Source organism: Podarcis erhardii, assembly GCF_964252035.2.
Source record: "Podarcis erhardii genome assembly, chromosome: 4".
Taxonomy (NCBI): Eukaryota; Metazoa; Chordata; class Lepidosauria; order Squamata; family Lacertidae; genus Podarcis; species Podarcis erhardii.
Genome location: NC_138508.1, coordinates 25,368,176 through 25,492,033, shown reverse-complemented (window position 1 = coordinate 25,492,033; position 123,858 = coordinate 25,368,176). Strand labels below are relative to the sequence as shown.

The window sequence follows — 123,858 nt, the reverse complement described above, 5'->3', positions numbered from 1 at the left end:
TGGAGTTAAGAGATGTCCAGCTTACTTTGCATATTTCCAGGTGTCATTACCACTTTTATGTTTACAACTCTTGGCTCAAGCATCCCAATCGACTGATGTAGATCATTAGCAGTCCCTCGCTTACTCTTTGGAAGCAGATAGACAAAAACAATAACCTAAATAAGACCATCTTAAGAGTTCACTGTGGAAATCAAGATGTCCAGAGTTCAAGGATGCTACATAAAAACCTTTCACATCTAGGGGTGAGGGAGAAATTTGATTCAGCTTGCATTTGATTCTAATCTGTACTTTCCAAAACAATACATGAGCCAAAACACAGCCATAATTTGAAATTCATACTTCTCTGATTTTTGCAATGCAGTTGTACAGCCACGAGACATGTACAAATATGCATATACTAGGGTAAAGTGTACATATGAATGCATATATTACTGAAAATAACATGTGCATTTGCATTTTAGTTGGGGGAAATCCTTTTGTAAAAATGTGTATATTCAGTAGGACCAGCGGTCAGGGGTGGTGGGAATTGTAGTCTAAAAACTGCTGGAGACCAAAATTTGGGGAATGCTGGTATACAGAAATTACCAAGTAAAACTGGTCAAAATCTGGTAAATAAAATGAGCCTCTTGCTCATTTATTTGACTTGCTAGCATGGCATCTGGTCCTCAGACATTGCAAGAAACCCCAATAGACATTAAGTCAAAATGATAATCCACCCCCAGACCATGTTATCTCCAATGCACTATGTAAACAAACACTGAGTTATTTAGCAGGGAAAGTTTTAAGCTATTGTGATATTGCTGAAGCCATAAAAGGCAGAGTTATAAGATGCTTGTAACAGAGCCAATACTTGCAAGACCTTGTCATCACTTCTCTGTTATGCCACTGTGTGCTGTGATCTTGACATTTCATAATAAACTAAACAAGTGAAACCTGTTGAGCACATGGTACAAAGCCTTACAAAGGCAACTTGGGGCTAGTGATTCAGTAGGACAGACCTCTCTTTTTCTCAAAGTCAACAGCAAACAAAAAAAGGATGCTCCAACAGAACGCATCACAATATCCAACCCCAAAATAATCACCTAAGCAGCAAGTCCTTGTTTTCAGCCTCAGGTTGAAAACCTACACACATTTGCAATTAAGATCCATTGGATACAGTCAGAGTTATTTTTGAGTAAAAATGCAAAGGACAAGACCATTAACGAGATACTGTGAGACTTCTGCCCAAACTGCATATCTATTCTGGGTGCTCCCTCTCAGATTTTACAGGCTCACGGTAGGTATAAGGTGATCAATGAAAAACACACCTAAGGCTATATTATTCAAAAGTGGTGTAAAGACAAATTTTCATTAATTAATCATTAATCATTAATTTTATAATGAATGATTTTAGAGTGTTGTTTGTGCTGTACTTTTGTACTGTTTTATTGTTGTTAGCCGCCCTGAGCCCGGCTTCGGCTGGGGAGGGCAGGATATAAATAAAATTTATTATCATTTATTATTCATACTTCTCAACTGTAGTTTGTATCCTGCTTCTGCTTTGTATCCTGTCCTCCACAACATTCACCCATGCACAAAAAGGTCTCATTCAGACATAATCCTAAGAGGTGGTTTCACTTAGGGATGGTCAATGCGGTTACTTCCAGATGTGGTTTGACTACAATTCTCATCAGTCCTGACTATAAGCCTTGTTGGCTGTGGCTGATTGGAGTTAAGTCCAACAACATCTGGAAGGTGCCATATTGACTACCCCACTATGCAAATGAGCCTCATGAGCTCCCCTCTCCTCTAAGACAACCATAAGCAAATCAGAAGTTTTCGCTTCCGTTTTTAACTAACTGCATTTATTCCTTAAAACCTGGACAAACAGTTATTAGTCTCACCCAGATTGTAGGGAAACAAGCCAGCTTCAAACCCCAGAACATTGCTATATACAAGGTAGGGCTGGGAGACCATTTTATTTGCATTTTAATATCTACTTTCAAAGTAACAGCAAACTGGAATGGAACTATCCTTCAAACTTTGCCCTCTTGCCAATCTTGCAAGGCAAATTACTAAAAAAAAAAAAGCCCCACCAGTGCACCAAAAGAAAGCATATATTGGGCAGGTGTGCAGAACATACAAAATAACATACAAAAATAAATTATATTAGAGCACATTGCTTGCAAAAGTGCTTAAATTGGGCAAAATTGCATACAAAAATTGCATATATTAGGAGGATCATTTGAATTTTCCTGCAGGCTTTTTTTTTAAAAAAAAATAAAAATAATGAATGGATAAAGAATGAACTGAACTTAAGGACTGGAAATAGAGAAAAGTCAAAACTGGCAAGATTTACCCATCCCTAATACAAGGATACCATTTTATCTCTTTTGAGAACATAAATGATTTAGCCAGTAGTTATCTACAAGCTTATCATTTCCTTCCTTCCTATCTATTTTCACACTGTAGCCTACTAAAGCCGAAGAGTTTTCCAGACACTATTCCTTCCCATAACACTATTCATTTATTGATCATATTATACCTTGCTTCATGCACCTCATTGTGTTAGATTCAAGGTCACTATTCTGTGGTCTGACACAAATTCTTTAGGGAAGAGGGATAACATTGCAAAATATGCATTATACCAAGAAGAATCAACATGACCTGAACACATAAGATGGACTGCACACAAAATGCAAAGGTTGCCTCACAAATACTCCAGGTTTTATTTTTCTTGGTTCCTACAAATACATAGAACTCAAGCAGAGGTGCAATAAGAATCAATGACAAATCACTAATCAAAAATTTTCGTTAATCTTTTGACTTAGCTCAAGGGTAGCCAATGTGGTGCCTCCCAGATGTTGTTGGACTACAATTCCCATCACCCTTGACCACGGGACATAGGAGATGGAAATTGTAGTCCAAAAGCATCTAGAAGGCACCATATTGGCTACTCCTAGCTTAGTCCTTCTGTCCTGTCAAAGAATGTAAGAGTTGAGCTGGGAATCCTGTGACCCTGAAAACAGCACCTAAGATTATTTTTAGTTGGGTCCCAGAAGCTTTATCCTGGGCAAAAGAGAGTAGAACTGTGCAATATCAACCTCTGTGGGTGGCAAACCTTATGAGGCCCCTAAATCGACCAAGTCAGGTGTAAGTATTAGGCACCTAATAATCACCCGCCTACCTGCAAGCTCCAGCTTCAAAAGTAAGGCTGAAAGAGGTGTATTGTTAAATGCATCTTTGCAGGGAGAGAGGGTAAAGAAATGCAAATTGCAACCACCTTGGGTAGGGCATGCCTGACAATTTTTTTTATTTTTATTTTTTTGATCCAGCTCTAGGACTCTTAGTTATTTATTTTATTTCAGCAATTTAGATACAGCTTAAGTACAGTAGTCTCTAAGCAGTTTACACGGATGCAATCCAAAAAAAGGTAAAAATCAGATTAAATGATAAAATTATTATGTTCTTTTAAGATTTTGTAACTTACTCTTATAAGTTGATGGAAGGAACAGGAAATGCTTTTCTAGACTTTTCCAAGTGAGCCTCCTTGGGGGAAAGGGGGTTGGGAGAGGGTGAGGTGGGGCCTCAGGGTAGAACTGGCCACACTGACCCTTAACCCTTGCCTTCCCAAAGGTTACTAAGATTCCAAAGGGGATTCGCTCAGCCCACCACCTCCTTTTCTCTGAGGACTCCACCAGGCTCTTTGTGGCATCGGACCAAGGTTCTGTGCACATCCTCAAGCTCTTGCAGTCAGGAGTCTGCAAACACCTGCACATCCTCCGCCCTAGCTCAGGTAAGATTGGCTTTTTGGAGAGCAGGACATACTTACCAGAAGGCATGCCTGACAATTAAGAGGATCAGAGCAGGCATGTGTGACAAATTCAGCCCTTTCCTTACCTGCTACAGCTCTGAGTAGACGCCAAAACAGGCTCTGGTGGACAAGACTAATATTACATCCAGTGGTCCAGTTTCTGCATGTACTGTTGAGGGAAATGAAGGGCAGATGGGGCTTGTCAACCTGGGAAGGAAGCCCATCTAGGAGAAGGAAACTCTGTTCCTAAACCTCCACTGCCTTGCAGATAAACTCACTTGTGAGAAAGGCTTTGGAAGCAAATCCTGGGCACCAATCTGTCCTTGCTGCCTTGTACGACATCTTCTGGAAAAGGAAAAGCTAAGAAGTTAACCCTAGGCTAATCGGGAGTGGAGTCCCTAAGGTGGTTGGAAGGCATCTTGTATGCTTCCTTCTGACAACACCTGCAGCCAAGCTGGTGCCAAATGCTTTCCTTTGCTTTGAACCACATCAGTGAGGCCGAGAGGTGGGTCATGTCACCTGCGCACACTGCTTTATGGTAGTGAGATGTGGGCAACTTACACCCACCAGAAGCGATGCCTCAACCCCTTGCACACATCCTGTATCAGGAAGATTTTGAGCATGTTCGCACTCCTGTCTCAGTGACAGTCTACGCTGGCTTGGTCATGTCCACAGAATGGAAGATGGCAGGATCCCCAAGGAGGGGCTCTACAGGGAGCTGGCTCCAGGAACCCATTGGCAGATCAATGCTGAGTTACAAAGATGTCTGCAAACATCACATGAAGGCTGGCATCATTAACTCCACCGTGTGAGAATCCCTTGCAGACTATCACAGTGCCTGGAGACAATTAGTCAGGCTGTGACCACAGCAGTGACCAGAGAAGGGATGGCCACTGGGAGGAGCGCATCTGCAGCAGCATAACCGGACCCCTTTATCTGCCCCAACTGCAACAAAACTTGTCTCTCACTTTGGTCTCTACAGCCACAACAGGCGCAGTAACTTTCCAATGGTTTGACTGCCTCCCAAGACAGACAGATGCCAACCAACAACTTCTTCTAGTGTAGCATTTGCTTTGGTAAGGTAAAGGTAAAGGGACGTCTGACCATTAGGTCCAGTCGTGACCGACTCTGGGGTTGTGGCGCTCATCTCGCTTTATAGGCCGAGGGAGCCGGCATACAGCTTCCAGGTCATGTGGCCAGCATGACTAAGCTGCTTCTGGCGAACCAGAGCTGTGCACGGAAACGCCGTTTACCTTCCCGCTGGAGCGGTACCTATTTATCTACTTGCACTTTGATGTGCTTTCGAACTGCTAGGTTGGCAGGAGCAGGGACCGAGCAACGGGAGCTCACCCCGTCGCGGGGATTTGAACCGCTGACCTTCTGATCGGCAAGCCCTAGGCTCTGTGGTTTAACCCACAGCGCCACCCGCGTCCCCTATTTGCCTTGGTACCAGTGGGTACTTTCCTTCCAATGTCAATATTAGATTCAGAATATGTACTACATGGCATTTGTGTCTAGTTTTGAAAAGACAAAGCACAGCTCTGTCTCCTGATAAAATCATGCAAAGCCCTACTATGCTCCTGAAAAGTCCCCATACACGACCGAAAGAAAAACTAAGCACACAACTACGCACACTTCTCCCTTATTAACCATGCCTTTCCCTTGACTCTTCTCTCTCAGTTGTATCCCTCCATGATTGGAATTTACATCATAAGCTCCTTGGGACAAAGACCCATTATTGCTTGAACGTCCACTACATCTTCCCACAATCCATCAAAAGACCATGGCTATATGCAGACTCCATCCATGGCTCCAACCTCAGCCAATCCCCACCCCCACCCCCTGTTTACCATCTACCCTAATGCAGAGTTCCAGAGAACACAAAGTCTTGCACAATATTCTGTAACATTTCAGTTGGCCTAATAAAAGATTTCATATTCCAAGAATTTGTTTTTCCAATAAAACATATCAACATTTATAACCCATTATATAATCCATCATATTTCAGTTTAAAAAGAGTACAACATGCTATTATTATGAAGGAACAATACTGTCCTTCTGAAAACACAAAGTTACTAATTTAATCTAACACTATTTGGATCGTTCTAAGTGCAATATTAACTGATGCAAGGCCCTTTCATTGTGTCTGAAAGCTATAATAACTTTGTTGTTTTCTAAATCTCAGGTAGTGGATTAATCTGGTGACAGCAGCAATCTCCCAAAGTTTCTTCATCCATTCTTTAATGGATGTTCACTGACCTCCATGACTTAAAGAGCAATGTCCTCACATATGCACTTAACATATAAGAAACTAATTATTTATGTTCTGGTCCCACCAAGCTTTCCACATAATTAAATAAAATGAATAGTGATTGAAGATGATTTCCATAACTTAAGACCTTTTTAACTTGGTTTCTTCCAATATTTTCTGACAATCACATTCCCACCACATAAGGGTAGGGGAAATCACCTATTTTCTTTTTGGCATGTCCAACATTTAGTGGGATAAAAGAATTGCCCTAATGTGGATACTTGAATTTTTCTTATGGTCAACACAGGTACTTTTGCTTGGCTTGGGTTACTCTGTGAAGTGCCCTGTACACAGATGGTATTGTCCCTGAATAAATCTGGCCCTACTCATAGTTGTGGACATGTCTTCTTAGATCTGGTGTTTACCTCTGTGGACGTGGGTGATCTGACACTAAGTTCCAATGGAACAAAAGAAGTGCCATGATCAGATCACTTCCTGGTGCAACGAGACTTTTCCATAAGCCAGTACATACGTTGAGTGTAAACCCACTAGCATAATTAGATAGGCAGTACCCACAAGTCCAGCCAACTGAGCCCAGAACTCCTGCTGATGCCACACCTGGGACATCCTGCCATTGGGCAGCCTGCAGCTGTTGGACAGTCCGCCCCTGACCACTAGGATCCCTGCTCCTGCCACTGCCCAGTCAGCCTATCAGGGCAGTGGGTGGGGGGAGCCAAGTCGGATCACATCACCAGGGATGTGTGTCTATGCCATGTTGCAACACTGAATAATTCATGAAGGCATCTCTCCCAGGCCCACATCAAACCTGGAACCTGATACTGTAGCCTAGGGCGCCTTCTAGCCTGGTACTGTTATTATTAATAACAGTAACAAGGACAACATGGACCCTGAGATCATCCTCTGAGGCCTTCTTCATGTGCCTCCTCCATGAGAGGTCCAGAGGGTGGTAACACAAGAAGAGGCCTTTTCTGCAGTAGCTCCCTGTTTGTGGAATGCTCTCCCCAGGGAGGCTCGCCTGGCACCTTCATTATACATATAGCGTTCCTCTTTATCCAGGCTTTTGGCTGATTAATACCCTATGCCATTTTAAAATGTCATAGAATCATAGAGTTGGAAGAGACCACAAGGGCCATCGAGTCCTTGTGTTGTGTTGGCCATGTGTTGGGTGGCGGGTGGGGTCATTGGGTTGCCTTTTATTTTACTTTTATTATGTATTTTGTGTTTTCTACATTGTAATTTTATGTTGTAAGTCGCCCTTAGAGCTACAGATGAAGGGCATATACAAATTTAATGAACAAACAAAGGAACAGCCTCTGTATTTAGATTTCTCTATAGATTATATATATGAGGGGGAACCAACACTTGTTCTCAAGATACTCTTGGGCTTCAACTCCCACCAACTCTGACCATTATGCCATACTTGCTGGGGCTGATGGGAGTTGTAGTCCAACAAAACCTGGAGGGCACCATTTTGGCTACCCTTGACAAACATGATTGACAACTTTGAAAGAGGTTACTCTGGGGGACTTCCGGGTTAGCGCCAACGTCTAATGGCGGATTCCCTCCGAGCTCCGGAGGGAATCGGCTCTGCAGGGTCGGGTTCTGCCGCGCCGGCGACGCGGGGACCCTTAGAAACCACAGGCGCAGAAGCCTGTGGACTTGGTGACTCGGCGGGCACCATTTGCGCCCCCCGACCTGCGAAGGAGCCTTTTTAAAGGCTTCGGAACGGGGGACGGGAGCGGCGCGGTGCTGAGAGTCCTCTGCTTCCCCTGCTGAGTGAAGCCGCATGCCATGGACGGAGAGCGCTGACTTTTTCCTGAGAACATTCGGACTAAAAAGCAACAACCCATGAGTAATATAGAAATTGGACTTAAAAAGGAAATTTTTTCTTTGAATTTGGAACGACCGGGGAAGATACAAAAAGGAAGTCCTTCTTCCCCTCTGGTAGACAACTTAAAGCAAGGACTAAATAACTAAGGTCGAGAGAATATCTCTCATTGTAACGGAACAAATTCATTAATTTCACGATTGGACAGTATAAGTAATTTTGCTGGAGGATAAGAGTGGATTTTGAGAGCTGCGCAACCCCCCGGGACCCGGGAGTGATCAGCAAGAGAGCCTGTTGGAAAGATACAGAAGACTTTGACAGCTGTCAAAAGTAGCTGTCAAAGTTGGGGAATACAAAGTAACATTGTTTTTGCTGCCTTTGCCAGTTGGATTTGTTACATGTTGGTTATAAATCGTTGAAAAATAAGTTATTTTGTTTTTGGGACTGGAATTAGAAGGATAGTAAATATCCATAATCCCTCTAGAGGGGGTTTTGGGACACTGCAAGAATGGCTGGAAGTTGAAAAATACTCACTGAGTTGAACAAGACTTTTTATCTCTTGGGAAAGCTTCAAGAACAAAGTAATATTTTGGCTACAGGGGTCATGGGACTGAATGAAACAGTAAATAACTTTACTGGAAATGGAAGGGACTTGACTCAAGTCTTTGTCTTTGAACCAAAAGCCCCTGTAGCGGAATTAAAAGACTTTGCAGCTGAGCAGGAAAAGAAACTTGACAAACTTGAGAAAGTGGAACAAGTGGAAGAGAAATCTGAGGATCTGGAGGGAAAGGAAGGAGGAGTTAAAATGTTGCAGAAGGCTAAGGAAGGCCAGAGGCCTGGCAGGAAGGCCACAAAGGAAAATAAGAACTGGGTGATGAAGATTTGGCTTGAATTGGAGAAGGAAGAATGGAGAGACCTATCTAGAAGGAGACCTGAAGACTTGTGGATTACAAATTTGATTAAGATGGATGTTCGAGCGCTTGGGACATTTAAATTTATCAATTCTTCTAAACATGGAGGCCTGGCCGGAAGAAATATGGACTTTTTTGGGATTGTGCTCCTCCGAGACTTGGGCTTTAATATGAAGGACTATCCAAAGAACCGGCAAAGAGGAACTGAGAGAGACTTAAAAGCCTCTGATGTGAGATCGCCAGGCTGATAGCATATGGACTGATGGACATTGGTTTGGGGATCGAAACCAGGAAAGGGAGGGTGGGGTTTGATCAATCCAAAGGTTGTATAAATACTTTTTTTATATATATTTCTTATTTTGTATTTTTGGTTTGGTATTAATATAAAATTGGGAAATTCGTGGAAGGGAATCTGGGTTGACCTTGGAAAAAGGGTTTAAGTAGAAGGACTGATATAACAATGAAATAAGGTAAAAAACTTAAGAACTTGTTGAAATAATAGTTGGAACTGGAATACAAGAAGGGGAGGCGAGAGGAAGTTGTGGGAAATAAGGTATAAGAAAATAAGGATTGAAAGTATACTTGTTTTGTGTGTTTTCTTTGTCTTTTTGTGTATTTGTCTTATTTGAAACTTCAATAAATATTATATTTAAAAAAAAAATGAAAGAGGTTACTCTGTTGCAGCAGCAGAGTCTGTTGGCACTTTGAATTCTAACCTGGCAACGCCTCTGGAAATTGCCTACAGTGTATATGGTTTATAATACAGCAAAAAAAAAAAAAAAAAAAACACCCCGCCCCCAAAAGCTGAAAAAATGGGGAATGCCTATCACTTAGCAAACATTAGTACTGCAATGTCAGCAGCCAGTAACAATTCTTTAGCTTTTGGCATCCTGCAATGCCATCTTTGCACAAGCTCCTCAAGGCTGCACCAGCACACTGGTTGGCACAACCCAATATCCTGAGCACTTATTTGTTGGCACATGCCTCAAGACCCAGAAGGATAGGGGGAAATGAAATGGTTCCAGGCCACAACAGTATTTGCGCTACTGTTGGCAGCTGCTGAAATATGGGTACTAATTTTGCCAGTGTCAACAAGGCCCTAAAGGATCATGAATATTAGATGCTATGTTTCACTGGAACTAATGGAATTAGATCACAGCCACTTTTCATCACGTTGCAGTCTGACGGCAAGACCCATCTTCTGTGTACAGTTTTCAAAGCCAACTCGCTAGCCTAGGGGTTCAATCCACCAGGAATTTCTCCTACGCAAGCCCCGCCAGCGGAAGTGGGAATTGCACAAAAGCACAGCTTATGCCCCAGACATAAAGCTGCCAAGTACTTCATTAGCTCCTTGTACGTTAAATTTTCAGTTTATATAAAAGAAAGCTTCCGTAGTTCAGTATGACATTAAAGCTCTCAGAAGCATCAATTGCAAAAATTAACACAGGAAGGATGAATGCCAGCTCATATACAAAATTAACGACTTTTCAAATCTATTTTGTTTGTATAAAAATGCAGTTTCATGCCTTCCTTTGTAGAACACTTAAATATCTGCTTTTTAGTTTTAAAAAGTATTAAAGGCTTAATTAGGGTTTAATTAAGGTAGTGTTAATGGTTTCTTTGACTAATAAAATTAGACAGCCTTTTTTAAAAAAACTTTCTACTCCTGTCAGCAGGTTACTGTATACTGTAGATCTGGATATCATCACATTGTAATACAACTTTCTGTGGTGCAATAGGTACATAACTGAATCTTCTTGCTCTTCTTTAATGTATTATAACTTTCACTTTCTCTTATTCCACCGTAAACGAAAGACCCTCCTTGTTCTGTCCTTCATCTTTAACCATTTGTGATATATAACCTGTGCTTCTTTCGTGACAGTACTCACTGGAACGGAGTACCAACACCTCTTTTTGTTGCCCATGGCAGCCATTTTGTGATGGCACCCGCGGCACTTTTATCAAGAGTACCAGCACCTCATTTATTTTTATTTTTTTACCAAAACAAGCCCTGTATATAACACAAATGGTATCCATCAGTACTGTGTATTCCCCATCTCCCCTCCACCCTGCACCACTATTTTACACCCCACACAAATTCTCACAAAGCTAGGCTTTATCCTCTGCATTTATTTTATGTTTTTATGTATTCCAGTGCCATCAGTTCCAACGATGCCACTGAATTAGGACACAACCCTTTCTGAGCACAAGATGCTGGCCAGCAATATATCAATGGAACATGAGATGGAGAAGGCTGATATCTGGTTGGCGACAACAATTTGAGCATATGGCGACCTTCTTGGCCACCTTGACATTTGTGCCTACTCCCAGAGCTGACTGGCCCAAAAAGGGCCCAGGTGCAACCTTCTGAATCTCTAGCTTGGGGGATCAAAGACAGCACTGCTTGGAAAGAATCCTACCCAAAGATTTGGGCAATCATGATCAATAAGAGCGGACAGTAGTGAGCCTGACAGCCCAGCCATCTGATCTGGTCTAAGGCAGCATGTGTTCAGTTTTATTGTTCCTATTTTTCTCCATGTATGATCCTGCCTGTCTTCACAAAACAGCATCAACGAAATTCTTCTCATTAGCTTTCCAGAGCTTCCCTTCAGACTTTGTGGTAGGATACAGCACACTTGCTCAGCCAGTACAACTCATGATCATCCTTTGGCTCCATGCAGCATCCTTTGACTCTTTACGTATGCAGCTGCCTCGAAGTGCCTTTTGAGGCTTGTAGGGCTGCATCCAATCGTTTTGTGGATGAAGGCAACTCAGACTCCTTATCCCTTCCCGTTCTCAAAACGTGTTCGGCCAACCAACCTTTGTGTATGTGAGGTCTCCTCTTTTCATGACTGCATTTGGTGGCCCCCTCATCTTTCCGTATTTATGAATTACGTAGGCTGACATGCATGACTATTCTTAAATGTCACCCTGAAGTAGGAATGAAACTGAGGGTTAAAAAAAAGGGGGTGTCCAAGCCAGGCTAAGGTTGTGGGTAGCAGAGCCAAAAATCCTCTGACTGAAGCCAGAGAAGCTATCCTTTTGTCCCGGAGAAAGACAAGCCCACCATTAGGCAGAGTGGAGCAGCCACCTCAGGCAGCTAATTTTGGGTGCCATGAAAGGGAAGTGAAGGGTTAGTGAAATTTATTGCTGTTGTATCTTTCCTGCAAGTGAGGAAGAAAGGGACTTGCAGGATGGCCGAGGAACCAAGTTAACTTGACCAGGCTTGGGTACTACAAACTAGTGGGTGCCATTTGCTGTCCTGCCTCAGGAAGGAAAACATACTGGGCCATCTCAGCTGAGGGGTAATGGAGGCCTAACTCCAGGTTTTCGTACCTGACCTAACTAATAGAAAGAATCCATACTAATTGTCAGTTGCAGGTGCCAGTGCTCTGTTCCCTTCACCTCAGATGGACTCTACTGCTTCTTCCTCGGTATAGAATCGACTATTTAAAAAAACCCAGAGCAAAGGAGAACCATCCTATAATATCTTCCCATGGCTTCATAGATGGGCGTAAACCTTCCTGTGCAACTTAGGTAGCAATTACACTGGACATAACTTCAAGCTTTGAGAACTTCCAAGATATTCTGGATAGCTAAGCAAACATGCACCTTGACATGATGAAATAAGTGGAATTTCTCATTCTTTCTGATAGTCTGGCATATAAAATGTGTGAACAGAAGCAAGGCTCTAGAAATATAACATAGCCATAGATTTGAGGTAGCCAACAGCGTCCTGCAGATGTTTTGGACTACAACCTCCATCATTCCTGACCATTGCTGCAGATGATGGGAGCTGTAGTACAAAACACTGGAGGGCACCACATTGGCTACCCCTGCCGCAGAACGTTCCATGGTGGCTAGAATGCCTTGGAAATGTACCTTTCCAAACTACATACCCCCACCCTCCCATCATGGCCTGGTTCTGCTGATTACTATACCGTGTAAGAGTATTGCAAAACAGCACAGGAGCGCATCTGTTAACAGCGGCCATTCGCAGAGAGCAGTAGTATCATCCAAAGTGTTGTGCCAGCTTAACATCCTAGGTGAGCTTACCACACCAGCACAAAACTACAGGTTGTGACAATGCAAGTACATCCCACCTTTCATGTTTATTTAATGAATACACAGGATCAATCTGTCAAACTAAGAAACAGCGTCTTATTTATCTTTCTTAACTGGATTCTAGTACCTTTGACCAGAAATGTGCACAATGCATTGTTTTACAAGTGCATGATCTTCTAGGAGCTGCAGATAGCCATTTAACGACCACAGTAACCATAATAGCACGTTTAAAGAACACAGAGGCCAAGATTTTTCAAAACCACAAGGAACTTACCGAGCCATATAGTTCTCCTTTCTCGTTCATTCCCAGATAAAGTCCACTGTCGACCCCTCGAATGCTGACCAGGCCCACTGCTATACTGATAAATTCCAGGATACCTGCAAAACACAACGCACAAAAAATGTCCATACCATTTCCATTCACAAATTTAGCACTTGTGGAGTCAACTTTGAAATTGACTCAGTGGCATTACAAAGATGGCAGATGTTTTCCACCAGAAAGAAAAATGCCAACAGATGAGTAATTATTAGAGATACAGACATCCGCAGCATATAAAAGGCAACAGTGCTGAGCTTTCTCCCAAAATTATGCAATGCAGACGAAAGAGGAGTGCCAAATGAAAAGCTCAGCCTTTCAAAGAGGGCTACTTGTTCAAAGAGATTTTTCTTAAGTCCTTCCAATCAAGTACCTGACCAGACCCAATGTTCCAGCAATCCTCTGGCATGCTGGGGCATGCAGAAAGGTTTGTAAAGTTATTTACAGGCTGCTCGTTGTTTTTTAAAAGGTATTTATGTGATCGGCTGCGAAAGATTGCTCAGAATCTGTTGAAGACTGAACGCGGAGCTTACAAAACACAACTTCAGGTCTAAAATCAGGCGAGAGGAACGTTTCTTCAGTCTAAGGGGCACGTTAACCTTGCCAGGCCACCAGGTTCCCCATCCCTGCTCTAAATATGTGTTTTATACACACACACACACACACACACACACACACACAAAAAACAAAACAAAAACAAAAAAAAAACAAAACACATGTGGAAACCTGCATTATGTTCAGGAACTGTAATTAAACGGCATTGTCCTGTTAAGTACAACCAGTGCCAGCTATAGGGGGATTGAACAACCCTCAATGCCCACTCAATGCCAACTGCTGCTGCTCTGCCTAACTTTTGCTTGCCCCATCTGCAGTATAGATTAAAGCAGTATCACACCATGGCTTCCCCCCCAAAGAATCCTGGGAACTGTAGTTTGTACTGAGAATTGTTAGGAGATCCTTATTCACTTCACAGAACTAAAATTCCCGGAGTTTCCTGGGAAGAGGGGTTGACTGTTAAGCCACTCTGATAACTGTTGCTGTGAGGTAACTGTAGCTGTGAAAAGGCATTTCCTAGCAACTCTCAGCAGGTGTCCAACCATGCTGACCCTTGAAGCCAGCCCTCCCTCAGACTAGGAGAAATCCTCCTGCAGGCCTGTAGTAAGAGCCTTGCCAGAGAACAGTAGAAAACTTCCTTAATAACTTAATAAACCTACTATGTTACCACAACTGGTGCAGAGCCTTAATTTAGTGATTAAGGTTCGATGGACAATAAAGGTACACGCTATAGCTTTAAAGTACATTCGAAACACATTTTTCTCCTCAAAGAATTCTGGGCACAGTAGTTGCTGGGAATGGTATCTGTGAGGGGTAAACTACAGTGCCCAGAATTCTTTGAGGGGAAGAACGTGCTTCAAATGTGCTTTAAAGGTGCAGCACGTACACAGCTCAAGTCCCAATGTTCCTTCCGCCCTTTTGCTTCAGGAAAAGCCACCCCAGAATGAGTCGATCTGGAGGAGAAGCAGTAGGAATAGAGGATTTGATCCATGGTTATGCTTCAAATTACACCTGCCACACACTCACTAGCAACCCAACCTTGCAAGGTGTCCAATTCCTCATTTATTTATGTGTGTGAAAAGGTAAACATGGGGAGGGAAGCAGCGGATGGGACAATTTGGAACAGGGGAACAAAGGGCAGCGAATGCATAAGCATCACCTCACTCCCTCCCCGCTTCTTCCTCAGATTACCTACCAACAAAAGTGCCTTTTCCTGGAATAAAACAGGCCATTAGGATTTGGCTGATTGTCTAGTTGGGCTTTATATCAGTATCTCGGTATCAGTATCTCCCATTTACCTATAAATAATAAAGACTACCCACTCCCCACCCCAAATAAACTAGATACCTACAGTCCAAAGTTTGTCTGTAACCAATATTTGCCATCCAGTTCTCAAATTCCCAAACCCTTGTCTCCCTCACTTCCCACAATAGCCAAATCTGGCCCAAGTCTTCTCTGAGCATTCCCCTCAACCCATGCCTCCCTCTCTACCTTCCCTCCAACTCCTCTGCTGCTAAATTGACCTATCACAGTCTCCTTGAAGTCACAGCCCACCTCTCTTTCTCCATATTTCCCCTTCTTCCTCCTTCACTGCTTAATCCAACTCCTTCATAGACAGCCAACTGACCCCCCTTCAGCCCGTGTTCCCAATCCCGCCCCCTGCAGGAAACAGCCCCTCCAGTCCTTCCGCAAGACTCTTGGCAACCTTTCCATTTCTACCAAACCAATTGTCAACTTGCCTCATAGCAACTGATCTGATTTTGCATATTACACCATTAACCTTTCCCCCCTAATAGTTCATGTTTGTCCACATCTCCACTGAACAGATTGCCTATATTACACAATTCCTTTCCCCTCCCAAAAGCAAGGATTTGTCCACATCAGCAGTTACAAGGATGTTGTTGTTATTTATTAGTCACTTTATTCATGGAAATAATTCAAAGCAGCTTACAGGTGTTGTCAGTCCATGTCAGTCAACAGCAAGTGTCTTTGTGTTCACGGCCTGTTTATGAGCTTCTCATAGGCCTCTACTATGCAAAACAGGATTCTGGATTCAACAGAACCATTCTTATGTTCTTATGAAAGGATTTTGCAGATGGGCAACCAACAGCAACCAGGTTTTACTGTGTCATATCTCAGAGAGAGAGAGAGAGATGACACAGCAAAACCTGGTTGTATATAGATTGACAACATTGCTAAGGAGTGTGTCTTGCCAAACAAATCTCTAAAAAAATACACTATTCTTCCAAGTGTAATCAAAGATCAAGATATCTCACATGCATTGTTAGAAACTCACATATATAAGCTAGGTGCCAGATGGCTCCTTAAACCAAGATTACAGTCACCAAAAATGGAATGTATAGTTGCAATTTTGGGGTCAGATGGCTCAAAAGACTTTTTGGTTCCTGAAATTTGTTCCGATTGTGCAGATAAAATATCAAGGATAGAATTCTACAGGATATGTTCCAGTGTGTGAAAACATGCAAGATCCAAGGTTCCCCAGGCCTGCACTTCCAGATGGCGGAGACATCAGACGCCATCCCAGCACCTGGGCAACTTCACTTGGTCACAAGTGGTCAATAGCCAGGTGCAAAATGCACCTGGCAAATTTCAAACACTGCTCACATGGTATGGCAAACATGGGGAACCTGTGACCCTCCAGATGTTGGGCTCCAACTCACATAATCTCCAACCACTGTCCATGTTGACTTTGGCTGATGAAAGTTAAGAGCCCAAAATAACCAGAATTCCACCAGTTTCTCTCTGCTGCTCTATCCTTACCTTCAGGAACGGACATAGGAACTTGCTTTATATTGAGTCAAGATCATTGGTCCATCTAACTTAGTAACATCAAACTGACAGACAGTGGCTGTCCAAGGTTCCAGACTGGGGACACTCCCAGCCCTAAAAATACCAGGGATTGAACCTGCAACTTTTCTGCACTCAAATCAGATGCTCTGTCACTGAGCTACAGCCCTTTCCCTATAGGTGGAAGAGAAACTCAGAAGTTTGAGAGAAAGAATGGGACAGAGAAAATGGCTGTTTCTCAGACAGATTCACCCAATGCCAGTTTTTGTTCAGGCCATGGTCCTACCAGGAATATCTGTGAACCAGTGGATGTGGCCTCCTTTAAACCCTCCTCTAAAAATGTTACCCAAACAATTATTGCACGTCACATTACATTAATGTTTGTTTGTTTGTTTGTTTGTTTGTTTGTTATTGAAATGTTTAAAGCTCCACTAAAACTTGATAGGATGTTGTACAAATGCCCGAGGCCACCAGGTCAAAATCTATTTTAAAAACAAGGCAAAAGATGAGTTAGAGAAGAACAGAGAAAGAGTGTGGTTGTAAAAATGGAAAGCCAAAGGAGAAAGATGGAATGGTAACAGGCAGAAATCTGAAAGGGTATTCCAATGAAAGCAAATATATGAGGAAGACAAACGGGGGGGGGGGGGAGTGACCAACAGAAAAGCTGTTACACAGATTATGGAGCGATTCATTTTGCATCTTTCACAAAGGAGCAATAGCAATAGCAGCCTCAGCAGCATAGATCTATCAACAACAGGTAGAAGCCAAGATATAGTTTTGTAACCAAGATCGCAAAGATGAGTACTGTTGTACCTTTCTCTAAGGCAGTGGTTCCCAAACTTTTTAATATGGTGGCCTGCAAGTCAAAAATTCACTGATTTATTGCAGCAAGTGTCAAGACAGCATTATAACAAGCCAACTAAACAAAAAGCTGTAAGAGATATTCATCATGTCAGTTAAGGATTGCAAGCAATAATTATTTTGAGCTTGTTTATAAAGCCCAAAGCCCGCTTGCACAGGCTTTGTGACCCACTTGCTAGTCTAAGAGAACACTATTGATTATTGCTGTATATTTTACTCATCACTGCATTGATAACTCCAGTTTAGTAAAAGGCAATCTGCCCATTTTAAATTGTTTGCATTCTTACGAAGTAATAAAACAGAACAAAAAAATCAGCATTCTTCTGCTAGGTGCAATACTTCTAGTACAGTATCTGATACAAACAGCCCATTGCAAAGCTTTCACCATGTTCAGAGCTACATAATCAGGGCTCAAAATCTTGTAAAACTGTAAAACTTTCACCAAACTATCAAGTTACCCCTGTGTACATATAATCACCAAGCAATTTTAAGAGAGGCCAATTCTTAGGTTATGTGCCTATTGTCCAATATTGTAGGCTCTGGGTTTATAAACCTGGTATCTTTCATTCTGGTGTAAAAGTAAATTGGGAGTGAAATTGCTACTCCAATTTCAGATGGCCGGGTCACACACTGCTGACCACCTGAAAGTAAAATGCTGCTAGCCCTGTAGCTGATTTTTTCAAATCGGTTGTGTTCTTGAGAAGTCTGTGAAACCCACAAACAACTGAGTTTACATGTTTACAATAGGAAATGCTTCAGTTTTATTACTCTTTGCTTGGCACACTCCCTTAGGGAAAACTATCCAGAGACACATCTGAACCTTACATAAATCAAAGCGCAAATCACTCTGGATCGTGCCCACTGTCCATAATATGAATTTTGCCAAGTCAGCGGATGTATTGTTTAATTCAAGGCACTTTTGAATGTTTCCAGGACATAAATAATGTGCTCATTCAGTTAATAGTAGCACATACAGTCTAAGGCTGTGGTTTTCAACCAGTGTACCGTGGCACCCTCAGGTGCCTTGAATGATGGTCAGGGGTGCCACGGACAACACTGACATCTGTCCCTCTTTCTTTTTTCTTTCTTTCCTCCCTCCCTCCCTCCCTCCCTCCCTTCCTTCTCTCCTCTGATGCCTTCTTGTGTCTCTGCCTCCCAAAGGCTTGCACAGCTGTTTGTTGCAGCAGCCCTGGCTACAAGCTCCCCAGGCGAATGGTGCCTCTGAGGCTGGCCAGGGGGTGCTTCCCAGGCCCCTGTGGGGCAGTGGAAGGAAGCACATCTCTTTGGGGCAGGGAGTACAGCTCAGAGAACCAGGGGCAAAAGATGCAGCTACCCAGAGGACTCCCAAGGAGAGGGAAGAGGAGAGGAGTCTGAGGAAACACTTCACAAGGGAAGGTGTTTGAAAAAGGGTGAGGAGCTGCCAACTTTGTAGGCAAGGGGTGACATAACTAGGTTCCCGAGCCCCACAGGGGTGCTGCAGAAAGAAAGTTGTTGGTCAAGGGAGCCATGGACTCAAAAATGCTGAAAACCTCTGGTCTAAGGGCTGAATCATATGCTAACTTCACGGATTGCTAAGGTTTGTATCCTGCCTCTCCAAATCCTCTAACACTCAAAGGCTTGTAAGCATGCAATCCAGGATAATGTTTCATTTGCAAAGATCAAACATAACTTTGCCACTAGAGCCAAAGTGACAAGGCATACGCCATACACAATGACATTCCTAACATGCTATCAACTAGCCAACTGGCCAACCCATTGCACTTTGCAGGATTTCGTTCATTTCCCCTGATTGCTTTAAAACCCGAACTAGTACGCACTACTGAATATGACCCTGATAGTTCCAGCTCCAGGGTAATGTTGTTATAGGATTGGCAGGGCTGGTTTGTATGTCGTCTTTGGAGCCACTCCCAGCCTGTGGCTTTATATCTGGAAGATGGCATTCTGTAGACAGAGAGACTGCTTAAGCGGTCAAACAAGCCTCTTTGCCAATGGCTCTTGCCAAGTCTGCTAAGCAACTCTTTGCAGGACCCAAGGATAAAGGCTGCCATACAAACTAGCAGCTGCCATACTTACTTATCCCTGCATTACAGAAAGCTTGACAAATGACCCTCAGGAACCTGTACAGTTCTGAAATTCTATGAAGATGCTCCCAGATAAGATAAAGGGGCCTTGTCTTGTTCTCTGTGCTGAATTCAACACTCTGGCTTTAACATCCCCACCCCACCCCCAAAAAACTGTTGGAGCTCTTCCATAATATGTTCAGCCTCTGTGTGTGTGTGTGTGTGTGTGTGTGTGTGTGTGTGATATCATCGAATCGCAGAGTTGGAAGGGGCCCCAAGCATCATCTAGTCCAACCCCCTGCAATGCAGTAATCTCAATGAAGTCTTCCATGGATGGCAGAGCTCATCCAACCTCTGCTTTAAAAACCTCCACAGAAGGAGAGTCCACCACCTTCTGAGTGAGACCGTTCCAGTGTTGAACAGCTTAGTGTAAGAAAGTTCTTTCCAATGTTTATATATATATATAAGCATACTGCTTTTTGTGGTTGTATATCGCTGTACAGTGGTACCTCGGGTTAAGTACTTAATTCGTTCTGGAGGTCCGTTCTTAACCTGAAACTGTTCTTAACATGAAGCACCACTTTAGCTAATGGGGCCTCTCACTGCTGCCGCACTGCCAGAGCACAATTTCTGTTTTCATCCTGAAGCAAAGTTCTTAACCCCAGGTACTATTTCTGGGTTAGCGGAGTATGTAACCTGAAGCATATGTAACCTGAAGCGTATGTAACCCGAGGTACCACTGTACCCTGCTCTGATATTTTATGAGAGGGTGGTATGTACTTTTCTACATAAATAGGTAAAGGGGACCCCTGACCATTAGGTCCAGTTGTGTCCGACTTTATTGGCCGAGAGAGCCTGCTTACAGCTTCCAGGTCATGTGGCCAGCATGACTAAGCCACTTCTGGCGAACCAGAGCAGCACACGGTAACGCTGTTTACCTTCCCGCCAGAGTGGTACCTATTTATCTACTTGCACTTTGAGGTGCTTTCAAACTGCTAGGTTGGCAGGAGCAGGGACCGAGCAACGGGAGCTCACCCCGTCGCGGGGATTCAAACCGCCGACCTTCTGATCAGCAAGTCCTAGGCTCTACGTAAATAAATGTAAATAAAAGACACCACAGTCTCTGGTGACCTTCATTCTAGGAAAACTCCAGCCAAAGTATGTGCTGGCACCCCGAAATCTCTCATTTTGCTCAGATACTGGGGTGCATACAGCCATATCATGGTTTGCAACACTGCACTGGATTGTTGTACGATCCTGCTGCAAGAAATATTGCAATCAGGTTGCTGAACCGTCATTTCCCATACATCAGCTGGCAAGAGATTCAGGAATGGGTCATTAGACTGCCAGTGTTCTCTAACCAGACACGCAAGATACACCAGTACTCACACTGGCCATTCACTGCTGGACCCCTTCAAGGGTTTGCATCTGACCAGTTGCAATCTGGAGTTTAACGGGCTTCAATTTCCCCGGGATATTTCAAAGGGAGCCAAGAAAACAATTCTCAAGCAGAGCCCCTTCAATCATAGACAAAGTTCCTTTTTCACAGGCGGCGTCTTCCATGGGCCGTCACTCAATACAAGGCAATATGGAACAGCCCCTGATCAGAAGGGAGGGGAGGAGGGAAAGGAACAGCTGTAGTTTAAATCCCAGTGAAACAGCTGCACACTCAGCAAAGAAAGAAAGTGCTTCTGCAGGTGACACGACTATGGTTACATTCACACACACACACACACACACACACACACACACACTACAGTTAAATCACACTTAAAAGCGGCCCAAAATAATCCTGGGAACTGTGATTTGTTAAGGGTGCTGGGAACTGCAGCACTCTGAGGGGTAAACTACAGTTCCCAATATTTCTTAGGGGAACATCACGTGCTTTAAATTTGTTGTGTGCACACCTTCTATGGCTGCAGATTACCAGTGTTTGGGGAAAACAAGGGCAGAACTGCAGTTTGCCACTTGCCCACTCACCTAGAGCAAGCTCCTAAGCGAGTACCCAAGTACCAAAACTATCAAATCCACTTAGTGATGCTAAGTGCTGACTCAGCAGCCATTCCCAGGTGTCTCCATATCTGCTGGAGGCACAAGGTTGCACTGTGAGCTGCAAGAGCTGCTGGCGGCTCAGGACAGAACTAACAAAACATCTCAGCCGGCTCAGTCTCAGATGAGCTCCAGCGAGGAATAGGAAGAAGAAGAAAAAGAAGAAGAAGAGTTTGGATTTGATATCCCGCCTTTCACTCCCCTTCAGGAGTCTCAAAGCGGCAAACATTCCCCTTTCCCTTCCTCCCCCACAACAAACACTCTGTGAGGTGAGTGAGGCTGAGAGACTTCAGAGAAGTGTCACCCAGCAGCTGCATGTGGAGGAGCGGAGACGCGAACCTGGTTCCCCAGATTACGAGACTACGGCTCTTAACCACTACACCACACTGGCTCTCAGTGGCTTCTTCTTCAGATGAGCTCCAGCGAGGAATAGGAAACAAATAACTTACTGAGAGATGTTATGTGCAGAGCTGCACAAAAATGTATGTAGGACCTGGGAAACCAGAGTTCAAATCCCCACTCAGCCATGAAACTCGCTGGATGTGACCTTTGTCCAGGTACTGCCTCCCAGCCTAACCTACCTCATAGGGTCGTTGTGGGGATTAAAGGGAGAGGGGGAGAACCACGTACTACAACTCGAGCTCCTTGGAAAGGTGGTGTATGAATGCACTGAATAAAAAAGGAACACATTTTATTTAGGCTGAGTATAAGAGGCAGCAATGTTTATGGGACTGGATACATACTGAGAATTAAAAAGCTTGCAAAATGCACATAAGAAGAGCTCTGCTGAACCAGATTAAAGGCTTATCTAGTCAATAAAATACTTCTGGGAAGCCTACAGTGGGGCATGAAGGCATGAGCCCTCTCTGCTCTAGCAACTCGCACCCACATCATGCATTTAAAGCACTCAGATATGACTTTAACGGTCATGGCTTCCCCCAAAGAAGCCTGGAAACTGCAGTTTGTGAAGGATTCTGGTAACTGTAGCTTTGTGAGGATTCACCACAAACACCTCCCTCGTTCTCTTAAAATAGCAATGGCGCCCACCTGAGAGGTGCCAGAACTGAGTTCCAGTGAGTTCCAACTGGGAAAAAAATGCCCTGGCCTTATGCCCCACAAATATGTCTAATCCCCTTTTGAAGACATGAAAGTCAGTGGCCATCATTACAGGAGAAGAAAATTCCATAGTTTAACCATGCACTGTTGGGGTGGGGAGTGTTTCCTTTTGCCAAATTCCTAATTTTGTATTATTTGGGGGGGGAACTATTTTTTGTCGATATTACCTATTTCTCTCTTGACAGTTCCTGCAGTGACTAGTTTGGGGGGGGGGGGATGAACCTTCAAGTTTTGTTTTTTGTAGTCTTGGGGTGGCATAAGGGGCTGGAGACCTACTTTCAGGGCATTTGGTTGGACTAATGGCCTTGAGAAGATATTTACAAATATGGTTATGGTGGAAGCCCCTCCTGTGCTTTCACACTAGTAGATACGCCAGTGCAACTGTTCAAATGCAACACTGGAGTAAAAGGTAAAGGTAAAGGACCCCTGGACGCTTAAGTCCAGTCAAAGGCGACTATGGGGTGTGGCACTCATCTCGCTTTCAGGCTGAGGGAGCCAGCGTTTGTCCATAGACAGCTTTCCGGGTCATGTGGCCAGCATGACTAAACTGCTTCTGGAGCAACAGAACACCATGACGGAAACCAGAGCGCACGGAGACGCCATTTACCTTCCCGCCACAGTGGTACCTATTTATCTCCTTGCACTGGCATGCTTTCGAACTGCTAAGTTGGCAGGAGCTGGGACAGAGCAATGGGAGCTCACCCCATGGTAGGGATTCGAACCGCCGACCTTCAGATCGGCAAGCCCAAGAGGCTCGGTGGTTTAGACCGCAGCGCCACCCACATCACCTGTGATGGAAGTGAAAAGCCCGATGGAGAGAGAAACCAACCAACACTGTGGTATAGAGCCGTTATCACTGGCTCCATTTGCACTAAAAGAAGCTCACTGAAATTACGTAACTAACATTGACTTGCTTAGTTGGATATAACTTTGCTGGATCCAACCTGCTGCCTTGGAGCTATAGCTACTGTGCCATCCAGACTGATTCTTCTACAAGCCAAGCAGAGAGAGAAAACACATGTGACCACAACACACACATCCATGCATGGGGGAGGTTAGCCACGAGCATAGAGGGATTTCTTGGCAGATAGACATTGCAATCTGCATCCCACTGCAAGTCCTTAGTTCAAGGGAGCCTTCTTAGCAATACTATCGAGCCTGCTTCAAAACAAGGTGTTCTTGGTGGCTGGTCCTTTAGAGATGCACTAAAATATCTCTTCGAAGCTCTTCCTGTTTGGGTTGGCTTTGGCAACGGGGTCAAAGTGAAGCCAGCAGACATTGGAGAGTTGTTGTTTTTGGTATTTTTAAAGGTTGCAAAGTAACTTATTAGGAAGCAAATGGCAGTCCCACCGAGTTTAATGGGCTTAAGATGAAGCTGGGATGCAAGTCTGAGTTAGGTTGCAGTCCGAAACACACTCATAAGGAATAAGCCTGACTGAAAGCAGGGGAAATCATTTCCAACCAAACGCACATGAATAGTATTATTTGGTTTCAATATCATACATTGGTATGCTGTTTTTATTTTGTTAGTTGACATAGGTTTGGGGAATGGGATGAGTTATAACACCTCAATACAAGCCTCCATTGTCCAATTAACATCCACACAGACCTTTGAATGTTAGAATGCTGTTGTAAGTTAACTTTGAGCCTCAGGCTGATTTTCTAGGGGGTGCAATAGGTGCAAGGGAATATTGGGCCCTGGGTTCTCATCAGGTTGAAAGGTCATCTGTTGCCATTATTTAAGAAACAAAACCAAAACCCTATTGCTATAGAAATAGCATAAATAGGAATAATTGAATAGAATAAAAAATAGTAAAAGCAGCAAGAAGCCTGAGTTGATGTAGAACAAAGGGACAGAATTTGCATCCTGGATATATACTATTAAATCCATTAGGCCTCACTTTGCATATGCACATGCACTTAATATGCAAAATTAGAAGATCATCGGCCCTGTTGACACCTTGCCATAAGCCCAGATAAGCTGAAATTCAAAAGCATTCTCTCTAACTTCAAATTACAGAAATCACAAACTAATGAGTACTCTAGCAAGGTCAGTTCAGAAAGGAGTAAAAAGGACTGAAGTTACAAGTCATGGGCCCCTTCCACCCCTACTGATGGTGGTGGTGGCAATTAAAATTTATGGACCGCTTCACAACATAAAATCATCAAAGTGGTGCACACAATAAAAACAGAATAAAACACAAGCTCTTAACACATGCATATGACGCAGTGGGCATTAGTCCACCAAATCTAATGCCATAATAAAATTTATTAGTTTGTGCACAGACTCAAAAAAGTATTTGTTCAACGGCCAACCTATGCTGCCCAAATTTAGGAAAATCATAACTGGGCATCCCCAGCTTGCTGAAACAAAAATATCCTGCCAGTGATGGCTGTGATCCTATTTTGCATTACCAGCCACAGGAGGCACTTTCTAAAGACTTAAATGAAGAGTGCCTGCCCACCACCTATGAAACAGCTACTGCAATTCATCTGCAGCAGCAGGACTCAGCTCCCCCCCCCCAGCCTTTGCAAGGAGGCTGTTGCTGCTGCATCATCACCTACGTGCAAACGGAGCTGGAGTCACAAGCTACGCATGGAAGGTCACAGACTGCAGGAGAAGGACATTGTGCAGGTGAGAGCTTTTGCATCACTTTTCCTTGCCATCATATAGGATGAGTTCTCTCCCGTCCAGGGATTTTTACCTGGAGGAGCAGGTAAGGCAAACTCTCTCTCCCTGAAGCTAACAGGGTATTTAATTGCCAATCGCCCCCTCTCCAAAGGGCTGGCTCCTATTCCAGAGCAGCACGAGGCTATGAAAGTTAGCTGGCGCCTTTTATTGAAGAAAATTGTAGCGCTACAGAAAGCACAAGTGCTATACACACAAGTGCCAAGTTTTGGGCATCATCAGAGCAAGCAGAGGTGTGTGCATATATAAATATATATACGGGGACAGTTTGAATGGGGCAAATATGGCCCCATTCCTCCAAAGAGATCAAGGCGACATTACATGCTGCTCACCCCTTTTATCCTCACAACAACTCTAGGAGGTAGGTTAGCATAAAGACAGTCTTCCTCAAACTCCGCCCTCCAGATGCTTTTGGCCTACAACTCCCATGATCCCTAGCTAGCAGGACCAGTGGTCAGGGATGATGGGAATTGTAGTCTCAAAACATCCAGAGGGCCGAGTTTGAGGAAGCCTGGTGTAAGAGAACATGCCATGTCCAAGGTCACCCTGTGAAACTTCCAACACTTCCACACTGGATCTCGTATATTGCACATGCACCCAGCACCTAGTACGGACTCAGGACCAGAGGCGGAGGGTAGATTCTGCTTTTGCTGCACCAGTGCCCAGAGGAGGCAGCAGAATGGCAGCCATCAGTTGAATGAAAAGCACTGCGCTTAAGGGCTAAACCAGCTCCCTATTGAGTCTGCTCCATCTGCATACAGGGTTCCTCTAGAGCAGGGGTGGAGGGACCTGTAGCTCTCAGGAGCCTATTGGAATACAACTCCCATCATCCCTTGCCACAGGCCAAATTGGCCAGAGCTGATGGGATTCCAGAAACATCTGTCCATGTAGAATATGATAGGTGTTTGGAGGGAATAGTTTGTTAAAGCAAAATAGGTAGAGTGAAAATAGGTAGACATTCCCTTTGTCCTTTCAGACATACTCAGTCCCATTCAAAGTTCCTGGGTTAAGGCTACACTAAAAAGACTTGGGAGAGGAAACGGTCTGGCTTAGCAGCATTGTTGATGCAAAATAATTTGTTTAATAATAAGTTTAAAGCTTAGAGGCTAAAATGTTAGACTGAACTATAGAATTGTAGAGTTGGAGGGTGCCCCCATGGTCATCTAGTCCAACCTTCAGCCATGAAGGAATCTCAACTGGATCATGCATGACCTCTGCTTATAAACCTCCAAGGAAGGAGAGTCCATCACCTCTCTTTGGAGTCTGTTCCACTGTCAAACATCTCCGTCAGAAAGTTCTTGCTGATGTTTAGTCGGAATCACATTTCTTCTAACTTTGGTTTGGTTTGGGTCCTACCCTCCAGAGCAGCAGAAAACAAGCTTGCTTCAGTCTCCATGTGACAGCCTTTAGACCTTTTGAGGATGGCTATCGTATCTCCTCTCAGTCCCCTCTTCTCCCGGCTAAACACAACCATCTCCCTCAACCATTCCTCACACGGCTTGGTTTCCAGACCCTTTATCATCTTGGCCACCCTCTTCTGTACATGTTCCAGTTGCCAGTTTTATAAGTGGACACGCCACCTATAAAACTGGGAATTAATGACCTACCTTGTAAGGTTGGCTGTGCTAAAGAAGAGCTCTGAAAAGCAAGCGCTCTATAAATGTTGAAAACTGAAAACCATGTACAGCAGGGGTAGGGGACTTGTAGCCCTTCAAATGTTGCTGGACTACGGCCGCCCTAATCCCTGGCCACTGCCCATGCTGACAGGGGCTGATGGGAGTTGTAGTCCTACACCATCTGGAGGGCTGCAGGTTTCTCCAACCCTGGTGTAAAGAACTGAGTGCTAATCGAAGAAAGCCTCTGATGGCATTGTGCAGTGACTGGTATTCCTAGACTAGGAGACCTGGATTCAAATATTCTTCCCTGAGCTACAAAGCTGACTGGGTGACCTTGGGCCTCACTCAGTTTAACTGACCTCACAAGTCCTTAAAAAAGGAATTGTGCAAGCTACTCCCAAACACCTTGCAAGGTAGAGCAGGCTAAAAGTTTATCAAACAGTCTTATTATTTGTACCCCACCCATCTGCCTGGGTTGCCCCAGCTACTGGGGGGGGGGGGCACCAACAGAAGAAGAGTGCAAGCTGCATTTTCACTCCTACCCACTAAGCAGAAGGGCGTTGGGGGGCGGTGAGAAAGGAGAAGGCAGAAATCGGTTTTAAAGATTGCAATGACATTGTACAATGAAGCGGGGTCATTCCCCAGAGGGAGGGGCTTGCCTGCCTTTACCCTCCCGGGTCCTAAGGCTGCTACATTTTACCCCTTGCGTTTTCCAGAGGCCTCGGCCAGGTGGGGGAGCAGGAGGTGCTGGACAAAGGAAGGGGGGGGTCCGCTCTCCTTTCTCTGCAGGATGCGCCCGAAGAAGCTGCTTTAGTGCTGCAGGTCCCGCTCCTCTTGCTTATCCGAGTCATTCTCTGCAGCAGCAGCAGCAGAACAGGATTTTTTACAGCAGCCTGGGAAGTAGAGGGGGGCGGGGGGGAGTATGACGCTGCAGCAGCCGGATCCTATGCAATGGATAGATATATAAATGAACTGGAAAGCAGGGCTTGCTCCACAGCTCAGCGTGCCTCGGGATTGCAGCCCCGAGACTCGTCAGGTGCACTGCAAGCGGGCGCTGCAAGGACCCTCTGCAGCAGCAGCACGTCGCTCGAGGACACGCAGCTGCCGGCGCGTGACGACACCTGGGGAGCGGAGGCGCCCGCGCTCCGCCGGGGATCTATGCACCGTTCTTTTTAAAAATAATGGGAAAGCGATCGTTTATAGAGGGTCCGTGACGCGCATAAGCACGTGCGAAAGCCCCGCCCACGCTCCCCCTGGGCGAAAACTAACGCCGCTGCTGCTGAGCGGAGCGCGAGCGCGTGCGAAACCTCCTAGCCGGAGGGCGGGGGCGCGATCGTCCGGTGCTGCCGGTTGCTTCTCTGCTGGGAGCTGATCTGGCCGGAGCCCGGACGAGGGTTGACTAGCGTGACTCCTTAACAGAGCTCTCTCTCTCGAAGGGTGGGATTTTTCTCCCTCTCATGCAGTGGTTGTGCTGACGCAAGAGCTACGCTACCTTCCCCCATCCCCGGTACAAAATTCATTAAGTTTACCAGTATTGCACAGCCAATGTCCTACCTACACCAAAGGCACACGCAAAAAAAAAACCAAAAACAACCACCCAAAAAAAATCCCCAATAAATTCCGACATTCCCCCGAGAGATAGCATCCGCTTTGATCCCGCGGGGATCGCGTTCCACACTGGATCTCGTAAAAGAGCTTGCATTTAAAGGAAGACGTTAAAATGGTAAAAGTATCACGGGTCCCTGAGCCGGTGCAGCTTGATTTATGACACGTCCCTGGCACGTGTCTAAAATAGGCTTCCCGTCTAAGGTTTCTTCTGAGAAGTGGGGGGCGGGGTGCATAGCCAAAGCAGGAAACTGGGTCCCTGGGTCCTATTTCCGAGCATGACTTTTAAAACCCCGCCCACCCACAAATACTCAAATGCATGGAGAAGCCTCCTCTTATTCTGGAACCAAAAGCTACCCAGCTAAATTCGGATTGGAAACGAGGGTTGCAATCCTGTAGCTGCTGGCTTGGGAGTCAGTGACCTTTAACTCAATGGAGTTTACTTTCTGAGTAGCCTTGAGTTGCGGAAATACACTGGTGTTGGGCAGCTATATTAGCTGGGGCCTTTGGGCAACTCCCGAAATAAAGGTCCCTGGGGCTGGTTCTGGAAACGCACAGGAATGCAAGGACCCATGGACACATGCATTACAAAGTTTGGTTTAAAAATAACTGACAACTTGAAGAATAAAAAAAAAAAAACCTGGTAATTGTAAGGATGCTGCAATGGTGAGGGAGCCAAGATGTGCCCATACTTCTCTTGGCACACAACATAACTGTAATTCCCAGCATTCTCTAGGGCAAACTAGAACATAATTACTTTAGAGTTTTACCATCTTATGTTGATGCCAAGATACAAGTAGTTCAACAGGAATTACTTCTCAAGATAAAAAGTAATCCAATAGAAGGAAAACTGAAATGTACTAGACTTGGACTAATGTCAAGTCAAATTTTTTAGGATCGGGTAGGCTGCAGTATATTTTAGGGTCACCTTTCTGCCCTGCCTGCTCCCAATGAACCCACTACCATCATGAAAAGCCAATCCTTTTTGGAGCGCTCTCTCCACCTTTTATATATACTGTATGCCTTACCTAAGCAGGCGCTGCGTTAATTTTGCATTCTGTACAGAACTTAAACCAGCTGAAATGGTTCCAGGATAGTACAAGGGCCCAAAGTGTTCAGTCCTTGAATGGGCTGGCCAAGCTTGTTATGGAAAAGACTCCTCTGACCTTGGTTTCTCAAGGTCTGCAATGAAACCTGTTCAGAAGATTCCAAAGGCTAATTTATTTTATGGAATGTGGATTTGGCTGGGTTGTTTGATCCATTTGCGTCTTATTTGCTTTCTGCATGTGACATACTGGGAAATGTTGTAGTTTAGGAACCTGGATCAGGCAAACTTGGTCTAGCATCCTGCTTTCAAGGTGGCCAGTAGATGCCTACATAAAACCCACAAGCAGTGGCTGCAGCACTCTCCCTACTTGTGCTGAACTGGTTGGTATACAGGGGCAAACTGCCTTGCATAGTGGAGACAGAACACAGCCATCATGGCCATCCATGATTGTGTGGCCTGACCCTCTTGATGTCCCTATGGAGGTAAGCAGGAGAAGTTTTTATCCTCACTGCATTCAGCATTCTGTTAACAGAATAATGCATGCCTGAAACCAAGAGTCCCTTGGCATACAAGCCGGTTGTGGGGCCCAGAAGCTTGAGCCTATGCAGAGTTACCCAGAAGTTAGCTCCCAGCGAAATCAGTGCCCAAGTACAGGGCACGTACGGGAAGTTTGCAACTTTAGCTACAGAATAGAATTCTCACAATATCTAAACTATCTTGCCTCCCCTTTCCATTCGGTCCTAGATCCAATAGTCATCCCCTCGCAGGGAGAGCTGCAGCTGAACAGATGGTGTAAGGATCCCACCACATTAAGCGCCATGAGATCACAGAGGTTTTTGAGTTGTCCACTACACATAGCCTTTCCAAGTAAGTGGCAGAACAGTTCTATGGGGGCAACCAGACACAAATGAGGACAAATTCCCCTGAACTTCTGTTGCACAGGTGAAGCAGGAGTCATTTCACCATCCCTGCACAATAAGCTGCACCCTACCAAAACACATTTTTAATTAATAATAATTTTAAAAATCCACAAACTATTACCAAGTACAATCCTTTTTGCACTTGGCCACCCTATACCAGCCTTTACTAACCTGGTGCCCTCCAGGTATTTTGTACTACCGACTGGGGGCTGATGGGAGCTGAGGCTGATGAGAATTGTAGTCCAAAATACCTGGAAGGCACCCAGGTTACTGACTGCAGACGTAGACAATGACCCCTCCATTCTCCACCCCTTAAATCAGTAGCTGCCTGTGGTGGTGGCATTATTATTATTATTATTATTATTATTATTATTATTATTATTATTATTATTTAGAATCACCTTTATTTAAAGAGCAACAATCTTCCAACAGATAATGAGACTATTAAGGAATCTTAACTACAAGGACATAGTTGTTATTGCACTGCATCTCTTCTCGGCGCACCGTATCGGGAAATCCACCTTTTCGCATGTAAAATGAGCCGCCTCCCCCTAACGCGGGTCTTCTGCAGCTCTGCAGAGCAGCAGCAGCAGCAGCTGGTGCGATGGCCCAGCTCAGGCGAGCGGCTGGGAAGAGAGGAAGCGGCGGGGTGTAGGACCCTGCAGTGCCCTCCTGCTGCTGCCAAGGCCAATGCGCGCGGTAGCAGGAGCGCCAGCTCTGCCCGCCGTACACCTGCTAGCGGCGTGAGCCCGCGGGCTGCCGCTGGGCTCCAGCACAGCGTGCAAATCTCGCCTCTTAACGCACCAGAGCTTCCTGCTTTTGATCTCGCACCAGCCAGCGTACCGTAAAGACTGCAGCCCCGTCCTTGAGCGCGCATGCACATCCCTGCACCAGATCTCGCCTCTGCTGCTGCTGCTGCTGCTGCTGGCGTGCAGAACCACCCCGGAGCAAAAGGGGCGTGCGTCTGCATAGACGCATATCTACAGAAGCGCAAAGCCAACTTCTGCATAATCCCTCAACTTTCTACATTTGAGAGCTGCCGAGGAGATCTCTGCTGCTTTGCGCCCGTAAGCCTCAGGTTTACATGCCTAGCGCTGGGATTCTTCGCAGACTTTCGCCTTCCTTTCCCTTCAACTGCATTCCAGAACTATTCTCATTTTCAGGTGCATGAGAAACGGCGCCCAGGCCTGAAAAGGGAACGTGTGCTGCATATGTTGCAACGTAGAGAACTGGGGGGGGGGGGGAAATGCTGTTTCAGGGCTGCAGGCAATACTAGCCCTACCGAGAGTAGACCTACTGAACTTCATGCATATGAGGGCCATTCATTGCAACCTGAGTAGGACTAGCTAGCACCCGCTTAGGACCCCCTTAGCCTCTGGAGAACGAAGGGTGACACCGGATGACTTTGCATGTAAGGACCGGTTCGAATCTTCAATGACCCCTTTGAAGCGCATCCCTTCCTCGCGAGCCCCGGCATTATCTCCCCAGCTCTCGAAAGCAATAAAAGGAACACAGTTTAGAGCTTGTTCAACATCTGGCATTCAAGCATGGCGGTGGGGAAGGAAGGGGGGAGAAGCACCACGGGACTTTTTCTTTTGTTTTTTTCTTTGTTTTTACGACCTGGTTTTAAGTGCTGTCAGGTGGATTCACTCACAAGTTAACTCCTTCCAACAGCCGCTGGAGCCGGCCTTACCACCCCCCCCCCAGTGGCATTATTTTACCACCCAAACCCCCTTCAAAAAATTCCATTAAAAAAAAAAATCAGACCAGCGCCAGCCCGCTGTAAGAACTCTGTGGCATTTTGAAGCTACTCTGAGAAGGCCCACTTGCGTGTGGCCACAGCATCGGAAGTACCACGTGAAGTCCTCCGACGCCCCTCTATACTGCTGAGTCACAAATAGAAGCCCTTGGGAAGGAAATCGGCAGAACACGAGACTCTTAAATCTCAGGGTCGTGGGTTCGAGACACTCGTTGGGCAAAAGATTCCTGCATTGCAGGGGGTTGGACTAGATGACCCCCGGGGTCCCTTCCAACTCTAGGGTTCTGCGATTCTAAGACACACCTCCACCCCCCATAACTCTGAAAGGAAGCTCCCATTGGGAGCTCCCATTGCGTACCTGCGCTCAAGCATGGGCGCACAGCAGAGGGACAGAGGCGAGGGAATGCCTTCGTTAATGACCAAGAGATCTGGGCTTATGATGCAGGCACCCACAGCAGCGGGGGCTATTCGCAGAGAGCTCTCTTAGCAAGAGCCGCTCACTGTAGAGGGATCCCTCACGGTGATGGGGGTAGGATAAAGGGGCGGGATCCTTTGGCGGGGGGGGGTCTTGAGGTGGGGGAAGAGTGCGAGGCGCTCCCTTCGCCCTGGGAAGCCGCGATCCTTCGCTGTTAAGAAAAAAAGCGACTGGGAAGCACATTACTGACTCATCGGGAGAACGGGCTCTATTAACCTTATTTATAACAGGACACCTTATGCTCACCTCTATTGCCCCTTAGCCACAAACCTAGAGGAGCGACATTTCTTTTAAAAATATTATTTATTATTACTATTATTATTATTATTATTATTCCCCAGACTTGTGGCTCTTTGGTGAAAAAACTCTTACTTGCACGCTTGCAGGGGTGTCCCGTTTGCATGCCATCTGCAAATCCCGGAGGCATTTCCTCTTCCGAGCTGTTTCGACAACAACAATAATCCTCATCATCGACTCCATCCCATTTCCTCCCGACCAAAAAAAATAATATTATTATTTTATTTGGTTGTGTTTTTTTTTAAAAGACCCAACTTCTGTCCTTGTCAGCCCCACGGCCACCAGAAGGTTAAATCGCCCATACCTACCAAATCTGCTGTGGTCTTGCCTGGTTCCTTGGATCGTACCATTGGGGAAAATCTCTAAATGAAATCCAGTCCTGCAGTAGAGCTGCCTCCGCCTCAGGATCCCTTTTAAGTGATCCAGGTCCGTCACCGCAGGGCCCCGGGGCAGCCCACCCGCTTCCGCCTGGCCCAGGTGGTCGCTTAACAACACGGGGCTATCAGCCGGCAAGACGGGGACGTTCCCAAAGGGTACCGCATCCTGGACGCCGAAATAGTTCCCAACTTCACCTAAGGGAGCCATCAGGAGCGAGGGGGAGGGAGGAGGAAGGGGGGAGGAAGGCGAGCTCGTTTTTGAAGCAAAACTGTAGTGCCGGTGCCCAAAAACCCAAGGCAGAGATCTTTTTCTTCCCCCCCTTTCTTTTTGGGTGGGTGGGGGGGAGGACGTGCTCCCACTCCACTCTCCCCTCCCACTTGTAGTTACATGGAGGGGAAGAATGTCCTTCGCTTTAATCCATCAATAATAATAAGTAGGATATGTATTTTTTTGAAAGTGATCTGCTGCTTCGACTTGTCCCAGGTTCAAGGTCAAGCCGCTGTTAGTCTTAAGAAAGCGCCGCACACGGACATATTTATAAACACATCAGACGGGTCTGGAGGGGTCCAGGGCGAGGGATCATCTATATTCCTCCAGCTCTTAGCAAGCGGTGGGGTCTTCTGCCCATCCGACCGTAATGAGGCTAAAAATCCGTAGTTTCTCCATGGGGCTTAGGAGCAGCACGACCATAGCAACTTCGCCGCCTGAGGCTTTTTTCTAGTGGGAGCTGCACGCACCGATTATTGTTATATAGGCAGATATATTTAAGATGCACGGGCGACGCCAGGATTTTTTATGGATTCTGACTCCAGGAAGGCATGCGCTGTTTTTACTCTATAACTGGCTGCATACATCAGCATGGACTCCTGCAAGGAGAAAAGCGGGAGAAGAAGAAGAAAAAGAAGAGCAGGGTGGGTGGGAGATCTCACGTTGGCTGGCTGAGACGAATCCCCCTCTCCACCGCCCGGAAGGGGGGGAAGAGATTTTTTTTATAATTCAAAAAATCCAAATAAAAGAAAACTTTTGCCGTCCAGATCCTATTATCCCGAATTCTCCGGAGGAGGCACCGCGGGTGCCTCTCTGGGCTCAGCCGGGCTGGCGATCCGCGCCGAACAACGCGTCCCACGGCTGCTCTCTCTCGGCTGCCTCGCCTGGGAACAGGTGCCGCTTCCGCAGGGCTCCCGGTGCCGCGCCACCGCCACCGCTGCCGCTGTCCTCCAGTGCCGAGCTGCGGCTCTCGACTGTGCCTCTTCCATCCAAGCACGCAGGGAAAAGTGGCGCAGGAAGAGGCATTGGGCTGGGTTTAAGGTAGTCCAGCTTGCGGGCGGACACGGATTCCGCCCAGGTCCTAGCGCGCAACGCTACCTGCTGCATTAGAGCGGCGGCGGCGGCGGCGGCGCTCCCTTTCCATCCCAGCCAGCTCAGTGCCACCGAAGCGCCTCGCGCGAAAACCCAGCCAGCCAGTCTCTCCCTCGCTCGGGCTTTTTGCTGGTCTGCGGCACGCCAGGCTCGGCGGCGTTGCAGCTTGAAAGCGGCGGAGAACTTCCCAGCCGCGCGCGGATCCAGAGGCTCCTGGGCGCAGGGATTAAAACCGGGGGTGGGGAAGGAGATAAGGGGGGTGCAGCGCGCGCGGCGCTGGGTCAAGGCGTGTTTTGTTTTGTTTTAAGGCGGGGATCCCGGGCTTAGGTACTGGGTCATCCACTAGCGCGGGGCGTCCTTCCGGAGAGGAGGGGAAGAGCGAGCGAGGAAAACCTCTCCAGCCAGCCCGGTTCTGTGCCGATTTCGTTTGCAAGTCGATCCCCCGCGCGGCGAGCCTGCTGCGCAGCCTGGGCTTATATACTCAGAGGTGTGCACGCTTTATGTGCGCGTTTCCTACTCCCAAGTCAAGGTTGGGCAGGGCACGCTTACCTGGGAGTAAGTGAGGCTCGCCGTGCACAGTAAGAAGGGTGGGCAGTAGACGCGCCTTAGGATCGGGGGCAAAGGCAAAAGCGCGATCGGCGCGCGGAGCAAACTCCTGGGAGGTAAAACGGGCTGCGATCCCGCGCACGTTTACAACGGTACAAGTTTCGCCGAATTCAGCGGGGCTCTGGCCAAGGGGGTTGCTCTGTGTGTGTGTGCGACTGCTCTGCAGGAGCGCTCACTTGCTAACCGGGCGCGCCGCTGAAATGCGTCTATAGGATACCAGGGAACCAGATACCGCCCCGCGGTCTCCCGCTTCTGCAGCATCCAGCCGCCCCGGGCCCTTGCGAGGGAGCGAGGAACTGGAGCGGGGCGGAGCCGCGAGAGGACTAGTCCCGCCCCGCCGCACGTGGCGAGGCGCCCTGGAGGCGCCGCCACGTGCTCGGCTCCGCGGGGAAGGGCTTTTCCGGTCGCCACGCCCGTGGAAGCAGCCGTCGGGAAATGGCTCCTCGTCACAGGGGCGCCGCAAGCCCACCCTGGGGAGACGGGAGCTGTCTTAGGCTGAGTTCTGCCCCCAGATCATAGCAGCTCCCTGTGGTCTGCACTCATTCTGACGGGTTTAAGAGAGAGACTCCTCCCAGCCCCTTCTGGAGATGTTGGGGATGAACCGACGACCTTCTCAAGTACAGTGGTACCTCGGGTTAAGTACTTAATTCGTTCCGGAGGTCCGTTCTTAACCTGAAACTGTCCTTAACCTGAAGCACCACTTTAGCTAATGGGGCCTCCTGCTGCCTCCGCACCGCTGGAGCACGATTTTTGTTCTCATCCTGAAGCAAAGTTCTTAACCTGAAGCACTATTTCTGGGTTAGTGGAGTCTGTAACCTGAAGCGTATGTAACCTGAAGCGTATGTAACCCAAGGTACCACTGTACTGTGCTACAGCCTCAAAACAAAACAAAACAAAACAAAAACACACAGTGAATGGTGTTATACAAATTATTACCACAGGCCAAGCTCCAGTGAGTTAAAGAAGTCTGGGATGATCTATAGATGCCTGGTTCAAATGGCGATGTGAATAATAACTTCAGACCTGGGATTTATCTGTTTTCCGACTCAGCACCACTTTTTCCAGCTGTGGGCTAATAGTGACACCGGCACCTTTGAGCATATGTAGAATGCCAGTGTTGGGTTGCAGGGTCTACATGTCTAACAGGGGCTAACAGGCAGCCTTGATACCCACAGAGATGTACCCAGGGTCCCTTGTGTCCTTCGCAATATGTATTGGCACACCCGCCCGCCCCCAAAAAACACACCCTTGAGTCATGGTGTGGGGAAGATTGATAGCTTCTCTTGCATTTGATCTTGCTGTGACAGCGGCATCACATCGCCACAACACACAGATGTCACACACTGCATAGTCTGATAGGTGGTTTTTGCACCCCCAGCAAGGGCCAGTTTCACCCCAAAACACACCCATATATACCTCTGGATACCCAGAGCCTTTTAAAATACCTTTGAGCCCTATGCAGAATAAACGTGAATCTCTTAAGGAGCCACAAGACACAACACTTTTTGATGCACCGGATTAGACAAAACTAGTTGGACTTTCAGCATGTTTCCCAGTGAGAGTGACTTCATCACTGTGTAGTAGAACTGCAGCCACTGCAAAATTCAGCAGGTCCAACTGCATGGGCATGGCTGTGCAGCTTCCCCCCGCCATCAAGTAAATAAATAAAAATACTTAACTGACCATTTGCATCGCAGACAACTTGGTTCTGCCACCGCCCCCCACATGAAGCCTGCCCCCCTAAAATAAATCCTGGCTACACCCATAGGTCCAGGTTTTCCGGTTAAGCTACCGATTGCTGCTTCCAGACAGGAGTTTATTGTGGGTTGGTCCTCCTCATGTATGCAGTTTGGGTGGGTGGAGGGGCTGCATTCACATGGCATGATCATTAAAAAGCCAGCCCATATTTTTACTCCATTTAATCCAGGTTTACCCTTTCTGGGGGAAACAGTAAACTGTTGCCAATTACTTATTTGCAATATCTTGAAGAATTACACCCCCCCCCCTCCAATAGAAGCACCTTATGACAGGTACTTTTCATGATGTTTCAATTAATAAAATGGATTGATTGCGTTTCCCCATGTGTTTGTAAATCAAATGAAAAGGCTACAAAAACTAGAGTATGTATATCTAATTGAATATGTATCTCTCAGGCTTTTTGTTTTGCACAGCACCGTGTTCACAAGTGATGTTTTTGCAAGTGACGGGCACAATCATACACACAAAACTGTGTGAAGCACACTTGGAAGGAAGGGGGCTTACATTTGTGTAAACACAGATAGGATCAGGTTGCACAGATGCTTTTTAATCTAGAATGCACCACTTTTGAATATCATTATGAATGTCATTTTATTGATTTGTAGCCAACCTTTCGGTCTTCATTTTAGGGAAGGGTAAAGAAATGTAATAGATAATAAAACCAATGAGGCAGGACAGAAAATGGAAGGTAGCTGTAATCAAATGCACAGATTCTGCCCAGTGCATATATTTCATCTGAATTACAAATTCAGCAGAAAAAAAAGAATTGAAATGTCAGCTGCAGAAATGGCCTCCAAAGGCCATTCACAAGCATCGCTTGTGGAAATGCCTTGAGTCTTCTGAAACAGCCCAGCCAGCTTCTTCTCACTGGAGAATTCCTGTTCTTCCACTCAATTGCTTTAAACATGTTTTGGATTAGAGGGAGAAACAACCTGCAGGCTCCAGGTCCCATATGGTCCATTTCATTTTCACAGAAAACCAGGAAGTGGGAGCAGGTTCTCTCTCCTTAATCCTACCTCTCAATCTCTCCTTGTGTTCTGCTGTCCCTATGAAAATAGCAGGCTCTTTCAAAGGAAATCTCCATAACCGGAAACTTGCAAGGAGTGGCTACAGAGAGTCATCTGTCAAGATGCTGAGCTCCACTTTCCTGCCTCCAGGCGGTGGCTTAGACGAGGCAGTGGCTTAGACGGATGATCCCTGTGGTTATTTCCTATGGATGCCTTCACCTGAACAAAGGCAAAGAGCATTAGGCAATCCTCTAGGAGTTCATTCAAGCAGACCTGCCTCACTTCTGCCTTTCTCACCATGCTCCTGTGTTCGGTGGAGCTAGGGGCGCTGTCAGGGCGGGACTGGCTGCAACATGTGGAAAGCCGGGCCAGCTGAGTTGGGGGTGTTCCCCTCATTCTGCTGGGGAATAAGCTCATGGCCTTGTCCATCAGTGTAAACAAGGGTGAACCCCACTGCCAGGATTTTTGTTGGGGGGAAGCAAAAAGTTGTTGAGTTTTTTGGGGGGAGATCACAGGTAAAAATCCCCCCCAAAAGAGGACGTTACAAGCAGTGGGCTTTTGTTGGGGGGGGAGAACCTTTTTAATGCTTTTCAATAATTTTTGAGGATTTAAGGAGGGCCACTGCCCCCTGCCCCCCCCCGGCAATGCCCATGAAACCCCCCCTCCCCAAAAAAACCCTCAACAGGTCTGGCTTTGCACCCTTTGGTGTAAGTGAAGTAATGCCATCTAAAGACAAGTCCCATAGAGTCATAGGAAGCAAGCAAATTAATACAAATTAATACAGTATGCAAAGCGGGAGTTGGGTGCTGAAGGACCATTGAGGCAGCAATTCAAGTCTCTGGCTGCAAGGTGGCAGGTGGGCCAGGAAAATAGTTTATCACTATGGCAATCTGTTAAATGGGGGGGGTGGCAGAACCATACAGGGCACCAGCCTAAATTATGCTGCTTTGTATTAAACTGGCAAGAAGTATGTCAGATCCAGAGCTTGACCATGGGGTTAGGATCCAGTGCAATGCCCCCTCCTGTCCTGCCCCCACTACTTCCCTCTTTCTGAGAGTACACCAGCATAACATTTACTGGTTTCAGCTGAACCAGGATGGGGATTAGTGCCACTGTATCTCCAGAGATCTACCGGATCCTAAACTGCTCAGCCCTGCCATTCAGAGCTCGGGATTATGCCCTAAAATAATTTTATAACTTCTTCCATTTCAATTGCATCTTTTGCCTTGCCAGCCTAAGACACCACACACACTTCACTCATTTCGTAAAATTTGTACACCTCTTGATTGTAAAAAGACAAAACTCAAAGCAGTTTACAGAAAATAAAACAGTAAAATACACAACCATGCTTTAAAACATACGAAATTTAAAATTCTAAAGCCGATTAAAATTACTTTGACTTTCTCAGCATCTGGGCAGGCTTTTCTAAACAATAAGGTTTTAAGCAGGGGCTGGAAAGAGTAAAGGGAAGGCACCTGCTTGATCTCAATAGGCTGGAAGTTCCAAAGTTTAGGAGCTGCCACACCAAATAACTAAATTCTTACAAATGCAAACCGGCCAGGTATTATGTGGCACCTATTACAGTGCTAGTTCCATTCCACCAATCGAAGCAATCAAGTGGGCACATGTGGGGTAAAGCAATCTCATAGGTCCCAAGTTGTTAAACATTTAATAGTTTGTTATATTGATACAGTATTCTTACCTTACGTAATTTATATAGGTTACAGAATTCTACTTTTCTTAGCACGGAATCTGGGCTCAGTTGGTGATAAGGTCATCGCAGTTTAGGCAACATCTGTTTTTGCCACATTCAGGTTTTTATCCCTTTTCTATGGTGGTGCTGACTTCTAAACCACAGAGCCTAGGGCTTGCCGATCAGAAGGTCGACAGTTTGAATCCCCATGACGGGGTGAGCTCCCATTGCTAGGTCCCTGCTCCTGCCAACCTAGTAGTTCGAAAGCATGTCAAAGTGCAAGTAGATAAATAGGTACCGCTCTGGCGGGAAGGTAAAAGGCGTTTCTGTGTGCTGCTCTGGTTCGCCAGAAGCGGCTTAGTCATGCTGGCCACATGACCCGGAAGCTATATGCCGGCTCCCTCGGCCAATAAAGCGAGATGAGCGTCACAACCCCAGAGTCGTTCGCGACTGGACCTAATGGTCAGGGGTCCCTTTACCTTTTATAAGCTTAGAAGCAGAGGGGTTGGAAATCAGAATGTAGCAGGCACTTTGAATTAAAAATAAAATGGGTGGCACATTAAGTAAATTTAATAAATAAAAATTAATATAAATAAAACAAGATGCCTATTGTATGTATGTTTCCTGAAGTGATCTCCCATTCTGATAGTATACAAATTTTCTGGCCACTTAGCTCTGTGAAGTGGGTTAGACTGGGAAATAGCTGTTTTCCCAAGACCACCAAATAAGTTTCATGGTTAAGAAGACAGTTGTTGTTAAGGAACGCTTCCTGTCTCCATTCCCAAAACACTGTCCTCATTTTATACATTTCCAAATACCAGGCATGTTGATGCTTTATAGGAGTGCCTGAATTAGGGCAGAAAGTGGGTAAGAGGGCATTGAATTGAAATACAACTGCTGATAAATAAGCCCAACTGAAACAGAAAATTCTATTTTCCCCCATCCTCAAATGAAGAGCTTTAAAACCACTAACCTAGGACTTTGATGTTTTCATTACTCATGAGTTTCAAACTCAGAACGGGATTGCAAGCTATCATTAATCATCCATGAGTAGGCGGTGTTCCAGCCAAGTTTCATGAGAAATCTACATTTGCTATATAATATAAAACCTCTCTTTTCTTCTCCCCTCCCCTCATTTCCATCCTAAGTAGTTGCATTTTTAATTACTCGTGCAAATATTAAAACCCAAATTTTACCAGAGAGGCACAAGCCTGTAGGGTTTCCTCTTCTTCCCAGGGCTCCCTTTGACCACACTGTTGGCGCATTTGCCTCCTTGCTGAATAATAGTGGCATTCAAAAGCTGCGTTTCTCACTATCGGTCATCAAAATTTAATTTATCAGCCCCAGTCTATCTCAGACCAGCAGTGAGTCATCATATTTGTCTCCCAGCTGGTTCCTTATAGCTGCATTTCACCATCCCATAAACTTCCCATATATACACCAATTGAACCGGAGATGACGTCTGTAAATGCAATTTTACTGCAATTCAATAAACACTGTAATATTATTAACTAGGCATATGTAACAGCAGCTTTCATATTCCAGCCTAAGGTGTGTAGATGGCCTTTCTTGTAACATCTAAAACTACAACCATGTTGGAAGTGTTTTTCTATAGGAAGATATAAAGTGATCTGGCAGAGACATTAGTTTTCTGCACTGCTGTGATTAAGCAGAGAATTACAGGATTTGGCACATTTACAGAATTCACAACACTTAACACCCTTCATTCTCTCCCCACCCCCCCACCCCAGTCCTCTGAGATATGCTCATAACATTCGCATTTAGAAAATAAAGATGAGAGGGTCTTGCCCAAGTCCAATCTGGAGTTAGAATCAGGATTCTAAATGGCACTTTGAATCAAGGCTCAAGCATAACCTTTATTTCCACTGGACCACTGTGCATCCATCAGATGCTTCAGAAAATCAGTTTAGTTGCTATTGTATTAAGTAGCTGTTTCCTAGATCTCATGGTCACGTAGATACATTTTGAAAGAGAAAGCCTTCATGTGTTAAAGACTCAGAGACTAAAATGACTTGAAAATGTATCCAGTAGCCAGTGATAGGAATACCTATCCTTATAACCCCCACGCGAATTTCCCTGCCCCCTTTTCCACTGCTACCCACTCTCCCATTAATTCCCCTTCCCCTTCTCCTATTGTGTCATTTTGCAACGATTAAAATTCTTGTCAAACAGCATTTGTATTGTGTATGCCATCTGCATAATTTATTCTGATTTACAGAATTTGATAAACTTATAGAATTGAGCTTTGTTGGTTGAGGAATTTGACTTGTTCATCACACACACACACACACACACACACACACCATAAAAGTCTTGTAGCATGTGGTGTAGTCTGTACATAATGTGTAAAGTGTGTCTGTGTGGGCTTACACTGATTCCCACAATATTCCCCATCTCTTTTGAAGGGGAAGAAGCATTCAGATGAAGCCTCTGCGCATGCACAGAGTGGCTCTTCACACGGAACACTCACATCACATATTAAATACTGTAGGTGTCCAAGTGTGTCTTCTCTGTTTGGGTAACAGCTGGAAATTTCAACCTAAATAAGATACTGATGTTTTCTGAACATTTCCCCCCCTGTAACCCGTTAAAGCTTGCCAATGCGCTCCCACTGCTTGTTTACACTATACAGTGGTACCTCGGTTTACGAACTTAATCCATTCCGGAAGTCCATTCTTAAACCAAAACCGTTCTTAAACCGAGGTGCACTTTCCCTAATTAGGCCTCCCGCCGTCGGTGCCCTTCCATTGTTTGGATTCTGTTCTTAGACCGAGGTAAAGTTCACAAACCGGGACACTACTTCCGGTTTTGCGGAGTTCGTAAACCAAATCGTTCATAAACAGGACTGTTCTTAAACCGAGGTACCACTGTATTAGTCACAATCTATATTGTCCATTTTCTGATAATGGAGTGAACACATAAAGTCTTGACCTCTATCATCCTCCGTTTTAAACCATGGGACCTGGTCTGAGTCTTGTAAAATCAAAAGGACATTGTGTAAGTGAGTCTTTATACCGTTTTAGGTTAGGTATGTAACTACGGCTGCAAACAATGCACTGAAACTTACTTGTAGGTAGGGTATTCATTTACCCACCAGTTAATACAGTGGGTGGCGCTGTGGGTATAACCTCAACGCCTAGAGCTTGCCGTTCGCATGGTCGGCAGTTCGAATCCCCACGGCGGGGTGAGCTCCCGTCTTTCGGTCCCAGCTCCTGCCCACCTAGCAGTTCGAAAGCACCCCTAAGTGCAAGTAGATAAATAGGTACCACTTTATAGCGGGAAGGTAAACGGCGTTTCCGTGTGCTGTGCTGGTGCTGGCTCGCCAGAGCAGCTTAGTCACGCTGGCCACATGACCCAGAAGTGTCTCCGGACAGCGCTGGCCCCTGGCCTCTTAAGTGAAATGGGCGCACAACCCTAGAGTCGGACACGACTGGCCCGTACGGGCAGGGGTACCTTTACCTTTACCTTTAATACAATCTCTTAATTTAATTCTCCCTTTATTTCTGAGGCCTTTGGAGGGCTAGCTATGTAGAAGAAACAGATACAAATAAGATTAAAATTGAAGCAGAAAAATACCAACCTCTAAGGCAGACCCAAAGCTACAACACGGCAGGTGTAATTACTGTATTTTTCGCTCTATAAGACACACCAGACCACAAGACGCACCTAGTTTATGGAGGAGGAAAACAAGAAAAAAAATATTCTGAATCTCAGAAGCCAGAACAGCAAGAGGGATTGCTGTGCAGTGAAAGCAGCAATCCCTCTTGCTGTTCTGGCTTCTGGGACAGCTGCGCAGCCTGCATTCGCTCCATAAGACGCACACACATTTCCCCTTACTTTTTAGGAGGGAAAAAGTGAGTCTTATAGAGCAAAAAATACAGTACATAAAATAGAAGTGGGACCTTCCACAGCGTGTTGCAGAATGAAAAGTTTTTGTTGGGATTTGAGCTACCTGTAAGTATTTCTTTCTTCAACTTCTTATCAAATTTTTGTTACATACAAGATACCCTTTCCCCATCTCCCATCCCCAACTGTCAGTCAGCATTCCGTCTCTGCTGAGCATGCTCAGTTCTCATTGGACGGTTTCGGAATTCTTTCCTCCCCTAGGGAATTTCCCCCTGTATATCTGCACATCTTGTGGTTCCCCAATCCTGTTGATACCTCCTTCTGGTGCACAGTGGCGTAGCGTGGGGGTGCAGGGGGGGCTAGCCGCACCGGGCGCAACATTTTGAGGGGGCGCGCTCGCACTCGCAGCTCTCTGCCCCTACCTGGCTCACTCACTCTCTCTCACTGCAGTGCTGGCTGTGCGAATCCAATCCGAGCTGCCGGGTCGCCACCCACTGTGGAGGGGGAGGGTGCCAGGCGTGCGTTGCGTTGCGGAGCGGAGAGAGAGCGAGGGAGGGACTATCTGGGGGAGGGACAGTGCAGCGGCCGCCCAGCGCAGCGCTGAGCGTGGGAGAGAACCACACCCGACCAGCCCAGGCAGCAGCAAGAAGAAGCTGGCAGCGGCGGCAGGTTAGGGGTTAGGGGCGCAAATTACTTGCCTTGCCCCGGGTGCTGACAACCCACGCTACGCCGCTGCTGGTGCATGGATGGTGTGTCCCTTTGGCTACATAAGGATTGACACTTGAAGAACTGAGTTAACTTTCAGTACACAGGATTTCAAGTCAAACTTGCAATTGTGAATGCAGTCCTTGATTTACTGCTGCCATTCGGTGCTCTGCGTGAATATGCTATGACATAATTATGTTTTATCACTTCTAGGAACTGGCATGAGCCCATAGAGAAAGCTGGCTCATCCTCATGGTGAGAATGAGAATTATTTCAGTCTGTGGGGATGAAGTGATTACGTGAATTCAAGTGTCATGTTTTAAGTACAGGAGTAATAATCCCATTATCAATCAGCCAGAGCTCACTGCCTGGTAAGTACTGATGTGGTTTCATGTAATTTATATCTGTAGGGTATATTCTAAGATAGATAAGAAGGAAGCACAAGTGAAACATGCCAAAAATGCCTGAGGTTCCTCCTACGCATTTCTCGTCTATGATCAGGCACATGTGCTAATTGGCAGTTCATATCTCGTATTAACTGGTGATAATTAATTATACTCCCGATGTTGTGAAAGCCCTGACAAAGGCACTGCAAAACACATTAAAATGGAGAGGTTGTTGCTCTCCAACCTTTTACAAATAGAAAACAGGGACATGGTTGCAAACTTTTAAGCTAAATGCTAAGAATAATTGAGAATCCCCTCATTAGTACAAAATACTGAAGCCTCATTTGCATCTTCTGTTTCCTGTATTCATCCATTCTGTAATAACCTCCAAAGCAGGGTGTTAGTAACCTGACCGTTTGCCATTGAAGAATGATTGATTCACTCCTCAGTCTCCTAACTGATCTGTAAAGTAAGAGCAGATTTATAATAACTGCCCCTCAGATAGGTTTGTGGACTCCATTTTTGGAGGTTTAATGCTCTCAATGAAATAGCTCTCTGGTGTGTCAGATTATTGTGTGCTCTCATCCTTTCTCTTTGTGCATGCACATACACTCCTGGGAATAGAATATACATTAATTCCTGTGTGGTAGCTCCCGAACAGTATTGTGAACTGACCCTCCTCCAGGATCCTGGGAGGAGATGGGAGGAAACAAAATTTACCAGGGTCAAAAAAACCAAACCAAAGCACTCAATCCCACAGGCTATAACTCAGATTAAGGAAGGAATCTATAGAGATTTATGACCAATCCTCCCCATGCATACTATTCCATCATTATCATATCGTATCATCATCATCCTGATTTACACCACCAGCAGCCAATGACAACAAATCAAATTAGCCGATCCGAGGATGAAAGTAGCTAGTAATGGCAACCAACTTGCAACAAGAATTTCCACTGCCTGGTAAGTGCATTAAGAACAAATGGAACCTGGTTAGTTTTGTCAAGACCTGATCTGCTTGTGATAACGCAGAGGTGAGCTTTTTCACTGGTGAGAACCAGTATTGTGGAACGCTTTCCCTGCTGAAATATGAGAGGCCCCACTGATATTGGCATTTTGCTGGCTCTTCGTTACACACCTGTTTAGACAAGGACTTCCCTGATAATAATAATATTATAATTATTTATTATTTATATGCCGCCCATCTGATTGGGTTGACCCAGCCACTTTTACTGAATCTCCTGCTTTGATTTGGTGTTAACTTTATGCTGGTTTAATAGGCTTGTTTGTGAGAGGAGTGTGTGTTTTTCATGTAGCTTTACTACATTTTTAGTTACAGGTAGTTGTTGTATTTGAGTAATTCATTTGATCTGAGAACCTGGCTCAATCAGGGTTCCAGATTATGTACATGGAATCATAGTGATGTACACAGAAATAGCTCCATCACACCTTCCACTGAACGCTGGGGGGTGGGGGTGGAGTGACTATACAAGATCCTGCAATTTTGTCAATGCCTGCTAGTCCGGATGTCACAATATTATTTCCAGTTTAGACAAGAACATAAGTGGGGGAGTGCAGTTGCTGTGATGCCGTTTGCGGGTTTCCTGTGGGCGTCTGGTTGGCCACCGTGGGACCAGAATACTAGACTAGATAGGCCTTTGAAGATCCAGCAGCCATGTTCTTATGTTTTTTATGACCTCTCCTCTTTACATGTTCAAACACGTTCTGAAGGTGTGAATAGAGTGTTAATTTGATCACTCACAGCTGAGGTCCTTTCTCAAGATCATGTGCTAAAACTTTTCCTCAGCTGTACAGTACCATTTCAAACTGCAGGTCAGGATTGTGTGTGTGTGTATTAGATAGATTAGATAGATAGATAGATAGATAGATAGATAGATAGATAGATAGATAGGAAGAACTCTTCACAGATAGAAAATGGGGTGTCAGGGTACTGTATCCTAGCCTACATTTCTCTGACATACATTACTGGTTTTCACTTTAGAGATTCTATCCTTTCCCAACAACTGTTATTTTCTAAGGAAGCTGTAGAAACTCGTAACGAAAGGCTCTGAAAAATGCATAATTCGTTACTTCTATTTCAGCCTCAGAACAGAATCAGAGAATTGTAGAGTTGGAAGGGACCCTTGCAAGTGTTTTGCTTTTTTGTAAGGGGGGAATCTTTGCAAATGAACACGGCAAATTAATCGGCTTGAAAGAGCTTACCAGCACAAACCATTTTTATCTGGAGGCAAGTCTCATTAGTTTCAATGAAACTTACTCCCAAGCAAGAGCTTAGTCCTGTAGTCTCATTCAGTTAAATGGAAGCCATTCTCAAGTAAGCATAGGACTGTAGCCCTTTGGGGTTAGATTTACTGCCAAGACCTGTGATCCTAAGCAAACTTAGGGGGTTCAGATTGGAGGGGAGAGTTGTTTGTTGCATGAGCCACTGCATCTGGAAGGCACGTTGCCACTATCCATGCATTCAGCATATGTGAGAAGAAGCTGCACATGCATACAGCCCATTTCCAAATGTGTCAAAAGTGCTGGGCATGGCTGCGGCAAGGGGTGGAAGTAGCTCACCACATATCTGAAAGTAAGAGGAGGTTCAGACAACCCTGAAACCCCCTCCCATTTGAAGTAAAATGAAGTATTGGAGGAAGAGAGGGAGGGGCTGAAAGCAGAAAGCGTATGGTTTGGACTGGCTGAACCTCCACGTAAGTGTGCTTAATATTGGGCTTGTAATTGTTATTTGGGGGAGATCTCAGTTCAGTTCTGAGATCACAATATCGCCATGATTCTTAGCACATTGTATGGAAACACGTTTCAATGAAATTGCTGAGTCTTTGCTGCATAATGAGGTAGGAATATATGAGTACAGTAATCAGAAAAGATAGTTAATGCTGAGTAATCTCAGGTATTAAAATGTAGACTAACACCCAGTGTGGAATGTATAATGAGTGCAGCGGAATAATTTAGCATTTAAGGTTCTGAGCTTGCTCTTTGCAATGGCCTCCTGAGCAGCCTCTTTGGAAATACTTACACACAACATAGTAATGATGACCAAACTAGAAGAGACACTAAATGCACCTTTGCATTTCATGTGCACTTTTTAAAAATGCACATATCAGCCACTGGGGGGACTGATCACTACTGGGATTGCAGGAAGTGAAGAGAGGGTTAACCCTTTCTTCCCATGTTTCTGGAAGGAAAACCTCATCAGGGAAGCCATTTATCTGAAGCTGCCTTTTACATTGGTAGGGAAGCCTCCATAGGCACATCTTGGGTCTGTGAACAAGGTGCAATTAAGGCTGGTTGAATATTCTTTGGATTGTGCTCATAAACTGCAGACGTGTTTATAAGCAGCAAGCCCGCAGATGAGTCAGGACGAGGGCTGTTCCTGTGCAAACCTTGCCACTTATTTATTACAGGGTGGGGGAGCTGGTGGCCCTCCAGATGTTCTACTCCAAGTCCCACCAGCCCCCGCCAGCATGGGCAGTGGTTAGGGTGCCAAGAGTTGTAGTCCAACAATGCCCTTGCTCCATTAGCACAAAGATTTGTCTTTGCACAAGATAACTTTCCATACACACACAACTTGCACTCTCACCATATCTGCTCCAGGGGTTTGGAGTAAACCCCAGGACAGATTAGGGGATGCATGGGGGGGGGGGAGAAGTCCCACTGAGCAAAGGTAAGTCCTTGTGCTAATTGGACGAGATGCAAACCAGTATGGGCCACAGGTTCAGTATCCTATGAGAGTCAGGTCCACCTTGCCACTTTCCTATTATAATTCATTATTTTTGTGCATCCTGTGTATATGCATGGAGACATAATTAATTAAGACATGTTTAATTTTTCAACTTTCCTGAAATGAGGAGTGCTAAAAAGTTGTGACATGACCAAAAGATATTTCTGTTAAATTAATAAACCAAAATATATGAGTAGGAGACCAGACCCTCCAAGTGTCCTTATTTTTCAGGGACACTCCTGGATTGACAGACACCATCCCAGTTTCTTATTTGATCCTGGAATGTCTCTCTTTCCCCTATTTTCATCTGAGAAATGTTGGAGTGTATAGAGTTATGCAACCCCCGAACCAAGGAGATAAGTAACTATACAACCTTTAGACATCTGACAGCAGCCTTCTCTAGAGAAGTTTTTAAAGTTTAATTTGGATAGATGATATAGATATAGATATAGATATAGATATAGATGATATAGATATAGATAGTCAGTCCCTATTTTGGAGAAAAGTTGGAGTATATGAAGACATTTTCAGTAGAGTACCAGTACGAATTTACTTGGAGGTAGGCTAAGAATACTCAGCCCCATCTATTCCTACACCTTAAGCATTGGGTTCTTTAGTTGCTGGCTGCTGTTCTACTACTAATTAAACCCAACACAGTCCCACATTGCTGGTGTCATCTTGGTGGAGGGTCAGCGATGAATAAAGTTGAAAGGTTTCTGAGAAGAAAGGACTAGTTGGAAGATAAGAACTAGGTTTTATATAGCCCAGATACAGGAATACCCCTTGATTTTATTACACACGGACATCTCAATTAATCAAACATCATGTTATTTTTGGCTAGGGAAGTTTATACAGCTGCAAGGGAGGAGGGTAGAACCTGGACAGGTTTTAAAAATAGTTTTAAAACTTGGAAATGCTATTCCTCCTCACAATGATTTGGGGCTTGCTAAGTTTGCACAGTGATACGATCCAGGAGAAGGAGGAATGGCAATTTGGGAGAAAAGGAAACACAGCTTTATGGCCCACTGAGCCATTAATTAGAAACCTTTCTGTACCACCACTGTTTATTTTTAAGGCTGCTTCTGCAAATGACACCAGGAACTCTTACTTATCAATTCCCTAATCGTAATTTTCTTTGGAATTTGTGAATATTGTCAGTATGGTTTGCAGCACAGGAAAGAGCCATTTTTCTGTTTGAATTACTGTCCTTATGTATGTCTTATTAGAATTGTGAACAGAGTGGCAGCTTCCAGTATATGGGCTATTATCAGTTGCTGATTACTATTATGTCATCAAGAAAAAACATCTAAGTTTTTATTGTATGGTGGGCATTGCAGGGGGTGACTTAACATACTAGAAAACAGTGGACATTGTACGGTATTTCTAAATACAGGCATACCTCAGGTTACAGGCACTTCATATTGCGTTTTTTTGGGTTACGGACCGCCGAAACCCAGAAGTACCGGAACGGGTTACTTCCCAGTTTTGGTGGTTGCGCATGTGCAGAAGCGCCGAATTACAACCCATGCGTGCGCAGATGCACCGCTGCGGGTTGTGAACGCTGCATTTTGCGAACGTGCATCCTGCATGGATCACATTCACAACCTGAGCGTCCACTGTAAGTTTGAATTGTTGTTGTTGTTGTTGTACCACCCTTTGTTCGAATGTTACAGGGCAGTTTGCAACATAAAAACACTACATAAAAACACAACATAAAAACACAAAGTACATTTCATATTACTAAAAAAACAAAACCAATACCCCCATATTTGAATATGGATAATATGGGCTCAATTAATGCCTAGATCAGGGTTCAGCAAACCTTTTCAGCCGTGAGCCAGTCCACCATCCCTCAGACTATGTGGTGGGCCAGACTATAGTTTGGAGAGAAAAAATGAACGAATTCCTATGCCCCACAAATAACCCAGAAATACATTTTAAATAAAAGCACACATTCTACTCATGTAAAAACACACTGATTCCTGGACCATCCACAGGCCGGAATGAGAAGGCGATTGGACCGCATCTGTCCCCCGGGCCTTAGTTTGCCTACCCCTGGCCTAGATGCAAGAAAGGTACAAAAGAAATTATGAACACAATCCTGTAATGAAGATACAGTATATGGGCTGTGGGGCTATGGATTATGGGCTATGGTGGAAGCCCCTCCTGTACTTTCACACTGGCAGATACACCAGTGGAACAGCTCAAATGCAACACTGGAGTAAAAAGTAAAGCTAAAGAACCCCTGGACGGTTAAGTCCAGTCAAAGGCGAATATGAGGTTGCGGCACTCATCTCGCTCTCTTTTTTTATATATATAATTTTTATTAACAGGCCAATCACATCACATTATTCAAATCACATTAGTTCCAAATTATACAGCCAAATTTTAAATTTTGTTGAGGATACCCATACATCAAGCTCCGCACGAGTCCAAAATTCCGGATAACTCCAGGCATCACTTATTTTACTGCTTTAATTAGACAGTTCTATCCAGCTCGATCCGGATAGTCCTTTATTACTTTCTTTCTCATCTTGTTGTTATCATATATTCCTTTCTTTGCGATCTCTGATGATTCTCACAAGCAGACTGAAAACTGGCGTCTCTGTGTGGGTTTTGTACTCTTCAAAAACCATATCGCTCAGGGACAGCCTCTGTTCAACGCTTCCATAAACAGAGTTAATCTTCGGTCTGTCCTTTATTTTTTCTCAGGCTAGCCAAATAAATCAAATAAATCAGGGGGCTCTGTCAGGTCAAACTTGCATTCCAACACTCCTTCTCTTTTGAACAATCCTGATTCTCCTCCCCCCTGTCCTCCTTTCTCCGGCAAGCCTGTCTTGGCGAGACGCCATTTTTTAACTGCGTCATAAAAATTTTCCTCTTTCTCACCGTTCACCAGTCTTCTCTCCTGTTGTAATCCATCCCCACACAGTTCTTAAAATCCTGCTTATGATTAATAAAAACGCGACGATCTTATTTCTTTCTGGGGTGAAGGGTTATTAATATCACATCGTGCAAAGGAAAAAAGAGTTTTTTCCTCCACCCCCCCCCCTCGTTCCAAACATACAGTCTCCTAGTGGTGATTCATCAGAAGATTTACTTATCCATCCATCACTCCCGGTCACAGAGATCCATTAATCAGCAGCCTTATCTGTCGAGCTTTACTTTATGTATGTGCTTCAGCTTCCTTTCCAATCATATGTTTCCAATTATAATTCCGAGCTGAAGCAACCAGCACGCGCTAATTAGAACCGGCGTCAGGAAGATCCGACTTCACCGAGGGCTCGTGCCAAGTGTTCGGCACCCCCACCTCTCGGATCAGGGGGTGCACTGTGAACACCGCTGGAAAGACAGGGCCCCCCACATCCTGGGGGGGAGGGAAGGCTGCATACTTCCCATAGCAGCCCCTTAATTACCTCGTATGGGTCAGAGAGATGTTATTGTCGGCCATCTTCCAACGCACCACCTGGTGGCCCCCGCGCTCATCTCGCTCTCAGGCCGAGGGAGCCAGCGTTTTTCCAGACAGTTTTCTGGGTCATGTGGCCAGCATGACTAAACTGCTTTTGGTGCAACGGAACACCGTGATGGAAGCCAGAGCGCATGGAAACACCGTTTAGCTTCCTGCTGCAGCAGTACGTATTTGTCTACTTGCACTGGTGTGCTTTCAAACTGCTAGGTTGGCAGGAGCTGGGACAGAGCAATGGGAGCTCACCCCAACATGGGGATTTGAACTGCCGACCTTCTGATTGGCAAGCCCAAGAGGCTCAGTGGTTTAGACCACAGCGTCACTCGTGTCCCTAACACTGGAGTGCTGTACTGTCAAAAGTGCACTGGTAAAATGGGAAAACGAGGTGGAGTTATAGGTCAGACATGGGCAGCACAGGACAGAAGAACACTTACACCGTATCTCATACTCTGGAAGTATCTCATACTCTGGAATACAACCACAACCCCTACAATGGCACCACTTCACACTAGCTCTGGATTCTCTTTGGCCTGCATGCCAGTGGTGAGCAGGGGCATGTTATTTCCTCCTGCTGGAACTTCAACTCACATCTTCTGCTTCTTTTCTGATTGCACCCTTATTTTTAAAACAGATAAGCATATTATAAAGGTAAAGGGACCCCTGACCATTAGGTCCAGTCGTGACCGACTCTGGGGTTGCGGCGCTCATCTCGCTTTATTGGCCAAGGGAGCCAGCGTACAGCTTCCGGGTCATGTGGCCAGCATGACTAAGCCACTTCTGGCAAACCACAGCAGCGCACGGAAACGCCGTTTACTTTCCCGCTGGAGTGGTACCTATTTATCTACTTGCACTTTGACATGCCTTTGAACTGCTAGGTTGGCAGGAGCAGGGACCAAGCAACGGGAGCTCACCCCTTCGCAGAGATTCGAACCGCCGACCTTCTGATCAGCAAGTCCTAGGCTCTGTGGTTTAACCCACAGCGCCACCCGCCAACTGCTTTGATACCAAAGCAGTTATTGAGTGGCTGAGAATAAGTACAGTTTGTTTTAATTCTACATGGGTGCTCATAGTTCTGGATAATTGTAGATGGGTTAAATCTACTTCTGTGTATGTTCTGTGAGGACTGCAGCCTTTTGACACAATTCACTGAAAGTGGTATCTGTGCAATTCCCATTGGAAGGGACCGAGAAGGTGCACTACACTATGAGAAAGGAAACTGATTTATATTTAAAAGACCTTCCACAATATGCCACACATAAAGCGAGAAAGAGAGAAATTGCCCTCAAGGGTGCAAATAAAACATGTCAAGATTAGCAAAGCTAATTTTATCTCTTAAAAAGCAGAAGTATTTATTAGGGACTCTGAAATCTTAAAGTGCAATGTGAGTAATATAATTTGATGTAATTATAATGTTATGAAGCTGGGAGATGCAATTTAAGGCTGACGAAAGCATTAATTCACAGGAGCATCACTCCCTCTATTAGTAAAGTGGGGTGTGTAGACATGCTGGGCACCAAAGCAAATGGAAAGGAAGGAGTGATAGGTGTGAGTCCCTACAAGAAGTTGGGGTTCCTGGAGTTTTCAGGAAAATACTGAATTAGGGTGGGAGAGAACCTGCTACCCCCAAACCTGGCAGGGCTAAGGCTGTGGATTCATGCCTACAATGGAGGCTGGTCCCAGATGAAGGGCAGTACAGTATACAAATATAATAATCATAATAATATAGATACTAGTAATAATCATAAGATCCCCCTGCTATTCCCATACTGTGTTTTCACCTCAGTTCTGATCATGTTGGCTACATCCAACATACATACACACATAGATACAATAGCCAACATCAGATCTGAGGCAAAAACACAGTATTGGAATGGCATAACCCCGGCTCAAACTTTAAGGTACTTTGAAATAACAATGTGACACCCCTGATTTAGGCCAGTCTGTCTCTGGTTCTCCCAACACCAAAACTGAATGGGAAAGAAAAGAGGAGCGGAGCGGATGACAGAGCAACCCCGCGACTTCAGCACCGCCACCTATCCCATCACCCACGCGCAGGCTTCACACGATCTCTTTTCCCGATGGAAATCGCGCGTGCGCAGAGAGAGAAGAGAGAGAGAGAGAGGGCGAGCCTTCGTTCTTAACAGCTGGAATCGTTTGTAGACATAGCAAAAGTACAGAATGGCAGTTTAATGATGAGGCAGAACTTCCAAGTTCCTTTTCGCGGGTTTCTTTTTCTGCCTCCCCTAGGACACAACGGAGAAGATACCCTAAAAGAGCGGCGTCGTTTGAGATCGAGGTGCCCAACCAAAAATGAAAAAGAACAAAAGCGGGGACGGACGTTCTTACTCTCTGTGCTTCAGATATTATTTTGTGTTTGTGAGGGCGGGGGAATGAGTTTAGATTTTAGAAAGTAAGAATTGCATTGCCGGTTCCAATTCCACAATCTCCACCCATAATGAAAGTTGCAGATTTGGGAGGGAAGTTTATGGCAACAGTCCATTATTAATATATTGCTGTTAAAGCTGCGGGTTTGAGTCAGCCACTCTCCCCAAAGACGGCAGCAAATGTCATTTTGACGAGAGTGCCCTTTCAGACCTGCTTCCAATCCAAAGCTACCACTTAAGTCGCATGCAGAAGCAGCCATGGGCTCCATTAGTTTGCATAAGGACGCTATCAAATCTTTTAAGTTCTGCTTAAAAACACACACATACATTCTTCATGCGAAAAGGATAACAGCTGCTGCAATTTTCCCCAGGAAGACATCTGAAGGCAGCCCTGTTTAGGGAAGTTTTTAATATTTAATGCTGTATTGTTTTTAACACTGGATTGGAAGCCGCCCAGAGTGGCTGGGGAAGTAAATAAATATGGGCGGGGTATGTATGTATGTATGTATGTATGTATGTATAAATAAATAAATAAATAAATAAACGTGTGAAGGAGCGGCGGGGCTGGGGAAATCATCATCATCATCATCCCGGAAGCAGCAGCAGCAGCGTACGAATCTACCTCTTGCAAAGTCTATAGTTCCTGATAGGCGCTCGCGGCGCTCTTCCTACTTCCGGGAAAATGGCGGCGGCCTGGAGAACCGTTTGGGCGGTTGTCTCCCGGGGATACGTGAGGCGCGGCGGGGCGCCGGTGCTGGGCAGCCTGCGGGCCCACAGGCCCCGGGCGGGCCCCTGGCTTGCCACTGCCGCTCTGGTCGGAGGCGGCGCGCTGGTGGGCTTTGGCGGAGGCTGGAGCGGGCAGGGCGGGAGCGGCGGCTTCCTGACAGTCCTGGCTCAGGTAGGAGACGAGGAGCCGCTGCCGGCCTTCCTCCCTTTCCTCGGCGTGGAAAGGACAGCGGGGGCCGAAGCCAGCGCGCTTGCCCAACCCTCTTCCCTGTTCGTTGGTTGGTTTCCGGGCGGTTTGCGCGGCTCCCGGCCTTCCATCGAATGGGAAATATCCATAACCCGCCTCTCACGGCAGCGTGTGCCCGGGCGGCGTGGCGTTTCAGGTGGGGGCCGCGTCAGTCCTGTCGCAGCAAGAACAAAAGGGGCCCGCCTTCAATACTTGGCACGCCTCATGGCGCTTAAGCTCTGGGAAACCCAAGAGTCTCATGACCTGTCATCTTAGACGCAGGGATTTTGTTGTTGTTGTTGTTTAGTCGCTTAGTCGTGTCCGACTCTTCGTGACCCCATGGACCAGAGCACGCCAGGCACTCCTGTCTTCCACTGCCTCCCGCAGTTGGGTCAAACTCATGCTGGTAGCTTCGAGAACACTGTCCAACCATCTCGTTCTCTGTCGTCCCCTTCTCCTTGTGCCCTCCATCTTTCCCAGCATCAGGGTCTTTTCCAGGGAGTCTTCTCTTCTCATGAGGTGGCCAAAGTATTGGAGCCTCAGCTTCAGGATCTGTCCTTCCAGTGAGCACTCAGGGCTGATTTCCTTCAGAATGGAGAGGTTTGATCTTCTTGCAGTCCATGGGACTCTCAAGAGTCTCCTCCAACACCATAATTCAAAAGCATCAATTCTTTGGCAATCAGCAACTGTAAAAGGGACGGTTTCAAGCAGTGGGGATCAGCTAGAGCTTAATAATAATAATAATAATAATAATAATAATAATAATAATAATAATAATAATAATAGACACAGAATAAGCACAGTAACACAACAGTGAAAAGGGTTTTTTTTAAAATCAGTTCCGCAAGGCTGAATATAGAGGCATAAAATAGAGTTGTTTGCCCAAGTGCTGTTGACTCATTTATTGCTGCTGGGTTTTTTGTGCTTCAGAGGTCTAAGGGAGTGTTGGCACTTTTGTCATGGGGGAGACAATGATACATGGATATGATGGTGTAAATAATAATAATAATAATAATAATAATAATATTTATGCCCCGCCCATCTGGCTGGACGGCTTACAGCACATGAAAAATTGTAAAACGTTAGACATTAAGGCAAAACAAACAGACAGACAGACAAACCAACCCCACTGAGGGCATTTTTATAGTTTTGAGTTGCAGCGCCGATACCTAAAGGCGGAGTAAAAAAAAAAAAAGAGGAAAACTCAAGGAAGTGGTTATATGTGGATGTGGGGTGAGGGGGAGAATGGCTTATCTAGAAAATAAATGCAATGCTTGCTGGCTTTCCAGTACTGTACTGATTCTTGGAGTTTGAATAAGAAGCAGTGCTGTTGTGCTGTGTTAGGAGAAATACTTTAGGAAGGGTGGGTAGGTTTGAATCAGAAGTTGGTGTCCTCTGAAAGTAAAGGGCAGTTAAACTGAGCTTGAACCCTGGGAAGATGGAGGGACTCTGGGTTGGTGGTTTCTGTGTCTGGGAGATCAACCAGTTGCCTGTTAATGGATGGGGTTGCTCTCCCTATGAAAGAACAGGTTCAGAGCTCCTGGATCCATAATTGTCACAGGAAGCTTAGGTAGGTTCAGTGACTACGAGTTCATTTACCAGCTATGGTACTGTGACCATTCTTGAACAGAGATTGTTTTACCATCGTGATTCATGCATTCGTAATGTCAGGCCTTGATTATTGCAAGGTGCTCTATGTGTGGCTACCCTTGGACCTATTTCAGATGCTCCAGTTGGTACAAAATACTGCAGTTAGACCGCTGATGGGGATATGCTATTCACAGCACATAACTCGGGTGTTTAAAAGCTTGCACAGGGCCAGGTTCAAGGATCTTATATAAATTTATAATGTCTCTGACAAATTAGGCCCTCAATGATTTTTAATCCCTTTTATCCCTGCCAGATCACTGAGATCTTTGTGAAAGTCCTTGTTACTCGTGCCTTATATATCAACCAGGATTTCTGTGTCCAGTATTGTGGGCCCAATTTTGTGGAACTCCCTTCCAGTTCTAGTCACACAGGCTGTATATCTTGAGCCCACTGAATACTTTTTTATTCTAGCGGGCTTTAAAACTGAAGTCTGATTTTATATTTCTAGTACACCAACTAGAGACAGTTGTAGTTAAGTGGTATACTAATTTTTTGCATAAAATAATAATAAAATGGCTTGACAAAAGATGTGAAGGAAGATATATGGAAGTTAATTGGCAACAATATATGAGGAGCACAATTACATTTCACTTTAAGTGAGTAAGTCAGTATTTACAATGCTATTGTTGTAAGTAAACCTGACAGGAGGAAGTGTACTTGCTTCTGCTTAATAGCATATATTATAGGATAACAAAGGTGTTAGTCACTGGCAGTACCTGTGGATGAATAAACATCTGTTTTCAGTCTTACAATCAATTAATTGTAACTGGTTTACATCAACTTGTGATGTTTAATTTTCCATAATGCAGTCATTATAGCTTATCTGCTATATGTATTTTAAGTTCCATTGGGCTGATGGAAGTTACTTCTGAGCAGTCATGTATAAGATTTTATCACTAGGGCATTCATTGTTCAGCTGTATGAAGCTAAAGTTTAGTCACTAAACATACATCAAAGTATCAAATAGTTCATTTCCTTTAGTTTATATTGTACTGGCATAACTTTAGCTTGTGCTTCTCTAGTATAACATACCGTATTTTTCCAGCTATAAGACGCCCCCATGTATAAGACGTCCCCTATCTTTGGGGACTCAGATTTAAGGAAAAGGGGGGAGATATATCAGTGTATAAGACGCCCCCTAATTTTTGACATTATTTTTTAGGAAAAAAGCCTAGACTTATACGGTATATTCTGATGGACAATATTTTTTCCCATTTGCACTATGCCAGAATGTCAGTGTGTAAAAAGTTAGGAGCTTGTGTTATCTGTGTAGCTCTCACCTGATGCTTAACTTTGTTTACATAAAAATGTACTGAATTGGTTCCTGTAAGATTAATATATATTTACTCATTCAGAAAAAAATATATTTCACAAGTAAAATGCTCAACTATGCTGTCTGAATTGCATCATGTAGGAAGCCATATGTTTTAAAAACAAATAAGGACATTCATGATTTCAAAAAGAAGTTACTTACAAAACACCCTTTATGTCCATCTCTGTCCTTAAAAGGCCATGGGAATTACGTGGTTGCTGTCTGGGGTTACTTTCATTCCAAATATCAATGCTTTGTTTCTTAGGGGAAGTGAAATAGGATAAACCTTATGTCTCCTGGTGAGTACAGAGAGTCTCCAGATCCAAATAGGAAGCATTGTGTCTATTTCTAGACACCCAATAATAATAGAACTGGTGTAGCATAACGACTGAGGGTAGAATGAAGGGAAGTCCCTGGTTTAGTCTTTTAACTACAAATTGCCTAGCAGGCCTGAAGAGAGCTGCTATTTCCCACCCACTCACAAATTTACAATATGAGGAAACTTTGCGGCCTTAGGTCTCTAGTAAGGATTACTGTGTTACTGTGCACGAACCATTCTGAACACTTGAAATGTACTAATCCATATATATGGCATGTTGCTTAGACTTTTGTGTTGTCCACCTCTGAAACTAAACTTTTGTTAAAATGTAGTGACTCTTGTAATTCTCCACATTTAATTTAAAATACAATAACTTTCAGTTATTCAAATTGTGAATAATTTCAGTCGCCCTCCATTTCTTTCCCGTGGTCTGGATCTTTCCTGTTTTAGAATTTAGGATGAAGGTAGTACATCAGATTTCTGCAGTGCTCAAAATAAAAAGCTTTTTCTTCTGTGTGGACTCTGCGTAGCAATTAGCACAGTCATTTTCCAGTGTTGTTGGATGCCAGACATAGTGACACTTCATACTTGTTTATCTTTAGCACTGTATTTCCAATATTGGAGTCACAGTAATGTACTGCAGAAGATTTTGAGATGGGTCACTTCTGTCAAACATCTGTTGTTGGCTTTGACTTAATGTTTATTTTCAGACAGCTTGCAATCCTCTGCATTAACATGCCACTACACAGCATGCTCCTCTCATTAACCAAGTTGGGCTTGGAATGTCTTGTCTTCATGGGTTTACTTTTGTGATCTTAAGCCTTGAGCTCCGCCAGTTCTTTGGTACAGTGATTTGTTTTTGCATTTAATGGCCCTTCTAAATTCTGTGTATTAACTTCAGCTTCTAAATCAAACTAGTCTTTGGTCCTTTCTCTAGATTTATTCTCTGGATGCAAAAAGCTTAGCTTTGGAGTCTTCAAAAATAGCTTCATTTATTTTTTAAAGCAAAGCGATTGTCTAGATGGGCTTGCAGTTCAGACAAATGCTTTAAAAGTCACAGAGCACTTTATGCATTGAAAGTATTATAGAAATTACCAATAATTTAACTGTACTGTTAGTGAGGTATTGTAATGGGTAGACTATACCTTTATTAAGTCCTATCTAGTGGGTGGTGTGCATAACAAATAGTATCCTATACATTGAGTTGTGCTTGCAGTCTTGGAACAGAGCCATTCTCAGTGGGGGCTGAGTAGGAGTTGGTGGCCAAGTTACCTTCAGTTCTAGAACTGATCAACTTTCTTTCTAATTCCCATCTTTATTCCTCAGTCCATGCATTCAGGTCAATGGCTGATGGGAATTGTAGTCCAAAACATCAGGTTTGGGAAGGCCCCCTTGAAAGATGAAATACAAGAAGATAAAGACAGATGATGTACATATTATGGCAGGAAATTGTTTTGTTGTTTTTGCTATATGTATCTTTGTTACGGGAACTACGGGAGGATGTTAGAGGCAGAACATTCTCTTGTTACCTACATTATGGGGAGCTGGCTCCAGGCCTGTTGGCGGACCAACTCTGTGTTAGAAAGATGTCTGCAAATGTGACATGAAGGCTGGCAACATCAATCCCACCGTGTGGGAATCCCTTGCAGACAACCACAGTGCCTGCAGACAGACAATCAGGCTGTGTATCCATAGCATTGACCAGAGGAGGAATGATCACTGGGAGGAGCACAGAGAGAAGAAATGCCAGCAGCACAACTGGACACCTTCATCTACCCCAGCTGCAACAAAACATGTCTCTCCTGTATCGGTCCTTACAGTCACAGCAGGCACTATAACCTTCCAATAGTTTGACTTCACCCCCTAATGCTCACTCCTCCATTGTCTCCTGAAAAAGACAGATGCCAACCAACTATCTGTATTATTATTTATTAGACCACTATAACACCATCAGTTTACAAACAATTAAACACAATTAAAATTGTGAAATTAACAAGCTCATTTAACAAAGCAAGGTACAGTGCCTGACATAATAATTTTGCCACAAGATCATTCATAGATGAAAAATTGAATTATTCACTGAAAAACTGATGAGTAAACAACATCATTTCATGAAGTTATAGCCTGCAACAATCTCTGGTAATAAAGTCACCTACAGAAGGATTGCTGTTAGAACATTTAATTTAATCAACAAGTCTTCAAATTATGTAATTACAACACTATTCATTGTTCAAATTGATTTCTTTCCTGCATATATTATGGCTTAGAGCATTATCAAGTTTCACAATATCAAGAATTGGAGAACCTGTTTGCAAGAAGTATACATAAGTGCTTGATGCTCTGCCAGGAGCTTCTACCAGCTGGCTCAGTTGTATGAGCTTATGTGGGAAAAGTCTAGAGTTCCTATTTTAATCTCTGTCCCAGAATATAAAAACAACTTGAATTTGTACAAGCTTCTGCTTAAAATGAACCACAGATTCTAAATATGTGTGCAAATTGTATGATGGTGATAAGTGGGTATAAAATATACCTATTTACAGTACTATAGTTTTCGTATTATACATTGCTAAGCATGTGTACTTAGAACTAAGCCCCATTGAGTTTAGTGGGACATACTCCCCAGTTAATATGTATCGGATTGTAGCCTTAAGCATCTTGCAGTGGATATTTTTTCCCTTTTCGTATTATGCACAACAGGAAAGCAATGTAGTCATTACTATTATGGCCTATGTTATGTATTTTTGTGTGTAATATTTTTCTCAAATGATATCACAACCCTGAGGTCAGCATGTCTTGTCTTAGTTCACTGTCTTTTAAACCCCCAAACCCCTAACAAGATTTTACAAATCTTTCCTGGAAAGTCTTTTTATTATATGTTATAATCAAGCTAGGAACTCCCCATGCTGCTTTTATTCTGTATTAAAACATGTTAAAGAAGCTCTTTAAGTATCATGTATCCCTGAAGAAGTTTAAATAACTTGGGTATTAAATATATCCCAAGTATCATGCTTTGCATTAGTGACATACAGACATTGTCATGTTGAGTGACCAAAACAGTCAATAATATAGCAAGTATGGAATCTGTAAGGCCATAATGTTATGTTTAAATTTAGAAATGGATTTTACTTAGGGGTGTGCACTTGTTTCACAACATAGTATCACTTACAACTTTTTGAAAGCAGGATATAAATATCTTGAAACTTTGACTCTGAAAATATAGTGGATCCATGCTTTGTGTTAATATTTCAGTTAGGGTTCTGGAATATATCCAGTACCCTCTTATATACTTGCTTTTCTCTAATCTGCTTTGTTACGGATATTCATTACTTTTGCTATGTGAGATTAATTATGGAAATCCTAAGCATCATTTGCATTTATGCAACAGTGTCTTTAAAATATGCTGTATGACCAAAGGAGGATGGTGTTGATGGCTGTTATTTGTAGGACAACTCCTGTTCTTTCCTTTCTGTCAACAAATGCAATACCTTTAGTTTCTATAAGTGCTGACAGATCAATTAGCAGGAATCTAGGTAATTGGGGGCGGCGAAGCATTTTGTCTAAATTATAAAATATGGTATAAACAGCAAATTTTAACTGCATTGCCAGGCATCAATTTTCCTGTGGCTAATTAATTCTCATAGACACTAATTAATTGGCAGGTGTTCCAGGGTCCATATATTCACATAAACAACACTTAAAATAAGATTGTGTGCATTATACAATTAGTTATATTGTGTTGTGGCCAATGGTGCATGAACAGAGGCAATACTGGACAATTTCTGCTTCGTTTCCTTTCCTCTCCTTCCCCCTGTACTCTGCCCAAAAGGCGTCCCTGGAGGGCCGGGGGACCTATTGAACATTGTGGACTGTATCCTACAGGGTTCCAGAGGGATGCAGAATCACCCTAAATATTGAATGCTTAAATATTTAAAGTTAATGGATACAGAATGTCCCTAACTGATGTATATATGATTATTCCTCCTCTATACTTGTATGGTTAATCTTTCTGTTATATGTCAGTTCAGTTGGAATTAGCCCTGTGATGTGCCTACTTTGGTGATAAAGCATGGTATTCGGGCATACATAAGCCCAAGGAGAGAAGTCAAAGAAAAGTTTTCATAGCAGTAAGGAGTTAGATTGCCTCTTGAAGACTTAATTCAGAAATAACATGTGCTGGGGAAAGCTTTTGGGTTTAAGGACATGCGCACACCAAGGGCACATTTATAGAGCTCAGTTCCTTCCAACCTGCAAAAATATTTTCAGGCTCAGCTTATCTTTGCCGTAGAAAGGATTCTGAATGTGAGTTTGGGCTCTAAGAAGCAGCCAAAGGGTTGTTGTGCTTAATAACTGACAAAAGGAGAGTCAGGGGGCTGAAGCATGTTACTAAGGGTCCCACTTGAGTACTTTGTGCTAAGGAGACGCAGGTGGCTTTGTGGTATGAACCACTGAGCCTCTTAGGCTTGCTGATTGGAAGGTCGGCAGTTCAAATCCACCCAACAGGGTGAGCTCCCGTTGCTCTGTTCCAGCTTCTGCCAACCTAGCAGTTTGAAAGCATACCAGTGCAAGTAAATAAATAGGTACCACTGCAGTGGGAAGGTAAACAGCATTTCTGTGTGCTCTGGCTTCCATCACGGCAGTCCATTGTGCCAGAAGCGGTTTAGTCATGTTGGCCACGTGACCCGGAAAGCTGCCTGTGGACAAATGCTGGCTCCCTTGGCCTGAAGCGAGATGAACGCCACACCCCATAGTTGCCTTTGACAGGACTAAACTATCCAGGCATTATTAGCCTTGGTGTTAATTTTCAGTTTTCCAATCTCATTATGTGGTTCATGTGGTGGCGTTTGTCCTAAGTACAACTGCTCTAAAAGAGTGCTGCAAATGTAAAGGGAGGTACATCGGTATTTCCTTGTGATTGACTTTATTTAGCCATGTGGCAGTGTGTTCCAAACCATTCCAAACGCCTTCCAGTAAATGCGCTTACAGAAGACTGTAGCACATCTCAAGTTGATTTTTAGTGCTTAGGTCACCACTCAAGCAGGCGTTCTGATTCTTTCTTTCTTTTTTCCCCTCCATCCATCAATCAAAGACACGAGAGTGTGCTGAAGTTTCTAAGAGTTGGATAGCCTATACAGCAGCGGTGGGGAAACCTTTGTGGCTCAAGGGCCACTTTAACTCATGGTCAGCTTTTGGGGGATGTGTGCTGCTGGTGGGCATGAGCACAGGCAAAAACAGATAAGACATGGGTAGAAGAACATAGACCAATGGATGTGGTTCTTACATTGTTAGAGAAGATTACCTTTCAGCCATGCAGAAATTGGAGGTTTCTGCATGCACTCACATCTCCATCCTCCACGTATTCATGCAAGAGACCGTTATCTCAGTTCATGGACATGTTCCATGCGGGCAGCAGCACTTGAGGAAGGTACACAGCGAAGCCACTGAAGGGGGAAAACTGGGGAGGGAGAATGGCCTGAGGGAGAGGGGCCTGAGGGCCAGATAAGAAAGGTCTGGAGGGATGCATCTGACCCCAAGGTGTGAGGTTCCCCAGCCCCACCATTTACAGACACAGTAATTTGCAGGAATAGCTACATGCAGTAAAAGACATTACAGTGGTACCTCGGGTTAATTACTTAATTCGTTCCGGAGGTCCGTTCTTAACCTGAAGCACCACTTTAGCTAATGGGGCCTCCTGCAGCTGCCGCGCCGCCGGAGCATGATTTCCGTTCTCATCCTGAAGCAAAGTTCTTAACCTGAAGCACTATTTCTGGGTTAGCGGAGTCTGTAACCTGAAGTGTATGTAACCTGAAGTGTATGTAACCCGAGGTACCACTGTAATGCTGCCTGGAAATGACACAGTATTCAGCTGAACTGTTAGCTGTTGTATTTTTCAACTGGTGTAGCTTTATCTGTTGCATTTTATCATGCTAAGTCACTTTGAGATTGCCTTTGTAAAAAGCCACCAACAAATCTAGTAAATCATCATTTACTAGATTTAGCCCATCACAGTTGTTTTGTTTTTCTAAGTTGTGTTATTATAATTATTATTATTTATTAAATTTGTGTACTGCCCTTTATCCATAGATCTCAGGACAGTTCACATAAAATTACAAAATAAAAACCACAAAATACATAATAAAATTAAGAACAACAACAGACCGATAATCCCTCCTCCCACAACACATTTAAAATGTCAGCACTTTAAAATAAACATATGCTTTGGAATCAGTAGTCATTAAATTATATCTACCACTTTGAGAATGTTTAGTTAGCTATGATGGAGAGTTGGTAATCTGTTTCATGTAATTGATGACAATAAGTCTTTATATATGCTGGAAACAAATCAGACCTTTCTAAAACCCAGAAATGTCAGAACAGAGTCACAACTTCTCTAGAGGATAAAATGTAGTGCATTTTAAATGGCAACGAAAGATACCACTGACAAGTAGGTTCAAACAAAACAAAATTACTGGAACAGATCAAAATGAAGGTGGTATGGCTAATAAAATAATAGCAGTCTTGGGGCCTGTAATTCCTCCTTAGATTAGATACATGATATTTTGTTGGCACAGAGTTCAAACACTTATTCCCATACTATTAGTAATTTGACTTCAGTCATGCACAGGCTTGTTGACAGCTATTTACTAGAAATCTCCTGTAAAGTTGGGAAGGTAGACCAGGTATCCTGCTGTGCAGCAATAAAGGTATTGGCATACCAGCTGCAAGGGCTATTTTTAGCTCAAGCTTTAGGTTTATGATGGCATTGTGTATTAGTAATAAGTGCAGTAAAATTTCAAAGTAGTAGAAACCTGAACATATTCTGGCATTATGCTGTTTTGTTCCTCTTTTGAGCAACTGGAAATTTAGACCATTCCATCCATCCTGAGTGTGTTATAATGTGTACTGTTTTGAATAAGCCTTCTTGTAAAGCTAAAACTCCTCTACTACACAATGGTCCGAGGACCTCAGGATCCTGGCTGCATTGGACATATTTCATATAGACATCAGTTTTTTGTGGATACATAGCTTGACATCTGGAGGGCTTATATTGACATATGTTTAACTTAAAATATGTGTTATATGGTTATTATGGTTTTCTATTACCGACTATGGTTTTCCATTCCTAGTAGCATTATTGATATATTTTCCATTTGCTTAATTTTATTTAATTCCATTTAATTCCATTTTTAATTCACCCTGCCTTTCCCTTGTTCAGTTTTCAAAAATAATAATTTATAAATGCTCCTCTTAAGGCAGCTGAAATCTACCCACAAAAGAGCACTGTTCACTAAATGCTGTTGACTTTTTTAAAGTCACAGGCAGGGAACTGACCCAGGACTGGGAAAGTGCCTGCTGAGTAGAAGTTTGATCCATTTGAGCCACCATCCTTAAATACAATTCCACATTATTGCTCCCACATCTGACAGAAGAACATGAGCAATGTCTTGGCATTTAGTATTGACAAAAGCCTATAAATCTTCTAAAATTAAACTGTCCATTATACTCCCATTCAAATCTTCATTAATTACACACATAGTCATGTTTATGAAAATAGTATTAACAATAAGAATATAATTTCAGAGTACTGTACTAATGTATTTTATACAACAGTAGGTTAAATTATAGTGTATTTTAAGACTTCTCTGCCAAGGGCAATAAATTTAACAACATGGTTATTAAAACCTTTGTATAAAACATCATAAGAACAATGCAGACTAAACTATTCTTGCATCCGAAAAGCTGGAATGCAAAGAAGTTTTTATTCTTTATTGCCTCAAGTAAAAATTCTGTGGAAACAGATAAGTGATGACAAAGCTTTGATGTTAATAAACCCAAATGGAAGTCAAAAATCAAAGTGTGTAAACGGCTAGGTTATAAAAAGAGAGATGACAGAGTTATACCCTGTAATTAGGTGTAATTTGTGCTTTTGGCACAGCTATTTGTCCTGTATGAATGAGAGGCTGTCTTACATTTTCTTTGCTTGTATAATAGAATTACAGTACTGACACATCTACTTAAACATGTACAGGGTTTCTTTCTTTCTTTCTTTCTTTCTTTTTAAAGTATTTGACAACAGCAGCACCCCCTCCCCCCTTGAGATGCCTGACTTGGAGATACATAGCTTTAAAATTGGAAAACTTGAAGCAGCAACTTACCTGGTGCAGGTATTTAGTAGAAAAAGTAGTAGCAAAGTTTTGGGGTGGTAGTAAAATACAGGAAAACCACAGTTTACCTTTCTGGCACAAGTCTTAACCGCAGATGTACTACAAGTTGTCCACACAGACAAGAGAACAATTGAACAATTCAATTAAATAATTTTGTGATCTTGCTTGTTTAAGAGCTGCCTAAATAATGTCTGATCAGGGTTTCAAAGTAATTATATACTAAAAACAACACAATTGTGTTGGCTGTGCTACTGGTCGGGGTTCCATGTAATTGCAGCATCTGCAGGGTTATCAACTTCTTCTGCAACTGGAAGTTGAGAAGGAATGAGAAAGAGAAATCTTTTAACATCAGTGAAACTAGGATTTTATGTTGCATTTTTGTAACATTTTTGGTTGGTTATTATTTAAAATATTTATAAAAGCGTCCTCATATTTTCTGTTGAATTGTCATCATGCTTAACTCTAGTAACATTTTAATAACAATTTAACAATATAGTCCCAATTTTGTATTGCTGTTTCATTATTGCCTGTGCTAAAATTATACCCACGTATTATACCCACGTATTACCACAGTACATGTCCTTCTGTAGGTTTCTAAAAGAGAGATTGCTAAATTCTTAGGTTTAAATCCAGAGTTGCTTAAAATCTTAAGCCTTTAAAATGTACAGGATGTGCTGCAGGCTCAAAAGTAATACCATTTAGTTATATGGGGCTTACTCCCAGATATGAATGAGTATTGGGCTGGAGCCTTAGTAAACCTTTCTTGTGAGTTACTTTACTTTTTCTTGAATTGCCTGCTGAAGACTTACCAAAATCCTCTTAAAATTTCCTATAAAGCTTTGGTCAGAGGTCATCACAAACTTCATTGGTTTGTAAATACTTTGTTGTAAAATTGGTCATAAATTAGTGTAATTGTTTTTTGCTTAAAAATAGAACTGTCTTATTGTGACAAGTGCCATTAAAGTTACATAAATATTGGGATTCCAGTTAAAAAAATACATGAAAATTCTCTCTCCACGAGGTTTTTAAACTGTTTTTTAAAAAACATTTGACTGGGGAAAACATAAAGAGGTAAGTTTGAAATCATGAAAAATTAGGATAGTATTTGCTTTCCTGAATTTTGTGTCAACATTTGCTTTATTCCTGCTAGGCAGCGTACAGATTAGATAAGCATGGCAAGCAACTATATATGAGAGGAAAACTAGCTATCTGGAACTACCATAGCTTACCTTTGATCCTGGAAATAGGATCAGAGACATCCAATGCTGTGGAGTAGAAGAAGTTCATTCCTACTATGTGCTTGGCATCTTTATGAATTGTCTCTTTTCATAAGGTCCCAGTACTTCAGTCAGGGTAAAATGCACCCCCCAGGAGATAGCACAGGGAGGTGTCTTGGTTTAGTTAAGAGGTGAAATTACAGGGAATCAGGCAGAGGGCCTTCTCGCCGGTGTCGCCCTCCCTGTGGAACGCCCTCCCATCAGAGGTCAAGGAGATAAATAACTATGCAACTTTTAAAAGACGTCTGAAGGCAGCCCTGTATCAGGAAGTTTTTAATGTTTGATGTTTTATTATGTTTTATTATGTTTTTATATGGGTTAGGAAGCCAGCCACCCAGAGTGGCTGGGGCAACCCGATGGGTGTGGTATAAAGAATAAAATTATTACTTATTATTATTAATGGGTTAGGAGTAAAAAGTTAGCTATGAAAACTAAGGTGATCTAGTTGTTTATGGTGTGTTAGGAGTCCTGGATTCAAATCGTTGCGCTGCAGACAATTTGGACAATTCTGCACAGCTGTAACACTCTGCTCTGTTTAAACAATTCCACACTTGTGCAATAGACTTCCATTAGCACAAAGAGGATTTCCCCTTCCTCTTCTCTCTCCTGCAGCACCCTCTACACCCCACAAAACTTCTGCAGATGTTTGGGGGACCCACTGGAGCAGATTGGGTACGTGTGACTTTATTATCACATTTACTTTATCTAAACTTTTTTATTCTGCCCTTGGGGACACGGGTGGCACTGTGAGTTAAACCACAGAGCCTAGGACTTGCCGATCAGAAGGTTGACAGTTCGAATCCCCACAATGGGGTGAGCTCCCGTTGTTCAGTCCCTGCTCCTGCCAACCTAGCAGTTCGAAAGCACGTCAAAGTGCAAGTAGATAAATAGGTACCACTCTGGCGGGAAGGTAAACAGCGTTTCCGTGTGCTGCTCTGGTTCGCCAGAAGCGGCTTAGTCATGCTGGCCACATGACCCGGAAGCTGTACACCGGCTCCCTCGGCCTATAAAGCGAGATGAGCACCGCAACCCCAGAGTCGGTCACAACTGGACCTAATGGTCAGGGGTCCCTTTACCTTTACCTTTATTCTGCCCTTTATCATATTACATTTCAGGGTGATATTCAAACACCATGTAAACTACAGGATCTGAAAAGATTCAAATCCTGTCTGATGTGAGACTCAAAGAAAAATGCATTGAATGAGCTCTTAGAAATCAAATGAATTTTCTTACTTTGTAAATTATTTGTCAGTTTTCTTAGTTCAAGCTTGACTGGCAAATGACAGTTGGTGCTGGGAATTTAGTACACCCATTTGTGGATATATTGAGATTTAAAAATAACACATACTTTTTAAAACATCTAGAAGCTAGCTTATTCCCTGTAACCTTTGTTTTGCAGATGGATTTAGAAAGTATGCTGTATTTAAAATCTGAGCATGGATTTAGAGCAGCTTTGAAACTGTTCTTATTGTGGCAGAATAGAAATAGTGTGACATGACTACTTAATCTTTAGCTGGGCCAGGGATTCTTTATACATAATCCCATCTTTCTTAAAAGATGGTAATGCAGTGTATGTAGTGCACTGCAAAATGGTTAAAGGAAAACTTGTTAAGCCCAGAGGCCTATAATGGAAGCATTCATTAAACTGCTTTTGAAGAGTGTTTTGAGTTTTAACACTCAGATTCGTTGTTCTGGAGTTTGTGAGGTCCTCTAGATGTTGCAGAAAACTCTTAACTCCCAGCAGCCCCAGCTAGCATGGCTGATGATCAGGAATGCTGTAAGTTGTAGTCCAAGATCTGGAGGCCAAGGGTTCCTTTGTTGTATTGCTTCATTTTGATTAACATTTGTATCTTTTTAAAAATGTTACTGTCAGCCCTCTTTATAAAGAAAAAAAAGGTGGTGTTTGATTTATTAGTTAAGCGTCAGTTATCAGTGAGAGTTAAGAAAGCATGTTACATTGTTATTAAATACAATTCTCATTCTTTTAGACCACTTTAAGTTTTTTCTATAGAAAAATGTTACCTAATATGAAAGTTAAAAGATCTCCTGCTGTTTGTTGGGAAGCTGAACTCTCTTCATACTGGGTACTAGAAAACTTGTTTTGTGTGTTGTGATGGACAACAGAAGCAGTGATCTTTAGTTTGTACCTTCTGTGGCTAATGGATCGTGTGTAAGTGGAGTGCACTACATATACTTAACACTAGCTTTGATGTCTGAAAAATCACTAAAGGATCTTGTTTGAAAAACAAACCTCTTGCCATATTTGTCAGAACAATGAAATGAGCATCTCTTGAAAGCAACTATGTTGCTGTAGGGCAGGGGTCTGCAACCTTTAAGACAAAAAGAGCCACTTAGACCCGTTTCCGAAGGAAAAAAAACTGGGAGCTGCAAAACCATTGCAACATTTAAAACAAATATATCTCCGGAGCCGCAATCTGACAGCGGGCGGGAAGGTGACATCGGGACGGTGCGTGACTAACACACGCACCGCCCCCATGCGAGGTCACAGCCAGTAAAGCACCCGCCACAGTGGGGAGTGTCGGGGCGCACAATGCGCCTGCTCCCCTCGCTAGTATCCGCCCCGGAGCCACTGCAAAGGTGTAAAAGAGCCACATGTGGCTCCAGAGCCGCGGGTTGCAGACCCCTGCTGTAGGGTATTGAAACAAATGTTCCTTTGAAATCTGAGTGAATTGTAAGGAGAGCTCAGTTGCTTTATTCTTTATGGAAATTTTGTCCTTGATGAACCAGCTGTGTGGGCTCGCATAGTTTGCTTCTGTTCTTATGAATGACATTCTAAAATAAAGAGAACTACATTGGGTCAAGAGGTTGAACAAAATACTTAGGGAAATTATGATCTTTCACTGGCATACTCATGGCACATACTGGTGGGAAATGATCTCTTGTGTGTGTACTACTTCATCAGAATTACGTTATCTATATGAGCAGGTTCTACATCTCTATAACTGATTTTAAAAAAGAAAAAACCCACAGAACAACTGTGTGATTAATTAATTTGGGCATAACGTGTATGGTTCTCCACTTCCAAGCAAAGGAGTGCCAGAGCTCAAGCTCAGTAATAACTTTTAATAATGTTTTGCATGGAGAAAAAGATCTCAGTGGCCAAGCAAGGGGAAATGCCTGCATAGAAATTAGTGACCCACATTCAGTTGAAATACACCCGAGCTAGATGGACCAATGGTCTGACTTAGATAGCTTAATAATAATAATAATAATAATAATTTTTATTTATACCCTGCCCTCCCCAGCCAAGGCCAGGCTCAGGGCGGCTAACAAGCAATAATAAAAACAAGTTGAATGAATACAACTTAAAAACAAGATTAAAATACAACAATTAAAATATTGAAACATTAAAATATTAAAATGCAGCCTCATCACAGGAGGAGAAAGGAAAAAGGAAAAAGAAAGAGGGGGGAGGAAATCAGATTGGCTCCAAGCCAAAGGCCAGGTGGAACAACTCTGTCTTACAGGCCCTGCGTAAAGAAATCAGATCCTGCAGGGCCCTGGTCTCATGAGGCAGAGCGTTCAGCCAGTGTTGAAAAGGCCCTGGCTCTGGTTGAAGCTAATCTAACTTCCTTAGGGCCCAGGACCACTAGGGTGTTGCTATTTATGGACCTTGAGGCTCTCCGTGGGGCATACCGGGAGAGGTGGTCCCGTAGGTACAAGGGTCCTAGGCCGTGAAGGGCTTTAAAGGTCAAAACCAGCATCTTAAATCTGACCCTGTACTTCACCGGGAGCCAGTGCAGCTGGAAAAGCACTGGGTGAATATGCTCCCATGGCAGAGACCCCGTGAGGAGCCTCGCTGCTGCATTCTGCACCTGCTGGAGTTTCTGGGACAGCTTCAAGGGCAGCCCCGCGTAGAGCGAATTACAGTAGTCAAGCCTGGAGGTGACCGTCGCATGGATCACTGTGGCCAGGTTGGGGCGGGAAAGGTAAGGGACCAACTGCTTGATGCGGCGAAGGTGGAAAAATGTCGCCTTGGCTGTTGTTGGAATGGACAGATTCCTGCGGAATAAGACTACCTCCAGTATCTGAATCAATATGCCTCTGTGTAACTATTGCTAGAAATAACAAATGGGGAGAGTGCTGTTACACTCATATCCTTCCTGCAGGTTTCTCACAGTCATCTGATCAGCCACTATAAACCGTAGAAAAATGAGGAAAAAGCAGCTCAGCTGAGCAAAGCAAAGCAAGCAAGAGTCTTTTCTTATCTAGCCATTATGAGAATTCTAGACTAGATGGGCCTTTGGCCTGATGCAGCAGGGCTCATCTTCTGTTCTTCTTGTATTGGGCAACTTCAAGAAGCCCAGTGCCTCTCCCAGTACTTAGGCTTTGCGACCGAGAACCGTGAAAGAGTGATGCACTGCCTAAAGCAGATATCAAAATTGTAGAAGTTAAATAATGATGCTCGTATCTGTTGCTATTTCTATGATGTGTCTATTTTTGCCAGAAAAATATGTGCAGTTTATGTGACCTTAAAATGGTTGACTGAAATCCTTTAAGGCAGAAGATACCATACCACAGTATAAATAGCAGTATAGGTGCCAACCATAAATAGGCAAAAAATAATGTGTCTGACTTTAGAGTCATGTGGTTCAGTTGCATCACGTTTGAAAAATAACTGGGAATGGACGGGTGCTGAATTAATGGTATAGTTAAGCTTGTCATTAACACTTATGGCGGGGTTCTTTTTTGGAAACCATTAATGAAACCTCAGCTTTTTAGCAGCTGCCACTTTAAGAAAGCACCTGAGATCTTTAAGGTGGCAATGAAATCATTGTAACTTTTAAGTAGTCGATGTTTTTTAAATTAACATTATGCAGAACAATGGTTAAGGAAGCACTATTTAATATGATGCATCAACAATTTTCCCTGGTTGTAGGAATTGTAGGAAATCACTCTGTATTGCAAAAAAAAAAGGAATACAAAAACTCCTATACATATTCTATGTGGTAGCAAAAATAGTGAAGTTAAGTGAACTTAAAAATAATAATCAAAAAATCAAATGGAGCTTTAACAGCCTCTGCTAAAATACTTTTTAGAGCTATAAACTAACAGAATAACAGGTGCTCCAGCTTTTGTTCACCTATACTTACGGAAAATTCTTAAGCTGGTAGCTTGCTGTGTTTGTGGAGCCAACAGAGTAGGAGAGCCATAAAACTAAGATGAAATACGCAACTAACTATATTTTAACATCTATTATTTATGCTTGCACAACTTAATTTCCGTCTTATTTGAACAACATTTTGTGTTTTGTACACTTCATCACAGAATTTGGTTCAAAGCTCACAAAATACACACAATCCTGGTTTCTTTAAAAAGTACCGTAATACACAGATTAAACATGTACGTTGTTAAAAATGAGTTTTCCTTTTGGTGGGGGGACTGTTTTGAAGGGAGCCCTTGCTTTAATTGTATTTATTTAAATCTTTAGCAGATTGTCTTATAAATCTATGGTCATGTACTTTGCGTGCCTTAATATAACTTATATGGTGATTACAGATTGTATAAGGGAATGCTACAATACATTTATGGCAATATAAAATTAAAATGCATGTGTCACACGGTATCTTGCCCATTGCCATTCTTCTTACTCTATGTTGACTTCATCTCAGATAATAAAAGCAAGACAAAATAAAAATCACAGGTTTTACAGGCTTTTGGTTCCCCAATGTATAGATGTTTATTTTTGGAGCAACATTGAGAACATATGACTGGCTTTTTTGTTGTTGTTGCATAGAGAGTATTGTCAGTAAAGCATTCTTGGTCCTCTTTAGTGGTCTGTAAGGGAAGAGCTAACTCAACTGCATTTGGTATGACCTAAAGTTTCTAGCTGTGCTGAACTTGTGCATGGAGAATACTTTATTCCCACTAGAAGAAAGGTGTAACATAATATGGTTGCAGAGGTGAAACCCTTAGATAAACTCTCTGAATCGACAGTTATACTAACAAATAATGTAGTTCTTATTTTGTCTGACTTGCAATAAATTCAGGAAGGAAATGTCAACATAGTTCTTTCTTTCATCAGAACAGTCTTATGGGGGGTCATTGTTGCAGGATGACACCTTGTTGGTTTTCATCTTTTGGGGTTATGTCTGTACATAAGGAATAAATGTGTTCATTGCACTTGAGTGGCAGAACAGTTTCTGACCAGCTTATGAAGAATTGTCTAATAAAGAACAGAAAACACTTTTGGAATGTGCCACATTTAGCCCAATCCAATGTATCTTTATTTGGAAGCTTGTTCCATATGTAGGATACTGTTTGCAATTAGGCTGTAGGCACATCTGATTGTGAGTTACGCTTGTAGATGGTGTTCCATCCACATGCTCTGTTTGAAATACATGTGTGAAATGGATGGAAAATCTTTTTTTCTTCCTTTTTGAGTGACCAAATATTGCAACAGACATGGAGGGAATGCCTTTTTCATCACCAGCAACAAATGAATAGCTTCTACATATTTTTTTGTTCCTAGGAAGCTGACTTCTCAGCATTCATTGTATTGAGCTGGGAAGGGAAAGTAAAGGAAATACTATAGTCAGGTAACTGACCCAGCAGCTGGCAAATGCAGCTGATGTGGAAAAATGTAAAACAGTTTGTCTGGGACCAGAAACTTAAAGGCACTATGAGCCTAAATGGAACAATCATTCAACACCCGAAAAGGATTTTGAAAAGTCTTTGATGGAACAAAATCATTGGGACCAAGCAGCTAGTTGCACAGCTGTAAGAAAGTTACTAGGCTGAACTTACAGATGGCGAGAATGCAAAACAAAAAGTGACATAGTACAAGAGCTCTACTGTATCACACAATATGTTCCGTTGATCATAAAAGGCAGATGATATTGCAGCATGGACAGTGCTACTGGCAGCAAAGATGAATCATGGACATGGTAAAAAATATTAGCAGAAGGATTTGGGGCAGAACACAGTTCTGTAAAGTGTGTAAAGCATGTGTTATTAGAATAACTGAAAGCTGATTGCTTCCTTTTGGTACTTACTGCATGTTGGCTTGGTAATTCTTGTTCTCCTGAAAGATTCAGGGCTGCTTCTTACAGTTCTACAGAAAGTGATGCCTGAATTTATAGATCTATAACATATTATCCCGTGTTAACTTCCTTTCAAAGCTGGCATGGGTATAAACTGGTGTAACATATTACTGATTGGCACCCTGATACAAATTCAACTCCTAACTGCACCCCTCTCAATACACAGTTGAGAGTAGTCCTCCTGTGCCTCTGTTTTAACTGGTGAGAAGTGTTGCTTAGAACAAATATATGGGAAGTGGGTAGCCTATGCATGATATTGAGTGATTTCCAACATTGGTGTTACTGAGAGTAGAACCATTGAAATCAGTTGACTTGTTACTTAAATCCATTTATTTTAGGTCCATCCATTCTCAGTATGACTAATGTTGGATATCACCCTCAAAAAAAGGCATCATTAGTATTGATTACTTTACCAGAGTAGTTATGTATAAATGTATCACTTAATTTGTTTTAAAATGAAAATTGAGGTGACCATTGACTGAAAAGCAGCAGTCGTTATCAGGGCTGCAGCATTTACCTGATCTCCCATCAGAGGCATTGCTGTAGTTGCTGCTGCTGTTTCTTTGGTGATCACTCATAGCCGAGTAAGATTGTCTTCCATGAACATGGTCTTAACAGTGAGTCCGTAAGTGACTGTGGAGGCCAGTTCTGGATCCACACGTCCTTCCACAGCAGGGACATAGGTTTCTGGGCAGGAGCTGATCATGGTGAGGGTTTGCCAAACGCGCCTTCCTCTTAGTATGTTTCTCCCTTTTGTCCTGAGTTCAAGCATCTTCAAAGTCCATGACACCTTTGGTAAAGGCTGTTCTCCACCTGAAACGCTCACAGGCCAGTGTTTCCCAGCTGTCAGTCTTTCAACTACATTTTTTAAAGATTGGCCTTGAGAGAGTCATTAAACCTCTTTTGCTGACCACCAGCATTACACTTTCCACTTTTAAGTATGCTGTAGCATGCTGGGAGGGGTAAGATAATGGTGAGGTCAGCATGGTGCAGATGTGCCGGTGCAGCCAACCCAGTCCTACCAATGTGTTTGCACCATGCCAGCCTTCCCTCCCTCCCTCCCTCCCTCCCTCCCTCCCTCCCTCCCAGGATACCACAGTGATGCCAGTGACAGAAGGTCAGGTAAGTATCCTGCCCTACCAGATGCTGCTGCTCAAAAGTCCCACCCTGCTTAGTGGAGCTTACCGTATTTTTCGCCCTATAGGACACACTTTTTGCCCTCCAAAAATGAAGAGGAAATGTGTATGCGTCCTATGGGGAGAATGCAGGCTTTCGCTGAAGCCTGGAGAGCGAGAGGGGTTGGTGCGCACCGACCCCTCTCGCTCTCCAGGCTTCAGGAGAGCCCCACCACCAGCCCCACAAGCTTGGGGGACAGCAGGGAGGCGGAATGCCGCCATCCCACTGTCCCCCGACCTAGTTTGGAGGCTGGTGGCGGGGAGAAGCTTGCTCCTCCTTGTTGCCAGCCCCGCAAGCTCGGGGGACAGCGGGAGAGGTGCAGCGCACCTTTCCCGCTGTCCCCCGACTTGGTTAGAAGGCTGGCGGGGGGGACAAGCCTGCTCCTCCCCGTCACCAGCCCCGCAAGCTCGGGGGACAGCTTCCCGCCCCAGCCCCGTGCCTGGGGGGGGGGATAAAAAAAATTCTTTATTTCTACCCCCAAAAAACTAGGTGCGTCCTATGGGCCGGTGCGCCTTATGGGGCGAGAAATACGGTAATCCCTGATAAGTATATGTAGTATTGCAGCCTGATTAGATTCAGCAATAATGCAAAACACATTTGTTCCCTTTTATGTTTATAGTATCTCACCAGCTAACTATACGGGTCTTTGTATAGTTAAAGCTATGGTTTTCCCAGTAGTGATGTATGGAAGTGAGAGCTGGACCATCAAGAAGGCTCATCGCCGAAGATTTGATGCTTTTGAATTATGGTGCTGGAGGAGACTCTTGAGAGTCCCATGGACTGCAAGAAGATCAAACCTCTCCATTCTTAAGGTAATCAGCCCTGAGTGCTCACTGGAAGGACAGATCGTGAAGCTGAGGCTCCAATACTTTGGCCACCTCATGAGAAGACTCCCTGGAAAAGACCCTGATGTTGGGAAAGATGGAGGGCACAAGGAAAAAGGGACGACAGAGGACAAGATGGTTGGACAGTGTTCTCGAAGCTACCAGCATGAGTTTGACCAAACTGCTGGAGGCAGTGGAAGACAGGAGTGCCTGGCATGCTCTGGTCCATGGGGTCATGAAGAGTCGGACACGACTAAACAACAACAACAACAAATCTCACCAGCAGGGAGACGGTCCCACAGTACCATGAACTTGTAATTTTCCATTTGGAGGTGTACTAACTCAATATAATTTTATGAATGCTGTTTGCCTTGCTACTTAGGACTATATTCTTCTTCCGATCTGAGAAGTTCAAGGTAGTTTACTCCTTTGTTGTGTGTGGTTCCTCAGATGATGAGCACCCACCTCTGGCAAGCTCTCTAGCTGCTGCCGCCATTTTCATGAGGCTGATAGAATGCCAAATCAAACTAATTGGAAACTTGGTTCATATGCACAATAACTATTTCAGCAGTATCTCACAAGAAGAACCTTTTATTTCATCATACTTCAAGTTACTTCTTTTAATTCACAATCATAACTGAAATATATGCTTTTGCTCTGAATGCAGCCTGAAATTCACAAAAGAAAATTCCCACCTTAAAGAAAGATCTGCCTGCATTTTAAATATGCTTAGAAACTCATTCTTTCTGTTACTCGTCAGAAAAACAAAGTCAATATCAAACACTTTTGGAGAGGAGTAACATGTGTTTTTTCTTTCAAGACACGAAGGTTTTCCAGAAACCTGACAAAGATTGATGCAGGAACTCTAAATTTTGAGACACCTGACACCTTTATAGGAATTAATGACGAAAGAGAGGGACTGTTTGAACATTTTGAGGTTTTGTTTTATTTCCAACAGGTGCTGCTCTGTTGAGCAAAGTGGTTGAAAGCTTTTTCAAATCATACTTGGATTACTGCTGCCTTTTCCTTTTTAATTTCATGGCAATCCCTATTTCTTTAGTAATCCTTAAAAAGGCTGCACTTGTTGCTACTTCTTATTTCATTATTTGCCAAATGCGTGCAGAAAATGGGAGAAATGGGAGGTCCTCGCAACGACACTTTGTGCACCTGTCTAAATGTCTTCTGTAACTGTAAGCATAGGGTTGAACCCAACTTGTTCTGTGTTTGAGAGGCATGGAATTCTGCTCATGCAGGACTTCCCCCTTCCTCTTCTCCCCTCTTTTGCAGCTCCCTCATGCTCCCAAATCTACCCCAGAGGGTCTCACCATAGGTATTACATAAAACAGCCAAACACATTGGTTTTCATGGACTACAGCATTGCCTAATCAAAGCAGCACACCATTCATTATTTGTGTACTTATTCACCACTATGTTGTGTCAGTGTAGGGCATTCCAGACAGTGCTGTGTGACCCTAAGGCAGCAACGACTGTGAAGCACTATTAAATGTCCAGGGTAGACTTAAATGCCTTTTTAGACACTATGGTCTCGTTCATACATCCCTAGGGTATGATGAAGGAGCCAGTGCAGGCCTCACTTATGCAAATAACAACGGTGCAAGCAATGTCCTCAAAGGATGAGGGTGAGGAGAGTACACCGTCAGGGACATTATAGATACATTAGTAGCTTGGGGAAGAGGAAGAGGTGTACACACTGCTGTCTAATAGGCATCTCTCTTGCACATGGGAACTCTCTAAAGAACACTCAGTAGCAACCTGATGCAACAGGACAGTAGTACAGACAGGTTGTTTTCGTGCCTGAATCAGTGCAAGCTACTTTGTACACCATTGCAACAACAACTGGTAATTTAACTATCAAAGTGGAATCAGCGCTACACTTTCATTACAAATAGTAGGTCTGTAGTTCCTTCGTTTAAAAAACTGGATGTTTCCTTTAAAAACAGCCACATATCGCACTGGTCTTCCACATTACATGAAACTGAAAAGAGCCTTATCCAACCTTTTTTTTTCCTTGGTAAAAACTTCTCTGGCAAAAAATAAAGCAAAAGTTTCTTTACGGCTAAATATACTACCCCCATTTATAAATAAATACTTTGACAGCTTTGGAAAAATGTAGGAGTACCTGAAGTCTTGGGATGTTTGGATACATTTATTGAGCAAAAGGAGATGGCACCAATTTACGTGTAACTTGACTCAACCTGTTTCACGCATAGCTTTATCCTTCTTCAAATAAACATTTTTATACAGAAACTATTTTTGAAAAAAAAATGCAGAGATGGAAATAGTGTTGAAAACCTTTAGCAGGAGGTGAAAAGGATTGCTTTGCTTTGAATTCTGGACCTCCCAAGGAAGTTTAATGGAGTACTTACTATCAGTCTGCTTCCAAGAATACAGGAGCTTCTGATAAGAGCAACTTCAGTGGTAGGACTGGAGGCCTAGAAAAGGGAAACCTGCACATTCTTTCTCTGAACAGTCCATTATGATGGGTCAAGATTTAACCCTTCTGTTAGCGGTACCAAAAGTAGGTGTAAAAAGTTTTCTGTTAACATGTACTGCTTCATACTCTCTTATATTAAAGGGTCATTTGTTCTGTGATGCTTCATCTCTCCCCACTTTTTTTAACTTAACAGTTTCATTAAAATGGGATGAGGAGAGGGACATGACATTACTTTTTATAAAAGAATAAATTTTATTAGAATATAAAGAAAAATACAAAACATAATATCAAATACCTTTTTCCCTAAACTAAAACATTAATTTAATATCTTACCAAAGGAAAAAAGAGAAGAAAAAGAGTAAGAAAGAGGGAAAGGAAAGAAATAAGAAAATAATTTTAAAAAATAGGAAAAGAAAGTACTTCTGCTTCTGTGTCTGCCAATTTGACACACAAACACACATACACTCTGCCCCACTTGCCACTACTGTTACAAACTCCATGTGTTGCAATCCAATTTTATAGTCAGAGTGGAACTTTAAAACTCAATGGACTTTGATAATCAGGACAAACAACTCTGTTCATTTCAGTGGGTCTACTCTGAATAGAAATACAGATGGTTATGGGAGGAGAAACAAATTGTAGTAGCTCAATGGCGATGTCAACTTCATTGAATAATGAAGCTGACTGTTGGAAGATTCAGGAGGAAAGTACTTCTTTATGCAGTTCATACTTACATAAGTTATGGAACTTGCTCCCAGAGGAGGCAGTGATGACCACCAGCTTGTGGTCAAGTTTGCAGAACCTTGTGCCATAAATACTTGTCCTTAATTGTGCCGCAGGGCATTACAGTTTGAGGCTATGATGTCCAAGGTATGAGACCTGTCCCTTTCCCACTTAGCATTGCCTGGAGGCTGAGAAGAGGGGGAAAGAGCAGAATATGCCAGTGAGAATAGGATCCCTCCCCTCTCCAAGCTAGCTCCCTAGAAAATCTGGTTTATTCCTAACACGAGGAAAGAAAAACCACCAACACCACAGTTACAGATAGGTAGCCGTGTTGGTCTGCCATGGTCAAAACAAAATAAAAAAATTCCTTCCAGTAGCACCTTAAAGACCAACTGAGTTAGTTCTAGGTATGAGCTTTCGTGTGCATGCACACTTCTTCAGATACCAACACCACACTTCTACATGTGTATATCTTCTTAAATTAGTGTGTGAAAAGAATGATTATTGTACTGTCATTCTGAAGTAGTTCAATGTGATAACTTGCAGGCTGGAGTGTAAATGTATGGCTTGTTAAACAAGTTGGTTCCTGGCTTGTTATAACTTGTGGACCTTCCCTGCCTTTGTGTTCTCTTTAGTTGTCTTTTGCTCCCCACCCCTTCAGTTTATATTTCAGGAAAAATCTAAGCCAAGCTGGAGCTTGCTGGATTAAAAAAAGAATAACAAAAAGATGAACTATGTAAAGCTTTTTAGCAGCCAGCATGTAATACTAGTGACATACATATTCATTCATAATGCAATAGCTTCCAGGGTACAGTTGGAAGATTGAAATACAACTGTAACTGCAAACTTCCGTCTATAGCAAGCATTGTCTCCCTATTCTTGGTGGTTACCATGACCTTTAATATCTTGTCTCAACAGTGAAGGGATCCTTGTTGCACTTGGTGATGCTTTAAACTTTACATTGCAAAAGAATGTGCAAGAATTGGTTTGCAGCCACCTTGTTTTGCTAATGTGCATGTTGCTGCATGGACACATGGTTTACACGCTACTTTCTATGCTGAATTGCTTCCGTGTAGGAATGTTATAATGTTTGAAATGGTCCATTGTTACTGTGCATCAAGTGAGAGACCTATAAGTGCAGTCTTACCTGATATGCAAAGTACGGAAGGATTATGTTTGTCTCCTGATATACAAAGGTAGAGGTGAAGAGAGAAATGTGGCTTTTCCTCCATGTCATATGAAAGACAAGGAAGAGTGTCCATGGGGTAAGCGTGAATTCTATATGCTGCCCCTATAAGAAACTTTGCTGCAGCATTCTGTACCAATTGAAGTTTTAGAATGGTATTCAAGTGGAGCCCCAGGCAGAGTGCAGTACTGTAGTCAAGATTAAAGATGACTTAAGATGTGGGTTGCCCTAGCGAGATTGGAAGGTTTCAGAAAAGGATGCAGTAGGTACCTACAGAATTTCCAACCTGTCTGTGAGGCAGCAACCAAGGGTAATGGGTTTGGAAGTACTGTATAGCTAGGGAAGGAAGGAAATTGTAAAAATGTGGACAAGGAAATAGCACTGCAAAAAGCAGGAAAATGCTAGAGAGAAAATTAAATGAGCAGACACCAGGCATTAAACATGGATTACAAAATGGATCCAAATGCATGAAACTTATTTTCCACAGCTTCTTGTGAACATCACATTATTAATAACTAACAAGGTGCTTAACACATTATTTATGGTACGTGTTAAGATTTGAAGAAACAAATGTGTACAGCCTTTTTATTCTGTTCCTTTGCTAGAACTAAATGGCCTATGATTAAGATCCATTGTTCTCCTCTGAGATACATTTTATAGGCTTCACAGAGGATTGTTGTGGGGGGAAGCACATTGTGCATGTGCTGTTATAGCCGCCTCAGGCCAGGTTTCCTACGCAGACCAAAATGAGGAAAGCCATTGTCTCTCCCCCCCCTCAAATAAAATCAATTAACCTAAGCAGATTTATAGCTCAAATTAAAAAATACACTTACAGAGAAAAGGGCTGCCTTGCAGCATGTTACTGTGCCAGCCCCAGAGTATTTGTGTGTTCAAAAAATGCTCAGACATAAATTGCTTCCTTGCAGCTGATCAGTTGCCACGTCAATGGAAGGGGAAGACACGTGCGTCACTTGAGACTTCTTTGAAGTGATTCAAGCCTAATACACCATTAACTATTAGAGATCTGCCATTAACATTCCCAGTTAACGCTGGATGTCTAACATAAAACCACAAAAGCAGTTACATCCAGAGTTAAGGTTGAAACCCCATCCTTCATTAATTCGGTTGGTGCCTTGCTATTGTGGAACATCTGATAGGTGGGAACGCCCTTGCTGTATGTAGACACAATAAAACAACCAAAGTTATTAGCTGAAATTCTACCCTTAACATTAACTGAACACATTTCACTGTAGTGTAATGGTCCCCCCCCCCCCAGTATATTGTTATTAAAATTGGTTGATGTTCAGTCTTAATTATCCTTATAGAAGTATTCTTTAAAAGACCCTTTTTGGTACCAGTCCTTGAAATAACTCTGTTTTTTATAGTGAATGGAAGGAGCTTTTATGAATTAGTATGCAATATCAACTCTGTTTTTTAGCTTTCATCTATTTGTCATTACACTTGCCTTATAGCATTGACACTTGAAGCACTGCCATTGATGTGGCATTCAGAGTAGGAGGTTGGTTAGCTTGAGTAGTTCAGAGTATGCTGTATCGCTGTGGCATTGAATATTACGTTGCTGTGGATACACTGAATAAAAGCCAGTATGGTTAATTTATTTTAAAAGGCAACAGGCTGCTGAGAAAAACCTCTACATTGGCTGACCATATGCTGGACATAAATTGTTGAATTCTTTTCAGTGTGTGATCTATATTTGGCTAGGGATAAAGAAGACTGGCCTCTTGTTGCTCTAAAAGCAAGAAGAGGTAAGGAATCCACTGGATTTCTTAGTAGTCTGAGGCAATGCTTTTAAGGGTTTTATTTCAATTTGGGTTTTCCATAATTAATTTCCTCCCTTCACAATTCTTATTCAAGTCTTCAGTAAAGTAGCAAACTAATTAGGCTTTTATGGTTCCTTCTGTTTTCTTACAACTTGGTCCATCTCAGACATTAACAAATGTCTTGTTTAAAGCTGTGATAAACAATAAAGAAAAATGATGTGATACTATTTTGTTTGTAATAACCACAAGTGAGATATTCTTGTGGATGGACTGCTGACACATTTCAAAATACTTCTGATCCGCATTCATTTCAGAATACTTCTGATCTGCATTCAAGTGCTGCATAGTGGTTAGGATAAGATATAGTAAATATGAAAATAGAATTGAACTTTTAAAACCTGGCACTTCCAGTCGAATAGAATTATACAACAATTGTAGTAGATAAAAGAGCATGTGTGTTTTGGAAGGGAAAAATGTAAATCCTTTTTATCTTGGAGATAATTCAAGATGAAAGATTTTTTTAAATAAAAATCTGACTTTTATTTTATTTTGCTGCTTTATAATGAAAGCAAGTTTTATGACGGGCAAAAACTGATACAAATATGCTGTATAAATCTGAATAATTCCACTTCTTTAATCACACTCCCACAGCACACTCACCTAATCAGCATTCCCAGGTACACATGTACTCCAGTTTCTTTTGTTTTTGTTTTTTGCCCAAATGGGTTTGTGCAGTTACAAATAATTTTTTTCCACCGCTGAACAGGTGCATTGTCCTAGATTTTATAGTTGTTATAACAAATTGGCTTATTAAAAAGGTGTAAGATGTCTAACATAAAATGGGAACATTTGGAGCACTTTAGTCCTGTTCTAAGTTCTAAGATTTCATTCCACTTCTACCTTAAATAAGCACTTAAGCATCTTACTAAAACTTCTGAAAGATCAGTAACAGTTTATCACTTTGAGAAAAATATGAAAGGGTAGAAGATATCTCCAGAAGCAGTGGAAAAAACGAAGTTCTTTCCATTTTTTCCTCAGCTTTTTATTATCACATTCCTCATCAAAGACAAGCAGCCGTTTACAAGAATTCTGCTTTAAACAGTCCAAAACAGTGTCATTAATGTTGGCTATAAATGCCTTGAGACAAAGTGAAATGCGATAACTCTTCATGGGTTTTGGTGTCTCAATATCCATAACCACTAGCCAGAAGATTTCAAAGCTCTTCAGGCTGCAAGCAGCTCCTTGGTGTTGAGGGCAGTTTTTATTATTATTATTATTATTACTGCTTCAGTTTCTGAGCAGAAAGCAGAAAGTGGCGTGGACTGCAATCTTATGCACACTTCACTGGAAGTATATTTTCTTGGAAGCATTGCTTTGCTAGTGAATAATTGGGATTTTTCATTTTAAAAAACCCCATCTGTTCTTAAGCGATATGTGCAAAAAAATAGATTTGGTTTTAAAAAGCTTGGCATAAGATGCTTATGCAGGTTGCACTAAACTTCCACCTCTGCAAAATTTGTAAATGTCACACAAGAATCAACTAAACTGTTGATTTATTTTCATGTTGCTGTGTGGCATGACTTCCAGGTACCAACTGTTTGGCCATTGTAAGTGGCATAGAAGAATGGAACTCGTAGCCATTGGGGAGATTGAAGTTGAAGTTGAGAGAGGTTTTCGTATTTTACCTTTGTTTTAGGACAGAGTTGAGAGAGGGAGGGTGGCACACACAAAAATTAACATGGGGAGGGTGAGGACAAGACAAAGACGAAGGACTTTGCCACCCCATTGTCATTTTCAGCTTCTAACTTTAGACAAGGAAAAATGGGGAGAAGGTAATCTATTGGAGACTAGATCAAAACACCAGGAAGACCTTTCTGATAGTAAGAGCTGTTCGACAGTAGAAGGGACTCAAAAGGTTGTGGACTGTCCTTCACTGGAGGTTATTAAGCAGAGGTTGGATGGTCATCTGTTGTGGATAATTTAGTTGAGATTCCTGTATTGCAATATGATATTCTGAAGTTTAATAACTTGCAAGTATTGGTTTTTTACCTGATAACTAAAGCAACATTCATAAAATCCTGTTTAGGAAGCAAAATTCATAATCACAAGTCCCAAATATATGGCTAGATCAGGGATCAGCATTTTTTTTTCAGCAGGGGGCTACTCCACTGTCCCTCAGACCTTGTGGGGGGCCAGACTATATTTTTTCGGGGGGGGGGGATGATGCAAGAGCACCACGAGTCCCGGTGCATGCTTACCTGTGTCCTGCGAGCAGCAGGGGCTGTTGGCGGCGGTGGAGCGATGATGAGTGGCGCGCAAAAGGGCTCTGGAGAGGGGCTGCTTAAAATGGCGGCCGCTCGAGTGCTGCTGCTGCTGGCACCAACAAAGCCCAGCCCCCTTCCTCCTCTAGGCAGGGTGGGGAGAAGCCAGGAGGAGGGAGGGAGGAGGCGCCGGCCCCGTGTGAGGGAGAGACAGGGAGAGGGAAAGAACGCGCATTCTGGCGATCCACGCGATGATTCCCGGACCGTCCACAGGCCAAATCCAGAAGGCAGTTGGGCCTGATCCAGCCCGCGTGCCTTAGTTTGCCGACCCATGGGCTAGATGATTGATATTCACAAACTGAGGCAAATGACTTCCTGCAACAGAATATTTATACCATATTTTCAAATACACCCAAGAGGATAAAAACATTTTACATATTAACAACTCTGGTCTTTTGTGTTAGAGATGCAAATGTAATGTGGTGTATAGTTCTTGGCCCTCAGCCCTGACAGATGATTGTATATTGCTGGTTTTTAACTTCACATATCTTAAAACTGGGGCAGGAAAACTCAGGCCCTCAGTTGGATTTGGGATTTGAACTGGGTCCACACACAGTTTTGCAAACTGCTGTGGAAAGTCCCCTCGGTTTCAAAAATGAGTTGCTGCTGCAAAATGGGGAGGAAGGCTGCTTGACAAAAGAGCTTTAAACTTCATTCGCTAACTCATGGCTGCTGTTTGCGAGAGTCTGGAAGTTTAACTGTGTGCTACTTTCTCCCTCTATTTCAGAAGGAGGATAATGTCGATGAAGAGATGGCGGAAAAGCTGTCCATCCGAAAGCAACGTTTTATGCAGTTTGCTTCCTTGGAATACGAAGGCGAATATTACATGACTCCAAGGGACTTCCTGTTTTCAGTGATGTTTGACAAATCCGGACGTAAGTTTCTGGAGGGTTTTTGTTTGTTTGTTTCAACTTTGCTGTTTAATGACTGTTAATTTGTGAGTTGTTATTCTTATTGTGAGGCTTCAGTTTTTTCAAAACAGGTAATCTCTTTGCAGAATCACTTAGCCCAGGGTATTTCCAGCATGGGGACTGGAGATTGCCAGTAGGCCTCAGCCCTCTTTTGGGCAGCCCTCGGCACTGTACCCCATTGCATGGCTGTGATACAGCCTATTGATTGAACCAATTACAGCAGCTCCCAGCGGGCTCAGAACATGGGTACACATTGGAGAGGGAATTAACTAGAGAGAAGTGCAGGGTTGAGGTTGAACCATGCAATGTTGTGGGGACAACAGGAAAGAGATGAAACTGACAGTGACCAACCAAGTGCGAGTGAAGGGTGAGAAAGAATACAAGGTATAAAGGGTGAGGCTGAGGAAGGGGGAAGCTCTCCCAGGTGAGAATTGGGAAGACTCACTTCTTTGTAATGTGGATTGAAGATTAAAGTATAGCCAGTGCTTTTTTGCTAAAAAAATGTTTAGGGGTACTCTCATTCAAATTGGGAAAAATAAATATAGTAAATGGACAAAAGTACAAAGATTCACAAAATGTTTCGGGGGGTGCGTACCGCTGCATACTCCCAGAAAAAAGCACAGGGTATAGTTTTGATAGAGGGCTTTGTTGTTTAATTGTTTAATTGTTTAGTCGTGTCCGACTCTTCGTGACCCCATGGACCAGAGCACGCCAGGCACTCCTGTCTTCCATGGCCTCCCGCAGTTTGGTCAGGCTCATGTTTGTAGCTTCGCAAACACTATCCAACCATCTCGTCCTCTGTCGTCCCCTTCTTCTTGTGCCCTCCATCTTTCCCAACATCAGGGTCTTTTCCAGGGAGTCTTCTCTTCTCATGAGGTGGCCAAAGTATTGGAGCCTCAACTTCACGATCTGTCCTTCCAGTGAGCACTCAGGGCTGATTTCCTTAAGAATGGATACGTTTGATCTTCTTGCAGTCCATGGGACTCTCAAGAGTCTCCTCCAGCACCATAATTCAAAAGCATCAATTCTTCGGCGATCAGCCTTCTTGATGGTCCAGCTCTCACTTCCATACATGACTACTGGGAAAACCATAGCTTTAACTATACGGACCTTTGTTGACAAGGTGATGTCTCTGCTTTTTAAGATGCTGTCTAGGTTTGCCATCGCCTTTCTCCCAAGGAGCAGGCGTTTTTTAATTTCATGACTGCTGTCACCATCTGCAGTGATCATGGAGCCCCAAAAAGTAAAATCTTTCACTGCCTCCATTTCTTCCCCTTCTATTTGCCAGGAGGTGATGGGACCAGTGGCCATGATCTTTGTTTTTTTGATGTTGAGCTTCAGACCATATTTTGCGCTCTCCTCTTTCACCCTCATTAAAAGGTTCTTTAATTCCTCCTCACTTTCTGCCATCAAGGTTGTGTCATCTGCATATCTGAGGTTGTTGATATTTCTTCTGGTGATCTTAATTCCGGCTTGGGATTCATCCAGCCCAGCCTTTCGCATGATGAATTCTGCATATAAGTTAAATAAGCAAGGAGACAATATACAGCCTTGCCGTACTCCTTTCCCAATTTTGAACCAATCAGTTGTTCCATATCCAGTTCTAACTGTAGCTTCTTGTCCCACATAGAGATTTCTCAGGAGACAGATGAGGTGATCAGGCACTCCCATTTCTTTAAGAACTTGCCATAGTTTGCTGTGATCGACACAGTCAAAGGCTTTTGCATAGTCAATGAAGCAGAAGTAGATGTCTTTCTGGAACTCTCTAGCTTTCTCCATAATCCAGCGCATGTTTGCAATTTGGTCTCTGGTTCCTCTGCCCCTTCGAAATCCAGCTTGCACTACTGGGAGTTCTCGGTCCACATACTGCTTAAGCATGCCTTGTAGAATTTTAAGCATAACCTTGCTAGCGTGTGAAATGAGTGCAATTGTGCAGTGGTTGGCGCATTCTTTGGCACTGCCCTTCTTTGGGATTGGGATGTAGACTGATCTTCTCCAATCCTCTGGCCACTGCTGAGTTTTCCAAATTTGCTGGCATATTGAGTGTAGCACCTTGACAGCATCATCGTTTAAAATTTTAAATAGAGGACTACATACATACATATAATTTTGTGTTGTTGCTATTATTATTGCTACTATTTTAATGTTTCCTGTCTCTCTGTTCCTTTCTTCTCCTTCTCCTTCTCCTTCTCCTTCTCTTTTTCTTTTTCTCTTTTCTTGTTTTTCCCCCCTCTCTCCTCTCTTTTTCTTGTCTTTTTAATTCCATTTGTTTTAGATATTGTTTTATTGCATTGTGAAAACTTTAATAAAAATCTTTGGGGGGAAAGGAAGTATAATGGATGGATGGGCTGAGGAAGAGGGAAAGATAAGCTCCTGGAGCAACTGCTGCACTGTCTGCCCCACCACTTCACATAAATACTCACAACCCAACACCCCAGTCCTCCTTCCTACCTGGTATCGTCCCAAGTCAAAAAGCCTCTCCTATCTCCTCTGAGGGGAAAGGGCCAGAGAGGGCATTGAAGAAAACTGGAAGAAGATCCTGGGATTCTGTGAAAAGGTTACTACAGTGGTACATCGGTTCTCAAACTTAATCCGTTCTGGAAGTCCATTCCAAAAACAAAGCATTCCAAAACCAAGGAATACTTTCCAAAAGAAAGTAATGCAAAATGGATTAATCCGTTCCAGACTTTAAAAACAACCCCTAAAACAGCAATTTAACATGAATTTTACTATCTAACGAGACCTTTGATCCATAAAATGAAAGCAATAAACCATGTACAGTGGTACCTCGGGTTAAGAACTTAATTCGTTCTGGAGGTCCGTTCTTAACCTGAAGCTGTTCTTAACCTGAGGTACCACTTTAGCTAATGGGGCCTCCCGCTGCCGCCGTGTGATTTCTGTTCTCATCCTGAAGCAAAGTTCTTAACCCAAGGTACTATTTCTGGGTTAGCGGAGTCTGTAACCTGAAGCGTCTGTAACCCGAGGTTCCACTGTACTGCAGTCACACAATCAACCGTTGAGTAATTGAACTGGGTTCCACACAGTCACAAAAACAAAAAGAGAGAGCCGCAAAAACAAAAGCGCAAAATAAATAGACAGACCTCAGCGTAACACTCAAAATGAAAGTGTGGAACTCAAATTGGAAGCGTAACACTCAAAACAGAACATATTCAGCTTCTGATGAAAGTTCGCAAACTGGAACACTGGGTTTGCAGTGTTTGGGTTCCAAGTTGTTTGAGTACCAAGGTGTTTGAGAACCAAGGTACCACTGTATTTGGTGGTGGTGGTGGTGATAATAATGATAAAGACTGGGAATGTGGAGGAGGAGGCCGCAAAGAGGAAAACCTGTTACAAGAGGAAGAAGAGGATGAAAAGTGCCTGGCTGGTTTTGGGGGGTGGGGCTGTGTACAAATTGTGAAAGGAGAAAAGCAGAATAAATGGCAGGATAAAAGTAAAACTACTTTGAGGCACATGTGGGGGAGAGAGAGAAATAAAGCGACACGTCTTCCACACCATGTGCTGTGCATGCAAAAGGTCCCAATCTCAATTCCTATATGGTAAAGGACTCCTGCCTAAAATACTGTGGAGCTGCTTCCAGCCACTGGGGAATGCAAGTGGAAAATGCATGCAAGTGGGATTTATAGTTCTAATTTGCCTGGTGTTGCCCTACCTAAATAATAGGTAAAGAAAACTTTAAGTTACGGAAAAATTCAGGGAAAGAATTAACACCTTCCTCTTCTCATTTGGCATTCTGACTTCATCACTAATAGTTGGATGAGGATTCCCATTGTACAAAAGGTTTTTCTTCTTCTAAGCATTCTTTGTCACTTGTAAGCTCTTTTTAGCTGCATGGAAATAATGTGTGTAAGCTCTACGCAAAAGTACACTAGTTTAATCCATCACCATTATAATACTACTAATTCAGCACTGATGTCAGGTTTAATTTGGAACATTAGTGCGGGGAGATGATAGATGGCAGAAAAGTCCATTGTTAAAATTTATATGGCAAGAGACCACAACTACCTACAGCAGTATAAAGCTGAATTTTTTACTCTTGACGTGGGTGCAATTGTCAGCTAACACTTACTCTCTTGACCTGTGGAAAATCATTTTTGCTTGTATGTGTACCTTTATGTTTAAGGCCGGAAATGGCCCTTTGCCCGTAACAAAATGTACCTGTACCTGGTTGGTGCTTCATCGTTCTTCTGTTTAAGAACCATATAATGGAATCTCCAAGAAAGGTGGGGATGTTTTGAAAAACATTCAGTTTTATTTCCTGAGCCAAAATTCCATCGCAGGCTTGGAAGATCTGAGGCTTGAAGTAGTTTCCATTCTTTCATGCACATAACAATTAAAAGAGGGGGGGGAGCAACACTGTATTTTAGAGCGTTGAAGGTTACATTTTATTGCGGTAAATAAGATGATGAAACTCGGCCTTCGGTTTGCATGAGTAAACGTACTCAGAGTGAAGATGATAAAATTGTAGAAAAGTTGAGTCTTTCGCCGAACCTACTTGGTGTCAACCCCCAGATGCATTCCAAGATTATAAATTGATTCCCAGTACTTCTACTGTGTAATGGAATGCTGCAATAAAGTGTCGCGCCAGATAGCTTTCACATACCCTTTGCATTCAGGAACTAGGAATACTGTGGAAAAGACACAGTGGAAGAACTTTTTCTTTCCTCCTTTCTCCCCACCTGAAAAAAATGCCTTGTTAAACAGGCTGAAGTTTTAAAATGCATTTATTCTATAGCAGTCTCACTGAATCAGTGGCACTGCTTTGGAGTAGTAATATTTATAACTCGCTGCTGAAATCTCTTGCTTCAAGACTTAACATTTTTCTCCTCTGTCACATGTCCATAAATCTCACATATCCAGCTGTTTTATTGGGTTTTTCTAGCACCCATAATCTTTTGTGTAACTGATTCTGCCTCTTATTGTCTAGTACCTTTTCCCTGAAATCATTCCAGTGTTCAGAGTCAAGTTGCTCCCCTCCTGTGTTGTTCCTGAACTTACAGGACCCTGGACACCATTAAAGCAACTGAAGGGTTGAAGCCCAGCTGAGTTGTAAATGTGCTCATGGGTGTTCTAATGTAAGTGTATCCAGAAGGCATGTTGAATCAGAACAGAGGGCTTCACGTTGGGCTGCATTATTCTCGACAGTCTTGTGAATATTGATAGCAGCCTGGTTAAGATCACATTCTGCCCAACTCTCCCAACACTGCATCATACTTCCTAGTGCAAGGGTGGGGCATATTCCCTCACAAGCAATCTTCCAGGACCTTCATGCCAGGGGTGGGCAGGGCCGTCTGCAAAAGTGATCAGAGCAGCAGATGCAACATTCCTGCCACACACGAGCCAGAAGGTTCTACAAATCTCCCACATCGCTAGATAGCTCAGTTGGTTAGAGCATGGTGCTGACCACACCAAGGGCACAGGTTCAATTCCCATATGGGGCAGCCGCATATTCCTGCACTGCACTTCGGCTAGATGATCCTCAGGGTCCCTTCCAGCTCTGCAGTTCTGTGATCCTGGCAAGAAAGAGCCTTTGTCACTGTTCAACAACAGGTTCCAGCCAGGCAAAAGCATTGGAGGAGAGCAAGCGGCAGTGAGAGAGAGTGGTGCCCTGGAGATAATCTCGGGGGATGCATTTGGCCCATAAGCCAGGACTTCCCCATCCCTGCTCTGTTGTGAACAAGATACACAACCCAAGTTAGGGCTGTGCATATAGGACTGAGGTATCTTCACGGCTGTGGTCACAGGGGAGCTGGCTTTGCCTCCTCCCCTTGCTGTACCTGTGCACACCTTTTTCCTCTCTATGTGAATAAGTGCTTGATTCAAAGTGCTGGTTTTGAGCTATAAAGCATTAAACGGCTCAGGACTGCTATATCACAGGGAGTGTTTCTCTCCATACGAACCGACCTGGACCCCACAACCATCATCTTAGGTGCTTCTTTGTGTGCCTCCTCCATGAGAGATCCAGAACATGAGAATGGGCCTCTGCAGTGGCTCCCCATTAGTGAAATTCTCTCCCCGGGGAAGTTTGGCTCGTGTCTTCATTAAATAGTGGTACCTCGGTTCTCGAACGTAATCCGTTCCGGAAAACCATTCGAGTTTTGAAACATTAGAAAACCAAGGCACAAAGGGCTGTCTGCAAATTCAATTGTGAAAATTTAAAATCACACAGCAAAAGCCATTCGACTTCTGAGGTGCGTTCAAAAGCATTTACTTCCAGGTTTTTGGCATTAGGGTTCCAAAACATTAGTCAACTGAGACGTTTGAGAACCGAGGTACCACTGTACACCTTTAGGCACCAGGCGAAAATGTTTCTCTTTAACCAGGCCTCTGGCTGATTGATATCTCATGCCCTTTTAAATGTGCTGGGGGGGGGGGTTATTGGTTTGTTTCTGTTCTTGTTTTTCTTATGCATTTTGTGTTTTTTATATTGTAATTTTATGTTGTGAACTGCCCTAAGATCTACAGATATAGGGCGGTATACAAATTTTATAAACAAAAATAAAAATAAAAATATTTGTTGTGGGGGAGGGTGTGCTATGTTTGGGGACTGTTGTGGTATATAGGACCATGTTCGAGAAACTTACCCCCCTCCCCTTACCCCATTAAGAGCTGAGTTTGGGAGTGGGCAGGGAATATAACTCTGCAGTACTCACTAATCTCATCAACATCATGTTGTTCGGCTGCCTAATTATTGTCTTCTAGAGCAACTACTCTATTCCCAACTTAAGAATGGAAAGTGAAATACTTAAAGAGGTTTAAAGACTCTCTCAAGGCAAATCTTTAAAAATGTAGTAGAAACACTGACAACTGGGAAACACTGGCCTGTGAGCGCTCCAATTGGAGAACAGCCTTTACCAAAGGTGTCATGGACTTTGAAGACACTTGAACTCAGGACGAAAGAGAGAAATGTGCTAAGAGGAAGGCACATTTGGTAAACCCTCACCGTGATCAACTCCTACCCAGAAACTTATGTCCCCACTGTGGAAGGATGTGCAGATACAGAATTGGCCTCCACAGTCACTTATGGATTCACTGTTAAGATCATGTTCATGCAAGACAATCTTACTCAGCTACAAGTGATTGCCAAAGAAGAAAGAAGAAGAAGATTTCCAAATGTATCTCCATGGCCAAAGGTCATGGAGGCTAGGAGATGTAGTGCAGCACATCTGGAAGGCACCAGGTTGCAGAAGGCAGAGGGGCTTTCCAACTTCCCATTCATGAAAGACAAACCAAGCATGTCAGTATTTAAGCCTCCATCTCACATAATTTACCTAGTTCTCACTCATTGCATTGGCACTACTGCAGCAGTGAAGGAGGAGAGAGGAGCGTCCCATCATGCCTAAGGAAGGGGAGGGTATAAAAACAAAGCATGGGGGTCATGGCTTGCCACATCATTGCCATTTGGTCCTGCTGCCCCCAAAGACAACCACTGTTTGCAGTGATGGTCTTTTACTGTAACCTGCAATGATAAGTCTTTTGTTGCCCCATGATGACTGCTTTTTGTTATCCTGGTTCTATGCACAACAGGTGATGCAATAAAGTAGAAAGTTAAGTTAATAAAAAGGATATGAAATACCTAAAAGTTTTATTTTATTTTATTTTTGTTTGTATTTAAGGAACATTTGAACAGGCTGTTCCTATTAGTTTTGAACACTGTGCTTTCCTGAGCATTGTGGGAATTAGAATATTTTGAAGTTGGCAGTTTGGTTCTGTTTCATATTACTTCCATTCTCCCCATAAAAGAATCTGAAGAAATGCCACAGAACTTGATCAAAGTTTTGACTTGCAGATGATTGAGTGATTTTTTTTTCTTTTACAGGTAAAACTTTAGCCAAGAAACTGACAAAAAAGGTAAGCAAAGTGCTCCTGCTGTTTTTCAAGAGAACACTTGTTCTTTCTGCTACTTGTTTTAATGGATTCCTGTTTCACGACTAACTTGGTATTTATTTTGTTTGTTCAAAGGAGGTAGAATCGACTCTAGGAAATGTTGCAAAGACTAAACCAGGACCAACTTTTTTTAGAGACCTCGGAGATAAAGGTAATGGCTTAAGTCATTAGTGGAATTTGTTTATAAGGGAACACTGTTCATTTTTAAAGAAGAATTCTCAGGGTCTGGAAATTCTTATTGATCTGTGCAGGCTGAAATAAATTATTTCTTTAGGTATTGTAGCTGTTTGTAAGATTGGGAACGTAAATTTAGGAAAGGGAGGCATATTTACAAATTCATTAGATTACCCCAAAGAACTCTGGTTAGCAAGCAGTGAGACTTGAAAGTCTATGGTTCATGTTTTTTTAAGGAAACCAGGATGTTGGAGAGCAATAATTCTAAAAATCATTTTTGAAGTGTACTACAGTATGAGAAACCATGTGATCCGTTAGGGGTCCCTGGGCTACATTTACATTGGGGTATCATTAAATTGAGCTCTGCTCCATGCATTGACTAGCTGGTACTAGAGAAGATCATAGAATCATAGAGTTGGAAGAGACCACAAGGGCCATCGAGTCCAGCCCCCTGCCAAGCAGGAAACACCATCAGAGCACTCCTGACCAGTGGCGTAGCGTGGGGGGTGCAGGGGGGGCCAGGCGCAACATCTGGGGGTTAGGGTTAGGGGGCACAAATCCACGGGTTAGGGGGCGCAAATCCATGGGTTAGGGGGCGCAAATTACTTGCCTTGCCCCGGGTGCTGACAACCCACGCTACGCCACTGCTCCTGACATATGGTTGTCAAGCCTCTGCTTAAAGACCTCCAAAGATGGAGACTCCACTACACTCCTTGGCAGCAAATTCCACTGTCGAACAGCTCTTACTGTCAGGAAGTTCTTCCTAATGTTTAGGTGGAATCTTCTTTCTTGTAGTTTGGATCCATTGCTCCGTGTCCACTTCTCTGGAGCAGCAGAAAACAACCTTTCTCCCTCCTCTATGTGACATCCTTTTATATATTTGAACATGGCTATCATATCACCGCTTAACCTCCTCTTCTCCAGGCTAAACATGCCCAGCTCCCTTAGCTGTTCCTCATAAGGCATCGTTTCCAGGCCTTTGACCATTTTGGTTGCCCTCCTCTGGACACGTTCCAGTTTGTCAGTGTCCTTGAACTGTGGTGCCCAGAACTGGACACAGTACTCCAGGTGAGGTCTGACCAGAGCAGAATACAGTGGCACTACAAAGATCTGCATGGCAATGTGCTCCAAGTGACTTGGGTGCCTTTGATTTGACATCCCATGGTCAGTGACTAAAGTGTGGCTTGCATACATTACTTTTATATGCAAAGGATAGCTGTCACCCAGAGAAGGTTGTGAAATTCCACCAGAAAAGGGCTAGGGACAAGTGGTCGAGAGGGTGGATGGATCCTCAGTTCCACTAATAGCAGGAGATGATCCATATCATCAACAGAGCATCTGTCTAGGGATCTACCAAACCAACCCAAACAGCACAGACGGAATGTACCCTGTATTGAGAAGAAGGTACATAACAGCTTGCACACAAAAAATGAAACATACACATGCCCTTGATCCTATGTTGTTTGATCTGAAGGAAAACCGAAAGCTAGGAATTAGGGCCCCTTTAGAGAAAGATAGCATGTCCTGTTACTACATGGACACAAGCAGGGAGAACAATTGTTTATGTCCATAGCTCTTCTAATTCCAGCTTACATGTTCTTAAGACTTGTGTGTGATCTTTATACAGGCTTAACATTTCTGTAGGATCCTTGGTTATCTTCAGTTACGGCGATGATATTCCACTTTATTGAGCTGCTTATTTGAAAGGTAGAGATATTGCATGGAATCACCTACAAGCGTAGTTTATTTATTCAGCACTTTTTGAATGGATTTGGGCTCCTCCTCCCACCTCCTCACTAAGCCACTTCACTGTTCTCTAATTCTGAGGCTTCACTCTTAAAACATTATGGATTTTTCAAAGTGGGGAATCTTTATTTCTAAGCATCTAGAAGAAGCTGGGAATCCACAGTTTACCCCATACCAATACCTTATCAAGAGCATGAACATTCATTGGATTTTAGTTGAAGACAATTATGCCTCCTAGTGGAATGTCTGTAACTCCCCATTTTATCATTTACTGTTAATTTTGTGTTTTGTGTGTATCTAAAATTTTTGATAATTGCAAGTATAAACGTCACAATTTTTAGCCCTCTTTGTTAGAAGTTAGAAAATAATTACACTCAAATTAAAAAGTTTGGTTCATGTGTGCTGCATCATCACCATCTCACTGTGTTAAAGTTCTGTAATTTTTAATTCTGATCACATGGATACATGATTCTTTTCTATGATTGCACCTTTATAATCTTTGAACAAAATAAATTATGTTTGCTCTTTTGAAATAAAGCACATTCCAGAAAGGAATTCCGTTTAACATTGGATAGAATTCTCTGGCAGGTCTATGGAACAGCTAAGTAAAAGCTGTGATGAACTATTATGAAATTGAGTCCACAGTAAAAATGTGCTTCGAGTCAGCCAGATGTATGTTGACAATAATAGGATCAACCACGGACAGAAAAAATGTAAAATATCTTGTGACTTTCAAAAAAACCCAAACAAATCCTTAAGTAGGTTTAGAAAAAGAATTATTTGCACAACGTTTCTGAAAATAGCCTATTGCAGTGTTGTACTTTCAAACTGTAAATAGCAAGAGAACCCACACTTTGAAGTGTAAAACAGTATTTATTTCATTTAAAGGAAATGAATTCAAAAGGTTGGGAGCCATGTGGAAACTGGCTATAAGGTTACAACATAGCACCTGCTCCATGTGGGGGAGGTAGTTGTCTTTAACCACTCGCTGGAGCATTTGAACCCAAGTTTTACAAGTGGTTACTCTGAGGCTTATTTGTTTATTATTTCCATTTCTGAATCTCTTCCTCTGAAACATATTGAAGCAATTTAACAATAAAAACAGCAACAATTAAAACATATATGAAACAATCAAAACAACTGCATATATAAAACCATTTCAAATCCAATACAGGTACAGGCAGAATCTAACCACAACATGGCCCTGAGGAGTGCTATATTTCACTTGAGGCACAGGTTCAACGGCCAAAATTCCTATTGCCTTTTGCTTCCATTCCAATCCTATGAAATGGAACTGACTGTATTCAGTTGCCTCGCCCAGCTATGACAAAATTGTAAGGAAAAATCAGGAAACTCAAATTAAAAGCAATAGAGTAAGAGATGCGCTTTGAACATTGCAGAACCACCATGAGAGGCGCTCTTCCTTGGGTTCATCCCACAGCACTTGTGTAATGTTGAGAGACCCACAACTAGGAGCCAGGTTCCCTAGAGGGCTGGAGAAAGACCCTAGCTATCAGCCAGAAGTGGTGGATCTGGAAACACTACATGGTTATCGTTGGAGCAACATAGAGAAAAGTTGTTTCCACCATGCAGACATAACATTTTAATATTCCCCGTAATCTGACATAGATGAGTAGCCACTTTGATTCTTCCTGCTTCTGGACAGTGCTGGCGCTGAGACAGACACAGCACACTGCAAGTTTGTAGAACGCTACCTTTCTAAATTCAGTTACAAATTAGTTGCTGGCAGAGCGCAGTAAGCGTGAATATTTTGTACGCACAAGTCATAAGGAAGGCTGTTTGCCTACCAATTTGCTAAATGTAAATTAGAGAAATGGCTTCCCTGTAGATAGTGGAGTTAAAACATCTGCTTTTAACAGGTTCTTCCATTATGCAGGATGGTATTTGGCTCGCATGTTAAAAGTAGCCTGATTATTTTTTTTAAGTTACTTATATGAGGCCACTCTAAAAAAAAAATTTTTTAAATCCTCAAAGTGCTCTTACAGGACAGGAGGGATACTTCAGATTCTTTTGTTGAAACCATAGTTCTTTATATACTTCTCTATCTTTAGCTGGCATGTTGCTATTTTGACACTGTCGCATCTTTGTGTTTGTTCAGGCTGTTCGTTTAAGTCGGCCTTTCAAAGGGAGGTGGTGGAATTTTCCTTTAAAAAAGGAAGGGGGGAAACACTTTCACCTTGCAGAAAGGACGTGTTCAGACCTTTTTTCTTTCTTTTTTTTAAGTGAAGCCTCTTCTTGGCTCTGGGCCCAGCAGCCCTATCAGTGCAATCTAGCAGCTTGGCAGCTTTGTGTTGCCATATTCCCCTTGAGACTTAGAGAAAATCTGGTCTTCGCTTTTCCAAGACTGCCAAGGGATAAAATACTTTGATCCTTCAGTGTAACGTTAGAGTAGCTCTCCTCCCAGGTACTAAATATGACAAAGCACACTTAATTTATTCATCCTTCGTATAAACACAGAATATTTTCTGTGAAAATCCAAAGATTTAGTGCAGACCTTTTATTAATGCCAAATAAACCCAAGTCTCTTAATGAGACATCAACATGACAGGGGATTGTAGAATAAGAAGTTCACTGCCAGAGCACTAGAAAGGGGAACAGAAACATCTGACTTGACTGATAAATAATAGCAACTACCTCCTTTATTTGTTACGCAGAGTTGAATGGAATAATCTTTACAAAAGTGGTTGATTATGCAAGCCACATTAGTATCCTGATTCTGTATTCCGTAATTTTCACATTTTACTGTTTTGTTTCAGGATTGATCTCCTACACAGAGTACCTCTTTTTGCTGACAATACTCACAAGTAAGTAGTTTGCTAGTTAGCTGTACATTGTAGTATGAAAGAATCACTATTACTAGCTTCCATGTCACTAGTGAATTTTCTTATAACATAAAAATCCAACTTCAAAGTTCAGTCAATAAATTACTTGCAAGAATAGCGATGAGTGAAACAACCTTCCCCCTCCATTCTTCTGAAATTGGAACAGCTTGGAACAGACTAAACAATTTCCACGCATACTGGGAAATGGCTTGCCTTATTCCAGGGAAATGTGGGGCAGGGTGGGTGTTTCAACAGGATCTGATTTAACTCTAGATATATGACAGGGCTGTGTACTTCTGTTAGGCACCCATTTACCTACCATTCTCCCAAGCTCCTTCTTCCACCCACCTGTTTATCTTGCAGCTGCTATAGCTCTGGTGGTGGCAGCAGGGGGGGAGAAAGAGGGGGAGATCCTCCCTCACCCCACATGCCTGGCACTGAGATACAAACAGCACCGAGGTTGAAACTCTAGGAAACGGTAAGGGAAAAGGAAAGGGTTTGAAGCTCACAGGTCAATGGGAGTAGCAAGGTAGAAGGAGCTTGGGAACCATAGTGCTCACTTCGTACATCAGGCCTGCATTTTGAGCTGCGCCAGCATCCATCCACCGCACCCTCTTCTCTCCCTTTCCCCAGAATGCCTCTAGGCTCACATGGGCCTAGAGGAAAGGAGGAGGGTGGGGCAACTGGACACCTGTGCCTTGGCTTCCTGCCATTCCCTGGAACTCCAAAGGAAAGGAAAAGGGACTGTGTTGCTGCCTGGTAAACTTGAAACTTGGGCAACAACGGGGCATGTGTGTCTATTTTCCTGCAATTTTTTTAGGGTGCACATTTTGCTTGGGTTTTGCACCTGTTTGTTTGGGGTAGGGATGTCTTGCCTGCTTTTTTATTTGATTGTTTTGCCTGTTTGGAGATGATACTGGTTGAGAGAGCATTTGGGAATTGTGTGGGTATGTCCAAACCGAACAGTTTTTTTTAACACAATCCACGCAAGTTGTGCAAACTAAAGTCCCATGTCTATGCAGAGCCTCCATGATCTGCCACAGGAAATGGTGTTCTGCTAGGTAACTGCAAAGACAGAATTTCCTGTCTTTGGCATGAACTCAAAAGTTGAGTTTCCAAACCATGAGATGAGTTGGTCTGAATTTTCTCATTTCTGTGCCCCCATCAATCCCTAGGTCTCAGGAACTTTTTTTGAGTTGTACTGTCATGCTTTTTCTTTTAATTCGCAAACTTCTGTGCACCCAAGGAGTTCCCATGACATAAAGGTATGCAGAAATCACTGTCTAACTTATATTCAGCTGGCTGTGTTTCATTTCCAAATTCAAATGCGTGCAGCCACCAAAGTTTGCTATTCGAAGGAATATATGTATCATATAATGCATACCCGAGGACCATTGGAATTGTATCACAAATGTTCTAGGATCTCTAGAGCAGGTATCTTGTTTTTAATGACAATGTGTCCTCCTTCCTGCTTTAATTTTATGTTTCACCTTTAATGTTAACTAATACTATTTGTCTTACCATTTTGCTCACTATTCATTCGGGTAAGGTAAACAGATGAATTCCAGAACAGTCTGTGCGCTTACTGATTTTGATATTCACCCATATCGCTTTACTACCTAGCCTTGTACTACAAAATGAAATACAGCAATTGAAGGATATTGAGTAGCAACACCAGGGTGCAACCGTGGGCAGTGTGTATGGGGGTCCTGCGCTGCCCAGATGAGAAGTGTCCCCCCCCCCCCGCCTCACTGGAAAGCAGAGCAATACATTTGGCACCAGCCTGGCTGCAGGAGTTCCCGGAAGGCCCACAAGGCAGAGGAGGTTTAGGATCAGAGTTTATCTTCTCCTAGATGGGCTTCCCAGGTTGACGAACCCCATCTTGTACAACCACATGAGTGGAAGTGTTACACATTACTGGGAAGAACCATGGAGATAGTTGCACACCAGTCTTCATGGTTTTGCAGCATATCCAGTCCTGTTTGTGAATGTGTGGCCGTTAGTCAGATAATTTGGACTATGAAACAGAAGAGCTGTCTAAAGCTCTTCTGACATGAAATATTGGTAGGTAGACGCTCCTTAGGGCTATTATTTTTAGGTTGGCTGAGACTCCGAGTTTGCAGTTTTAATTACTCTTGAGTCATGTTTTGAAGGTTACTGAACAGCTATAAAATCTAAAGATTTTGTTTTTGTTGGCTTTTGTAAAATGAAAGCTGAGATTCTGGCGAATCACTAAGTGGCCAAATCAAAATGAGGGAGAATTATGCAACCACATAAACATGTTTTACAAGGGTCTTTGTAAAGTGTCACTATAAAGCCGATACATATATGAAATATATTCCCTTTTTCCTTAATAGTACTGACCTTCCATATCTTGTATTAAGAAAGGAGTGCAGATCCACCTCTCTGTCATATCACACTAAGCCTTTATAAATCTCTTTTCCCAAAAACTGCAGTAATTTGTTTATTTATTTATTTATTTATTTATTAAAGTACTTGCAATCCAGATTTTCATAAAAATATATTGAAGCAGTATACAACATACAAAGTTGTAATACGATCAGAGAAAGCGTCTATAAAAAGAACATTTAAAGCATCAATAAATGCTGGTTGGTTAACAGGAGAAATTCATATTGCAGAAGACTATCTAAACAATACAGTTTTCAGAAGACTTCTAAAAGAAGGCAGGGATGGTTCCTTGCAAACTTAGTTTTCTACCATCTAAAAAGAATGTCTTGCTTTCTCCAGTAAAGTGCCTTTTCCTGATAGATTTTGAGTAATATTTTTGTGAATACACATCTCTTGTTTCAAAATGAGCAGTTATGGAAATGGTTATGACTAAATAGACAATGGGTAGTTTAAAACAGCTTTGAAAATGATGCCAGTTTTCACAGGTTATGCAGCTGAACAATCAGGCTGCAGCAGAGGGAGAGCAGGGCCATTCCGTTGACTCTGCTGAAAGGGCAGTCCCAATCGGGTTCCTTCTCTCCCTGAACTGCTTCCATTCCTGCTGGTCATTATAAGAACTACTGTTTAACTTTCAGAGCTAGTGCTCAGATTATCTTTCTTCCTTTCTCTCTCTTTCCCCCCTTTTTTGTCATGTGGATTGTATTTCTCTGAGCAGGAACTGACTTGCTTTTATTGATCATACATAAACTGGTTTGGGAGCATTCTTGGCTGATGAGCAGGGCACAGATTCTTCAAACAAAGAACACGAGGTTCGGTGTCGTCGCCCTCGCTCTTGTGATTTTTCCAGGGTTGACACCGGGAGCAGTTCTTTGACTTGCATGGTACCTCTCTGCCTCTTTCCCACTCCCTTTAGAAGAACTCCCTGACCTTGTGAGAGGCAGAGTGCCTTCTTTCCATCTCTTTCAAGGCCAGGAAGACCCTGGGTTACAATAATTTAAAATATTATGTTAAAAATAGTTTTTAAAACTTGCAATTACAAAAAACACAAAATCACAAAAAACAGGGTGAGTTCTGAAAATATTTATCCCAGGTGTCAAGAGACGGGGTAAAAAGGTGCATCAGTGAAGATATAATATTTCAAAAAAGAATGTAATCGGCTAGACAGAAATTATTACCTAAGGCAAATTTAATTGTGTGGGGTGTTTTGCATGGACATCATTGACCAAGGAAGTCCACAAAAGTTGCACCTTCTTAATGTGCATTTATATTTGCCAGATAGAAACACTCCTGTTGCAGCACCAGTTTTCCCATGTAGCGATTTAGGAATAAAGCAGCCATCATTTGCCATTTAGCACCAACGTGTATTGAGTGCTGTTGGAACTTGTGCTATGGGGTCTCAAACGTTGCTGCGTTGAAGAAGTGGAAACCAAGGGGCATCAAAGCAAACTCTTTCCCACCCTTTTTCAAAGGACTGAATGATATTATTTCCTTGGTATTTCAAATTGATTGAATGTCAAACACAAAGGAGCCTCTGTCTGTGGTGGAAAATCCATTGCTCCTATTGTGTTAAGTTATCATATCCATCATTTTGAAAGAAAATGTCAGCAGGTGCTAGTATCTCCATCTTCATCTAACAGGTTTCCCATTTCAATTCATTCTTGGTGCTTCATAGCTCTCAAGCATATTTATGAAACCCTAGTTTATTAGAAGCTACTAGATTATTCAAAGCAGCTGCCGTGCTCTGCTTTTTATATCCACATCCCACAGAATCACCTCAGCGTTAAGTGAGGCTTTGGGCCTCACTTTTGAACTTGCTGTTTCTGTTTTCATAGTGGTTAAAAGGCAATCTTGCATGCCCAACACAGTTACAGTGAACAGGATTTTGGGAAGACTCCTTTGGACTCTCCCCAGCACCACCCAGTTGATACTATTCCTTTCCTTTTCGGAGTTAAGTAAGCTGTTCCAGTCAATAGCTAGCTTTTCTTTTTTATATTTTTTGCAGTCATTGGGAAATGGAAAGGTTCCTGCACTGTAGTAGGTCCTTGTTGTGGTTGGATGCCATTAGTATGAGGATCCTGTCTGCTCTCAGGAAGAGGTGTATCCCCAAAAGGCAGACTGCCCTACATCCACTAGAACAAGCAAGAATTTACTAGGAAGGGCCAAATTTGAGGCCCTGCTTCATTTCCCAGTAGAGGAGGATTAACACGTTCCCTACTCTGAAGGAAATGCTTAGCCACTGGACCTCATAGCTGAATAATTTTGTGGAAAGGTTAGTCTGGCCCTGCATTTACATCTACTGTAAGGTTACCAGATTTTTTTCACTGAATCCGGGGACACTTTTCAACTTCAGTGGATTTTGTATGGGGACTGATTTATAAATCCGGGGACTGTCCCCAGGAACGGGGACGTCTGGTAACCTTAATCTACTGTATATTGCAAAAAGACCCGTTTTAGTATTTTGAGGAAGCCGGAGGTACTTTCCGTAGATAGCATCCAAAGGTAACTTCCACCAATAGTCATTGTGAGTGTCTGAAACTCACATGTTAGAGTTATTGTCTGTGTAATTAAAAGCAAGTGCATTGAGCTTTTCTTTGAACCTCAGTTATTTTATAAATACATACCATTGGGGTTGCATCATATCAGATAAGAGTGTCATCTTATGAGCCGTATGAGCAGCTTTAGCTCCTATGTATTACGCAGGGCTACCTTCTTATCAGCCTGTTGCAACAGATGGTATGCATCACTTTGGAATAAATCATTCTGCTTTTATTCTCCAGTGACATTATAGGCTACATTCACATTATTACTGACTCAAAGAATACTTAGTAAAATGTTTAGAACGAAGCATTCCACTAGGAAGAAATCAACTGTCTCTCAAATAGATTCCTCCTTCAAGGTTAGCACACTGTGACAGTGCTGTTTGAAATATATATTGATCATTCATGAACGATCGTTACCTGCTCAAAATTCTGGGGATTTGAAAGTCATCTAATCAAACTTCCTAAAAGAGACAGGATCCCTCACAAACATTCCAAACACTTTATCAGGCACTTGAATAGTATGCAAGAAAGCTATAGCACCTATTTAGGATCAATTTAGGTATACAGGGCTGTGGTTTTTTAGGGCTTTCAAGGTTAGCCAAACACTTTGAATTGAGCTCAGAAATGTACTGGGAGTCAATATAGATCCTTTTAGATCTTTCCAAGTCTTGTTTCTCTAGTTACTGCTGCTGTGACATTGCCTCAGTTTAGACATCCCATTTCTGATTTTTCAAACCATGGATTGAAGCTCCACTTTTTAATTTGCAACATGCTGGTTTGCCTAATTAGGACATCACCCACCATGCACCTCCCCTATAAACTGTTTTTAAGCCAGACTTCTTGGAGTGCAACAAGACCACTACCAGAAACTCCATCAGTTAACTTTGGTTTTAGTATTTATGTACTTCAGCCTAAATTGTTTTTATATATATATATATTGAATTTTTTCTGCGTTTGCTAAATTGTTGATTTTTGTCATTTTGAATCTGTTGACATGCTCTGTATTCTTTATATTTGTATTTCCAGTGTTCTCTGTTTTGATGCTTTGAATGTTTGTTGTGAGCCGCTTTGGGCACAGCTCATTGTGGAAAAGCAGCATATAAGTATAACCAACCAACCAAGGAGCCAATGCACTTCCACAATAGCAGAGATTGAATTGGTCAACTTTTCCTTTTTAAGTACACAGTGCCACTCCACTAGCTTCAGAACACCTTCGCACATGCTTATATAGTTAACTATGGATCCTCTGCCTTCATATGAAACTGGAAGCATCTGCCCATTTGTGAGGAACTGGAGGAGCAGGGAAGCATGATCTTACATGTAAAATATTTCTGAATAAATCTGTATGCTATGATTCATTGCAGAACCACAGACTGGATTTCATATTGCTTTTAAAATGCTGGATGCAGACGGGAATGAACATTTAGAGAAAAAGGAATTTTTTAAGGTATGAATGACAATATTTCCCCAAAAAAACCCAACCCTTTTTTAATTTATGGAATTACCATATAACTTACAAATGAAAAGTGCAGTTGATCAAGATTATTCCTTCCTCATCTGCTTTGTACACAAGAGATCATGTCTTCACTTGAACAACTGAGGAAATTAAAACCTTTTGCAACCCTTTTTCATTGAAGTTCTGAGTTAAACCGAGAACATTTTTTTTAAAACCAGATTTCCTATTTTTACATTTGGATACAGGTGGCAATGAACTTATAGCGAACCTGTTGTTCCTTAACTAACATGGTTGATCAAGAACAGTGCTTTGGTGTCAATAGCTAGGGTTAAGAGTTTATTTAATTTTAAAATTACGATTATTTATATATGTGGAATAGACGGATCTATATCTACCCATACAAGCAAAACTGCAGAAAATCCATCTCTAGAGAGAGGCTTCCATTGTAGAAATGGAAAGAGAAGGTATATTTAGCCTTTTTATTATGAATACTATGAAGTGCACACTTGAGGTCAAAGTCAAATGTGCAAGCCTTTTTAATTTGAATAGAAGATAATGTGTTTTGCTGTTGAGACCATCTGGAGAGGGGATGGAGCTACTTCAGTTTCAGTGCCAAAAAGAAATGCAACCACTGGGATGGAATTAACCCTTAGGGGACCTAACAGGCTTCCTGGCAGCAGAAGAAAATGGTGCCCTCCCACCCTACCAGGTTCAAATGAAGGTAGGGCAGATTATGGATGACTTGGAAGGAAAATCCTTGTATAGCCATGACTCCTTGCCTCACCTTACTAGCGCTTTTGCCATAGCTGTAAATGGCAGCTGCTAGTGCGTTGGCACATTTCTGTCACATGTCCCCCATTCCCTTGTTTCGTCATCTTTCAACAGTATTAAAGGTTGGGATAAATAGAGGAAATAATGCCCTATTCCCCCCCCCCAGCTTGCCTTGCCTGAACAAACAGACCACAGATGGGTGGTCTTGCTGCATGCACTGCTAGGAAAAGGGTCGCTGTGTTCAGTGTTGGGTTTCAGTGCTCATCAACTAATGACTGGACAGGGCCAGGTGCAAACTATTTAGGGGAAATAGTGCCATTTCAATCCTAACCTGCCAAAACGATCACCTGGTGTTGGCATGAGGAATCGGAGATGAAGGCTAAGGATGATAAAGCAGCAGGCTTTGGGAGCATCACATTATTCGAAGGGAAAGTTATGCGCTGCTTGTCTCCCAGTGATAAACATACTTTTAAAAGCACCTCTCCTAAGCAACTCTAAATCCTCTGCTTTCTATCTCTATCCGTGCTGTAACCATAAATAATAAGTCCCTTGTTTTTTTTTATTTTTGCTGTCCATTTGAGGACTGGTGCTAACATCTTTGGAAGGTAGGTGAGCTTTGCAGTGTGCTGTGCTAAATCTCTTGCTAGAAACCCAGCCTCTGAAGAGATTTGTGAGTACATGTAATTACAAATGTTTCCCAAAGAGAGGTTGCTGCCAGGAGTCTGCTGAATGACTTGCTAGAGATTTATAGTAAGCTGCAAATGGATTTCTTTATTTGCTGGAGACCTTATTTTTGGATCTGAACTTGTTAAAGAATGGTATGACACGAAATTGTCAGGTCATACTTGGATCATTTAAAAAAATGCATAAGCAAAACAAAACTAGTGCTTTGTGAGCATGTAAGTATTTCACATGCAGTCTTAATGCACCTTATGAAACTGTCTTATATAGAGTCAAACAATTGGTTCGCCTAGCACAGTTCTTACTCCGAATGGCAGCTGCAGTCAGAGGTCTCCAGGCCCTTCCCTGCTTTGCTGCCTGAGAACCCTTAGCTAGAAGTGCCAGTGCGGTGTAGTGGTTAAGAGCGGTAGTCTCGTAATCTGGGGAACTGGGTTCGCGTCTCTGCTCCTCCACATGCAGCTGCTGGGTGACCTTGGGCCAGTCACACTTCTTTGAAGTCTCTCAGCCCCACTCACCTCACAGAGTGTTTGTTGTGGGGGAGGAAGGGAAAGGAGATTGTTAGCCGCTTTGAGATTCCTTCGGGTAGTGATAAAGCGGGATATCAAATCCAAACTCTTCTTCTTCTAGACTTGGAACATTCTGCATGAGCAAAGCATATGAGCTGCCATTGAGCCTTGTAGATTATGTCAGTATTATTATAGCACCTTTCAAGTGCGAAGGGTGAGATGGAGAGAACAAAGCTTCGCAAACTCGTGGCTGAAGCAAGGTTTGGACCAGAGACTAATAGCCCAAGTATTATGCCCATTTAAAAACTTGACTTCCGTGTTAGAAGGAATTACTTCTTTAAAATGGCCTCCAAAGGCATATGTGTTCTTACTCTGCTTTGGTCCCATTTTTATGTATTTCTGTTCATATTTCATGATTTCTGAAAACTTAGCAGTCAGATGTCAGTCCTTCCCCTCCCAATCTCTCCCAGCATTTCCCTTGAAAAGCCTTTTCCTGATAGTTGGAGGCCCTCCTGAACAGCATGGCCAATTCTGTGGGCATTTGAAATGGGAGTAGGACATACGAAATACCCAAAATTGGACAGAAGGGAGGAGAAAGATTGGTTGCTGTGGAGGATTCCATTCATGCAACCTGCTTGTGGTTATTCAGCCAGAAAGCTTGTATCAGAAATGATGAGTGTGTTTATCCCCACTACGGCATACCCATTTCTCCAAAACAAACTAAAGAAAATGCCCACAACACTGAACAGGTTGGGGAAAAGTAGGCAAACTATCCCCATTCCCATCCCCACTAACTCTCCTGGCCTATCACCCACTATTTCAACACGCAGCACAAAACCGCCAGATTAAAACCTAGCAAGCCATAGGCCTACACTGTCTAAAAGACTTCTACAAAAACAACAAACCCATACCAATACAAGAAATACAAGACAAACTATGGGACACCCAAATACCTTGGCTAACACACCATCAACTACATGCCTTCTTAAACAATCCAGCAGTAAAATCAGCAGCCACTAGGCCCTTGACCACCTTCAAAAACCTTCTGACAGCAGAGGGACATGGCAAAGGGATGGTATCCACAATATACAAAATACTGCTCCAAAATCCCACAACCCCCCTTGACGCAATTAAAGAACAATGGGAGCCCAACATAGGCTATGAAATTAACCCTACCCAATGGATTAGAATGTGGTCTAAACCTCCCTTTAAGTCCATATCAGCCAAAAAGAAAGGAACTTACTCTGAAACTCACCTACAGGTGGTACTTAACGCCATGGAAACTGGTGCTGATACACCCAGGAACCTCACTAAGATGTTGGAGAGGCTGCACTTCCACAGGCACATACAGTGGTGCCCCGCAAAACGAATGCCTCGCAAGATGAAAAACTCGCTAGACGAAAGGGTTTTCCGTTTTTCGAGGTGCTTCGCAAGACGAATTTCCCTATGGGCTTGCTTCACAAGACGAAAACGTCTTGCGGGTTTGCTTCCTTTTTCTTAAAGCCGTTAATACCTGGGGAATCCGCGCTCCGCAAGACGAAAAAATCGCAAGACGAAGCAACTCGCGGAACGAATTAATTTCGTCTTGCGAGGCACCACTGTACCTCCACATGTAGGAGGAATGCCCTAAAATCCAACCCTTCTGGACACCAGTCCTACAAGAGATATGCAAAATAATTAAACAGGTATTAGAACTCACCCCAGAACTGGTCCTACTGAGCATCTTTCAAGATCGTTATGACCACTCACATCATACAGAGCTTATAACCCACCTACTCTCAGCAGCCAGAAGCCTCATAGCCAGACAATGGAGAGACCTGTCAGTAGTAAACATGGACCAGTGGTATCAAATTGTATGGGAAATGGCCTTACTAGAAAAGCTAACCAATAAACCGAAACTGACATGGGGACAAATAGAAGAGGATGCCTTTACCCCAGTATGGATCCCCTTTATCACATACACAGCCCGACAAGACAATGACAAGAGTCCACCGACAGCATATGAATAAATCTTGCTTACCTGACCCAACAAGCACCCCCCCCAAATGCAAACAAACCCCACTGCAGACAACCACAGAAAACCAACCACACCTTGCCCCCAATACCTCTCACTACCAAGGAAATGTAATAAATGAATAGAAAGAGAACCTACCCAGTTGATGCTGACACAAAACCCCACATGTACACTATATAAAAGAATATGTCTCACTACCCCACCCCTCCCCTCCTCTCTCTCTCCTCTTCTTCCTCAACCGTATACAGTAGTACCTCCATTTATTTAACCCTCTGATTACGTAAACTTCGTAATGTGAAAGTGGCTAACCTGGAAGTATTTGACTGGGTTTTGCCATGTGCGCATGTGCAGAAACGGTCCTCTGGTTGCGAAAACCTTTGGATCCGGCCGGATCTTTGGAACGGATCCCGTCTGCAACCAGAGATACCACTGTACTTTACTCAGCACTAATGTCTCACAACAAATGTAACTGATTTGTAAGAAAAACTGTACAACCTAAAAAAAGAGACAAGGCATGTACGTTTGTAAACCAAGAAAATCTAAAAGAAAAAGAAAAAGAAATGATGAGTGTGATCTTTAATGCTTGAAAATTGTGTGTGGATCATTCATTTCACGTGTTACCAGATTCCTTAATGAAAAGCACTGGATAAATGTGAAAGCTCCATCACATGTGACGAATGTGTATAAAGGCTTTTCACTCAGGGTACCTGTGCAGAGAATTTTACAGTTTGTGTATGGTAAATAGCACTGAGAAAGAAGCTATCTGTTAAAAATGCTTTGGTATGAAAAAGAAGATAGTAAATGGAAATATATATCACTTTTGTTTTAGCTGCAGAAAATAATTGGGACACAAGATGAGCTTAAAACAGCTTTAGGAGATGAAACACTATCTCAGGTAGGTCTTCAGAGAGTGTGATTTTCTTTCTAGCAGGTTGTTCTGGCACTAAGGCACTGTTATCTTTTAAACATTATTCCTTTCACAGCTTGTAGCTGATTGCATCCATGTCAGCTCTGATGCTTCATTAAATGAAAGCATCTGATCAGTTGACCTTGCTTTTTGCATGTTCTTAGTAAAATAATTCCAATTGAAAAAGAATTCTTTTATTTAATATGTAGTCACGTCTAAAGGGAGACTTTTAGTATTATACTTAGCTGACTTGATCAAAGAACAATAAATGCACTTCCAGGTCAGTTTGGTACCCCTACTTCCCAAGTTAAAATTAATCTTTCAGACCCTGCCAATAAAGTACTAAACATTAAAATACTAACTAGAGTCAAAAAGCTTATTCTACTCTTCAACCCCACATCCAAGACCATCTCTGCCATATATTTCAAAATCAGAATACAAATAAATACTTTGCTTGGCCTTATATGGACAAATAAAAATCTTAAGACTATAGAGGAGAAGCTCAGTTTAATTGACTATTTTTTGAGAATTTAAATTAAATTCCAAAGGAAAGATTTGTTTTTTAAAATCATTAATAGTCTTGGACATCATGATCTAAGCTTTACTCATAGCTTAGGACAATTTGATTTATGGAAGAAATGCAAGACCTATTGATAGAAACATCTAGTATTAAATTTTAAAAATAAATGGTCTTAACTGTTGTTATTTTACTCTGTATAATATGCTGTTTTATATGTCATGTTGGAAGCTATCCTAAGAATACTACATAACAAAGTCTGGTCTAAAAGAAATAAAATTAAAAGTTAAATGGAATGGGGCTAATGTTTGATGGCTAGAAGACTTTCAAGTCATATTTTTCTTATGCATAAAACCTGAGTGAAAGAAAGCAATGGAATTTGAAATAACAATGAATAACAATCATTTATTGTCCACACTTCTTTTACAATACAAATGAGAAGTGGAACAGGTAAAAGAATTTGATTCATTTGGCTTGAGGCAATGGTTTGTATCCAGTGCTGTCTGTTCATGAGCGGAATGAACGTCTGCTCATGCAATGGGACCTTTCCCTCCTCTCCTTGCTGCCCCCCCCCATGTGCCCACAAAAACTGCTGCAGGGCATAGGAGCCAAATCCTAGGAGCCAAGGTCTCTTCAGCACCCCCAATATATTTGAGGGGGCCAGGAACTCCCCAAACTTGATGAACATTGGCATTCAGATGGTGTGCGTGGCACCACGACTTGTGATTGATGACATGGAGTGGGGCTTACCTGCCCCTCCCCATATTATATTCAGATTGGCACCCCTGCTCTGGGGGGTTGGGGGACACTGGAGCAGATTTGAGGAGCATGCAGTGGGGGTGGGAAGGAAGGAAGGACCATTGCTCAACTGGCACTCATGCAACTTTAGAAGTCAGCCATCGGACCTACTATTGAAATATCAGTTTGAAAATATCTATGATAATAATTAAGCATTCAGTTTTCCTCAAATACTGATATTTGGGAGAATTTCTACACTACTAATTGGTCAACATTTATCACCTGAAAATCAGGTGCTATATATTTCGGTTTGCTATATTGTTTTTTAATCTTAGGAAGTTTAGTTTCCTATATCCCCTGCAAAAGATTGTTTTCTTTCTAGTTCGGATTATCTTGTTGTGTATCTTCTTTTTTTCTTTCAAGTACTATGTTAATGTAAAAAACATAGTGGCAGTATTCTATAATTAATGATTTATGAAGTTACATTATTTGTTAGGTTTGCATAAGTATGTAAGTTTTTGTTGGTATTTAAAAATGTGCAGTATTTCTATTTAGTTTTTATTTTTAAAAATACTGTAAAATACAGCACACATACTGAACAATTTTTGGGTGGCTTAGGGATGGCTCATGTTACTTCATTTAGTGAAAAGTGTCATGGAACAAATGAAGAGTGCTACCTGAACTATAAAATGTGTTGTCATGTGTGCAGAAAGCATGAAATACACTGAACTAATGCAACTAGTTGATTATACTGAAAGCCAAATAACCATTAGTATTTAATCTTATGAATAGATGGCTGTCTTTCATCTTGCCTCTTCAGCAGAGTAAAATACACACCGGCTATTTAGATGTCACAAGAACATTACATTGAAATCCCCATAGACTCCACGTTGCTTAGTGTGTTGTTGTGTTCAAAGAAATGAGACTTAGGCTAAGTGGTGAAAGAAACACATAATCTAAAAATATTGTATTTTGTGTCTGTGGCTTTAGCCTTTCAAAGGGATGGAATAGCTGAGCTATGTTAAATACTTTATTTGTTTTCTACAGGCCTTTTTTCCATAAGGAAAAATTCAAATATAGAGCATTTGTAGAATTATTTAACCATTAATGGGAAATGTAGATCTTGAGCCAATGTAGAGCTTTAACACAAGAGGTATTCTGACAAAGTACTGATGTGCATTTTTTCAGGAGCCAGAATCAGAAGACCCTGATATTAATACCATGTTACTGGTCCACTTCTTTGGAAGAGGAGGAAAAAAGAAGCTTCATTACTGTGAATTTCACAGGTAGCACTGAAAAATGATAGTAATTAACGCTTCGGTTGTCATCTTGGTTTGCTCTGTGTTGTGAGTTTTTCAGATCAATCTGTCTATCAGATACTACAATTCACTATTTTGGCTTGTCTTAGTATTTTAACTCAAAGAGATCCCAAATAACTTTTTATATTTAGTAGCACACCATGGGAATTGCGTCAGACATCTTGTCCACATCCCATTGGGTCTCTGGACTCCTTTGGGAAGAAGGACAGGGTATAAATTGAAAACAACAACAACAACAACAACAACAACATGTGTATGCCTTCACCCACATTTGCCAGGAGGTTATGACCACACTTGTAGCTGTGACACCATGGAGTAAACCCCCCAACAAACCACAGTCCCCAGGATTCCATGGGGATTACCACCATGCATGCTGCAGTTTTGTGTGGCTCATGCTGAGGTCACAATATCCCTTGACAGACTGCATACTGCTTATCTCTACTGCAAAAAAAAACACCACTTTGTAAAGGTTGATGACACCTAAATGTATCATAGAACAAAAAAATGCAGTTTGCCCAATCTCTCCATTGTTAGGATAGAGAAACTGGGTGAACCATATTTTTTGTTCTACAGTTATTCGTTCAGAAATGCGTAATTGTAGACTAATGCATAATGAATTTCATTACCCTCTATAAAGTGTTTGGGGGTTTTTTTTGCAGCAGAGGCACCTCAGGTGAGAAATATCACCTCTGTGGCTATAAAACCTTGGGTTGCTCTTCCCAGAGCAGCCTGCTTGGCCTAATCTTGTTTCTGAGGGTGAGAGTCAACATCACATGTGACAGGATTTTACTTTGTTCCCAGAGCTCTGCATGCTCCTCCCACATCTACTCTGCAGGGTCTCCCAGTCTTTCATAGCAGATCTTGGGAGTGTACAACAGGCTGCATGGGGGAGGAAGGGGAAATATTTGTGTAACCAGAAATCGGTTGAGCAAGTAAGACACCATCGTTGGATATCGCCCTAAATGTTTAGTGAGACCATTGATGTTTAGCTATTGATGAAGTCTTTGACTCCTTTTATACTTGTTAGTCTTTTATGCAGAATATCACCGTGTAACAAACTGCTTCCAATACTTGTAATTTGTGTTGCACACTGCTTGGTGTATTCTTTGTGTAGAAAGCCAGTACTGAAATGTAATAGGTTTTGGAAACATGGAAAGCCAACTAAATATTAAACCTAGACTGCATGAAATCCAATCTTAATCAACCCTTAGCTACCACTGGCATTACTAATATTAGAAAGCCTTTTAAAGCGATGTTTAAAAGCACATTAAAACTTTGCATCCATTGAAAGTCTAGGCTGATGTTTAAGTAAAAATATCCTAGTTACTTAAACTTGTATGCTAACTCAACTCAATCCTTTTATTTGCAGAATCATCTGCAAATCAAGTCTGTCTACTTTAACTCTATTTAAGAAACTCCCTCAAGGCCACTTCACATATTAGTTGTCATTCATAGGAGTTCTTCTATAAATCACTCCTCTCTTGGAAAACACAGCTTGGGAGGTATTTCTACCTATATTGGCTCAGGAGTTCAACTAAAAATTGCACAGGAGAATCTGGGAATACACACACAATGAACTGAAGCAACATCATAAAGAAGAGTGGGCCACAATTCCTCCACAAGGATCTGAGAGAATGATAAAGTCATATAGCAAACGATTACAGTGGTACCTCTGGTTACGAACTTAATTCGTTCTGGAGGTCTGTTCTTAACCTGAAACTGTTCTTAACCTGAAGCACCACTTTAGCTAATGGGGCCTCCCACTGCTGCCGCGCCGCCGCCGCGTGATTTCTGTTCTCATCCTGAAACAAAGTTCTTAACACGAGGTATTATTTCTGGGTCTGTAACCTGAAGCGTATGTAACCCAAGGTACCACTGTATTACCCTCCAGCTAACGTTTGGTTTCTGCCCCCCTCCCCAACAGACCAGCATGGTTTTCTGCAATTTGTCTCCTCTCAGCCAAACCAAGAATGGAGAGGTGTTTCAAATGCTGTGCAAAACGTTTCCTCCCACTGATTTCAGGTGCACACCAACCTTCAAATAAACAAGCCTTTGAAGTTCTTAAAGATATTGAGAATTCTGTTGAGTTAGCACTCCCTCTGCTCCCTTTTCTCTACAGTAGGGGTTGTTAACAAAGCAAAGGCCAGAGTGCACCCGTAAAAGCTTGTTTGCATTTATAGTGCGAACTGGAATGTCTCAGGTAATTAGATAAAATCCTGCATTGACCCAATGAGGCATAACACTGATAATACTGTGTACCTACTACATTCAGCAAATGTAGGTTTAAGACCTTTGCCTACCACACAGATAGAAGCCTGTAATCAAAATTGGACTCCCACATCTTGCTCTTAAAGCTGTTGGGTAAGTGTCAGGTTTAATACAGGTAATTTTTCAGCAATGGCATTTATTTTTCATGCACTTGGAATGCGTTTCCTTATCACTATCCATATAGACCCACTCCATCTGCATTGTGACCTGACAGTAAAGTTTGTTTTAATGCATAGGAAGGTGAATGAAAGGATCAGCGTCTTAAAAAAAAAAAAAAAGCGCAGTGGAGATATCACTTTTCACATTATTTTATTTGCAAGTAACTCAAGCACATCATTTCTGTGTTTCTATTGTTCGGGGGGAAATGTGATTTCTATCTGATGGCTTTTCACAACATTTCTACCTCACATGGGAAGCCATTGTTGGCTTTCTGATCAAAGTGCCATGATGTTTTTACAAGAGATGACTGATGAGCTGTACAGACATAGATCATTGTCAAAGGCAGGGGGGAAATGATGGTAAATGCTTTTATCATTTTCCAAGTTCTTGTTAGAAAGGCTTTCCATTGATCAGCAGAGTAGCTAGAGAAAGCAGGAGTGATTACATTTGATTAGGCTACTTCAGATATAGTTACCTGTGTAATTTACGTTCCTTAAAATTGGGGCGGGGGTTCATTCATAAAGCTTAATGGTGTTTACCTGTGATTAGTAGGTGAGTTATTCCCCCCCCCAAAGAAAAAAGCAGGAACAAAACTTTTATTATTTATTCTCTCACTTCCCAGAGTGATTGGTTGTTGCTTTGCAACACTTAGCTCAAGGCTGGTGTGCTTTGTTTCCTCCCTTCAGAATCCACTTTTTAAACTAAGCCACATGGCAAGTTGCTTCTGTGTATTGAGTGTGGTTCCCCCTCCCTTGCTCTCCATACTGTTTCTGTTTTCCTTTTTAACCATTTACAGTAGCAAATAGCTTGATCTGCATGCTTAACATCTGCACACCAGTGGTATATACTATCTGTCAAACTAGCTTCAAGTTGGTTAGAGTCTTCATAGTGGGACCTTAGTACATTTGCTTGCTGAGTTCAGGGCCAGGCCTAGCTGAATTGATAAGAGATTATTGATACTGTTTTGAACCTTCTAGAGTTATTGTTCCAGCTTTTGGTTAGAATTAACTAGCGCAACGGACATTCTCCTCTGAAGTCTCTGAATACTTATTTTTAAATACTGCACTTCTGTGCAGATTTTGGCTTCCTCCTTGTTAGTATTATTCAAACAGTACAAAAGGATTTGAAAACTTTCTTTATGAATTAGCTGTTTTCTGCACTTCCGCAACAGCTGCAGCAGAGGCGTGCCAGAAAAGTAGCTGGGGCTTTAAAATAATTTTTTAGAACACGTCTTTCCGTTCCGTAAGCCTGCCAGGCAGCTTACAACAGTGGACTGGTTAAATCCAGACTTCTAAACCATCAAAAAAGCAAATAAAGTAGAATGTAATTTATTATATTGACAGAGAAGATAGCATGGAAAAACAAAAGAAATCATCACCACCCCAAACCCAGCTAAAGGCCATTAGCTGAAAGCTGGCCTTATAGGCTTCATGGGAGATAGTATTCCATAGACAAGGTGCCATGACCAAAAAGGCCTTGCTCCTAATTGGTACAAATCCCCCAAAGGAAGGTTTTGGGCTACCTAAAAATGTTATGTACTGCAGTGTTCATATGAGGGAAGACATTGTATTCATTCTATTCAATATACCTGTTCCCACTGTCTGTGCTAACTTTATTAAAATGATGATTTAGTGAAAATCCAGCTCTAATTTATCTTTTCATAGTCTCTTAGTTAGGGTCTGTTTGTATATTATTTTCCCTAGGGGATTCTTTCCAGGTTTACATTCTCCTTTCCTTCCCTCAGCTCACCCAATAAATATCTCCCTTATTGTTGCTTTAAGTAGGAATTAAAGTAAGTTGGTTCCAAATTCCTGATGGAAGAATCAACACACGCACTTGAAAGGCTTCAGATACTGCCAAGCAAACCATATTCTGTAGCTGATAATTGTCTTGGTGATTTAAAATGTGTATTTTTTATTTTAAAAAATTGTCCCAAACTTTTGTAAACTTTGGCTTTCAACAATGTGTGTCTTTTGGGGTGGGGTGTAGTTTTCAGGTGTGACTCTTTTTGGAAGTGGAGTTAGAAGCACTAGATTGGATCCAGGCTCAGTTATTTGAACTTTGACCCTGTTGAAATCATTGGTTTGTATCCTGACTAATCCTCTCCAGATGGGTTGGCTCCTTCTTTTCTCAAAGGGTACTGGGGTTGAGCAGAGGATCTCAGGGATGACACAACATTTTTGGCTGATCTCCCAAACCCTCTGCTCTGCTCATATGGTACTCCAGATTGTCTCTCCCACACGCCAGAGCAATATTTTCAAGGGGGTACAGAGGGAAGGGGATTTCGGCAAAAGTCATCTCCTACCCTTATCCTTCTAGACTATGGGCGGTTGCATCTTCAGGCAGACCAGACCCTAATCTCCATCACCCCATGCAGGCCAACTTTAACCAGTGGGTGGGACCACCCACCTGTCAATCACCTGATGTCATTGTGACATCAAGTGACTGAAACCCCAAAGAAGTCACTGTAACTGCCAGTCAGCTGATTGGTGGTTACAAGAAGCCCCTTTGATGCCTCTGCAAGTTGGTGCATGGGCAAGAGATTCCCCACCCCTGCTGTGGATCTTAAAAATATGTTCAAAGATCTAGCAGCAAACTTGCAAAAATAGTTAGCCACTTACAACTGGCAGAGTTTTAATTCCAGTGACAAAAGTGACATATTTTAGGTGACATTATTCTTATTTTCTCTTTATTTATGGGGACGAGGAAAGGCAAAGATTTTGATCAGTTTTCCTACAGATAAGGTCTTCCTTCTCTTCTCCTGCCCCACCTTAGTATCATAGAGAAATAAATAAGATTTCCCCCACCCAATGAATATTTGGATCCCTTCAGTTGTCAAGGAAAAAAACAACTATCTGACTTTTAGAAGACATCTGAAGGCAGCACTGTTTAGAAAAGTTTTTAATGTCTGATGTTTTATTGCTTTATTATTATTATTATTATTATTATTATTATTATTATTATTATTGTCATCATCATCATTAATTCTGTTGGGAGCTGCCCAGAGTGGCTGGGGAAACTGAACCAGATGGGCGGGGTATAGATAATGATGATGATGATGATTATTATTATTATTTACTGTTACATAAAGTTATTTTTTGTAACGTTCTCAAATACTTGTGAACTACTTTATATCAAAATAAAGGATTTCTGAGGCAGAGCACTTGGGTAATAATTGTTAACTGTTATTTGTGCCTAATCAATCATTATTCCTTTTAAAGACTATTGGAGCACCTTTCGTTCCCCTATTCTGTTTGTTTATAGCTTTCCTCAAATACTCTCAATTTTAAAGCTATGTGAGTCTTTTTGTTGTTCCATTTACTGTCTAGTTGGCTGCTACAAGTTTTATGCCACTTCCATGTTTAAATATCCTTTCCCACTCAGGTAAGAGTTATGCATATGTGTAGCAGCAATTTTGTTGCAGCACACAGCTTGCTGCTACAACATTCATAAACGTACATAGATTCAGAGTGCTCCCTACTGGTAGAACTGCTGAAAGACAACATTACAAAATTGGAAAGGTTGAAACTACATTATGTACTGAAAGTATATCTTTATCTCACAATGAGCAATTTAAATCATCTCATCTTACTGAGTTATGGAAGTTCCTGCTATTGAGACCTGGAAGCCAACAATTTGTGTGTTGTGTTTTCTATCTGATTAGTTTTTGGAAAATTAAGGTGAGACATTTTCACTGCATAATAGCTGTGAGAGAAAACAGTGAACCTCAAGGCGATCTTGCTTATGTGCAGTGTTTGAGTTCCTTATAAATGTGAAAGCATTATCTTTACTATAAGAAATGTTTCGTATTCTCTGCTTATGAAAGGAATTAAGTTGCAACTATTGTTTGTTAGATTTATGCAGGATTTACAAACAGAGGTGCAAGAGATGGAATTCATCCAATTTTCCAAAGGTCTAGCCTTCATGACAAAAGAGGATTTTGTAGAGTGGTTGCTGTATTTTACTGAGCAAGAGAACAATGAAATTTACTGGCAAAATGTGAAGGAAAGAATCCAAGCAGGAGAGGTGCGTATGGAGTTTCTAAACCCAAATGGCTTTTTTCTGGTGTAATTGAATACCATTCTTCCTAAATGTAAAGTATAGCAAAGGCATTCATTTTTACTTGTTTTGTTGTTCCAATCTTTACCATCTTTACTTCTTCATTTTTATTACAGTTATATGTTTCTCCAAGGAGTTCAATGGTGTTGATGCTTCTCAGTCTCCCCATTTTATCCTCGCAAAAACCCTGGGATGTAGGCTAGGTTTAGAGACAGTGACTGGCCCAAGGTCACCCAGTGAGCTTCATGGCTATGTAGAGTCTCGATCCCTGGTCTCCCAAGTCTTAGTCCAGCACTCTATCCATTACACCACAACTTTATAATAATATTAAATGCCTTAAGAAAATGCTTAGTTTTGAATCACTCACCTAAAAATAAATTAAGTAGGTCTATTTGGTATTTCAGAGTATCAGTTTGGAGGAATTTAAGACTTTCTGCCAGTTTACAAACCGCCTAGAAGATTTTTCAATTGCCTTGAAAATGTTCACGGTAGCCAGCCGCCCTGTTAAACGAGGTAAGGATAATTTTGCACATCAGAATGTTAAGCAAGAAAATACACTTTGCAAGTGACTTCTGAAAATGTGTGCTATAAACCTGTGTCATGTGGTGTTTTCTCCTTTTATAAAAGGATTCTGAGTTCCTCTCAGTTCCTTGCTACTTGTTTTGGACAACCAGTTGAAGATTACGGATCACTATTTACTGGTGGTTGGGAGAAGCGGCAGTAGGAATTTCCCCTGGCATTTACTCCTCCTTTGTCAGCTGGGAGACGCTACAGCTGATCACCAGCCATGACTGCTGCCTGCACTTGGAACTGAAAGATGGCAGCTTGCTGTCTTCTTCCATTCTTCAAGACAAGAAGTAGTGATTAGATCCCATTAAGAAGCTGAAAAATTAATATTAAGGACTTAGCATGCAATGTTTTGATAGTTTATTTCATCACACAATTCAAATTACGTTTTTGCACTCAGAAGGAATAGTTTATTTGTTAAATTTATAGATCTTTCCACTATTCAGTTCCGTAAACTGATCTATAATCTCCCTAGTTATTTTACGTTTTAATGGTAATGTATGGCATGTTGTGCTTTTATTAGCCGAGTTCAAGAGAGCTGTGAAAGCTGTTACAGGACAGGAACTCTCTGAAAATGTTTTGGACACCGTCTTCAAGATCTTTGATTTGGATGGAGACAATTGCCTCAGCCATGCAGAATTCCTTGGAGTCCTAAAAAACAGGATGCATCGAGGCTTAAGGGTAATGAAGCCTTATTCCTAAAATAGAATGTTTAATGGAGTAACTGTTTTTAATCAGTCAAGGTGCCAGCATATAGACCATATAATCCTAGTGGGAGCAGTTTGTGAAAGTAGGTAATTGTCGAAATTTTACAGGGCTACTGCTTTTAAGGTGGAATTAAAAACAAAGAGTTTTCTTATTAAGATGAACTTTTTATGGAACAGTTAGCTAGCCTATTAAGTTGTTTGCTTCTGATGTATGCTCATTAGACTTCACTGAACATCCAGTCGATAAAGGGAGGCACAAACCATCGATCTCCATACCAACATATAACACACATCTACCAGATTAACCACTATCATTCACTGCTAGCACAAGCAGAGTGAGAAAGTGCTCCATGCCAGAGACTCTAGCAAGCCAAAAGCTTAGATTAGTAACACCCAGATGGCTCAACAATAAGGTGTGACAGACCCCACAGGAGAAGACCAAAATATGCCCATCTGCTTTGTGAGGAGAACTTTTTCCTGGCTTCAGAGAGGTCTCTCTCTTAGACCCTAAAATTTAAACCCACACATACAGTGAAAACCTATCAAGTGAACTGATAACCAGATTGAAATATACCCAGCATAACACTTGATGCAGAATAACTAAGTTGTTGTTGTTGTTAAATTTGTATACACAGTGGTACCTCTGGATACGAACAGGATCCATTCCAGAGCCCCGTTCGCATCCAGAAGCAAGCGCAACCCACATCTGCGTGGGTCGCGATTCGCCGCTTCCACGCATGTGCGTAATGTCATTTTGACCGTCTGCACATGCGCGAGTGGGGAAACCCGGAGGTAACGCATCCCGTTACTTCCAGGGAGCACAACCCGAAAGCGCTCAACCTGAAGATTATCCGAGGGAGATTATCTGAGGTATGACTATACTGCCCTTCATCTGTAGATCTCAGGGCAGTTCACAACATAAAAATGCAAGATAAAAAGGACAGACTATCCCCAGAACAGGGGATGAGAGAAAGTTTCATTGTACAAGTGCAAATATTTACACTGATAGGATGAGTTAGCTGGCTACTGTCCTTTAATAATTGTGTTAGGGATTTTATCCCCAACTCCATGGAAGTTAGCAGCCAGGTTTCTAATGGCCATAATGGATCAAGGTTAATGGGGCAAGTCTAAATAACTTAATTCATCATATTCAATCGTCTGTTTATTTGCTGTCCTTTATATACTGCTTCTGTGAGTGTACTCAAAGTGTGATGCAAATGAAAAAGGGGATAGGGGAGGAACACAAAAATAAGCAGATGAAGTACTCTTGTTCCTAGCTGCTCATAATGACTGGCTGGAATGGCCACTCCAGAGACAGCTCTTGGTGGGGAAGGACCAAATGTCATTGGGTTTCATCGAAGCCATTGCCTTGCCCCTCTATCGGGTATAGCCAGCTAAAAAAAAATGAAACTTAAATGCAGTGTGGTAATTAATGTTTTTTTTTTATTAAAAACAAAAACAGGTGCCTCAACAGCAAGGAGTTCCAGGTTACTGGAAATGTGTGAAAAGGGAGAGCATTAAAGGAGCAAAAGAAGTCTGGAAACAAACTGGGAAAAGTCCCTTCTAGAAAAAAAGAACATCATTTTACAACTATAAATGTCTGGGTTTGCTTTTGGTGTATGTTTGTTTACATAATGGCTATATTTGATAGAATAGAATATCTTTATACAATTGAGTGTTGAACAAATTTATTTTCTCATTATAATTCTACAGTATTTATCAGTATAATCACCATTGATGGGGGACTATTACAATTTCCAGATTTCATAAGGTGTTTTAATTTCCAGTAGTACTGAAGTTCTAAAAAATGGATACTATCAAAATCCCTGAATTGATCAGTCTGCCTGGAATTTAGTAGAAATTTCTCATTTTGCATATGTTTCATAAGAAAAGCGCATCCTGTTAACAGGGCTGAAAGACCTAAAAGGATATCCTGTGACCAGAAAGAAGAAAAGCCTGAAACCTACAACTCCAGAATGAATTTTATAAAGCAACAATCATTTTAAAACTACAATCCTCAGCTGCCTCACAGATTTCACTAGTTCTGAACAATTACCAGACTGAAACTTTGTATATTCCTGTATATTTTTCTTCTAATTTATACAAATATATTTTTGACTGTTCTGTTTGCAGTATGCTTTGCATCTCTCACTCCAGCCTGGAAATAGGAACATGTTTACATAAACTGGAAGATTGTAAATGGTGTGAATTTGTATAGACAAAAAGTTGCATGTAGTCAAGAAATGGGTGGAAAATAAAGTGTCTTTTGGTAGATATAAATGAAATAGCTTTTGGCCATCCTTGATGCTGAGCTTGGCAATTACCTTTTCTCTGTGGGCTTGCTATGACCGTAGTGGTTCAGCTTTGCAGAGCAATGAGCGTCTTGATTGTTTCAGGAGAAAAGAGATTGAAATTGGGAGGGGGACTTAACTAGACCTCTAACTTTAGTATAAATAGAAATGGGAGGGAAGTTAACTTGAATACAAATGAGAAGCTGTGCAATGCCAATCTGTAATTTAGACACCAGCAGCCTCTGAGCCAAATTCAATCTGCTGGGGACAGGGCTGTTGCCATGTTTGAGGCAAGGATCTCTCTAACCCCCACCACCATGGTCTCTCCCCCTCGCCTGGAAATGAAGGTGGGGATGGCTATAGCCACTTCATTCGCTGCTTTGAGCACCCGGCTGATCACAGCTTCCCCATCCCTCCTGCTGCCTTCCCTGGTAGTGTGGCCTGATGGTGGGTGGTGATAGAGAGCAGCACTGAGCCCGCCACTGAGCAGAGAAGTGCTGTTTCTGTTGATTACTTCTGTTACACAGTTTTAAAAACCAATAAAGCATATATATACAAAAAGAAGAAGTGCTGGGTGAAGGAGCCGCCAGCATCTTCATTGATCCAGAAGGGCAAGGCATTCTGGTGCAGTAAAGACGGCAGCAGCTGCAGCCACTGTTCTCTGCTGAGCACTGGGCCAGAGCGAAAGTGAAGAAAAGAGAGATGACAGCCCCTGCCCCAGCGGTTCTTCTGAGACCCTTGGACCCAAGCAGTAGCTCCATCATTCCCAGC

At 42.7% G+C, this 123,858-nt stretch overlaps 2 protein-coding genes across 5 annotated transcripts in view; one reads left to right on the top strand and one right to left on the bottom strand.

Annotated features, from left to right (window-relative positions):
- Window positions 1-34,458, bottom strand: part of FGF9 (fibroblast growth factor 9) — a 45,691-nt gene extending 11,233 nt beyond the window's left edge. For 2 of the 4 annotated variants that reach the window (XR_014156164.1, XM_081860820.1), the window contains exons 1-2: window positions 33,352-34,458; window positions 13,144-13,247 (exon numbers count right to left, since the gene is read on the bottom strand). Coding sequence is in view for 3 of the 4 variants with exons in the window: in XM_081860820.1 (XP_081716946.1) it covers window positions 13,144-13,247; window positions 33,352-33,628 (381 nt within the window). In the remaining variant the exon portion in view is untranslated. Of the gene's footprint in view, window positions 1-13,143; window positions 13,248-13,911; window positions 13,932-14,036; window positions 14,167-33,351 lie in introns of those variants that run through there. The other 2 variants (XM_081860821.1, XM_081860822.1) reach the window with 2 other exon arrangements.
- A 20,606-nt stretch (window positions 34,459-55,064) lies between these two features.
- On the top strand, window positions 55,065-123,081 carry MICU2 (mitochondrial calcium uptake 2). Its single transcript, XM_081860559.1, has 12 exons — window positions 55,065-55,295; window positions 86,327-86,474; window positions 94,348-94,379; window positions 94,491-94,566; window positions 99,113-99,160; window positions 105,492-105,574; window positions 110,385-110,450; window positions 112,906-113,003; window positions 119,318-119,489; window positions 119,927-120,035; window positions 120,613-120,770; window positions 122,259-123,081. The coding sequence occupies exons 1-12, from the start codon at window positions 55,080-55,082 to the stop codon at window positions 122,361-122,363; spliced, it is 1,311 nt and encodes a 436-aa protein (XP_081716685.1). The 5' UTR covers window positions 55,065-55,079; the 3' UTR covers window positions 122,364-123,081.
- Window positions 123,082-123,858: the final 777 nt, after the last annotated feature.

Excerpts from the sequence above, each read along its gene's own strand:
- MICU2 (XM_081860559.1), top strand. The coding sequence starts at position 55,080 with ATGGCGGCGGCCTGGAGAACCGTTTGGGCGGTTGTCTCCCGGGGATAC. Across the intron at positions 99,161-105,491 it reads TTTGCTGACAATACTCACAA|AACCACAGACTGGATTTCAT; the intron begins GTAAGTAGTTTG and ends GATTCATTGCAG. Across the intron at positions 113,004-119,317 it reads CATTACTGTGAATTTCACAG|ATTTATGCAGGATTTACAAA; the intron begins GTAGCACTGAAA and ends ATTGTTTGTTAG.